The 144,179-nt window shown below is 37.0% G+C and overlaps 9 protein-coding genes and 1 long non-coding RNA gene across 10 annotated transcripts in view; 5 read left to right on the forward strand and 5 right to left on the reverse strand.

Moving 5' to 3' along the window:
* Window positions 1-370, reverse strand: part of LOC127168999 (uncharacterized) — an 11,457-nt gene extending 11,087 nt beyond the window's left edge. Inside the window, exons 1-2 of the long non-coding RNA XR_007828169.1 lie at window positions 279-370; window positions 4-60 (exon numbers count right to left, since the gene is read on the reverse strand). This is a non-coding gene — a long non-coding RNA (uncharacterized LOC127168999). The remainder of the gene's footprint in view (window positions 1-3; window positions 61-278) is intronic.
* Window positions 371-5,351: 4,981 nt separating this feature from the next.
* On the reverse strand, window positions 5,352-11,945 carry ccne1 (cyclin E1). The gene is made up of 12 exons (XM_051113829.1): window positions 11,602-11,945; window positions 11,074-11,127; window positions 10,843-10,930; window positions 10,692-10,754; window positions 9,783-9,946; window positions 9,360-9,495; window positions 7,986-8,132; window positions 7,768-7,863; window positions 7,534-7,668; window positions 6,611-6,722; window positions 6,331-6,488; window positions 5,352-6,108 (listed from the first exon to the last, which is right to left on the reverse strand). The coding sequence occupies exons 2-12, from the start codon at window positions 11,088-11,090 to the stop codon at window positions 5,992-5,994; spliced, it is 1,233 nt and encodes a 410-aa protein (XP_050969786.1). The 5' UTR covers window positions 11,091-11,127; window positions 11,602-11,945; the 3' UTR covers window positions 5,352-5,991.
* A 163-nt stretch (window positions 11,946-12,108) lies between these two features.
* On the forward strand, window positions 12,109-19,932 carry zgc:162297 (uncharacterized protein LOC555865 homolog). The gene is made up of 6 exons (XM_051115300.1): window positions 12,109-12,564; window positions 12,635-12,717; window positions 14,540-14,720; window positions 14,813-14,963; window positions 15,076-15,203; window positions 19,694-19,932. Exons 1-6 carry the CDS (start codon window positions 12,447-12,449, stop codon window positions 19,882-19,884), a joined length of 852 nt encoding a protein of 283 aa, XP_050971257.1. The 5' UTR covers window positions 12,109-12,446; the 3' UTR covers window positions 19,885-19,932.
* On the reverse strand, window positions 19,931-26,827 carry si:ch211-260e23.9 (uncharacterized protein LOC555795 homolog). The gene is made up of 4 exons (XM_051115301.1): window positions 26,677-26,827; window positions 25,172-25,328; window positions 24,394-24,529; window positions 19,931-20,674 (listed from the first exon to the last, which is right to left on the reverse strand). Exons 2-4 carry the CDS (start codon window positions 25,299-25,301, stop codon window positions 20,446-20,448), a joined length of 495 nt encoding a protein of 164 aa, XP_050971258.1. The 5' UTR covers window positions 25,302-25,328; window positions 26,677-26,827; the 3' UTR covers window positions 19,931-20,445.
* A 1,343-nt stretch (window positions 26,828-28,170) lies between these two features.
* si:ch211-260e23.8 (protein C19orf12 homolog) lies at window positions 28,171-30,361 on the forward strand. Its single transcript, XM_051113859.1, has 3 exons — window positions 28,171-28,298; window positions 28,718-28,895; window positions 29,896-30,361. The coding sequence occupies exons 2-3, from the start codon at window positions 28,736-28,738 to the stop codon at window positions 30,159-30,161; spliced, it is 426 nt and encodes a 141-aa protein (XP_050969816.1). The 5' UTR covers window positions 28,171-28,298; window positions 28,718-28,735; the 3' UTR covers window positions 30,162-30,361.
* Window positions 30,362-30,534: 173 nt separating this feature from the next.
* zgc:101715 (Protein C19orf12 homolog-like) lies at window positions 30,535-32,111 on the forward strand. Its single transcript, XM_051113860.1, has 3 exons — window positions 30,535-30,734; window positions 30,899-31,076; window positions 31,199-32,111. The coding sequence occupies exons 2-3, from the start codon at window positions 30,917-30,919 to the stop codon at window positions 31,462-31,464; spliced, it is 426 nt and encodes a 141-aa protein (XP_050969817.1). The 5' UTR covers window positions 30,535-30,734; window positions 30,899-30,916; the 3' UTR covers window positions 31,465-32,111.
* A 1,689-nt stretch (window positions 32,112-33,800) lies between these two features.
* Window positions 33,801-39,244, forward strand: si:ch211-260e23.7 (protein C19orf12 homolog). Its single transcript, XM_051115912.1, has 3 exons — window positions 33,801-34,062; window positions 34,329-34,515; window positions 36,092-39,244. The coding sequence occupies exons 2-3, from the start codon at window positions 34,356-34,358 to the stop codon at window positions 36,352-36,354; spliced, it is 423 nt and encodes a 140-aa protein (XP_050971869.1). The 5' UTR covers window positions 33,801-34,062; window positions 34,329-34,355; the 3' UTR covers window positions 36,355-39,244.
* Window positions 39,245-44,474: 5,230 nt separating this feature from the next.
* On the reverse strand, window positions 44,475-45,963 carry plekhf1 (pleckstrin homology domain containing, family F (with FYVE domain) member 1). Its single transcript, XM_051114044.1, has 2 exons — window positions 45,841-45,963; window positions 44,475-45,640 (listed from the first exon to the last, which is right to left on the reverse strand). The coding sequence occupies exon 2, from the start codon at window positions 45,625-45,627 to the stop codon at window positions 44,728-44,730; it is 900 nt and encodes a 299-aa protein (XP_050970001.1). The 5' UTR covers window positions 45,628-45,640; window positions 45,841-45,963; the 3' UTR covers window positions 44,475-44,727.
* Window positions 45,964-50,634: 4,671 nt separating this feature from the next.
* On the reverse strand, window positions 50,635-54,354 carry pop4 (POP4 homolog, ribonuclease P/MRP subunit). The gene is made up of 7 exons (XM_051113965.1): window positions 54,243-54,354; window positions 53,991-54,043; window positions 53,565-53,788; window positions 53,379-53,456; window positions 53,221-53,282; window positions 52,970-53,071; window positions 50,635-51,484 (listed from the first exon to the last, which is right to left on the reverse strand). The coding sequence occupies exons 1-7, from the start codon at window positions 54,247-54,249 to the stop codon at window positions 51,348-51,350; spliced, it is 663 nt and encodes a 220-aa protein (XP_050969922.1). The 5' UTR covers window positions 54,250-54,354; the 3' UTR covers window positions 50,635-51,347.
* A 354-nt stretch (window positions 54,355-54,708) lies between these two features.
* Window positions 54,709-79,658, forward strand: shcbp1 (SHC SH2-domain binding protein 1). Its single transcript, XM_051113940.1, has 13 exons — window positions 54,709-55,040; window positions 55,258-55,452; window positions 56,066-56,181; window positions 56,299-56,507; window positions 58,125-58,220; window positions 58,658-58,888; window positions 60,443-60,620; window positions 63,935-64,055; window positions 69,704-69,835; window positions 72,244-72,362; window positions 72,596-72,682; window positions 73,392-73,533; window positions 78,818-79,658. The coding sequence occupies exons 1-13, from the start codon at window positions 54,845-54,847 to the stop codon at window positions 79,171-79,173; spliced, it is 2,178 nt and encodes a 725-aa protein (XP_050969897.1). The 5' UTR covers window positions 54,709-54,844; the 3' UTR covers window positions 79,174-79,658.
* The last annotated feature ends 64,521 nt before the right edge of the window (window positions 79,659-144,179 follow it).

A 144,179-nucleotide genomic window follows, 5' to 3' on the forward strand; every position in this document is an offset into this window, starting at 1 on the left:
TACCAGGGTGAAATACTTCTCTTCATTCCAATTCAAATTCTGAAATTCACTTAATCCTTCCTATAATCACAAACATGAATGAACAGGTCAGTGCAGTTTTTCTTCCACGTAAAGTTTGCCTTAATGTTTGTAATATGTTTGTCTATACAGTTAACGTTACATAAAATCTGAGGGGAAAAGTATTTAAATACTTTTGAAGCGGACTGAGCCATGGGTGTGTCATTGTAATAAAACACAATAAATATTATTTGATGACAACAATGGATGGGGAAACTGACCTAATAAATTTAAATAAACCGCTAAAATCTCGTCCAACTGCACATTTGCTTGAGTTTCTGCGCATGACACGCTGATTTGAGCTCAAACCGCGCCCATCTTGACTTTTGATGACGTCGAGGCCACTCAACGAGTCACGTGTGTAAACAGTTGCTGCCACGTGGTTACGCGGGAAAGCTTCCGTGACAGTTGAGTTTGACAGCTCATGGAACGCATTTGTCGTTATAACAATAGCGAAACTTAAATGAATATTTTTCTTTCAAACAATATTGTATTTTTTTTTTTAAAGTTTTTAAAAAGTTATTTTGGAGCGAAGAATGCAAAAATAAATAACAGGATTTTAAAAAGCACTGTATACTGCATGTAGGCCTTTTTGTTGTTTTAGCTTGTTACACAATATACATATATATATATATATATATATATATTATATACCACTACTAGAAGTTTGAGGGGAAAAAATGGAAAATAAAAATTAGTAAAAACTTACTACTTACTATTTTGGGTTGATAAGGATTATTAGATTGTATGGCAAACTATAAAATAAAGAGACTCACTAAATCATGATTTTTCCCCCTTTTATTATAAAAATATTGTATTATAAAAAAACACAATCACTTCTACCCCATTAGTTGAACTGTTCTCAGTGAAAATGAGATGATGAAGATTGAATTTTCTCATTTGAACTGGAGAAAAGTTGTGTGTGTGAATATAGCTTTTTAGCCCCCGCTACCTCTATGAACCGTAGGGGGCTTTTGATGAAGATGGCTCGCTAACAACCCGAGAAAAGCACGTTTATTTTGCCTAAAACTGAGTCATCTAAATGAATTATCTAAAACAATTTACTCCCCACCCCGTGTCGTACAGGAGACAGAACAACACAACACAAACTCATTAATGCATGTAGGCTGATTATACATTTCAACCCTGACAGCACCTGAACTACTCAATTAACAATTACAAACAAGCAATTCACTCAAGGACTGGAAAGCTGACCCTATTGTTAATCTGAAAAGAAACTCGTTCTTGTGTCTGCTGCACTACTGCATGAAGTGGCTTAGACTAGACTAAGATCTTAAACACAGAGGTTTTGGTCAGGTTAGATGGACTAAGAGTGACATACAAACCAAAGATGTAACTACCATAATTCTACCTCATTCAAAAATATAATTTTCTATTATATATATATATTGTCTGTATACTAGCTACATGTGTCACTGTTTACATTACAGAAGTGTTTGTTTGTTTGTTTGTTTGTTTGTTTGTTAGGTTGTTTTACTTTAATCCATTATATCCATTGCCATGTGATGTGCTAAAATGGCAGTAAAGTTGACTTTGACTCTGATAAGACTTTTTTTTAGTATTGCATTTTATTTATGGTATGAATTACTGTGAATATTTGCGTTTAGTGTCTTTGTGGGTTTACATTTCCATATGGGGACAATAAGATACATTAAGATAAGATGCAACTGGGATTACAAAAATCACTGAATACTTTGAAAATGCCAGGTTTTATTATTTTTTTTTTTTCTCCTAAAAGTAGTATTGTTCAGTATTTTAATTAATCTGTGATATGAATGACTGTAAATGTCAGTGTTCAGCAGGGTAAAAATGAAATTTTTCATTAAGGGGCAATACTTCCAATTGATATCGGGTTTTTTTTTTTTTTTTTTTTTTTTTATTTTAATTTTTAGAATCACCGTATTATTCTAAAAAACATATGCTGTCTTTAATGACTACTTCAGTTTTCTCAATTAAACTGCTGTCAATAGCAGACTGTTTAAAATTATATCTAAACTATACATGTAAAAAAAAAAAAAAAAAAAAAAAAAAAAAACAGGTGATCATAGGGCTGCATATATTATGCCAAAAATCATTATTGTAGATTTTTGCTCTTTATATTGTAATAATGATTAACTTGTTGACATCGCTATAGAAACATTGACATTTTGGCTTCATAGACAAACATTGCCATTAGCCAAGTTTAGCACAAGTTATGCTAAAACTCCCATTATAATCACTTAAGCTACGAAATTATTATCGTATCTGCACCGTGTTGTTTATGATGAAGGAATTCGCGAGCGTACGCACTTAACGCAGCTCCAGCGTTTTCAGCGCTGACTAATCTAAGCGCCTCTAATTGGTCAATGCATTCCGAAGTTCAACAGAAACGCGTTTGATTGGTTATAAGGCTCAACTAACGCTGCACAAAACAGCGCGTAAAACCAACTTTAATTTGGGAGGCTGTGAGCAAATCTAAATGTAATTACGCGAATTGGAAATTTCTATTCATTTCACATTTCATTTTAATCGAGACAGCCGTTATTAATTGTGCAGGGGCATTATTTGCCCCTTTGTCTTGAATTTATGTGGCATTTTTGCCACAAGCCCTCGTTAATATCCGACCCTAGTGTTCAGTGTCTTTGTGGTGGTCCAAATTTCTTTATGGGGACAATAAAATATATATACTTTTTAAATTCTGCGATCTATTTTTAAAAAATTAGCCATAATTGCCAACTGTGATAACAAAATAGCTATGAAAAAGACAGATATCAAGATATCCTCTCTCCTAAAAACCAAACTGAAACCCACACTAGATTTGTCTTGAGGACAAAATTGCTTCAAAACATTCTTCATCCTAAATAAATAAAAATGTAACACAATACAATCAGCATCGAAACCAGTTCTCATGTGTTTTAACCCGAACTTCGAGAACTCTTTATTGGATCACGTCGCAGCGGTTCATGGCATTATGAATATTAGTGGCAGACAGGGGACACAGAGCTCCGACTAGGTGTGACTTTTGGCGGTGGTGGCTGGGAGATCATCCAATGGGCACCTGCTGCTGCTGCCACCAGCGTCTGTGCGGAGAGAACAAAAGGGGCCATTGAGCACATAACAGCTGTTGCGCTGTTGCCTGCCTGAGGGCCCCCCGGCCCCCAGGGTCTGTCTGCTGGGGGGAAAGCCCCCTCCTCCTCTTCAACGTTGACCTCCATACAGCTCTTTTAAGAGACTGCATGGTAGCCATCCTGCTGCTGCATTGTTAAATACAGAACAGTGACGTGGGACTCCATTCACTGTCAACCTCAGTAAGGTTAAGAGCTTAGCATGAGGGACACAAAGCTGCTAGGAGATGATCATTCAGGTTGAGAAGCTTTCATGTACCACATTTCTGAAACCCGTTGTTTTAGGTTTCTGTAATTACCTTTGGTCTACATTGTAGAATACACAATGGTTATTGTTTTTGAATAGTATGTACTGAAACAATGTATGCATGCAGTGTTTCATTGAAATAATGCAAAGCATATTCAGCAGTTTGCCATTTTCAATAAGTGAAATATTAAAGCCAAAAGCAAAATTGCCTTAAGCAGATTCCAGTCACCAGCACAGCACCCAAACACTGCCAGACCAAGGCAGCAGAGCGATTGTCAGTGTGCAATGTAATGAATTACCCTTGTCTCAGCAGCAGCTGTTGAGGAGCTCACAGACCTCAAGTCCAGCCTTCTGATTGTGACAGACAAAGCATCACACTGACATCTAGTGGATCATGTCCTAGGTCTCTCTGTAACACTCGCTCTCAGACTGCAAGCAGAGGGCACTGTGTATGTAGATGCACGAGCGAGACAGCCATTACAGGCCCTGTTCACCATTTTGTGACGTTTCATAGATCTCATACATGATGCTCCACTTCAGTGCATCTGCTATTTTTGACTCATGTTGTAAAACAGCCTGCAAGTGTACGTGTTTTTATTTTCCAATGTGCGTGGATTGCTTTTTGATAATCGGATCGACTTAGATATAAGGCTGCTCATAATTCAATTATTCCAGTTCCATTAACAGCCAAATTAGGCTGCTTCTTTACATGTACGGCACATTACACATGCTTGAGTTTTCCCCATGAAGTTTACTGCGGATGTAACCTTGTTAGGAAATTAAATAGTTAAATATCTAAACCACTTATTCTACTTTTTGCAGCCCCTTAATTTTTTTGGTTACTCATTTGTCTCTCATTCCACTCTGCTAAACTGAGAATTGTTAAATTGCAAACATCTTAAAAATAAGTAATTATCACTCGTTTTTTTAACCGTTATTTTAAATAAACAAGTTAATATTAACTACAATACAAAAGATGGTCTAAATGATATTCCATTAGTTTATTTACACTACCAGTCAAAAGTTTGTGAACAGAAAGATTTTTCTCTTCTGATCACAAAGCCTGCATTTATTTGATCCAAAGTACAGCAAAATTTAGGGGAAAAAATAAATTAAATCTTGAAATATTTTTACTTTTTAAAATAACTTTTCTATTTTAATACATTTTAAAATGTAATTTATTCCCGTAATCAAAGCTACATTTTCAGCATCATTACTCCAGTCTCCACTGCCACAAGATCTTTCAGAAATATTCAAGTATGCTGATGTGTGGTACATTTTTATTATTACTATTATTATTATTACTACTACTACTACTACTTTTATTATTACTACTACTAATACTATTATTATTATTATTATTATTATTATCATCATCATCACCACTATTATTATTATTATCAATATTTAAAACAGCTGAGTATTTTTTTCAGGATTCTTTGATGAACAGAAAGACCAAAAGATCAGCAATTTCATTCATCTGAACTAAAAAGTTGTTCTTCTGAACTTTCTATTCAAAGAAACCTGAGGAAAAACAAAAAAGGTTTTGAGCAGGAAATCAGAGTAGTAGAATGATTTCTGAAGGATCATGTGACAGGAGGAATGATGCTAAAAATTCAGCACTGAAATCACAGGGGGAAAAAAGAAAAAAAAAAAAAAAAAAAAAAAAACAAAAACACATTTTTAAATATATTCAAATAGAAAACAGTTATTTTAAACTGTAATAGTTATTTCAAAATATTAGTTTTGCTGTACTTTGGATCAAATACATTCAGACTTGGTGAGCAGAAGAGACTTTTTTTTTTTTTTTTTTTTTTAAACATTAAAAATCTTACAGTTCAAAAACTTTTGACTGGTAGCATATATTATAGGAAAAAAAGTAAACAAGTAGTAATTTCACATCAGCAAACAAATCAGCATAGTAAACTTAAAAACTGTCTTCGGACAGTGGCTTTATTTAGACATTTGATATAGAGAAATGTAGCAGCATCTTGTTTAAAAACAAACCTATAAAAAGTGAATGGTCAAATTTGGTTACAAACACTCAGGATGCGACCAGAGGAAAATCTTAAATATAAAATCCGAGTCCTAGCTTCTGAAGCTGGTGATTTCTCTGGTCCTTTCTGGCAGTGAAGACTCGAGTCCCCATGACAACCTGTCAGGATTTTGCTGGTCCAAATGGCAACCTGAGCCACAGAAACCCATGCCCATATTTGTGTGGGGATCTCTGTGGTCATCTTTCCATCTGCTCCAGTCCCACCCTCTTTTAGCAGCAATCAGAGCCAGTAACAGCTCTGAGATTTTGGCAGGTAGTCTACATTTGTTAAAAAATAAAACACTAAACCTTTGGACCATTAAAACAAAAAATATTTCATGTCTTTCAAGTCTCACATGAGAGAAAAACAAAAAAATAAAAATTAAGAAGCATAAGACATTTTTGGTCTTGAGTCTTATGCAGACGCTTGTGAATTGATGCTTGGTTTTGTCCTGTAATGCCATTGATTTGTTGTTTTTCATTTCAAATTCATCAGTCGGGGCTGTGTCCTTTTCCATACATTAAAGTCAGGAGACAGTGCTCTCGGGCTTCTCACTGCTGGGTGGTGGTGTGAGCACTCCAGAGGGAACAGGAGACCTCTGACTGCTCTCAATGTCCACTAGCTGATAGGAGTGCACCCTTCCCTGAAAAATGAGAAAAAAAAACAAGAAAACTTTAGGCCAGAGGAAGTGAAAGAAACATATGTTGTGGCTGGGGCAAATTATGCAAAATTCTGTAGCGAGAACAAAAACAGTAACATTTTAAGTTCAGCTTTCTTTTATACATACAGCAAGTGTACATATGTACAGTTTAAAGTGTCTTGAATTGGGTTTTAGTCTCCAGTTTCAAACACCAAGTAAACATACCAGCCAGTCCAAGTAAGGCACATGGGTTTGGATATTGTGCATATCATCTGCCGCTATTCCTTTGAATGTCTTGAGGGCCGAGCTGCCCGCTTCACGGATAGACATGGCGAAAGGGACCATCCATCTTACACACTCTTCCAAGTCACACCACTTCAGCCCTGGAACCAAATAAATCCGAAAGGTCACTTCCAACCACTCAAGCCAATTTTGTGATTCACATGCTTAAATAGAGCTGTTGAGAAGATATTCACACACATATTCACGGTTGATGAAATCATACCTGAAACTTTCATCACTAGCTCTAGAGAAGAGAAGTGGAAGAGTGCAGATGCTGCGAGAAGGCCGTTGGAGAACTCTAGACTTCTTACGTCCAGTATACACAGATCCAGGAGCTAAACAAAAAGACAAAGCCACAATAAGTATATCAAAAAAAAAAAAAAAAAAAAAACCACATCCACAACACAAGGTGATAAAACACCTAAAGCACTGCCATTTTCTTTTACAGGTTTATACAATAAGTCTAAATACTTTGGTTTGCAGTTTAATATGATACAAACATTTAACATCTCAAACTTTTTTTTTTTTTTTTGCACAAACGTGGCAACATTTCTGCTGTACATTCACAACGTCCAACCCTCAAGCCCACTGAAGAAAAACTAACAAAAGATCTTGGAATTTCAATGTGTATTCCAGGAGTTTTAAATGTTAATTCCTCCAAATCTGGTGAATTATATTATCAAATGTTTAGTTTCCGCACTCTCATGTTGTTCCAACCCTGTATGACTGACTTTATCCAAAATATGTTCCACAGAAGAACACAAGTAACCCAAGTTTATGAAATCCATTGTATAGGCTCACTAAGATATTTCCCAAAACATCTTTCATGATCCACAGAAGTCAGTCACACATACAAGTTTGCAGTGGGGGGGGGTGGACTATGTTTTTAAAGCACATTTTCCGTCCGTTCCAGAGATGGACTTTGTAGGTTGGATTCATGTATACTGGGAGCAGCTTTGAAAAAGCTAAAACTGGTAGCCTCATATAAACCAGGAGTATGTGTAGTGAAAAACTAATCAGTTTCAGACCTTTACACTGCAGTACGCAACATGTGCAGAATATAAATTTAACTGACCCACAGCCTTTTGAGGTAAATATAGTCACGCCATATTGCAATTTTTAATGTGATTAATTGTGCCATCTTACTTCTGCAATCTGCACAAATGTAGACTGTGGGTACTGGGCCATGAGAACTTCAGCGGTCTCCTTTAGATAGGCCATCTGCATGTAGATGTTGAGCCAAGCCACTGGGGTTAAAGGACTCAAACTCCAATTCAACTCCTGGAGAACAACAAATGGTGTAAAGAAGAGTCCAATACAGGGGATGCAGGTTTAGGCACAGTACTGAGATTAAATGACAATGATATGAAGATAATATACCTTCATGATGATAATCTCCATGCTAAGAATGTCATCCTCTGTGCAGGCCCCATCAGTAACGTAAGCAAACTGATGCACCTTAGGAGGATAAATTTCCTTCGGAAAAAAAGATTACATTTTAAACATTGACAAATACTTAAAAATGAAAATTACACTGAAATATTACAATCCTCATAAGTTCGAGCTGAAATACAAGGGCATCTACAAGTAAAACTCACCTCCATTTTGGCAGCGATAAAGAGACAGGAGATGCCTATAAGCTGTAGTGTTGTTTTGAAAACATTTTCTTGTGTGGCCATAAAGCGATCGAAGTAATCCTGACCCAAGTAAAATGTTTCTCTGTGTAACTTGTACACCTCACAAACCTGGGGGGAAAAAAAAAGCAGATGTCAGTGAGAGTCAAAACCATACAACATTTCTGTTCTCATGAAAATGAAACCATTCATTTTCAGAAATATTCAACCTTTACAGTGGTGGCTAAAATTATTAGAACACTAGTATTTTCACCAGCTAAGAAAATGGTTTTAAGTCAGCTATGTTGTAGTGTATCAGTTGGAAATATTAGTTTGCGTTTCCAAACATTCATTGTGCCATTCATTTTAATAATCCAATGAGATTTTTTTGTTTGCACAAAAAGTCTGACAACAGCCAGTGCTCCACACAGAGATCTGATCTCATCCAGATGATCTGTCTGGAATGACAGGAAGAAACAGAACAAACAGAAAGAGACTAATCCAGAAGAACTGTGGGAACGTCTCCAAGACGCTACAAGAGACCTACCTGCAAAGCTACCTGAAAATGCTGCTGTAAATGCAAAGAATGGTCACACCAAATGTTGATTTAATTTAGAAGATAATTGATCAAGAAAATCTATTTATGACATTTTTGACAGCATCCACATTTTATAGCATTTTTACACAAGTGCCCAAAACTTTTAACAGTACTGTAGCTTTGTGGGTATGTCTCTTGAAGCATCTTAAAGAGGTTGACAGTTCTTCTGGATTTAGTCTGTCTCAGTTTGTTCTGTTTCTTCATGTCATTCCAGACTGGATGATGAGATCAAATCTCTGTGTGGAGCACTGGTTGTTGTCAGACTCCCTGTGCAAACAAATCTCACTGGATTACAATTAATGGCAAAATTAAATGTTTGGAAAGGTAAACTGATATTTCCTACTGACACATTACAGCAAAAGATAACGACTGACTTAAAACCATTTTTAAACAATGACGACTACGCCGACAAGCACTTGTGTGAGGGTTGAGATACACACACAACTGTAGCTTAAACATTCAAAGATATTTTAGTCAGGTTCTGGAGAGAACTAGCACAAACACTGGACAAGGATGAAGTGTTCTTCACATGCGTAGATCAAGCATGCCATCAAATGGATGGAGCGCCATACAAATCAAAAATGAAGTGTGCTTTGGTCTTTACTAGTAGTTAGTTTTTAATTATAAAATAGGGCTGTTCCCCAAGTTCTCAGGTTTTGTAAACAACTTTAGGTTTAGACAAGAATGAAGGAACTTGTGTCCCCACCTCTCTTAATGAGATTAGATTAAGACGTGTGAATGGTCAAACAACAATTACAAACCTCCATTAGCCAATCCAGCAGAATCGCTCTCATTTTGGGTTGGAGACTTGGATGCTTCTCCATAACGCGTGTATCTCGCAGGTAGAGTTTGTCTTTTCTAAGCAGGTTGTTCCACACGTCATCTTTGCTTGCCCAGCTGTGTGAAACCACAATATTAAAAAGTTAATGCATGTAATGTTTGAAAACCCAACTGATTCACCCACTGATATGATTAAAATTCCAGGTGGGTTGGGCTGAAGATCAACGCTTTGATATGTTGACAAATCTCTAGAATGTTAACTTTTGGATGTAACACCATGCGCATCACAGGGCAGTCATTAAAACCATATCACAGATTCTTGTCAGACAAGATGTTCTATTGACAAACATTCAGACGCGTCAATCAAAGGTAGCTAAAAGTTTGAAAAGTCATAAATATCGCACCAGAGGGCCGGCAGAGGGGTAGAGCGCGTGGGGGTGACGAAAATGTTTTCCGAGGCATACTGTGTGAATCCCACGCTGCCAACAGCAACCGGTTCCTCGACTTCATCAGGTGTAGGGATCCGCCTGCATGGGCTTGTGTAACCTGTGTCGGGATTCCAGCAGGCCTGTGCAGGAGGACAAGATGAGAGAAGAACAAACAAAAAAAGGTAAGCGCTCTAACGGATATAAACAAATACAACAGCCCGCCCTCTGCAACTAGGACAGGCTTCAAAGGTGTTTTGTAAAGGACCTTCCAGGACACAAAAACAGCTTGCTATGTAAATTCAAGCTATGACGTTAACCCCATCCACTCACAATACAAGGGTGGCACAGGTAGCAATGATAACAATTACACAGGGCTATAACCAGCATAGACATTTGATAAACGTAAATTATATTTTAAGACTGGTCTCCTTCAGGGGTCTTTAAAAAGGTATATCAATACGTAGATATTGTTTACAGATACAGAACATGAATTCCAGTGCAACACTTAAGTTTTTAACAATGTGAGGTAGGATGCAAATAGCTAAAGATTTATTATTTGACATTAGTTTTACAATGTTATTTTCTTCCTTTATTTCCATAACCGCATTTAAATACTTTATATAAAAAGACCACTACAACTCTGCCTCGCTCCCCAAAAAGACACTGGTCAAAATATTGTTACGGCCTTGATATTACGTTCAACATCTATGTATACGTTTACCACAGATATAACGGAAAAGTTTCAATACGTCATAGACCATAAATCTCATTATATATCACTGCAATCTAGAAGAGAGTAAGAAGTAAGATTAGTTTAAGGTCACTAATATCCCATGCCTGGTGAGGCCTTTGGATACACACACCCCAGCCATGACTCATCCATACCTGGGATGCACATGGTTTCTTTCTTGTCATCTCTGTGATCTCTTCATCTGGGTCTTGCAAGTGCTGGGAATTCAAAAACAAAGCAGTCAGAGACTTAATCTGGCATCTGTGTTTTACTATGGAAGTATAAGTTTAAAAACGGTGTGCTTACAATAGCCACGTCTGCTTTTCTCTTCCTGGGACGTACTGAAGTAGTTTTAGGAGCTTCATCTGTAGTGTTAACCTGCTCTGTTTGTAGCCTGCATCGAAAAATGACATGGTTACATTTCCACATTGGCCTGAAACTCTGTGCAAGTCACTAACTGGGCTAACTAGCTGCTGCAACTTTTCCATGCACACTGATGGTCAAAACCGCCTTAAAAAACACGAAACCGAAACTTACACTTTCTTGCTTGGCATGATATCCCCGCGTGTGACCTTCTTGAATGTCGGGAGCCTAAAAAATAAAAGTGTTACTTTATAAAAATTTCCGATTTGTGGCGTTTAATCCCAACCCCCCTCATGTGTAAGTCTTCACAAAGCGCTTTGGGCGCGGGGAAGTTGAGCTGGGCACAATGTTCAAGAGGTGAAAACTACACGAAAAACAAAACGAATCACTTCAAAACCACAGATGTATGCACTTCACAGTCTATATTTTCAAAGCAGACCCAATGCATGTCCATATTTCAATCGTTTTTATTAAAACTACACGTTTGCTTGGCTCTACCCAAGGGAGTCAGAAAATGGCCGAGCCAATCATTATTCCTCATTTCATTGACCCGCTCTCTCAGCAGCTTAAAGTAACAAACTAAAGTATCCGCAATCCGAGATTCCCAAAATTGCTTCCCCAAACCCCTTTAAAGCATCTTACATGTTTAATGTTACTTTTACAGATCTTACCAATAACCCCGCGATTGTGCAATGCACGTACCTTATTGTGATGCTCTCCGAAAATGCCTTCTGTCCACGGATGTCCTCGAATACAAAAGTTAGGATGGTGTTACACAAGGCATTATTTAGTAAAACTGCTCCAATGATCTGTGAGCAAGCAGCATATGGCTAAGCTGTGATGTGTTCCGCAGTCCGCTCGCTCTGAGCTGGCGCCAGTAATTTTGCGCCTTGTCTTATAACCCGCCAGCAGTCGTTAAAAGGGGCCGTCAACGCGGGTCATTTAAAATCCCCGCTCTGCTTTAACGACAACTAAGCGCTGCAGTCAGTACCGATGGGGGATTGACGCCAGCACGGAGGGAGCACGCGAAATCCCGACTTTATACTTCAAATATTTAATGTCAATAAAACAAAGTTTAGAAACATGAACATTTTGCCGGCAAAATGAGGCGTGTTTGGTGACGTCACGTGGGAGGCGGAGTTGAGGTAGCGGAAGTACGTTGAGCACATGGCTAGCAGGCTCAAGAAGTAAACAATCCGAGTGTTTGGGTTAAAAAGTTGGATTTTATCACCCTGTTATGTTGGTGATATATAAAATGCAGTGTTTTGGCTGTCCTGGGTTGGCCGTTTGAGATGTCAAGTGTTGTCAAAGTGATTTTGCGCATTTTTTCCTGGCCAGTCGGTGCTATTGGGTTACGCAGGCAAATCACTTTCACTATATTTACTGGCGCCCCCTTAGAAATACACTATATACTACAATATACAACAGCGTTTTAAAATATAATATCAAATGTGTATCTTTCACGTGTTCGTGTAGAGGATTTAATGCATGTATTTAGGTGTTGTCATCCACAACTTTCTATCAGTATATAACCTTTGACCAGTCACATGACCATCAAAACACACAAATCTGGGTTTTGTTCTACTGAAGAAATGAAGTTTTTCAATCTTTTCGGACGTCTAAAATCAAATGTCATAGGCATGATTCACGCCCGAGCTTTGCCAGGTAACCCATTTATGTCACTAACTTAACATAGAAGAAGACATAGTGAACTCTTAATTTATTTCTTTTGCAGGAACCCCCTTGAACCGCGCAACAATCTCTGAGATCACAGAGGAGGCATGTCGAGAGGCGGAAATTTACCACCACGCAGGACTTGTATGTGTTCAATATAAGTGAAATGTCCACATTATCATAGATGCCTTGGTGTCGAATTATAATCACATCGCGCTTTCTTACATTCTGAAGTCTATTTTAAGTACTAGCAGTGCTTGGTTTGTGAACGAATCATTCGAATCTTTTCAGTGACTAACCGGTTTCGGACCTTGGCATCGGTTTAAACGATTCGGTCCGAGCTAGTGATGGGAAGTTCGGATCATTTTACCGACTCGTTCAGCAAAATGAACGAATCTTTTTTTCGAGTCATTTCGTTCATTTTAGCAAAATATAATAAAAATGTTACGTTACTTCCCTAACACATCTACTGCTTACACAAACGTTGATCACACTACAAACAAGACAAAACTTTAATGCTATAAGAAACAGAAAAGATTAATTAATTGTTTACCTGGGTCTTTAGTCTATGATTAGCTCACCTCATCTCTTATCTGACAAGTTTTCGGGTTTGAGTCGATTCGTTCATCACGTGACAGCCCCATAAGATGAACCAATGCAGTCTGAGCCGGAAAGAGAATTGATTAGTTCATCTCTCGAGTCTTCGGGTTCGAGTCATTCGTTCATCACGTGACAGCCCCATAAGATGAACGAACAACTCCAAAAACCCGAAGATTCGAAACAGCTGAACTGATTCCAGCACAGAACCTAATAGGATGTTGCACATGCGCGACTGAACGAATCACTCCCCCGAGACGACTCGTTCGTCCCGAGTCACATTAAAGATTAGTTCAAAATGAATGAATCCTTCAAGAACGACCCATCACTAGTTCGAGCGGTTCTCGATTCAACTGAACTCCACGAAACCGTTGGAATGGAATCACTTTCCGAACGATAAAATTATTGACAGCCAATCAGAATCGAACCATTTTTAAGTAAACATCAGTATATTTATTGTTCTTGGTGTGAACATGAACTAGGACTTAACATTATATTACAATAAAAAACTTTATTAATGTAATATCGAAAATTGCTTATGGGTTTGTTGGCATATTTTAGTAACAAACTGTTCAAAAGAACCGACTGGTGGAAACGAGTCAGATAAGTCTTCGGGCTCGTCGCTTCCCAGTACGGGTGCCTGCAAGGGTCATACCTAGCGTCCAGTAGAGGGTTTGCACTTACGTCACGGTTTGGTCAGTTACCCGGATGGCCGGCCATATTGGCAATAATCGGATGTAAACAACAGCATTGATTGCACAATTAATGTACTACTGAATACATAGTTCTGCTAATTTATGCTGTCTAAACTATGAAAAATGAGTAGAAGCTGCTAAATCACATAGAGAAGAACGTAGTAAGCAGGAAAGGTCTCAATATTTTGACAAACTAAAGTTAATAGGTGGGAAAGATACATACGAGCAGTATTAATTCAGATATTAGCCTAACATTTCACCTACCTGACCGGAAATGATCATCAGAAACACGAATGTTGTCAAGTATCTTACCCTTCGAAATCCTGGTTCAGTTTTGCCAACCACAAACGCCTTTTGTTCAGTTTTTTGCACACTTCTCCTTAATTTGTTATAACTGTTGGCAGTCTGTAGTACTCCAAATGTTTTTTCTGGTCTGACCGATTAGTACAGCCCAAAACATGACAGTAATTGAGCATTTTCAGCAGCAATAATCAGCAAAATTTGCGAGTTCCTTTCGGTTCAGTGGCATTGTTTAAGTTCAGTGAAACCAATATGGCTGGCTGATCACCACTCTATATGTTATTTTAAACAGTCTTGTATTAGATTTCTCTTTTGTCTGTTGTGTTTTTGGTCAGTGTGTGATTGCTAATTTCAGACAATTCTGTCTATGACAGGATGGGCTGATCATTGAAAACATGCATGATGTTCCATACACCCTTGAGGTGGGTCCAGAAGTGTGTGCATCCATGACAGCTGTGTGTGCAGCAGTCAGGGGCCTTTATCCATCTTGGCCGCTTGGTGTTCAGATCCTCTCAGCTGCAAACCAATCAGCTTTGGCTGTTGCCCTGGCCTCAGGTGTTCGCATGACTGTACAAGCCATCATGAATGCCATTTCAAACTGAAGTATTCTCTGACAAGATATTTAATGAATATTCACTTCTCCACAGGGCTGGATTTTATCCGTGCAGAGGGGTTTGTGTTCTCACACGTTGCAGATGAAGGCCTGTTAAATGCTTGTGCTGGTGAGCTGCTGCGGTATCGCAGACGCATTGGAGCAGAGCATATTCAGATATTTACAGACATCAAGAAGAAGCACAGGTATGATCAGTTCCAACCACAGATGGCCACAGAGCTCTAAAAGAGGCACAGTACAGTGTGGTGGTTTCTGTTATTGTGTCACATGAGTTATATTTGAAAACGGTCATTACAGTGCTCATGCCATAACTTCGGATGTCAGCATAGCTGAGACGGCCCAAGCAGCTGAGTTCTTTCTCTCTGATGGAGTCATCGTCACAGGAAATGCCACTGGAGCACAGGCTGATCCAGAGGAACTGAGGGGTGAGTCTAATGTCACTCAGACGCAGACTAATGTCGTGACACTCTTTAAAGGCACAATATGTACAATTTTTTGATTAAAATGTCCAAAAAACTTTAGAACAGTGTTATATATTTTGCTGACTTGTGTACTTACACAATCCCAAATGTTTCCAAGAATGTTTAAATCCAGAGAAATAAGCCATTTTAACTTGTTTAATGGGCCATGTCCTTGTGTCGCCTGCCAATGACGTCATACGCCCTCGATTTTACTTTTTTTTTTTTTTTTTTGTAGAAAACATGGAAACCCCAAAGACACTTTAATATGTTATGCATTTTATTAGACAGAACACACAGAGTAGTATTATAACAGAACTTTCAACAAACTCAAATCCATCAAGTATGATAAAACATCTCTGTTTTACCTCACATACGCATGACCGGAAGAAGTGGAAGTGGCCGAATGTGGCATAATAAAAACCCTGCTGCTTTCGAGCTGTGTATCACACTTTATTAGCAATCGCTCCAGCATCCTCGTTTCGCTTCCACAACTTTCAGCCACACCCTGCTATATACTGCAGTGACCTTAAAGGAGAAGTCCACTTCCAGAACAACAATTTACAGATAATTTACTCAGCCCCTTGTCATCCAAGATGTTCATGTCTTTCTTTCTTCAGTTGTAAAGAAATTATGTTTTTTAAGGAAAACATTTCAGCATTTTCCCGCATATAATGGACTGACCATTATATGGGGAAAAATGCTAAAATGTTTTCCTCAAAAAACATAGTTTCTGGTGCCCCGATTTTGAATTTCCAAAAGGAAGAAGGGTTTTATCTAGCGAAATGATCGGTTATTTTAATTAAAAAATACAGTTTATATATTTTTTAATGCCAAACGTTCGTCTTGTCTTACTCTACTTGGACTGTTTTTGTTCAGGTTCGTGACAGTTAGGGTATGTTGAAAAACTCCCATCTCATGTTCTTCCTCAACTTCAAATCGTCTTATATCGCTGTTTTGCCTTTTTGTTAAGGGTGTTTGATCTTTTTGCATGTTCCCTTTGCAAAGACTGGGTCGGAACTTCTGCAGCGATGTAGGATGATTTTGAAATGATTTTTGAAGTTGAGGGAGAAAATATGAATTGGAGTTTTTTGACATACCCTAACTGTCTTGAGCCAGAATACACAGAGTTCATGGAGAGAAAGGCAAGACGAGTGTTCGAGATTAAAAAGTATTTAAATTGTATTTTTCAAATGAAAATAACCGATCGTTTCGCTAGATAAGACCCTTCTTTCTCGGCTGGAATCGTTTACAACCGCATTTGGGATCGTTTGAAGCTGCATTTAAACTGCATTTTGGAAGTTCAAACTCGGGGCACCATATCAGTCCATTATATGGAGAAAAATGCAGAAATGTTTTCCTTAAAAAACATAATTTCTTTACGACTAAAGAAAAAAAAAAAGACATGAACATCTTTAATGACATTATACATTATATGTGAATATTTGTTTTGGAAGTGGACTTCTCCTTTAATACATTAGCTTGTCCATGGACATGATTTCTGTCCCGATGGATTGCATCGGTTGTGGGGATGAAGACTACAACTCCCATGATTCCATACTCAATCACAACATCATCAAACTGTGCCTTTGGTTCTTTGTTTGTTTTGCATATGCGCCCTCTAGTGGCGAAAACGTACATACTGTGCCTTTAATGTAACTTTAAAAGTGGTATGTGTATTTTTGCTACATACTACATCTTAAGTGTATCATTGAATAAATTAAAATGTGATGCTATCCAGTATTTCCTCTTGCACTATTCTGTATAGCGTTGGTAAGATTTTTTTATGTTTTTGAAAGAAGTTTATTATGCTCACCTAAGCTGCAGTTGTTTGATTAATAATGCAGTAAAACAGTAATGTTTTGCAATATTATTACAATTTATAATACATGTGTTATTTCTTGATACATTTTAAAATGCATATTTTTCTCCTTTGGCAAAGCTGAACTTTCAGCAGCCATTACTACAGTCTTCAGTGTCACATGATCTTTCTAAAATCATTCTAATATACTGATTTGCTTAAGAAACATTTCTTATTATTATTGATGTTGAAAACAGTTGAGCTGCTTAATATTTTTGTGGAAAGCATGATACATTTTTTCAGGATTCTGCAGACTGCAGATCAGTTTGTCTGCAGATTCCTAACATCTCACAAAATGAAATCAAATTAGCCCTATTGTTAACTAAAAATTTACTGATGCAAACATCATTTGTCAGAGTATCTATTAGTGGTCAGTTTATCAACAGTAGCCTACAAAAGACAGGATGCTGTTAGGCCTATTTGATATATGATCAACAATGTGTACAGCGCCACACATGCACAAACAATTTTCGAGGGCTTTCATGTGACCAGCATGATGCCTGAGTTAACAGGACTTCAGCCTTTTGCTTTTCCATGTTTATTTACACTCCAACACTGGCTTTTAACTTTTTTAAATAGGAAATTAATATTTTTATTACATTTAGACAAAAATGTAAGTAAAGACTTTAACATTGATACAGTTCTTTTGAACTTTCTATTCATCCAAAAATCCTGAAAAAAAATATCATCGTTTCCACAAAAATATTAAGCAGCACAACGGTTTTCACCATTAATAATAAGATTTGCATCTTAATAATATGCACCTAACTCTTACAGAAAACTTTCTGTAAGAAAATTTTTACTTTCTCAAAAAAACTCATTCTGTATGATTTATAAGCTTTTGTACCCATGGGGACCTCAATTTAGGTCCCCACCGTGACACTAGTCCCCATGAGTCTGTGTGTATTCAGGTTTAGGTCCCCACAAGGATATAAAAACAAGTCCACACGCACACACACACACACACACACATATATATATATATATATATATATACACACTACCAGTCAAAAGTTTTTGAACAGTAAGATTTTTATTGTTTTGTAAAGGATTATCTTCTGCAATAGCAGTACTTTTGTGAAATACTTTTACTATTCAAAATAACTGCTTTCTATTTGAAAATATTTTAAAATGTAGTTTATTCTTGTGATCAAAGCTAAATTTTCAGCATCATTACTCCAGTCTTCAGCGTCACATGATCCTTCAAAATCATTCTAATATGCTGATTTGCTGTTCAAGAAATGTATTATTAGTAGTAGTAGTATTTAAAACATAGTTGAGTAAAACAGGATTCTTAGATGAATAGAAATATCAGCATTTATCTAAAATAAAAAGCTTTTGTAACGTTATACAGTGTACCATTCAAAAGCTTGGAGTCAGTATATTTTTTTTGTTTTGTTTGTTTTGGGAAAGAAATGATAGAAATTAATACTTTCATTTAGCAAGGATGCTTTAAATTGACCAAAAGGATGATAAATTTGTTTATAATGTTACAAAAGATTTCTGTTTCAGATAAATGCTGTTCTTCTGAACTTTCTATTCAGAGAAACTTGTAAAAATTCTACTCAGCTGTTTTCAACATAATGATAATAATAAATGTTTTTTGAACAGAAAATCTGAATATTAGAATGATTTCTGTTTTTGCTGTACTGATCAAATAAATGCAGACTTGGTGAGCAGAACAGATGTCTTTAAAAACATTAAAAATCTTACTGTTTAAAAACTTTTGACTGGTAGTGTATGAATATAACATTTTTTAATACATGCATGTGCGCACATTTATATATACATAATAAATATACATAGTACACACACATTATGCAAACACAAACTTTTATTTTGGATGCAATTAATTATTTTGGATCCTCTATTTCTAGAGGATCATATAACACTGAAGATGGGAGCAATGGCTGCTGAAACTCAGTTTTGCCAACACAGGAATTAATACATTAAAAAAGAAAAGTTAAATTGTTCATAATTTCACAACATTTTTAACTTTTTACTGTATTATTTAATAAATATAAATTTTTCCCTGGTGAGTAAAGCTGAACAGCTAGTACGCTTTTGTGACACACTTTCAGTGTCCCATTTAAAGATTAATCTGCAAATTACAGGTTAATCTGCTCCTATTATCTAATAGAGCCCGTCAGCCACGTGTTTAAGTCCTTAAAAGCAGTGGTATCCTTTGGGCAGAAATGATTCCGAAATGTCTCCTGCCCCGGCCTGTTTCCTGCCCTCCTTCAGAACCAGTGGCCTTGTATGGGCTAACATAGACACCAGCACTGCCAGCTATTTTAAATCCCACTTCCAGATGGCTGGTGATCATGGAAGGCTGTAAACATAGGCATGAAAACCAGGCCCAGCCTAGTCTGCCACTGCCCTGCTGCCTACTTTGGACTTGTGCCTATTGCCTCACTTAGTTCTGATCCATTGGACTGGGGAAACTGTCAGATGGAGGATGAGCCACAGTCTGCCAGAATCCTCATTACAATGAAGGAACAACATGTTTTTGTATTTTTATGCATGCATGTAGCAGAAAGATGTTCTCACTCTCATGTTTTCCTGACCCTTTTTCTGAGCCCTATTTGTGTAACAGAGGTTACCAAGTCTGTACGGATCCCTGTTCTCATCGGCTCCGGTGTAACCCATGATAATGTGGAGCACTACCTTCAAGCAAGTGCCATGATCATTGGCTCGCATTTCAAGAAAGGAGGTTACTGGGCAAATGGTGTGGATGCTGAGAGAGTCAAGAGGTTCATGGGGAAGATGCATGAACTTCGAGAGTAACTGTTGTAATTCAAATCTAACAATGAATAAATAAACAGAAGCAATGTGAAGATAAAATATTTATTTTTCACTTTTTAAAAGGTTTTATCAAATACGTTCTTGAAGATAAAAAATAAAGCAACACCAAAAAGGCATTTAAATATACAAAGTCAAATAACAGTTGTAACAATATGAATCACTGGCGGTAAATCACAGCATATCACTTTAAGCACGAATAACACCTTAATATTTGATGTAAAAAATGCATTGCCTTGTACAGTACAGTCTTTAATTTATTTTAGGCTTCAGCACTGAATGTTTTTTTTCTTTCAGTTAATATTCATGCACCAGTCACAGCTAAACTAAAATAGAAGCACACAAACTCTATTAATACTCGCTTGCAATTTTGTAACATGCTTATTTCAGTGTCAGACTTTCACCTTAAGATAACACCACACTGCATTTAACAAAATGTTTTTCTTAATCCATCCATATTTGGGAATGGTTTCATGGCATGAAAAACAACTATTTATTTATCAAACGGCTGGTTGTTCAGTGGTTTAAGATGCAATTGATTTTTCCTCAGTAGTTGTAGAGGCGTTGAGCGGGCTGTTTGAAGTAGCCATAGCGGCGCTCTGAAGGTGAAAAGCGTGTTCTTGCGAGGTTCTGCCTGTTGAGGGCACCACGGGTCAGCTTTTTGTGCTCATTATAGACTCTGGCACGCTGCACTGAGAGCAGAATGGTGCTGCAGGGCAAAGGGCTGCCCCATGCAGCTAACCGCCAAGAAACGTGACGTCTGATTGGCAGAGGCCTAAAGGGGTAGATTGACAAATCACAAGCCAACATAGTCACAATTACAACATGGAAATATAGGTTACATATCAGTGTGATATCAATGGACTTGTTTTTCATATCATTTGGGTATGGCTGCCATGCTTTTGCCTGGAGCCATAAATGTGGCCCATATGAAATGTTACTCTCAATCCACAGACCTATCTTTTTTTGAGTGTTTATAAAATATTGTTTATTAGATTATTTGTATGCATCTTATTTACACTACTATTCAAATGTTGGTGCCCAGTAAGACTTAAAGGGATACTTTTCCCAGTTTAATGAAAATTCTGTCATTAATTACCACCCGTATGTCGTTCCAAAACCGTAACCTTCGCTCATCGTTGAAGAAATAAAGATATTTCTGATTAAATCCAAGAGCTTTCTGACCCTGCGTAGATAGCAATGCGACTACATTCAGGGCCCAGAAAGGTAGTCAGGACTTGGGGTCAACCGATTATCGGTGCCGATATTAGGCATTTTTATGATTATCGGTATCGGTCATTTCCGATTCGCCGATAAAATAATTTAATTTTGAAACGCGCTATTTGGCTCTGACGCAGCCTGTCGGAACTCACCACTCTGTGGCTGAGAGCAATCTCCACCCACCGCCAATATGATTTGTTGAGAGTCACGAGTCCAATCAACACAGAACACTCTCTCACACCGAAAGCGCAACTTCCAAAATGCATTTTGAACTTCCAAAATGCATTTTAAATGCGGCTTCAAATGATCCCAAATGCGGTCGTAAATGATCCAATCTGAGGAAGAAGGGTCTTATCTAGCGAAACGATCAGTTATTTTAATAAAAATAATACAATATACTTTTTAATGGCAAACGCTCGTCTTGTCTTACTCTGCCTGAACTGTTTGTTCCTGTTCATGACAGTTAGGGTATGTCGAAAAACTCCCATCTCATGTTCTCCCTCAACTTCAAAATCACCCTATATCGCTGTTTTACCTTTTTTTGGTAAGGGTGTTTGATCTTTTTTGCATGTTCACTTTGCAAAGACTGGTTCAGAACTTCTGCAGTGATGTAGGATGATTTTGAAATGATTTTTGAAGTTGAGTGAGAAAATACATACCCTAATACATTTCAACAAACCCTAACTGTCTTGAGCCAGAATACACAGAGTTCAAGGACTGCAAGGCAAGACAAGCATTTGAGAATAAAAAGTTTTTAAATTGTATTTTTTTTTAAATGTAAATAACCGATCGTTTCGGTAGATAAGACCCTTCTTCCTCAGCTGGGATAGTTTACAGCCACATTTTGGATTGTTTGAGGTCCTCATTGCAACCCATCAAAATATAAGTTCTGCTTAGCTTAAATTGTCAGAGATATATTACTGTGGTGCAGTAGCATATACGTAATACTACTACTACAACAATTATTACAATTTTGTTTAAAAGAATAATCATGAATTTTAATAGTAAACCTCTTTGTTTGTCAAAAATAATGAGATTAATTTTCATTTGATTAAAAGATAAATGAAATTGTTTTATGCCTTCATTTGCACTGTACTCTAAATTAAAACTAACTGAAATTTCTAGTGTCACATAGGCACAAAATGATGACAAAATGTATACATTTCAATAGGTTATTGAACTAAGTGTGCCTATAATAGGCTGTTATTGGCACAGTTTCATGAAAATAGTGGTCTTCTTAACTTCAACAATGGAGCTATGAAGACAATTAAATTATTTACACTTATTATATACATTGTTGTTTTTAATCCATTTTTAATCAAGTTAATCCATTGATGTGCATTAGATGAACTGAATAGTTAACTACTATTTTCTATGTTTTAGTCATCAGAAAAGAATTAATGAGGAATTACGAGAGGTAACGGTATAACACATACATTTCTAACATGTAAATTGTTGAAGCCAAATACTTACATTTCCCCAAGCTGTTTAGCTGTAGTACAGTATTCACAGGCTTAATCATGAAGCATACAGTCAGCAGGGATGCAGTGGCCCCATATTTAACTCTCTCTATATATTACCCTTATTGTAGATGGATGCACAGAGGTAGACAAGAGAAAGAAGTGCAGTGTGGGAGTTCTACACTCAGTTAACACCAGGGAAGGCAGTTTTCATCAGAGCCCTTGTTATTCTTAATTTTGACATTAATTAAAATTTTTACACTAGACGTATATATCGGTTCAAAATATCGGTTATCGGTCTACTTGACCTGTAATAATTGGTATCGGCATCGGCTTTGAAAAACAACTATTGGTCGACCCCTAGTCGTGACATTGTTAAAATAAGCCATGTGACATCAGTGGTTCAACTGCTATGAGAATACTTTTTGTGCACCAAAAAAAGAAGTAGTGAGAAGAAGTTGTTGAATAAAAATTTTATTTTTGTTTTATTTGTGCACATAGTGTTCTCTTAGCTTCATAAAATTACGTTTGAACCACTGATGTCACATGGACTATTTTAATGATGTCCTTACTAGCTTTCTGAACCTTGAATGTGGTAGTTGCGTTGCCGTCTATGCAGGGTCAGAAAGCTCTTGGATTTCATCAAAAATATCTTAATTTGTGTTCTGAAGATAAACAAAAGTCTTATGGGTTTGGAACGTCATGAGAGTAATTAATGACAGAATTGTAGGTGTTGGGTGAGCTAAGGTTGGGTGAACCTTTAAGGTTTAAGTTTTCAAAAGAAATCACTACTTTTATTCAGTAAGGATGCATTAAATCTAAAGTGACAGCAAAGAATAATATTTCAAGTAAATGCTGTTAAACTTTCAGTAAATAAATGATCACCAATTCCACAAAAATATTAAGTGCAGCTGCCTATATTTAGCATCACTGTTGTTAACACTGATGGGAAGAAATATTTTTTTAAACACCCGACCAGCATATGTGACCCTGGACCACAAAACCAGTATTAAGTCGCACTGGTATATTTGTAGCAATAGCCAAAAATACATTGTATGGGTCAAAATTATTAATTGTATTTTTCTTATATGCCAAAAATCATTAGGATATTAAATACAGATCATGTTCCATGAAAATATTTTGTAAGTTTACTACTGTAAATATATCGAAACTTAATTTTTGATTAGTAAAATGCATTGCTAAAAACTTCATTTGAACAAATTTAAAGGTAATTTTCTCAATATTTTGATTTTTTGCAACCTTTAGATTCTAGATCTTCAAATAGTTTTATCTAGGCCATATCCTATCATAACAAACCATGCATCAGTGGAAAGCTTTTTTTTTTATCAGCTTTCAGATTATGTATAAATCTCAATTTAATAAAAAAAAAAAATTCCTGTTCATGTTCTTTAAAAAAATTGACCCTTATGACTGGTTTTGTGGTCTGGGGTCAAATATTAGAATGTGTGACACTGAAGACTGTGAATGGGTGCTGAAAATTCAGCTTTGCCATCACAGGAATAAATAAAATTTTAGTGAAAACTGTGATTTTAAATGTCAATAATACTTCACAAAATTACTGTTTTTACTGTAACAGTCTTGCTAGCCTTGGCGAGCACTGAAAACATTAAAAAAAAAAAAAAAGAACAACCCCAAACATTTGAACAGTGTATATTAAACAACTAATATGTGATTTAACATTGTTTTTTTTTTTTTTTGTTTTGTTTTGTCATTTTAAATAAGGAATATTAGCTCTTGAAATGGGTACTAGAAATTATACTAGCTTTAAAGGTCTAATTGTCATTACATGTACCTGGGCACGTCCTCTGTTTCTTCATCTGAGCCAAGGTCTTCCTGATCAGGCCTCATCTGGTATACAGACATGCTGGGGTGCTCGATCAACAGGTTCTCAAGAATGTTTGTGTCGGCTGAAACAAGTGACTGATTCTCTGCACAGGAAAAATAAATTACTTTAAATCAACAACATGCTTCAATGGTAATGAGAGAAATTCTCTGGAAACATAAATGCAGGTCCAATTCCAGTTAAGGATGCATGAGCAGGGATGGCACTTGAAGTAATGGAATTACTTTTTTCCCTTTCTTTCTCAAGCCTAATGAGTAAGCTTACAATATAAGGGATACAGGAGCTAGTTGTCAAACAGGGGTGTTTGCCACAAATACAATAACTAGTTTTAAAATGCAGACTTAAAGATAAACAAGTGTTAGATAAACAAGTAAATGCATGAAGATACATTCAGACAATATAATGAAGGTTTAACTACTGTTCAGCACAAGGGTTTTTTTTGTCACACATTTACATAATTCATATACGATATGATATCATATATTACATTACGTCACCACTGTACTTCGCAATTACTCTTTTCATTTTATGGCGGAACCTGGCTTCCATATGTTTAATGAACTGCCCCAGTTTTCCTTATGTTTCCACTATAAAGAAACAGAAGTACTGACACACACTTTAACCCTGTTAAGCTGTGGTTATCATTTACATTAATAAACCTAAAAAATATTATACAAAATCAGTCAAGTTTTATCAATAATTGAAAAGTATAACCAAAACAACTCACCATGTATCTTTATAATAACCCATTCTCCGTCATCAAACTCGAGGAGGTTTGCACAGTTATCAGTTTCTTCTGCAACATCACTGTCTTTTTCTTCTCTTCCCACCAGCTGTGCAAGGATTCTACTAATCATTTTCTGTTAGGGCTTTGTCACTCTTATCTGTTAAAAATATATATATATATCAATAAAGAGTTATGTTGCCCTCTAGTGGAATTAGCCCCCAATGCAATATTTTCCATTGGTAAGATATTTAAATGAGCATATTTTGCAGGCAAATATCTTTCTTTCTCACTGTTGCTAAAGCTGCTGATGGAAAGTAACATGCAAAATGTTTTAAGTGTCACATTAGACACTGTACGACACTGACAGCCTTACGTAATATTAAATGTAAGGTCAAGTTCAGCTGGCCTGGTACAATTTACGCACTTGTCACGTCTCAGCTGGTTGAACTGAGACATGGTGTTCCCTTCCACAGATGGCTTATTTTTAACATAGTCTGGAATTTCTTTCCAAATTTAGCTTGATTTTAGAATAAATTCATGTGTGAATCAGAATCAGATCACTGATAGAGTCCTGTACAGGACTAGATATGTCCAGGCATGTCATCCTACTCTGCTAAAGGCAAAAACTAGAAGTTATTTTGCAAAAATAATACTATGAGCTCAATGTACAGATGTAAATCTGCCATAACTTTTACAGGTTTGAATAGCATCCTCCTTACAAAGATAACTTATTTGTACACAACAGATGACTTAAAACCAGCATGGAATTTCACAAATGCCTATTTGTATATGTAGCACTTTGTGAGAGCCTTTTAAATACAATTAAAGGTTTTGAAATATTGGTAATGAAAACATCTGTTTGACTTTTCATCACCTTTTATTTTTAAACTCCTTCCAAACAAAGGGAATGCTGCTTTACTGTGATTTTTGTTGTATTTTCTATTTTTTTCATCAAGTTTACGATGTTTCTTGGTCGTTTTTATCATCAGACAAAAACTAAACACTGTTAAGCCTATGCTGGCTATTAATATCCTAAAATTATCCTCAGTACACGTCAGAGAAGTGGGACAGGAAGGAGTGATCAGCTGTAGCCCTGACCATGTAAAGCATCTAGACTTGTTTACACTCAAGAACTGACTGTACATTTCTTCATAGCTACTGAAATAACTCTAACGTTACCATAAAGACGACAATTATAAAATATGCGGATTATCGAAGAAACTAGAGACATTATTGAAAAACAGTAATAATAGACAAACTGCTTTTGTCTACCTATTGTCCTTTAGAAAGTTTCAATGGAGCATTTTGTTAACCTGATAGACAGCGGATAAACACATTTCAGTGTTTAATTATAAAAAAGGTCAGTTTAATGTAACGGTATGGATAAGTGTAGATTTCTCGACAAAACAAAACATTCACTGGTTACTTTAAACTGCAAAGAAATTTGACATTTCAGAAAAATGCTGTAAAAAGCTGTATAAGAACGTTATACAAGATTCACCCACCTTATTAGCTGTCTGTAAAGTAGTTTTTGCCGCTTTAATGCTTCTGCTTTATCTTAATCGTGTGGCAGTCGCTCCAGTTGGTGTACAGTCTGGACTTGTTTATGTACCCGAGGCTCCTCCCCCTTGTTCTTGACTGTACTCAAATTGACATCGACAAGCTCCGCCCATGAGGCGGTGCGTCAGTGCTATTCGCACATGCGGACGTTCTTGTTTACATACTGTAGGTATTCACAGATACAACACTGAAGAAAAACAATCATTTATTAACAGCCGCAGACGCTGACTGGACGACTTACCTTCCACTTGGTCACTGACTGGTCATGGTGCTGCACAATGTACATTTGTAACAGCAGGCTAAAACCAGCCTTTAAAACAAACCGAGTCAATATTTTAAATTCAGAACTTAGAGACTATGACATTTTGTTTCAAAGTCTTTCTTTCTTTCTTTCTTTCTTTCTTTCTTTCTTTCTTTCTTTCTTTCTATATTTCACACAACTTCTCTCACGTTGAAGGGTGGTGTTGTGACGCGCCCTCTAAAGGCCAAAATAGCGTGGGACAGTCTTCTTCTTCTTCTTCTTTTTTTTTTTTTTTTAATTATTATTTTACTTACAACTTAACCAGAATCACACATCAATTCAACTTCCCCCCACCCTCCCAACCACCCTTCCCTTGCGGTCTCTTTAAAATGGGGTACCTAATGAAATAAAAAAAGATAACAGAAAATCAAAGCCACAGGAATCACAAAACATAAAATCCAGCAATCAAGAATGCAAACTAAAAATTCATAAATAAAATAAAAACTACAGCGTTAAGACATTCTTTCTGAGCCCTGGTCATTGTTTTGTGCAATGAACTTGGAGATCTTCTCAGTAGCTATAGTCCAGATCTTTAATGTAGACATTTGTGCCAGGATCACCCGAGCTGTGGATATTTCAAGCATTATAATGTCCTGAAGTTGTATCAAACATTTGTACATATCCAGGTTATGTGGTGGAATCCAGTGTTGCACTAACAGTTTTTTTTGCTGATGTTAACCCCGCCAGCCAAACAGTTTTTTGTAGCTTAGAGAGATTCAACAGAGAATTGTCACTCAGTAATAATATAGACGGGTTCATCGGTATAGGATACTCATGATAAGATGGTACACACCTCATTCCAAAATTTTTTTAACTTTGTCACATTCCCACATCATATGAAAGCGTGGGACAGTCTTCTGAATAACCTGAGACAATGCCAGTTCTTTACTTGTTTATCTATGATCTCAAAATATCAAAAAGACCCATTTTATGAGAAACATCTCCTTGTAATTACATTTTCAAATGATTTATACATTAATCTCATTCGGGTGACTAGCTTGGAACTGACAGGATCTTGAAGAGTAGACTCATAAACTAATCAGACTACCTAATGTGAATTATCTGAGCGTGAGATGTGTCGTGATCGTATTAATATTGTCATGGTGGTAACAAATTAAAGCAAAGGGACCCACAAGGCAATCGGCTCCACATCAGATGAACAGACTGCGGAAGTGTGCAAATGTAGAGTACTTGAGCAATCCCACACTGATTTCAGCCAGAGTGACTGGAACAGACATCTGCTAGCTCCTCTTTAAAGAAGAAAGGGTAAGCTTTTTATTATATCAACATGTTACAGAAATATCTGAAAGTATACTGCAATAGATTTCGTTTTAAAATTGTAGGCTGACCTAGATTTGAATTTTGTTTTGTTTTTAAAGATGATATTGTATAATCAATCAATAATGTTGAATTTCCAACGAATGTTTGAAAAATGTTTTTAATTTAGTTTTTATTTTTACATTGCTTGCAGAATGTAATAACATATAATGGCTATATTACTAATAAAATTTGCATATCATGAAACAATTTGAAAAAGGCTAGTTGTTTTAATGTTCTCAGATGGTGCATATGAATGGGCAACTCATTGATTAAAGTACTTCATTTCTGATTGCATATCAACATGCGTTTCTGTTCTTCTCATTTGTGTGTAAAAGGGCAAATGATCCATTAGTGTTTATTTCCAGGTTTCACTTGACATCACAATGAGCAGTCGAGTGGATGATGTTATGCAGCTTTGCTGTGAGGTCTCAGCCAGCAGGAAGATGAAAGCAGCCGTGAAGAGCTCTGGAAAGGGAGCTGCAGCGGCTGGTGGAGGCGCTTTTGTAGGGGGAATGGTTGGAGGCCCAGCCGGCATAGCTGTTGGTAAGATCATGCCTTTGTTTTCCATGCAATCCACAAACTTTCATCTACTTTCATCATAGAGTGGTGTTATAATGACATCTTTAGTGGCCTAGTGCAGTGTTTCTCAACCTTTTTTGCCTTCAGTAAGGCTACTCCTTTATCAACACCAATCTGGATAAATTATATGTTATTATAAATTACAAATATATACAGTTGAGGTTAAAAAAAATGTACATCATGCAGAATCTGCAAAAAAGTTAATTATTTTACCAAAATAAGAGGGATCATACAAAACGCATGTTATTTTTTTTATTTAGTACTGACCTGAATAAGATATTTCACATAAAAGACGTTTACGTGTAGTCCACAAGAGAAAATAATAGTTGAATTTATAAAAATGACCCTGTTCAAAAGTTTACATACACTTGATTCTTAATAATGTTTGGTTACCTGAGCCGGGGGTGAAAACTTTTGAATTTGATTTTTCTGAAGAACAGCGGGCAGTTTAACTGTTCAGGACAAGCAAGGGATTCATGAACATCTATCACTTAAAAAAAAAAGAAAAAAGTTGTGGATCATTCAGGTAACAACACAGTATTAAGAATCAAGCATATGTAAACTTTTGAACGGGGTCATTTTTATAAATTCAACTATTATTATATATTATATTATAGATATATATTATTATATATCTCTTGTGGACTATATGTAAATGTCTTTTATGTGAAATGTCTTATTCAGGTCAGTACTAAATAAAAAATAACTAACATGCATTTTGTATGATCCATCTTACTTTGGTAAAATAATTAACATTTGCAGATTCTACAAGGTGTATGCAAACTTTTGACCTCAACTGTATTATTATATATGACCAGTTAAAATATTGTATATTGCAAATATTGCAAATATATATTATAAACAGATAAAAACACTAGATTCATAGTTTTTACTACTATTTACTCAACAAACAAAGCTAATTAATCATTTTCTGTTCATCTCTTAATATATTTTACTACTCTAGGTGGTACTTTGGGAGGTCTTCTGGGAACTTGGATGACCAGTGGCCAATTCAAACCTCTTCCTGAGATCATCAAGGAGCTGCCTCCAAAATACAAGGAGAAACTGTACTCTGATGTCATGGGTGCATTGGGCACACTGGACTGGACAGACGTGGCTGGCCTCATTGTTCTGGTTATGGGCAGCGCCACTCTGCAAGAGCAAGTGTTTGCTGCTATACTCACTTATGCCACAAAAGAGCTCAAGGCTGAAGTGCAGTATGGAAACTGACCACTTGAGGGTTGATGTCATCAGCCGGTGGTTCTCAATCCTGCATCCTGTTGCTTTTGCACTGGTGTTTCTCTTTCTTTGCAGCTCCTGTGCAGACTCTTTTTTTAGTCACTTAGTTATTTCTATGCATAATGCAGGCTATTCTAATAAAGCAGGTTAGTTTGTGGCTTGTTTTGTGGTGGTTTTCAGTTAAACCCTCATGTGGTGCAGTTTAAACTAGTAAAGTTTTAATTCTCATTTTAAAAAAGTTACAATTTCTTGTTTATTTAATATTTTTTTTAAAAAAATGAACAATGAGTAAAAATGTCAAATGACATATTTCATGATTTTAATTGTTTATTTCTTTCAATTCCAAGCTACATTTTTGTAGCTACTTTTCATGTCAGCTGAATTTTATTCTGGATAATAAAATTCACTCAACGAAGGTCAACTGGTTAAAGAGTCGCCTATAAAAACACAGAGAAAATCGCTGAGCATAGCACGGAAGTGCACGACAATACATCACGCTTATGAATATGAGAACGAAAGTAACTTCACCTTTCCAAAACGCTACTCTAGGGCAAAGACAATCAGGTAAGAAATGTGAAAATATGTTTACATTATAATTAGGATTTATAATTTACAGCGCGTCAGAGTTTTCTCAAACAATGAATGCCTAAAATAATTGAGGAAATGAAACCAGAAATTACGTTTTTTAAATCTCTGTGTGACAGTCGCTTATCGTTGTTTATCGCCAGGGTTTGGAAAACTTTAAAATGGCAAATCGAACAGATGATATAATTAAACTTTGCTGCGAAATCTCTTCAAATAAGAAGATAAAAGCAGCATTTAAAAACTCAGCGAAAGGTGCTGCGGTTGCTGGAGGAACCGCTTTTGTTGGAGGGCTGCTCGGTGGTCCAGCCGGTATAGCTGTTGGTAGGTTTATGCGTGTTTTCCTAAAGTCCGCATCTTTGTCCCTTTTTCAGTTTGTCTACCTGACTACCTTCTCACCACAAGATGTTGCTTAAGTATTATTTTATTCATTTATATTACTCAAGGTGGTGCTGTGGGAGGTTTGCTGGGAGCATGGATGACCAGCGGCCAATTCAGACCTCTTCCTGAGATCCTCGTGGAAATGGGTCCTACACAGAAGGACCAACTGTACTCTGATGTCATGGCCGTAATGGGTACACTGCAGTGGGTTGACGTTGCTCAGCTAATCGCTCAAGTTAATGGGAACGCCTCTTTACATGAGCAGGTTCTGGGTGCCATACTCAATTTTACTAAAAACCAACTCAAAGCTGAAGTGCAGTATGAAGTCTAACCGCTGGAGGGTGGATGTTACTGGCTTAGTTTCGGTTTTATCTCGTTATTTCATTAATTTCTCTTATGCTGGGTGTTTGTCCATTGATTTTTAAACTTTTTATAACTTTTATGTTTTTTTTTTAAGGGAAATAAATATTGGTACAGATAGGGCATTTACAGCTGACTGCTAGTTCTAAATATGTTAATGTCAGAAGACAGAAGAAACCCTGGCTTATTTGTTAGATAACTACTTTCAGTGGTTAAGGACAAGCTGGAAGAGCAAGTTGCTACTAGTTTGCATTCTTTATGTAATGTGTGAATTGTTAAAGAACACTATAGGATGTATAAGATGTCACGATGCTAAAGCAGAGCTTGTAAAAAATTATTATACGCCTACGTGTTTAGGCCAGACTGTTTACACATCAGAAAAATAGGCATAATCATACATGATCAAAAAAAGATTTTCTTTCTTTTAAGTTGTCAATGCTAAATGCATAATGTGTCATTGCATGTTGACATGAATGCATAAAAAGTTACATAATGGTGACGCTGTAAATGTGTTTTTAATCCCAAGACAAAATGCAAAATACATAGGCCTTATCATAAGCACATATAAAAAAGTTTTTGTTCCATTAAAAAGATAATGAAGTAGAAAAAAACAAAGTTACTATTTCATTAAAAAGAAAAAAACATAACTGTGGCCTTGTGTGTTTGTGTCTGTATACACATAAAGTTTGGGATTAGTATGATTTTTAATGTTTTTTTTTTTTTTTTTTTTTAAAGAAGTCTCTTATGCTTAAAAGTTCCATTTATTTGATTAAAATACATAAAGCTATTATTGCAATATAAACTATATATTTTTAATATACTTAAAAATATAATTTATTTCTGTGATGCAAAGCCGAATTTTCATCAGCCATTCCAATCATAAGTGTCATTAATCAATATACTGATTTATGATCAGTTTTGGAAACAGTTGTGCTGCCTATTATTTTTTGGAACCTGTGATTTTTTTTTTTAGGATTCTTTGATGAATAAAAATTTAAAAAGAACAGCATTTATTCAAAATAGAAATTTTGTCAATATACTTCTTAATTTACTATCACGTCTTTAAATCAATCTAACACATATTTGCTGCATAAAAGTATTAATTTCTCAAAAAAAAAAAAAAGTACTGACCCCAAACTTTGAACGGTAGTGCATATTGTTACAAAAAATTACTATTTAAAATAAATGCTGTTCTTTTTATTTTTATTTTTATTTTTTTTTGATCAAAGTATCCTGAAAAAAGTATCTATAAAAAGTATAAATAAAATTTAAGCCACACAACTGTTTCCAACATTGATAGTAAATCAGCATATTAGAATGATTTCTGAAGGATCATGTGACTCTGAAGACGGGAGTAATGATGCTGAAAATTCAGCTTTGCATCACAGCAATAAATTCTACTTAAAGTATATTAAAATAGAAAACCACTATTTTAAATTGCAATAATATTTCACAATTTTACTGTTTTTTTTTTCTGTATTTTTTTAAGTAAGTGCAGCCTTGTTGAGCAGAAAAAATTTCTTCAGAAACTTTAAAAAATCTTACTGATCCCAACCTTTTGAACAGCAGTGTTTTTGGTCTGAAGAAGATAAAATGTAAGCAGCAGTTCTGTGGGTGAAAATGCCTTGTTGTCAGAGGAGAATGGCCAGACTGGTTCAAGCTGATAGAAAGGCAACAATAACTCCAAAGGTGATGATACGGGGCAACATTTTAGGCTATATTGCTGGGCAATGTTGCCATCAACAGCAACCAGGTGAGACCATTGCCCACGACCAATCTAAAGTATCCAGTCAGAAATCTGTTCCCCATTCTCAGTCGCTCAGGGAAGTTGCCTAGCAGCATTGCTCAAAAAGTCACCCCGTGTTTCATCACCTTAATAACCACTTGTTACAACAAAAGTATGCAGAAGTATCTCTGAACGCTCAACACGTTGAAACTTGAAGTAGATGGTGTATAGCAACAGGAGACCACCCCAGATGCCAGTCCTGTCAGCTGAGAACAGGAAACTCAGGCTACAATTTGTAGGATAACGCACCATGTCGCAAAGCTTAATTCACCTCAAACTGGTTTCTCAAACATGACACTGAGTAGACGATAATCAAATGGCCTCCATGGTCACCAGATCCCAAGCCTGTGTGGTGGTGGAATTGGACATTTGCATCATAGACGTGCAGGAACTATGTGATATCATCTCATTATAGACCAAAATCTCTGATCAATGCCTTTAGCACTTTGTTGAGCTGATGCCACGCAGAATTAAAACAGTTTTGAAGTCAAAAGGTGGTCCGACCCAGTACTAGCAATGTGTGAAAACTGGCCACTGAGCGTATGGGATTTGCTGTTGTTTTCTGTCAGGGCGCTGTTTCTAAATTTTTTTTGCAGGTGGTTGACTGACAGTTTCTCAACACAGTTACATTACGTTTAGGTGATGCTCCGAAATAAATTAAAGCCATTATGAAAAGTCTCTTAAGCACAACACCATTTAAAGGGCCAGCACACCGCAGCGGAAGTGTGATGTCACACAATGACTTATTGCTCAAACTGAAAGTAACGTCAACAAAAGAAAGAGGTAAAGCCTAAAAGTTATCTAAAAGCTGTAATGTAGTTTACAAATCTTGCCTAGTGTTTTATATGGTCAAAATCAGACGTAGGTTGTGAAAATGTACATGTTTTATGTAGCCTAACTTGTTTAGCTTTTACTTTCTTTAGTTTGTTGTAGTTACAGACTGTTTGACAGAAACCAAAGTTTATATAGGAGTTTGCTATTCTTTGCAGTGTTAACACGTATTACATTTGAGAATAGTCCGCTCTTTGATTCGTGTTTCTCCTCCTCAGACAGGCAGTGTTTGAACATACAACACAATGAACCGTCAAGTGGATGATGTAATGGCGCTCTGCTGTAAGATATCAGAGAGCAGGCAGATTAAAGCGGCTGTACAGAACTCAGCTAAAGGAGCTGCGGCTGCTGGTGGAGGGGCTTTTGTAGGGGGGCTACTCGGAGGTCCACCTGGTATTTTTATTGGTACGTACCCTTGTGTGTTTGATTTCTTGTTATTCACAAACTTTGACCCACTTCACTTCTTCACCACTGGGTGGCGCTATAATATCATCTATAAACAATAGATAGGTTTGTTCGCTATGGTTTGTTTACTTCTTGGTAACAACATTCAAACACTCTTAAAAATAAAGATTCTTTATTGGCTTGAATGGTTTAATGAAGAACCATAAACCTTATTAAATCCTTATTATTAAATTTTGATACATTTCTATTCAACTGTGTAGAAAATGTTGGAACAAATCAATAAAATCAACGGTTAGACAAATTAATATATCAACTTTAAATTTAAAGTGAAGAAAACAGATTATGTTATTGACAGTGTTGGGGAAAGTTACTTAATTATTAAAAATAATGCATTACAGTATTGCGTTACTCCCTAAAAAAACTAATTATATTACTTATGTTATTATGTTATTATGTTACTTTTTATGGAAAGTAATGCACTTTGGTGTTACTTTTCAAATCTGGGCTGGGCTTGTTTGTTTTTAATGTAAAAGCCCTTTGAATAAGCATCAGACTGAAGGAAAAGATAAATTAATGTCTGTAGAATGCAGAACGAAAAAAGTTCAAAACTCTTCAGCCGTAAAAAGAAGCACAAATGTTAGCTTACCTAAAGTGATTTGTAACCCTGGACCACAAAAGTCATATTTGCTGAATTAATAAGCTTTCCATTGATGTATTATTTGTTAGGTTAGGACAATATTTGGCTGAGATACAACTATTTGAAAAAGTGGAATCTGAGGGTGCAAAAACAAAATCAAAATATTGAGAAAATCGTCTTTAAAGTTGTCCAAGTTCTTAGCAATGCATATTACTAATCAGAAATTAAGTTTTGATGTATTTATGGTAGGAAATTTACAAAATATATACATGGAAAAATCAATAAATTTGACCCATACAATGTTTTTTTGGCTATTGCTACAAATATACCCATGTGACTTATGACTGGTTTTGTGGTCCATGGTCACATTTTTCCTTATTAGTATGATTGAATTTGATAATCAGAGATTAGCAGCAAAGACACTGGTTAATAAAATGGGACTATATACATAAAGGATATTTGCATTTACTAATTATTGCAGATTTGCGTCATATTCTGAGTTTGCATTTCACTGTTTTTTTTATTCATTTGGAATAAAGAATCTGAATCAGATTTTGTGCAAGTAAGATGAGTAAATGCATGTCCACATTTAGTCTAGAACTACAGAAACCATACACAAGGCACACAAACCATCTGCACTTACTCACGATTTCTCTCAACATGGCAACAGGAGAGCTGTCAGTTAATAAATGGTAAAACAATGTAACTGGTGTTACTTATTTGAAAAAGTAACTCAGATATTTTCTTGTCAATTAAAAAGTAATGCGCTACTTTACTAATTACTTTAAAAAAGTAATCTGATTATGTAACTCGCGTTACTTGTAATGCATTACCCCCAACACTGGTTATTGATTAACAATTATAAATGGTCAATTTAGTGAACCTAGTCTTTAGCAGTTGGTTTCTTTGTCCAACTTGATCTCCTATTGTCATTTTCAGGTGGTGCATTGGGAGGTGCCATGGGATGGTGGATGACTAGTGACAAATTCCATCCTCTTCATCAGATCATAATGGAGATGCCTCCTCAACAGAAGAGGAAACTGTACTCTGATGTCATGGCAGTACTGGGCAGTCTGAATTGGGTTGATGTGGCTCAACTCATTCTTTTAGTGATGGGTAATTCCTCACTACAAATGCGAGTGCTTACTACATTACTCTCTTTTGCCACAAATGAGCTTGGAGCCAAAGTGCAGTATGTTTAAAAAATAATGTCACCTAGTTAGTCTATGCCCAGGTTGACTGGCTGAACAGCTTTTTTAGTTTAGGTTTTGTTGTTGTTTCTGAAAGATGTTTTTAATTTTTTTTTTTTTTTGTTATAAACATGCTTGTAGGTGTTATGGTCGACTCCTCTTCAATATTATTTTCCAATCCAGTTTACTAAAGCCACAATGTTTTACTGTATATTTCAATGTTTAAAATATTTAAATGTTTAAAATACTCAAAAGAAATTCAGTAATTACTGAGGAAATCTGAGTAATTAAGCAATACTCTTTTCTAAAACACATAAAAATCAGGACCTCATGAGCCACTTCAGTACAGTTAAAGGGATAGTACACTGAAAAATAAAAATTCTGTCATCTTTTACTCACACTACATGTGGTGTGTGACTTTCCATTATACGGACCAACAAACACTGAGACAGTCTGCAAAAAACAAACAAACAATTCTTTTATGTTCTACAAAAGAAATAATTTCATACTGGTTTGGAACGAATGAGAGTGAGTAAATGATGACGGATTTTTCATTTTTTGGTTGAATAATCAATTTAATTGGTTAAGCAGATTTAAAGGATTAGTTCACTTCCATAACAAAAATTTACAGGTAATTTACTCACCCCCTTGTCATCCTAGATGTTTATGTCTTTCTTTCTTCAGTCGTAAAGAAATTGTTTGTTGAGGAAAACATTTCAGGATTGCTCTCAGTATAGTGGACTTCTATGGTGCTCATGTGTTTAAACTTCCTAAATGCAGTTTTACTTTTTTTCTAAAAAAAAATCACAATTTATATATTTTTTAACCTCAAATGCTCGTCTTGTCTAGCTCTGTGATGCGCATGCATACTCTGTGCACTTCAGGTCAAGACAGTTAGGGAATGTTGAAAACTCCCATCTCATTTTCTCCTCCAACTTCAAAATCGTCCTACATCGCTGCACAAATACCGACCCAGTGTTTACAAAGTGAACATGCAAAGAAGGTCAGACGCCCTTTACAAAAAAGGTAAAATAGCGATGTAGGGTGATTTAACTAACTGTCTATACCCGGAGTGCACGGAGTATGCATGCGCATCGTAGAGACGAGAGAGATGAACATTTGTGGTTAAAAAGCGTATAAATTGTAATTTTTAAAAAAAAGATAACACCCTTCTTCCTTGGCTGGGATTGTTTAGAGCCCTTTGAAGCTGCATTTAAAAATGCATTTTGGAGGTTCAAACTCAGGGGCACCATTGAAGTCCACTATATGGAAAAAAAATCTGAAATGTTTTCATCAAAAAAACAATTTTTTTACAACTGAAGAAGGAAAGACATGAACATCTTGGATAACAACGGGGTGAGTAAATTACCTTTACATTTTTGTCTGGAAGTGAAATAATCCTTTAAAATAGTGTTGCTGTTGTTGTTGAAAATTTTATTTTCTAAAAGGATAGGATAAGATAGGATATAGTTGGATAGGAGGATATGACCTGTTTTAGAATCATCTTCACTGTCAAGTTTCTTTGTTTTTTAAGGCTGGAATACACTACATGACTTTAAAATCTGAACTTCTTTTTTAAACATAAGGCATCATACACTTACTGGCTTTGTAAATAGTAGGGTCATTCCATGGAAATGTCCATTTTTCTGTCCCTAGCCTTTATGGAAATTTTAAACTTGGAAAAACACTTTAGGGTAGCAATTTCTTTATATTTTAAAACAAAACAATATGTTATTTGGACAATTACACCTTTTTGAGCCATCAATGTGGCAATACTTGTTTTTTTTTAATCAATTATATCAAATTCCAAGCACCACAAAATTGCTCGTCCCCAGCCATGTGTGGTCACAGCGGTCACTAGTGTTACCGTTTAACAAAAAGTGTTTATTTTGAAGTTAAAGTCACACTGATGACATCACTTGATTTCCTTCTTCATATTTCCTGAAGATCCATGAAAAAAAGGCCCATAGTAAGTCCACTGTCTCTTTTCAGTTATCAGAAATTTCAAATCTCATGATTTTATATGAAGCTTTTAGTTTAACTCACTGGTATGACCTGCTTTATTGCTAGGAAATTGTAAAAAACAAGAATACAAATTGTCACTGGCATCACCTTCCTTATGGGGAAATAAATGCACAAAAAAGATAAATAAATCATTAAGCTGTCATTTATGTGTAATCATAAAGTCAAAAAGTAATATAATAATGTGGTCTAACTTTAAATGTTGGGAAAAAAAAAAAAAAAAAAAAAAAAAATTTTAAGACATCTTGGCATACCAATGTGGACATTTCTGTAGAATGATCCAGTTAGAGAGGAAAAACTGACCATCATACACTACCAGACTTTCAAGTTGTGACTGGCTGGCTGTGACTTTTGGCGACAAGCATCGACTTATCCAAACTGTAAATCGGGGAAAGAATTGGAGCAAAGGTTGTGTGTTGCATTCCAGCCTTTATGCAATAATCCATTCAATATTTTAACCCATTAACACATGTATCATGTTATTTTATTTGTGTTTACCTGCCACCTTATATGCACTACCATTCAAAACATTGGGGTTGGTAAGATTTTGAATTTTTTTTTCTTCAAAAAACTATTTTATGCTCATCACTGCTGCATTTATTTGATTAAAAAATACAGTAATATTTATTTAAATGTAATTTATTCAAGCAGCCATTACTCCAGTCTTCAATGTCTTATGATCCTTCAGAAATCATTCTAATATGCTGATATGATGCTCAAGAAACATTTCTTTTTATCAGTGTTGAAAGCAGTGCTGCTTAATGTGTTTGTGAAAAATGTTACACTTTTTTTCAGGATTCTTTGCTCTTTGTAACATTATGAATGTCTTTACTGTCACTTTTGATCAATTTAAAATAAAAATAAAAGTTCTGATGTATGACATGTTTTGTTTTGTCATGCAGATTGAGATTACAAGTGGTTGATGTACACTGGCTATTTAAAATCCGAATGATTTTCATATAAAGAGGTGTGTCGAGTGGATAGGGCATATGAAATTGAATCACATCATTGTTTGAGCTTACTGGCAATATTGCTTCTTGAGAGTGGAAGGAAAAGAGGATGTTTTCATGTTTAGAAAATGTTAATAAGAATGCTAAGTTGATCATATAAAGTCTAATGATGATTTCATTCTGTTTTGTTTTGTTTTTCTCATCACATTTCTTTGAAAATGAGAAATGGTTGGCCATTAAACCACAGTGTCTTACTCTTTCTGTACTGTACTCTGTGGTTCGTGGTACAGTGGAGTGTATGTGGTTTGCTGGAAAACTGGTTTATAACATATGAGGTCATAAGCTATGCCCACACACCATGAAAACTAAACCAGAAGTAACCGACTTAGAAGGCAAAAACAACACTAAAAATATACATGCAGACACCAGTTCATCAAACGAAATACTTTAAACAGTGAAAAGAAGAATGCAGTGTATTTTAATTTATTTTTACAACAAGAGGGCTGTCAAGGTTGTATAACATCAGTTGTTTGCCAAGAAAAACGTAGCTGCTTCCTCATGTCAAGATGTGTATGTATTTACTGATTGTTCTCTGAAAAGAACGTTGCTTGTTTTCTGGTGGTAAACATGAAAAGACAGCAGCATGAAAAAACCTTTCAGAAACTTGTGCATTCAATAATGACCTTAAAAAATAGTTCTGTCATTGTTATATACACTTTCATGTCATTTCAAACCCAAATGCCTTTTTTTTATGTGGAACATTAAAGATATTTAGAGAAATGTGTTTTTTATTGTGTGTGTGTGTGTGTGTGTTTGTTTGTTTCCGTTCAATGTAAGTCAATGGTCACCAAAACAGTTTGGTTACCAACATTTCCAAAATATCTTCTGTTATGTTCTGTAGAAGAAAAAAAGTCATACAGGTTTGTATCAACATTAGGGTGAGTAAATAATGACAGAATTTACATATATATCTTTAAGGCCAACAAAACCCTGAAACATTTCAATTAAAAAAAAAAAAAAAAAAAAAAAAAGATAGTTCATAGTTTGAACTTAAGAATGAACTTTGCTTCACTCCGATTCCCAGAATCAAGCTCTCAGACTGTGATGTGTTGGAATTTCTGTGCAATAAAACACTGCAGTGGACTGAAGTTCACAATGTGTGACCTTTTTTTGCTCAGTTTGCTCACAGTTTTCTTTGGTAATCGGTCTCTGATCAAGTGGGTTGCGTTTTTTTTCCGTAACAAAATTAGTGGGTTTCCTACTCTATTTTTATCTGTCTAATAATAGTAACAAGTGAATTGTGTGAAAAGCATGTGATGATTGATCTTAGCTGCTGAACTGGTTTTGTTAGTTACTGTAGATACATTTTTCTAGACTTTGTGCCAAAATTCTGTCATGGAAATGATGTTGGGCGTTTTGCAAAGCAGAAAAGGTTTTAGAGCTGTTTACGCTCATCCTGCTTCCGCATAGTGTACAGTTCTCACGAGAGGGAAAAACTGCTTCAGTCTTTCACTTTTCAGCTCTCTTGCCTTGTTAGAATTATGTTGAATTGATGTTTTCTCTGGTTGCTTTCAGAGAAATTGCCTGAGACTAAGTGATTGTTTAGCAGAGATAGATGTATATTTCTGTAGCTTTTCTTTACTCGTTCAGTTTAGAATCGTATCCTTCTGAAGAATAGTTTCATACGGAAATGTTTTTTTTTTCTGTGTGTTGTCCCAGGTGCTTTGTGAGCACCTGGGAAACAACACTTAAAGGAGAAGTCCACTTCCAAAACAGTTTCACATATAATGCACTCACCCCCTTGTCATCCAAGATGTTCATGTCTTTCTTTCTTCAGTCGTAAAGAAATTATGTTTTTTAAGGAAAACATTTCTGCGTTTTTCTCCATATAACGGACTGATATGGTGCTCTGATTTTGAACTTCCAAAATACAGTTTATATGCGGCTTCAAACGATCCCAGCTGAGGAAGAAGGGTCTTATAGCGAAACAATCGGTTATTTTCATTAAAAAATACAATTTAAATACTTATTGATCTCAAACGTCTTGCCTCGTCTTGCCTCTTCCTGAACTCTGTGTATTCTGGCTCAAGACACACATGGTATGTTGAAAAACTCAGATCGTATTTTCTCCCTCAACTTCAAAAATCATTCACATCGCTGCAGAAGTTTTGACCAAGTCTTTGCAAAGTCAACATGCAAAAAAGATCAAACACCCTTAACAAAAAAGGTAAAACAGTGATATAGGATTATTTTAAAGTTGAGGGAGAACATGAGATGGGAGTTTTTCGTTGCATTTAAACTGCGTTTTGGAAGTTCAAAATCGGGGCACCATATCAGTCCATTATATGGAGAAAAATCCTGAAATGTTTTCCTCAAAAAACATAATTTCTTTATGACTGAAGAAAGAAAGACATGAACATCTTGGATGACAAGAGGGTGAGTAAATTATTTGTAAATTGTTGTTCTGGAAGTGGACTTCTCCTTTAAGCCACAGAATGAAGTTGGAAACATAACATGGAAGTTACCTAAAACAAAAGAATTATATTGTGAACAATAAACCCAAATAACTACATCTAAATTCAAAATAATTAAAAATATTTATTTCTATTACTCAGCTATGTGTGAAACAATCAGTGAAATCTGAGTGATTAACACCCTTCTGTATTTCCTCTCTCTGATCTCTAGATATATCATAAGCTATTAATAGCTTCCACCATGTTTCATATAAACTCAGCAACTCATGTATTATCTAGAATTCAGAGTTTTCCCACTTGATGTATGATTTCTTCTATAACTCACAATTATGACATTTTGGTTTGTTTCGAAGGACACACCATTCCTGCCCTTTAGTTTTTAAATCTGTAATAAAAAAGATGTTCAAGCATTTTGTTATACATCTTTAAATTTGAACTTTTAAATTATAACTTGTTTAAAAGTAGACATATAATGGAAATTGGACTTCTTTTTTTCCTGTTTATACTTGGGTTAACTGGTATATTGACAAACCCACAAAACTTTTCAAAAGGAAAACCCAGTAACTTTGCTTTGGTAAGCCTTTCTCTGCAAGCATGGGAATAAACAAGCCACTTAAGCCGGGCTCACTCCACAGGATTTTTTTTGCCCAATTTCTCTCCCGAGAATCGGAACAAAAATCTTGTCGAGCAACTCGATCGATCACGATGTTCGGCACGGATTATCTGGTAATGTGAGATGTTCACAGATCGAATCTTGCACCTCCCGATCTGCTCTCACACAAATCGGGGCCACCCCGATCATATCAAACGTGTGATATTCAGGATTTTAAATCGGGATGATCACGGCTGTGATTGCGTTAGTACTTTCACAACAGCCAATGCGTGACTGCAAAACAGCTGCTGTGCGTTAAATAGTAGAGATGGAGAAACTGCTTTTTATGTTTTTGTAGTAACACTGTCTGTATAATATGTTGAAAACATACCACAACCACATGAAGCAAGAAAAGCTCCGGAGTGAAATCATCTCAGTTTTCAACATACCGGGTGAGTGTATAAAGCTGCTAGCACGCTAACTAACATTTGTAAACATTAGCTGCTGAAATGACAATCTTTAAATCTTTGTAAGTAATTTCCCCTTTTTCAAATGAGACTTTTCGATAGTTGATTGACACGACCGTCCTACCTTAGACCCGCCCGGAGCCACTGGAGATGCAAAGGATTAACCTTACTTTCATTTTTGAAGGAAATACGCCAATCCTCGATCTGCCTAAATGCATCTATGTTTGCACAAATCATTCTTGATTCAGTTTCACCTACATTAAAAGTGACTATAAGGGTTTTTTGTGCATCTTTGCAAATCGCTTTTCTTAATAATGTGCTAGTTAGCAAGCTTCGCAGCTAAATGCGACTAAAATAAACATTACAGCCCATCACACCACGGAAGAGAAAGCGGGGTGAGCAGAGCTTATTAGCATTTAAAGGCAAATGCACCAAAACAGCTCGCTGTGAAAAGGGCTGATTTTGATAAGGTAAAAAGGGTGTTGTTTTACACTACCACTGAGAAATTTTAACCAAAGTATGTTGTAGACTTCTCATTAAGGCCTTAACGAATCATATCAACTTATGGAAAATGGGCATCCGATGACCACTTTAATCTGCACGTTTCCACCTACGGCGCCGTCATTTAGTTTTCGCAGGTGACAATGGTGTACCAATACTAACGCCATGGCAAAAGTTTAAACAAAGCATGCTGACTGTTCTGCCGTTGGCTGAACAGACAAGCACAGAACACTATTTAGAGTCCCAGCCTCAGAGGAGACAAGACTACTATAAAAATGTGATTCCTTTCCCAGTTGTTTGCCTTCCCAGACATGACGGACTGTTTTTGTAACTCGTTTGTGTTTTAAACATAAACTGACAGTTGAAGCACAGTTTAAGAACTTAGTGCTCACATATCATGTGACAGCAGCTTTCTGTGCACGTGCTACGGATGTGTTCACATATCAGAAGTTTAAACTATATGACTTTAAAATGCATGATTTCAGCACGATAGACATGATAATCAAAACCAGACAGATGTTTTTTGGCAGAGTATCTGAGATAGGAGCTGTAAAGACACAGCTCTACTCTGGGAAATGGCGGGGAACAGCAGCTCATTTGCATTTAAAGAGACATGCACGAAAACAGCGTGTTTCTACTTCCACTCAAAACAGGCATTTCCAAAATGATATAATAAATGAACTGTAGGTTATTCGAGCTGAAACTTCACAGACACATTCTGGAGACACCTGAGACTTGATTTATATATTGTAAAAAAGGTCAAAACTGAGGTTTTCCTCGTCTCATCCAAAGTCTCTGTCAATCCCATGTAAATGATGGGATTTATTAGAGATGGACTAAAATTCTGCAGTTATGTCCTGAAAAACAAGATTTTCAATGTTTAATTAATTTATTTCTATTAAAAACAATATAGATGATCTCTGTTGTGTGTGTGTGTTTATTTTGTAATTAAATGCCAGGGTAACATAATATAATAATGTATAATGTATAATAATGAGTATAATGACATTCCATGTTTTTAATGAGAAAAATACATATAAATTTCTTAGGTTTATAAATAAAAAAGTGAGTGTGTGTAATAGAATCACCAAAGTATTTTATAATTTATAATTTATTTATTGTACAGATTGCAAAAGTCACATTGTTCCTGTAATATATAAGCTATAATATAAACATTTGTCTTACAATAAAGTTTTGTACATACGTACATATAAATATACATACAAATACAAATACAAAACAAAATACAAGTGCAAAACAAGTCCTAAAAGTGACTTAAAATACTTTAGTGCAAAATACTTCATAATTATACCACTCATCTCTGTCTCTATGCTTCTGTTCTTTGGAGAGGTGCAACACATGATGAGTTTCAGCATAGTTCACAACAGTACATTTTCACATCTTTCAAGTCGGAGTCCACAGACGGGAGGATTCTTATGCTCAGGCTTTATGTAGCAGTATGGGGAGTAATCCTCATCCTCGGGGCTCTTGAACCACTTTGTGGCCACCTGGTACTCCTGCTCACTGCACTCCTCATCACTTGACGTCTCATACTCAGGTAGTGTTGGTGTGTCCTCTACGGAGTTTTTCTTCCAGTGCTTTCCATTAGCTCGATTCTTTCCTTGATCTTTTCCATCATGGACGTTGCTCACACAGGCCCGGCAAATTCTCACCGGCCTGGAGGAGATGTTCGGCATCAAGGCTCGGCTCTTCGAGCAAGCTCTACATACTATATAACCGCACCTCCGGCAGTGGTGCCTCCGATTGGCAATGTTGAACCTCCTCGAGCAGCGCATACAGATGGCTGATGCCGTGTCAGGGATCCAGGTGGCAGCAAAGTTCCCAGCGGCATTTTCAGCAGGGAGGCCCTTAGCTTGCACTAGGAGGGACTTGTACTGGTCAATGTGCCCCATCCACGCATTCTTTTCCTCAGGCGAGGCCGCCGATACGTAGAAAGACTTGCGCGGGGTGCGGATGAGCCATTGGTTTGGCATGGCCATTCCGTCTTCCAGATTTTCCTGCTGCACGTCCTCCAAAGGAATGATCTTCTGCTTGTTGTTCCAGCGACCGGGCACCACGATGCTACTGTAGACCAAAATGTCATTGAAGAGGAAGAACGCTTTGGGTTTGGGTCCACGTCTGCAGAGCTTTGACAACCAGCCCTCTCCCACCAGAATACGCCCTGGTTTTAGAAGTATTTTTCCGGTGCGGCCGAAGGTGCTCTCCACTGCCTGTATTCGCTCACGGTTCTTAATAGTAAAGGTCAACTGGTCTACCATTTTGGTACTGCCTCTAAAATGTAAAAAAAAAAAAAAATTAAAAAGATATGGTCAAATTGATTTTGATGGACTTGTACTTACTGGATGAATTTATATTTTTTTAGCAGTACTTTCAAAGGACTTTCACCCCTGATTACTCAAATTAACTAAATTATATAAATATACATACAGAAAATAAATGTTTAAACACCCTAAATATTAATTCAACAATACCTGATTGCTGAGGAAAGCAGTGAATTATCGTTGGGTCAACAGACTCGGTATCTCTTCGCAGTTTCCTTGTCCTTCAAGCTCCGTTATGAAAGTACTCCCCTGTTGTTCAGCGCTACGAAGTTGTTCTTTCTCTGGGCAGGTTGTTCGAGACGGCCCTTTTATAGTGTCATGAGCTTGTCTTTCCTGTTTAAAAAGGGGAAATTCCAGATCTGCTTTGCAGTCCCTGCTGTTTTAGAGGTGTAAACTGTCTTGTGGTTGACTGGAACAAACTAGGAGACTTACTCAAGACATATAGACACAAAATGAAATGTTTTTTGAAATGTGTTGTCTGTGTGAAGAGGTCATTTTGGAAACACTTTACAATAAGGTTCAGTGGTTAACATGAACTAATAACGAACAATACTTCTACAGTATTTATTCATCTTACTTAATGTTAATTTCAGCATTTACAAATGTTGTTAAGTTTAGGTATTGAGTAGGATTAGGAATGTAGAATAAAGTCATGTAGAATAAGGCATTAATATGTGCTTAATTAATACTAATAAATAGCTAATATTCTAGTAATATGCATGCTAATAAGCAACTATTTAAGAGATTGTAAAATAAAGTGTTACTGTTAACATTAGTTGAACTAACAATGAACAACTGTATTTTCATTAACTAACATTAACAAATATAGTGTAATAATTGTATTGTTCATGTTAGTTATTACAAATGACATCTTATAAAATGTTACCGACATTTTTTAGACCTCCTGTTTGTCAAATAGAATGCAACACTTATGATACTGGTATTATTAGTGTTGTATTTTTTGCACACTTGCCTAATTTATTTCACAAAACAGGTTAATTAATTGATTTAAAGCTGAAATAAAAATATATAAATATTAGATGAAAAATGTAAACAAAAAATCTAAATATGTAGTCTTGCGTAAGTTTGGGAACTCCTTGCAGAATCTGTGAAAATGTGAATAATTTTAACAAAATAAGACAGATCATACAAAATGTATGTTATTTTTTATTTAGTACTGTCCTGAGTAAGATATTTTACATAAAAGATGTTTACATACAGACCAAAAAATAGCTGAAATTATTAAAATAATAAAGTTTGGAAGTTTGGTTACCTATATGATCTACAACTGTTTTTTTGTTTTGTGAATCTTGTTAATGAGTCCCTTGTTTGTTCTGAACAGTTAAACTGAGCACTGTTCTTCAGAAAAATCCTCCAGGTCCCGCAGATTCTTCCAGCATCTTTTTTTTTTAGATCCATCTTTTCACACTGCGGACAAATGAAGATCTCAAACACAAATATTAAAAAAAGGTTCAAACATTCACTGATGCTCCAGAAGGAAACGCCATGCATTAAGAGCTGGGGGTGAAAACTTTTTGAATTTGAAAATCAAGGTAAATTGTACTTAATTTGTTGTCCGGGAAACATGCGAGTATCTTCTGATGCTTCCGAAGGGTAGTACTAAATGGAAATAAAATTATATTTTAACAATGTAAGAAAAATTTGGACATCTTCGTCCTGTTCAAAAGTTTTCACCCTCCAGCTCTTAATGCATCGTGTTTTCCTTCTGAAGCATCAGTGAATGTTTGAACCTTTTTTAATAGTTGTGTTTGAGTCCCTCACTTGTCCTGAGTATGAAAAGACGGATCTCAAAATCATACAGTCACTGCTGGAAAGGGTTAAAATATGCAAAGGATGCTGGAAAACTAAAGAATCAGCAGGACCTAAAAGATTTGTCTGAAGAACAGGGCTCAGTTTAACTGTCCAGAACAAACAAGGGACTCATGAACAACAATCACAAAACAAACAAACAAAAACAGTTGTAGATCATTCAGGTAACAACACTGTATTAAGAACCAAGGGTTCACAAACTTTTGAAGGAGGTTGTTTTAGTAATTTCAGCTATTTTTTTGTCTTGTGGACTTTTATGTAAAATATCTTACTCAGGACAGTACTAAATAAAAATAACATGCATTTTGTATGATCTTTCTTATTTTGTTAAAATTATTCACATTTTGACAGATTCTGCAAGGGGTTCCCAAACTTCCGCATGCCACTGTGTATATATATAAACAGTAATGAAATGACAAAATCACATAACAAAAATCACTAACAAACACCTTAACTAAAGTTAAGATGAGAACTGAAAATGTAAAAGCTATTTCAGAAATTGTAATAATTACTTTAATAGTATATAAACACTAAAATATCCCTGATGCATATGAACACCCGTCCTAGAAGCGTCACAGACAGACTTCAAAACGACAACATAAAAAAAGACATCTTCCTCATAGCTGTGGAATTGTAACACAGAAAGAAATATGATGCTTTTACACAAAACATAAAAAAAAAAAAAAGAGTTCTTCGCTTGAGTAAGTGGAAGTGGAAATTAAAAGCAACTGAGAAGATAATTTCAAAAGACAATGCGGAAATGTAAATAAACATAGATAATGAGATACCTAACAATAGGCTTAAAATAAACAAACTATATTGAAAAGTGGGTGGATTTAGATTCAGCAGATAAACAACTAAAAAGTCCAAAATAGTTTTCGTTTTTTTTGTTACAAACAACCCATTCGCAACCAAGGTATTCATACAAATAAAATGTAATGTACTGATCAACTACAAGTTTGTAAAATAAAAGAAGTAAATAAATGCAGTCTATTTGAATTATATGATGAAGAAAAATGTGTTTATTCATACACACTACCAATGAAATGTGTGGGCTGAAGTGAACAATTAAGTCTATATTTGTTGTTTATCTGATAAACAACACTGGCTTAGCTAGCAGAGAACTCCATTATCTGATTTACTAAGTAAGAGTTTCAAAACAACAACAGAAGTTTGACCCTTAAACCAGTTGGGTGGCATAACCAGCCTAACAAGTTTTTAGACAGAAATTTCTGCAAAGTGACTGTAAACAACAGGCTTGTTATACGAGCAAGGTCTATACATTTAATGCACAGCACAGCCTGAAACTTCATGTGTGACAATTAATAGACTACATAGTGTTTCTTGTAGAAATAAAAAAAGAGGAAGCGCACATCCTTATGATGCAACACCACTGACACAGTGATTTCAAAGGAGGAGACATTTAATGTAAGGCCCCTCTCTTCTGATAAAAGACATTGCACACCAGAATGATGAATGCACTTCATGTTTATTTGGAAGAATGTTGACATCCATGATTGTCTTATTTCCGTACATAACAAGCAGTCAATGTTTTTCCAGCTTCCTTTAACCAAAACGGTTCAAAATGTGTACTCAAACTCTGTGCTATGCTTTTAGAAAAAAAAAAAATCTAGATTATTTGATACTAGCACTAAGCAATAAATATATAATTATTAAACAAACTCTAATATTTCATTAGAAAACCTGTTCTGTGTCTTGCATAGGGAGGAGGTAATTCCCTGGCATTACTAAAAGAGGCGTTTACTCAACTAACAAGGAAAAAACCTTGACTATGTGTCATTATTAAACAAACTCTATTTAATTTGAAAACCTGTGTTCTAGTTGGCGCTGACCAACTTATAGCGCTGTTGCGCTTCAGGCAACCCAAGTTTGAGTCCCAGCTGGCTGTCCTTTCCCAATCCTGTCCCCCTCTCTCTGCCACTTTCCAATTTCCTGTCAATAGATGCTATCCTATCCTAATAAAATGCACACACACGCAAAAAGAAAAAAACAAAAGAAATGAAAACCTGTTCTGTGTCTGTGTATAGGAAGGAGGGAATTCTCTGGCATTACTAGAAGAGACGTCATCGAACAAGGAAAAAACCTTGACTGAGTATCAGGCCCAGTTTCACTGTGGGAACAAAAAAAAAAAGAGAAGTTCCTTGTTTTGTAAGCTGGCAAATATTACAACATATACTTTGGTGAAACAAAACCACATAACTTTTTCCAATTTTACTTAGTGCACTTTGAAATGAAGATCTTAAGTGAAGTAGTAGCTACTCAAGTAGCCTGTACTTACACTACCAGTCAAAAGTTTATGAACAGTAAGATTTTTAATGTTTTTTTTTTTTTTTTTTTTAATTCTCTTCTGCTTACCAAGCCTGCATTTATTTGATCCAAAAAACAGCAAAAGCAGCAATATTGTGAAATAATTTTACTATTTAAAGTAACTGCTTTCTATTTGAATAAATTTTAAAATGTAATTTATTTCTGTGATCAAAGCTATAATTTCAGCGTCATTACTCCAGTCTTCAGCGTCACAAGATTCTTCAGAAATCATTCTAATATGCTGATTTGCTCAAGAAGTATTTTATCATTATTATTATTACTATCAATATTTTAAAACAGTTGAGTATATTTTTTATAAATTTAGTTGATATATATCCATGCATAAATCCATATATATTTATATATATATATATATATTTTTTTTTTTATTTTTATTTTTATTTTTTTGGAGAAAAGAAATTATAGAAATTAATACTTTTATTTAGCAATGATGATTTACATTGATCAAAAGTGATGAAAAAGATATTCATAATGTTACAAAATATTTCTGTAGCAGATAAATGCTGCTCTTCTGAACTTTCTATTCAAAGAAGCCTAAAAAAATTCTACTCACCTGTTTTCAACGTAATGATAATAATAATAATAATAATAATAATAATAACAACAAATGTTTTTTGAGCAGCTAAACCGAATATTAGAATGATATCTGAAGGATCATGTGACTGGAGTAATGATGCTAAAATCTCAGCTTTGAAATCGCAGGAATAAATTACATTTTTAAATATATTCAAACAGAAAACAGTTATTTTAAATAGTAAAAATATTTCCAAATTGTACTGTTTTTGCTGTACTTTGGATCAAATAAATGCAGGCTTGGTGAGCAGAAGAGACTTCTATAAAATCTTACTGTTCAAAAACTTTTGACTGGTAGCATAATCTGAAAATACTGCTTCTAACAGTGCTTTGCTCAAAGTTGTATAAAAATCAACATTATATAACCTACTTAAATACCTCCCAGTATGGGAAATAGTGCTACATAAACATTCTTAGAGTGAAAATATGATCAAACCATCTAACATTAACAAAAAAGTTTTGAATATGTTCTTAAGGAATTAAAGGGATATGGTATTTATTTGTAGTTTTTTATTTGTAGCTTTTTTATTTGTAGCATTTGCAGTGCTGATTATCTTTAGAGATAAAATGAGTTCATAAATAAAGTGTTATACAAGATTCCCATGAACTATGAAGTGACAGGTACCAGGGATTAAAAAAAAAAGAAAAAAAGAAGAGGAGGTCAAAATTCATGAGTCCTCCCTTCTCTTACAAAAAAGGCTCCCCCTGGTGGAAAATCAAAACAACTATTTTTTCTAAATGCCAAATATAATTTCATGCCCGGTCAGATACAAAACATAAAACAGAGTAATAATAATAAGCGGATGATGCTAAAAAAAAAAAATATCCATAATGATTGAAAGTCTTTTCTTGATTCTCCAATATGAGTCCACAGTTAAAGTTGTCATGATGTTTGAAACTTCCCATTACAAGTCAATAGTTCCTTTCACTTTGAATTTCTTCGCTGACCGCTCACTGGAGCGCAGTTCAAACTTGCTGCCATAGATGTGCGTAACGAAATCACCGATCTCCACACTGAACACACTATTCCTCTTGGGTATAACTGAAGAAAGACAGAGAGAATAAGAAAGCAGGGGAAATGTCAATATTCAAAAAGAATTAATGAAGACCATATGCTCTACAATAAATGAGCAACACTGTCTGAAAGGTTAAAGTGAACCAACGGTAAAACAAAACGGAGGAACAGAACTTTCTACACAATATATTTAGACAAGACTTTGTTCTCAGGTTTATTTGACACAAGAGGTTCTGAAAGGCGGCTAATGACTATGATGAGGAAGAAGATAAAAGTGTTTTTGTGACAAAGAGGACTCATTTTCGGTTTGAACTAGGGTTGTCACGATATACTACCAGTCAAAAGTTTGTGAACAGTAAGATTATTAATGTTTTTTAAAGAAGTCTCTTCTGCTCAGCAAGTCTGCACTTATTTGATCCAAAGTGCAGCAAAGACAGTAACTTGAAATATTACTATTAATATATTTGTAATATTAATTCACTGTTTAAAATGCTATTTAAAACATTAAAATAAATTCATTCCTGTGATCCAGATATCATTCTAATATGATGATTTGCTGTTCAAGAAATATTTATTATTATTATCAATACTTCAAACACTTGAGTACACTTTTTCAGGATTCCTTGATGAACAGAAAGATCCAAAGATCAGCATTTATCTGAAATAAAAAAGCTTTTGTAACATTATACACTTAACCATTCAAAAGCTTGGAGTCAGTATTTATTTATTTATTTATTGGTGAATAATTATAGAAATACTTTTATTTAGCAAGGATGCTTTAAATTGATCAAAAGTGATGATTTATAATGTTACAAAAGATTTCTATTTTAGATAAATGCAACCTGAAAAAAATTCTACTCAGATGTTTTGAATGTAATAATAATAATAATAATAATAATAATAATAATAATAAAAAAAAAATTGAGCAGCAAATAAGAATATTAGAATGATTTCTGAAGGATCATGTGACTGGAGTAACGATGGTAAAAATTCAGCTTTGAAATCACAGGAATAAATTACATTTTAAAATATATTCAAATAGAAAATAGTTATTTTAAATAGTAAAAATATTTCAAACTTTTACTGTTTTTGTTGTACTTTGGATAAAAAAAAAATGCAGGTTTGGTGAGCAGAAGAGACTTCCTTAATTAAAAAAAAAAAAAGTATCATTTTCACTACAATTGACCGCATTCAACAACATACATGATAATGATATCATTGTGATATCTACAGAATAAATAATGCTATAGCATCACTCAAACATGTCAAACAGAAAGTTTCTGAATGTGCAAACTGTCATTTTTGGGTGAACCATCCTTTTAACATGGTATCAGTAATCATTTTTTTAAATATCAGGGTTGTCCTCAATACCAGTGTATTGCAAAACTATAGTTAACTACAAATTTCTCTGACTGGCTCCATCTTGGTTTGGCATCTTTGAGTACTGACATATTCACTCACAGTACTGAAATGACTTGAAACCTGTAAAAAAATTTATATTTACACATATACCTTTTAGCTTGTCCTCTTTTGTAATGATTTTGAAGATGTGCTTCAGTTCTTGTACCAAGATGCCAGTTAGACCCACATATGAGGGGCATTTTGATCTCACAACTACAAGGAAAAGAGATGTGAGAGAGAACATGAGGTTCCACTACATGCTAAAAATATCACCGTTAAATTGAAAATCTGGATATGCTGCTGCTAAAGCAAAAATGTGTTCCTTTGTGCACAGACATTTTCAAATGTGCATGACGTTGTACCTGTTAAGACAGCACCATGGAAATCAGCTTTTAAGAGCTTCTGCTGGATCATCTGTGGGTTGCTGTTTTCAAAAGAAACAGGCACGGAGCGTTAGCAAGACTGGAAATGAAATTACACCCAAGAAGCCAGAAATTCATGAAATTATGACACATCTTACCTTTCTGGTTTTAATCCATTACATAGATCCACAATGTACTTTTTCCACAGCTCATGCAGAGGCAAGAAGAGTTCATATCTATAATCAAACAAGATGTGATTTTGTGAGTGATTTTAGAGATAAGCACTACTTTCACTGACATGTTATAGTGCATGAAACAATACTATGGGGTGAAAAAGAGCATACTTTTGATGTTCAGGTTTGAGCTGGAATATTTTAAGCTGTCTTCTTTCTTTGGCATTGAGCCCTTTGGCTTTTCTTATCTTTCTTTTCTTCTTCCTCTGTGTTTTATATTCCAGTAACACTGCCTTGTGTGCCATCATTTCCTTAATGTCATTTTCCTTCATTCGGGGAAGACTGTTCTTCAGGAATGCTTTGGTGAAAGCATCTGCTGCCGTTTCATGTTGAGACTGTGAAAAGTGACATTCAGCAACATATAGACTACTTAAATAAAGTAATACTAAAGTAACACACCCGGGGCCCCCAAGCAGACCCTCAGCCAATTCAGAGAGCCCCAATAAAAAAGCTTATACATAAGCAGATTTAACAAAACTACTAAGATTTATTTGTATTGAAACAGCATGATTGGTAAAGATAAACAACGTGAGTCACCTCAACTCCCAAAATTTTGCTTTGTTCAGAAGGGATTCGGGATTGCACCACACCTGGGAAAGTAAAAATAGTAAAAATAGTGTAAGAAACCATTTACGTGTTGTTCATTTTGTTTTCTTTTGGCAAAGAGTGAGTAAACGACCTTAATAATGAGTTTAGCACGGAAACAGGATCCGATTATCACAACAACACTTACAAAACAACATAAGGTTAATAGGATTATGAACAATACAAAATCATCATCAAACTTACTTTCCATAGTTAAAAAAAAAGACACAGAATCCAAAAAACACTGCTGCTCTAAAATCACATGTGCTGACAGGACAGACGAGATGATCACCGAGAGGATCAATTCAGACGGGAATAATCGAGCACGGCATCATTTACAATCTGAAATAAGAATAAATAATACTTTAATGATTTATTTTTCGTTATATGGTGCGGTGTGTTGTACTTCTTCGTCTTTTTCCACTATAAAAACAGAAGCAGAGACATATTTTCTGTCACAAGAGATAAGATCATGTTATGACATAATTTTAATTAAAAATGATGTGCTATTAAAGTCCAAATGAACGATAAATCGTTCACAATGAGATCTATACCATAAATTTTAGATAGGGTTGATTTTCATTTCATGCGACTTTAAAAATGTTTAAATGTGCAGTGTCCCTTTAAGAGTGTGTCGGTTTGCTCCACCTCGTCAGTTCATTGGGCTCCTCTGCTCCGCCCGGCAGCATTTGAAAATACAAGTGAAGGGAGGAGAACGACAGTTAGTTGATAAATTAGTTTACTAAACACTTTTATTGATATATCCCTCGTTTGCTTTAGCTCGGTTTAAGTTTTAAGCTTGAGTGATGTCTGGGGAGCTTGTGTGTTCAAAGCCGGAGGAGGCGAGGAACGCCGAAACAGAAAACAGCGTAGAAATCATCATCAAACTGACCAGCGAAGATCCACCAAATGGTCATGATCATAATGTCAACCAACAGACAGAAAGAGAGACGGACACTGTCTGTAATGAGATCAGACCAAACAACAATCGGGTTTCTAAAGGTTTGTAATGTTTACATGGTATTTCAATTTGACTGTGATTTCTGTGTGTCCTCTTTTAAAAATCTAAGGAAATAAAAATATGGATCAAGTGTCACACTTTTGACTTTGACAGTGTTTATTTTATCTGTCAAATGGTTCAAAACATTTGGTTGGGTATTGGATTTAAGTCTGTAGGCCACTTTATTAAACTGTCAGTGCTGATGTATATTGTTTTTAGAGTTATTTCAAACTGAAGAAGATGATGATGATGATGATGATGACAGCGGCACACATTATCTAAATGGTGATGAGAGACCATGTACTCATCTACAGCGAGCAGAGAGGCCAGGAAATGGAAAAATGCCGGACACCTTCCAGACAGACCATCTTCTCTACTATGAAAGATTCAAAGCATATCAAGATTACATGCTTGGTAACCATTCAAACACTTCTGAAAGACATACACAACAATAATAGAGAGTTTGCACGATTACCCGGATGTGTGGCCATACTGGCGATACTCAGATGTAAACAGCAGCCATGGATTGCATGGTTAATGTAGTACTGAATACGTTGTTCTGCTAATTTATGCTGTGTAAACTTGCTAATGCTGTGAAATCATATAGAGAAGGACTTAGTAAGTAGGAAAGGATGTATTTTGACAAACTAAAGCGTAATATTAGCCTAATATTCCACCAACCTGACTGAAAATGATAAGAACAAACATGTTGTCAAGATTCTTGCCCTGGAAATCCTGGTTCAGTTTGGCCGACCACAAATGCCTTTTGTTCCTCAGTTTTATGCACTTTTCTCCTTGATTTGTTAGAACTTTTGGCAGCCTAGAGTACTCCAAATGTTTTTCCCAGTCTGACCAATTAGTACAGCCCAAAACATGACAATAATTTATCATTTTCAGCGGCAATAATCAGCAAAATATACGAGTTTTGTTTGCTTCACTGGCATTGTTTACGTTCCAATTGGTGATGCATCCTGAAAACACTCTATTGAGTTAATAAGTGTGTTTATAAACCTGATTTTTTTGACAGGTGACTGTAAAACATCTGAAGTTATAACCTTCACAGCTGAGTACCTGGAGAAGATTGTGGAGCCATGTGATTGGCAAGCCATATGGCACACTGATGTGTTTGATGTGCTGGTTGAAGTAAGTTTGCTGAAGCATGCTTTTTGGGGATTTACAGTTAAATAATAAAAAGCTAATGCTTATGATTGAAACCTCTGCGCAAGGGAGTGTTTAGAAAGCTGAGGGTTGTTGTTGTAGGTTGTTGATGTCGAATGTAAGGAGCTGAAGGCCAAGGTGGAGCTGGTGTTGCCGATGGAGTGTGAGACCAGAGGCTGTGATCTTACTGAAGAGTCCATGAAGGCTCTGCTGGAGGCTACACTTCATAAAGTACCTCTTCTGGAGCTCTCTGTTGTCTATGACGAGTCCGGGGACTTTGATCAGACTGCTTTGGCGCTAGAACACCTCAGGTTAGTTAACCCTTTAAAGGTATATATTTTTTTCCTATTCTTGAGCAGCCATGCTATTCGGTTTATGTTGGTAGTCCAATGAATGTGAAATAACAATGGACAATAGTAGTATTTATAAATAAGTAAATCCGCAAATTATTTTAAAATACATGACAAGTCTGTTTGATTGAAAATATAACGTAATTTATTGTAAATGCTAATGTAATATAATGTAATTTATTCCTTTGATAACAAAGCTAAATTTTTGGAAGCCATTACTCCAGTCTACAATGCCACATGATCTTTTAAAAATCATTCTAGTATGCTGGTATGGTGCTCAGGAAACATTTCTTATTGTCAATGTTGAAAGCGGTTAATAATTTTGTGAAAACTGTTATATATATATATTTTTTTTAACTTGGTATTCGAAATAAAAATACTTGATAACATTCTAATGTTTTTACTGTCATTTTTGATCAAAAATGCAGAAAATTGTGCAATATTATTGTTTTATTATTATTAATTTAATTGTGAAATATTATTACAATTTAAAATGTTTTTCTCTTACAAGATACTTATTTATTGTTTATTATTAATTCTAGAATATTATTTATTGCTGTGATCATTACTGTTATTTATTTATGTGTCACATGGTCCATCAGAAATCATTGTAATATGCTGATTTATTATCAATGTTGGAAACAGTTGTGCTGCTTAATTTTTTTTTTTTACCCTGTGATACTTTTTTAAAGATTCTTTCATAAATAAATATATTATTATTAATATTTTGTAACAATATACACTACTGTTCAAAAGTCTGGGGTCAGTTATTTATTTATTTTTTTTACTTTTATCCAGCAAGGATGTTAAATTAATAAAAAGTGACAGTAAAAACGTATATTTAAGATTAAGATTTCTATTTTGAATAAATGCTGTTCTTTTAAACCTTTCATTCATCAAAGAATCCTGAAAAAGTATCACAGGTTCCCTAAAATATCAAGCAGCTCACCTGTTTCCAACACTGAAAATAAATCGTCATAATAAATGTGAATGATCTCTGAAGGATCATGTAACACTGGAGTAATGGCTGATGAAAATTCAGCTTTGCATCACAGAAATAAATTATTTTTTAAAGTATATTAAAATAGAAACTGTTATTTTAAATGTTATTAATAATTCGCAATATTACAGTTTTTTTTCCGTATTTTTGATTAAATAAATGCAGCCTGATAAGCATATGAGACTTCTTTAAAGAACATTTAAAATCTTACTGATCCCAAGCTTTTGATTGGCAGTGTGTATATGTGTGTGTTTGTGGGTGTATAAATGCACACAAACATTTCAGCTACATAAGCTGTCAACAAATTAGTACATTTACTTAAATGTATTCATTTTGAAATGTTTAAAAATGAGGAATATCTTGAATACCTTGGTTTGAATATCTAATGAACTTAAACTGTGTCATATTCTGAGTGTCAAAAGAGTGATGCGAATGACAATTGTATACCGGTTTGTGATTCTGGAGGTTCCTCTATCATACTGAACTGACTGGTTAAGCGAGTGAGTCTCCCCCTACCCTGTCTTTCTCCCCCTCCCCTCCATCATTCACTCTCACACGTTTCTGCCTAATCCCCACAGGTTTTTCTATAAGCATATCTGGAGGAAGTGGGATGAGGAAGATGAGGACGATGACTTTGATTACTTTGTTCGGTGTGTGGAGCCTCGTCTTAGGCTGTAAGTGTCCTCTGTGTGTCCTGTCTGTTCCCCTGAAGCATGACCGCATAACACTGAATAAATCTAAGTGCCATCCCAGTAGCTCTCTAGCAGCTGTAAAGAAGCTCTATCCACCAGGTGGCAGTGTGTACTCAGTAATGAGCGGTTCATTATGTGACAACACTATAAATTGCTTCGAGTAATGCAAATAAGTTTACTTCAAATTAATTTATGGAGTCATTATGAAATGAGCCATTTAATCTAAACATAGGATATCTAGTTTTAAACTCACATTGCCATAAACAGCAGTGAAGATGTCAGACAAATAAATGAGCCTAATGGCATCATTGTGACATTGTGACATTTTACACAAGTTTGTTTGCAGTTCTTTTTGGTTCCACTAGTGATGCAGAAGTTACACACTGTCATAATTCTCCACCTCCATGTGTTTTCAACAGGTACTATGATATCTTGGAGGATCGCGTTCCAGCTGGTCTTGTAGCCGAGTATCACTCGACACTGGCACTCTGCTCTGAGAAGTTTCAGGAGTTTTCCAGCCTGAGAAGTGGCCTGGACAGCGACTCTGAGTCCGAGCAAGACAACGTATCCATGGTGGAAGGACTGCGAATGTATGAGCAGCTGGAAGCACTTAAGCGCAAGCTGCGTATTATTGAAAACCCGCTGCTCAGGTAATTATTACTGCTGCGTGAGTTTGAGATTGAGATTGAGGTGTTTGTGTTTGTACATATGTACCCACAACATGGCTTTGGTCCTCAACTACAAGTTAAAGGGGTAGTTCAATCAAAAATGAAAATTCTATCATTAAAGGAGAAGTCCACTTCCAGAACAACAATTTACAAATAATTTACTCACCCCCTTGTCATCCAAGATGTTCATGTCTTTCTTTCTTCAGTCATAAAGGAATTATGTTTTTTGAAGAAAACATTTCAGCATTTTTCTTCATATAACGGACTGATATGGTGTCCCGATTTTGAACTTTCAAAATGCAGTTTAAATGCAGCTTTGAACAATCCCAAATGCAGGTGTAAACGATCCCAGCTGAGAAAAAAAGGGTCTTATGTAGTGTTTTTTTCTGGTTCATCACAGTTGGAGTATGTCGAAAAACTCCCATCTTATGTTCTCCCTCAACTTCAGAATCGTCCTATATTGCTGTTTTACCTTTTTTTTTAAGGATGTTTGATCTTCTTTGCATGTTCAGTTTGCATAGACTTGGTCGGTACTTCTGCAGTGATGCAGGATGATTTTGAAATCATTTTTGAAGTTGAGGGAGAAAATACGATTGGTGTTTTTCGACAGAGTTCAGGCAGAGCAAGACAAGACAAGCATTTGAGATTAAAAAGTATATAAATTGTATTATTTTTATGAAAATAACTGACTGTTTCGCTAGATAGGACCCTTCTTCCTCGACTGGGATCATTTACAACCGCATTTGGGATCGTTTGAGGTCACTGCATTTTGGAAGTTCAAACTCAGGACACCATAGCTGACCCTGCATAGACCCCATGCAACTACCACGTTCAAGGCCCAGAAAGGTAGTAAGAGAACATTGTTAAAATAGTCCATGTAACATCAGTGGTTCACACTTAATTTTATGAAACCATGAAAATACAAAATGACAAAAAAACCCAAAAATAACATCAATAGCTGACAGGAACGAGTAGAAATTGTTAAATGAAGACATTATTTTTGTTTTCTTTCACACAAAAAGTATTTTCGTAGCTTCCAAAAATTAACGCAGAACTACTGATGTCACATGGGCTATTTTAATGATTTCCTTTACTACCTTTCTGTGCCTTGAATGTGGTAGTTGTGTTGCTGTTTATGCAGGGTCAAAAGCTCTCGGATTTCATCAAAAATATTTGAATTTGTGTTCTGAAGATGAACAAATGTCTTGTGGGTTTGGAACGACATGAGGGTGAGTAACTAACGACAGAATTTTCATTTTTGGGGGAACTATCCCTTTAATCAGGAGAGTAGTGGAGTGAGTATAAACGTGATTAATATTGTAACCAGGCATTTACGCTTTTTGAAGTATTGACTTATTTTCGTTTTCCAAAGCTCAGGATCAATACGCACTACTCCATAATTAATCATCAGTCTTTCCGAGTTACCAGATTCCAGATGGGATCGAAGACATGTCAGTCCGAACAGCTGTGTTTAAGCGAGTGTGTCTGTTAGTTCTTTGGGTTGCTCACCCATTCCACCTGTGTGTCCTTTTGCAGGTATGTTCTGGGCTACAAGGCGAACTCGGGTCAGCAGTCATGCAGGGCAAAGGGGCCACGTCCCGCTGGTGGGCGAGTGGTTCACTTGGTATCTGCCTCGGCCACAGTTCACCAGCTTCAAAGCTTGATAACTGACAAACTGATGCCCCACTATTCGAGTGAAGAGTTTGAAATTCAGGTGTGTGTATAACCCTTTCTCTTTTTGATGTCACAGTTGCATGCTGGTCAGAAGACCTTGTACTCACCTTTTCTGGATAATGGTCTTGTTTTCTCCTGTACTGGCTTTGTAAATAAGGATTTGGAAGGGGTTTATGACATCTGGATTGTGAAATGGAGAACTATGTTCACACTTTAGCTTTAGTGCTTAGATAGTTTATAACATAATTTGAGAAACATCTCAGTATCTTTTGTTCATGTAAAGAAAGTCTGTGGTAACAAAAACAGCTGTTAATAACAGACATGAGGGTGAGTTAATGATGACAGAATTCATTTATTTATTTTTTTGGTGTGTGTGTGTATATGTGTATATGTGTATATATATATATATATATATATATATATATTGCCAAAAGTATTATATATATATATATATATACTATATTGCCAAAAGTATTCGCTCACCCATCCAAATAATCGGAATCAGGTTTTCCAATCACTTCCATGGCCACAGGTATATAATCAAGCACCTAGGCATGCAGACTGTTTTTACAAACATTTGTGAAAGAATGGGTCGCTCTCAGGAGCTCAGTGAATTCCAGCGTGGAACTGTGATAAGATGCCACCTGTGCAACAAGTCCAGTCGTGAAATTTCCTCGCTCCTAAATATTCCACAGTCAACTGTCAGCTGTATTATAAGAACTTGGAAGCGTTTGGGAACAACAGCAACTCAGCCACGAAGTGGTAGGCCACGTAAACTGACGGAGCGGGGTCAGTGGATGCTGAGGTGCATAGTGCGAAGAGGTCGCCAACTTTCTGCAGAGTCAGTTACTATAGACCTCCAAACTTCATCTGGCCTTCAGATTAGCTCAAGAACAGTGCGCAGAGAGCTTCATGGAATGGGTTTCCTTGTCAAGCAGCTGCATCCAAGCCATGCATCACCAAGTGCAATGCAAAGCATTGGATGCAGTGGTGTAAAGCACGCCGCCACTGGACTCTAGAGCAGTGGAGACGTGTTCTCTGGAGTGACGAATTGCGCTTTCCATCTGGCAATCTGATGAACGAGTCTGGGTTTGGCTAGTGCCAGGAGAACAGTACTTGTCTGACTGCATTGTGCCAAGTGTAAAGTTTGGTGGAGGGGGGATTATGGTGTAGGGTTGTTTTTCAGGAGCTGGGCTTGGCCCCTTAGTCCCAGTGAAAGGAACTCTGAATGCTTCAGCATACCAAGATATTTTGGACAATTCCACGCTCCCTACTTTGTGGGAACAGTTTGGAGCTGGCCCCTTCCTCTTCCAACATGACTGTGCACCAGTGCACAAAGCAAGGTCCATAAAGACATGGATGACAGAGTCTGGTGTGGATGAATTTGACTGGCCTGCACAGAGTCCTGACCTCAACCCGATAGAACACCTTTGGGATGAATTAGAGCGGAGACTGAGAGCCAGGCCTTCTCGTCCAACATCGGTGTGTGTCCTCACAAATGCGCTTCTGGAAGAATGGTCAAAAATTCCCGTAAACACACTCCTAAACCTTGTGGACAGCCTTCCCAGAAGAGTTGAAGCTGTTATAGCTGCAAAGGGTGGACCGACGTCATATTGAACCCTATGGATTAGGAATGGCATGTCACTTAAGTTCATATGCGAGTCAAGGCAGGTGAGCGAATACTTTTGGCAATATAGTGTATATTAATGAAATGATACTCTAAATAAGAAACTAAATCTGCCAGCAGGTGGCAGTAAGCAGGTGCCCATGTGATGTATATAAATATGAGAAAACATACAGGGGCATTTTTTGCACCAATATCTTGAATTTTAGGGCAGTCAGCTATATGAAACATAAGATGATGTACAGGTCTGGGGGTGGGACCAGTGCATTAAAATATTTTAATTGCATTATTTCTTCATAACTTAATTAGTTAATATATATATATATATATATATATATATATATATATATAATATAATATATATATATATATATATATATATATATATATGAATATATGAATATGTAACATTTTTAGGTATTTTTTTAAATATTCTATTTTTTTTTTAGATATTTGACCCCTAATGCTTTGCTTGTATTTAACTGTCACCATGATACTTACAGGTTCTAATGCGTCTCTGTCCCTCCACTGACTATTTTCACATCTTTCATGTCTTTCATGTTAACTGAGTGTTAAAACAAGTACCAGTATATAAAATCATTTTACAAGAAGGTTTTATTTATTAGCTTTACTTATTAACACTTTAACTTCACACATCATTATTAGGCATCATTATTGTAAAGTGTTGCCATGTAAAGTTTTATGGGACATTTTATGCAGTTCCTATCAGATTTGAATGAGGACTTGAATTAGAATTGAATGAACTCCCATAGAATTGTGATGAGGCAAATATCGATCTACAGTGATGTAAAAGTTGCATGAATTCTGTTGCACTGGAAAACATCAGACCTTTTTTAGGATATAGAAGTGACCCAAAATTAGAATTGAAAAATAAGATTTCATGTAGTTTGTGCTGTTCACACAGATCTGAGTCACATATGTGCAAAAAATGGAATTTGGGCCACTTTTGACTGTAGTCTGAGCAAAGTCTAGTTTCAAGCCATGACAAGAGATTTGGGTGGGAAATATGGTATTTGAATTGGAAAAGGTCACTTCTGCTATTCCGGGAGCTGGATCTGGGTGGAGGATGGTCTGATCGTTTAAATAAAGTAGTTTCAGACAAGGAAGGCAGAGTGCAAATCCTCCCCAAATGCTGATATTAATGCTCCGCTCTCTTTCTCCCACAGCCTCTGATCACTGTCTTTTAATTTCCTGGGTTTACCTCCTAAAGGTTAATATCTGCCTGAGAGCGCTGGCCGCCTCAGAGCTCACAGAAAAAATCAAATCATCGATTTCGCTCGTGCTAGTATAATTTTATGACCGCTGGACTCGATGAATAATTTTGCTAGTAAAATCTCACGCGTACTCGCTCGCTTCTCCATCTTCTGTTGGGATGGTAAGATTAAAGTTGTTAGGACGGTCTGATCACTAATGTGTCAAGGTGCTGTAATGCAGGATTTGTAAAGGTTTGTTAAAGCACTGTGTTCATGCAATAGATCATGTTTGATCTCTCTTGTTCTCTGAGCCAGTTTATCCCTCAAGTACTTGTTAGAATGGTGCAGGTGTGTGATCAGATGCCTGTACTCAACCGCACTGAGGTGCATTCACTTTTTTGTGTGTGTGTGTCAGACCGTTTTTCTTTTTTTTTTTTTCTTACTCAGTATGATTTGAAATTCAGTTTTCGTTGGTTTTACTTCAGGACAAAGATGATTGTTGTGTTTTGTTCCCAGTTTCACAGTGACCCAGTTCTTGCGGTCAATGCGTGCTATGAGGGGGATGTGGTCATCGTATGCCCTGGCCTTTACAGCATCACCAGCTCCATCAGTATTGTTGACTCCATCGAGGTTGAAGGTAATCACATGACTCACTGTGTGCACTTGTGTCTGAACTGACCTTCTTTGACCTGACAATTGTTGATATGCAGAGCTGGTGTCATAGGATTCACAACACTTTGTGCCTACAATGATGTTAGGCCTCAAATTGACCCTCATTGGTTTCCATACAAAAATCGTTTTGAAAAACAGAAAAGAGTATAGTAAAGAAACCAAAAATTATATAAAATATGAAATATATATGGGGAATTTAAGGCAGAATTGTCTTTTGAATTAGCCTGTGATCTGTTTGACTTTAACCAATAAAAAAAAAAAAGTGTGAAAAGCACATTTTACCCTCCAAGGTGTTAGAGAACCAGACAACAAAAAGGCAGAGGCTATTTACATTATGTACAAATAGCAATAAATACTATTTACACCAAGTGCAAACAATGCTAGGTACTATTTATACTTAATTGTAGTCATTTGCAGTCACCTGCAGTCTTTTGTTGTAGTGCAGATAGTCACTACAAGTGGTCATTAAAAAAAAAAGAAATGTTTTACTTGTTTTACTTTTTAATTTTGTGGGGTCAGTTTGACCCCTAACACAAACAGAACATCCGTTTTATTGACACAGCAGGAGCGTTAAAATTAAAATTATGTTTACTCAACTTTATGCTGTACTAAACCTGTATGACTTTCTTTTGTCTCTCAAAAATGAAAGAGATAAAAAAAGGGACTAAATAAATATAGAATAAAAGTAATTCTTATTACTCATCCCAAATGTTACAAATGCATATGATTTACCCTGTGTGAGGACAGTGACATTAAAATTCTATTTCTAACTGCTAAAGTAATGCATTAATTTTAAATTTGCAATGAAGTGTCTTGTTACTTTTCAAACAAGTAATGTAACCTTCTTTATTTTCCCATTTTTTTTCACTGACACCTCTCCTGTCCCATGTTGACAGAAATTGGGAATGAGGTATGGAGGCAGAGATACTTCCTTTAGCCTGAAGGCTTATTAATTTCACACTTGGTGTGAAAGGGCCTTTACAGTTGCCAAAAATATAACTATTTTGTTATTAAAAAACAAAAAAGCCCAGGCCAGGTGACAAAAAGTAACGCAAATATAACACAATGTGTTATTTTCCATTAAGAGTAACTAAGAAATGCAATTAGTTACATTTTTATGTATTACTTTTAAAAAGCCACTAAAGTGCCTTGAAGCACACAGTGTTATTTTGTGTTTACGTAATTTCAACTGAAACAGAAAGACAAAGCGGGACATATCAAGCAGAGCCACCCCCTTTTTGTAAATATTGGCAATAGTGTTTTGTCATAGCTTGGGCCAGACCCATTGAGATCAGTAAAGCCACATTTGACAGCTTATGACTGCCAAAGTGTAATTGATTACCCCTTTAGATTCAATATAAAACAGCAAAACAGTGATTATAATGATCCTAGGATGTGTAGTTGTGTCATAGTGTTGTATTTGTGTCAGATTGTGTGATTTATGTTTATGCATGGAATATATAGCATTCTGTGTAGAATTCATATGGGTCTGATACATTTTATGGTATTTTTGGTGGTTCATGTGAAATAACTCGAAACCAGACGTATTTGCCCCCGCCCCCCCCACTGTAATGTAAACAAGACCCCACTCATCCGAAAGCATATTTGCGCTAGGTGCATTTCCATTAGATTTGCACAAGGTTTACGTATGTCGAAACCACCGCACTAGCCATTAATTTTAATCGTAGGAGCGTAGGCATCTGTCTTTACAAAATCACCGGAGAGAGCCACTTCTGGGACGCTTCTGAAACTGAAACGAGCTGCAGCTGTTATGTGAATTTTATGTACACAAGGTGACCTGTAAATGCGAAAAAGCCATTTCCATTGCAGTTTTGCGAAATATTCCTTTTTTGAATTGCCTGAAAAACCACCTCATGCGAGCGTAAAAACTTTTATGCGATATAAGGGAGTTTTGCGAAATTTACATTCCAGTAGGCCTAATTTCGATTCGCAATTTCAGTTTGTGCAATTTGCAGGGTAATGGAAACGCAGCTACTTTCTGAATCGTTCCCTGTCCCCGATATAGTGCACTATGTGCCATTCAGTGTACAAAAAAAAAAAAATCTGTGATTAAATGACCGATTTCAGCTGTAGCTTTAGTGTCTGATTATAGTGTAGGGGGCAGGACACTTCGTATTCTAGAGAGCTTTTGATTGGACAGAAAGTTTGAGAAGCTTAAAGGCACAATATGCAAGATTTATTATTTCTTTTATTTAAAATTAAAATTAAAATATTTTTTATTTTATTTAAAGGGGTCATCGGATGCTAAGTTCACTTTTTTTAATGTTGTTTGAACATTAATTTGTGTTGGCAGTGTATGTACAAATCTACCCTATAATGATAAAAATCCATGCAGTGGTTTTTAATAAATCTGTAAAAAAAAAATATCCCCTTTTTCAAATCGAGCCGTTCTCAGATGCCTGTCGGTGTGGCGTCACACCCACAGAGGCTGCTCCCAAGATAGTTGATTGACATGAGCAGGTACCTTAGACCAGCTGTCACAGTTCAGTAACTTTCCATGTTTTGATGCCAGAGCAGGGGTTTGAGTTAGACAAGAATATCTCCGATTGAGGTGTTGTGTTGCTGGATGTAATAATGAACATAGTGGTCGTCATTTACTCCCGACATCTGAGCCGCTGAACATGCAGTAGATTACGTTTGTTTGTGAAGGGAATGCGCCTCCCGATCTACATATATCTGTCTATGTTCGCGTGAATCATTCATGATCCAGCTTCACTTACAGCAGAAGTGTGTATAAGCGTTTTTTTATGAATCTTTGCGATCGCCTTTCCTTATAACGTGGTAGTTTGGAAGTTTAGTGGCTAAAGGCGGCTAAATGCGGCTAATGTAAACAAGACCGTCTTTTCCACAGAGAGAAGAGAGGGTCGGGGTGAGGAACAACCCCTTAGAATGAGCTGATTTTGGCAGAGCTGATTTTGGCAAGGTAAAAAGGGTGTTGTTTTACACAACCATTGAGAATTTTTAATCAAAGTATATTAGAGACTTTTCATTAAGACCCTAAAGAATCATATCAACTTGTGGAAAATGGGCATCCGATAACCCCTTTAAAAAAACCACTAGAGCAGTGTTATATATTTAGCCGACTTGTGTACATGCATTATCCCAAATGTTTCAAGGAGTGTTTAAATCCAATAGCAATTTTAACTAGTGTAACAGACCGTGTTCTTGCGTCGCCTGCCATTGACGTCATACACCCTTGATTTTTTTTTTTTAGGTTTTATTTTGTAGAAAACATGAAAACCCCAAAGACACTTTAATATGTCATGCATTTTATTAGACAGGTGACGAACACACAGAGTAGCATTCTAAAAGAACTTTCAACAAAGTGAAAGTAAATGTATCTAGCACTCGACTGTGGCATAATAAAAGCTCTGCTGCTTTCGAGCCATGTATCGTGCTCGTCCTTCATTAGCCTCGTTTCGCTTCCACGACTTTCAGCCCCACCCTGCTTCATACTACAGCGACTAGTATGACTAGTATGCTTCATAATATGTCTTTAATACATTTGCTCACCCATGGACATGATTTCTGCCCAAGTCCCGACGGATTGCATCGGCTGTGGGGATAAAGACTACAACTCCCACGATTCCACACACAATCACGACCTCATCAAATTATGCCTTTGGTTCTTTGTTTGTTTTGAATAGGCGCCCTCTAGCAGTGAAAACTTAAGGTGATCTCATCAAAGTCATTGATCCATTTTGGTGGAAGTAAAAGACTGTAACTTTTGACTCCCTATATCTTCTAAATGCAAATTTTGTCATTGTTTTGGAGCAAACTAACTTATAGATAACCTCAAGGCTAACATATTCATACTAAAAAACAAAAAACTTCAATTTTGATTTCATTGGGGCTTTAAAAGTAATTTTCCCCAACATTAGTGGTGTCTAAATGGTTTGGCTGGTTTTAGCTGCAGTGATGTAGAGGCATTGACCTTTATCATCCGATTGATTTGGAAGGTACTTCTTTATTTCTTTATTTTTTGTTCATCCACCTCCATCTAAAACTCAGAGGAAATCACTTATATTTTATACTATTCTTTTCCCTTTAATAAAGCTTGTGACACAGCATGCTTCATAACACTAAGTCAATAGTCTGGCACCGGGCCTTGTTTGTCAAAATGGTTCCCTGGACGTGTATAAAACGAACGCCGCGATCGGCGTGTGATATTAGAAAGCCTGCCGAGGTAATTGAGCTCGATGGCGCAATAACCACCTTTCAGTGATGGGGGGCGGAAATTAATGCATGAGGAATGTGGAGGCAGATGAGCAGAGAGAGCACGGGGTCAGGGTCGAGTCTCTTTATGCAAATGGGCGACCTGCAAAGTCAGATAGTGATGAAGTCAAATGAGGAAGAGGAAAGAAGGCCTGGAGGACGCTGTTTAAATATGGAGGTTTTGTGTGCTTGGCAGTCCCTCCTGCAGCGTCAGGGAAGCCCTGAAAGAGGAGATAACGCACAGGCGGCTGCTGGCTCTACTACAGGAGAAGAGCGACTCAATTAGACCACTGCCAGATTACCATAAAAGAACTCGGCTCCCCGCGCTAAAGGTCTTTGATATTTAGCGAAAACGTCAGACGTGCCTCTGTCTCAGACTACAGCTTTATCGCCGAGATTATTTGAAGGAACTCTAAATAGTTTTGCATGCTTTTAGAAGTAAGTGAGTCATTGAGACATGCAACGGTGTTGCGTTTTGTAGTGCATGAAGTATACGGTCTGTGTGATTCTGTGTTTTTCCAATTCAGAGCGTCCCGCTGCTGTCAATTACGTTGAGATCTTCCAGCAAATCCACTGTTGTTACCTGCAGCCGTAGAAGTGTGGATAGTGCTCTGACCTTATTGGTCTATATTCAGCCTTTGGCATTTTAAGGAAGTGTGTGAGAGCTGACCAGGGTGCTGAAGTTCATCTGGGCATTGTTAGAAAACTCTGGAAGAAACCTGCTTCAGGACCATCTGTCAAAGAGCAGTGTGTAATGAAGCCGGGCTGTCAAACTCTGCGGCTTTGAACCACCGCTCTCGCTGACCTGCCACCGCTATCTCAAACCGAGATGGTGCTAAGCTGACCTCTTAGTCATCAGTCTGCCGGCTGCTATAAACTCAACACGCTTGTTGATGGTCATTTAGCCACATTGTTACTTGGAAGCCATGCGTCTAGACTGAGAGACGGTCTAATTTCCATAGAGAATTAGGTCCTTTATGGAGAGGCTTTTTCTATAATGAGATGTTCTTTGCTAGATGGTAGCCCTCGTGGTAAATGACAGTGATCCATCTGGGTTAAGGGCCTGTCAATTTCCCTTCAGCGTTTTTGTCATGAGGTTCAGAAAATGTTTTATTCAAAGAGTGCAGTTTTAACAAGTTCTTGTTACTGGCGAAACTATGCTATCACAGGTCTGTTTTATAACAAGGTTGTTTTAGAATTTTTGTGTTAGTTAAAAGAGGTATAAACAACCTTAAGCATCCATCTATTATTTGATTTAGTTTTATTTTGTAAAATACATTTTGAGTTGTTTTGGGTAAAAAGTGTCAGCCAAAGAAAATGTAAGGGTTGGACATAAAAGCTCTTCTCTAAAGCCATTTCTCTTCCGTCTTCCCTCAGGATACGGTCTGCCGGATGAGGTGGTGATCGAGAAGCGTAACAAGGGTGACGCCTTTGTGGAATCAACAGGAGCAAACGTCAAACTCTTGAATCTAAAGTTCATCCAGCGCGACGCCATTGAAGGCATCTTGTGTGAGTTTCAAAGGGAATTGTCCTGCCTCTTTCTCCCCTTTCCAGCTGTTTGTCAAAGAGTCTTGAGGGGATGCTGCTGTTGAATGGACAGCAGTATATTCAGTAGAGACCTGACATGCACTTTTTGCTCAGGCATTCATTTGGCCTCTACAGCAACACGGTAACAAGAGAGTCATCTTATGTTTTCCTTGTCGTTTCATTGGCGAGCCGTTCTGGCATGCCTAGTCTAGGGAGCCTTTAAATCTGTATCCCTGTGTGCGGCTACACTAAAGGTTTGCTTCCTGTGGGATTTCAGATCTGGTCAAAGTAGCAGGCTTGTTTATTATCCACTGGATATCCTGCTTGCTTCCAAAACAATATGTTCCCTACTGTATTGTGGCTTAAAAAAAGTCTGACAGTATTTTCAGACTTTTTAAAAATATGAATTTCAATATGTGCATTTGCTTTGCAGTTAGGGAAAGGGTTTTTTTTTATATTTAACCATTTTTTTTTTTTTACCATGAACAATTATTAAAATCAGCTAACATGAACAAACAATGAACAACTATATTTTTATTAACTAACATTAACGAAGATTAATAAATAGTGTAATACATGTATTATTCATTTTTCGTGTATGTTAGTAATACATTAACTAGTGTTAACAAATGACACCTTATTGTAAAGTGTTACTTTTTTTTTTTTTTTTTTTTTTTTAATTAGAAATTTATATTTTTATTCAGCAAAGATGCATCAAATTGTTTAAAGGGACATAAATTGCTACTAAAGTTTTCAGTTTGCTGTTATTTTAATCTTTCTATTCATAAAAACTAATTCTAGGACAAAATACATCCTGATTTTCACAAAAATATTAAGCTTTTTACAACATTGATGATAATTTGATTACCCTGATAGATTTATATTAAAACATTTTGGAACATGATAAAAAAATATGGCCAGAAAGGGATTTCTGTAAAGTGTTTTTTTTTTTTTTTAATTATTCTTATTTGTAACTATATATATATATATATATATATATATATATATATATATATATATATATATATATATATGTATATGTACATATGTATATATGTATATATGTGTGTATATATATATATGTGTGTATATATATATATGTACATATGTATATATGTATATATATATATGTATATATATGTGTGTATATATATATATATATATATATATATATATATATATATATATATATGTGTATATATATGTGTGTATATACATATTTTATATATATATATATTTATATATTTATATTTATATAATTATATACACTACCAGTCAAAAGTTTTTGAACAGTAAGATTTTAAATGTTTTTTTAAGCTTACCAAGCCTGCATTTGAATATATTTTAAAATTTAATATATTTGTGTGATCAAAGCTAAATTTTCAGCATCATTACTCCAGTCTTCAGTGTCATGTGATCCTTCAGAAATCATTCTAATACTTTTAGAAATACTTTTATTGTTATTTTTTATCAGTATTTAAAACAGCTGAGTACAATTATTATTTTTTTTTTCAGGATTCTTTGAATAGAAAGATTCAAAGATCAGCATTTATTTGAAATAAAAAGCTTTTGTAACATTATACATTTATGCCATTCAAAAGCTTGGAGTCAGTGTTTTTTTTTTTTTTTATTTTATTTTTTGAGAAATTAATTATAGAAATTAATACTTTGATTTAGCAAGGATGCTTTAAATGGATCAAAAGTGATGACAAAGACATTTATAATGTTACGAACGATTTCAGATAAATGCTGTTCTTCTGAACTTTCTATTCAAAGAAGCCTGAAAAAACTCGACTCAGCTGTTTTTAACATGATAATAATATTAATAAATGTTTTTGAGCAGCAAATCAGCATATTAATTTTTTTAAAAATCACTTGACTGGAGTAATTATGCTAAAAATTCAGCTGTGAAATCAAATAAATTACATTTTAAAATATGTTCAAACATTCTATTTCAAAATGGTACTGTTTTTGCTGTACTTTGAATCAGATGAATGCAGGCTTGGTGAGCACAAAAGACTTCTTTAAAAACATTAAAAATCAAAAACTTTTGATTGGTGGTGTAGATATGTAATATAATTGCATACTCAATTTTCAGTCATTCAACTGTTTGAAGTGGTTCTTAAATATGAATAAAACATTAAATAAATGATGCTTTAATGCTAACTTTCATGCTTGCTTTTTATACTTTTCTTTGGTCTTTTAGAAACGCAGTAGTCAAATAAAAATCACTATGATATTGCCAGTGTTATTTAATTTAATACTGTGTATATTCAGTATAGCATAGTACTATTCTGTATCTTTATATGTGACCGGAAACCTTTCCTCCTTGCATGTCCTGTCACCGTCCTCCAATGTCTTTTCGATTTGTCACCTTTATCTTTCATCAGGTGTTCGCCAGGGGAAGCTGGAAATGGAAAATTGTGTGATGCAGTGTGAGACCACAGGTGTGATTGTGCGATCGGCGGCCCAGCTCAGCATGAACATGTGTGACCTGTACGGCTCCAAGGTAAGCTGCACTAGCACACGGTACCTCGCTTACATTACAAGACGACTTCTTTACTTATCATTTGAATGTATTGCTCTATCATCTGTTCTGTGTAGTAGTTATTACAGTATGAAATGCAGATAAGAAAGGTCTTGCCAGAAGCATTCTTACGCTGATTTACCACCAGCCGTTTTAGTAAAGAGCCTCTGACCAATACCGTTATTGCTCTGATGGTTGCTGTGTGTTCGCTTCAGGGTGCTGGTGTGGAGATCTACCCTGGGAGTGTATGCAGTCTGGTGGGTAACGGCATCCATCACTGCAAGGAGGGGATCCTGATTAAGGTGAGGAAGACGGATGAGCTTCGGCTCTTCTAAACGCCTGTAGATTAGTCCGTCTGGCTCCTGGTTACTGCTAATCGTTGCCCAGGCAACAGCAAGTATCTTACCTGACCCAACAGAGCCACACTTTAGAGCTGTCTTAGTATCGTATTAATGATCTAGTAGATTAATGCATTTAGAAGACCTCCAGGGAAGTTGACCCCTTTAGTGTGTTAGTGGAGTGGGACTTCACTGGCCACTGTGGGGCATCTTTGATGGTAATAGCTTTAAGCCATGTCACCAGAGGTCAGTACGCTCACACAGTTCAGAGGAAATCTTAGAAAAGCCAGTGAGTGCCCTGGAGTTGTAGATCCGAATCTTTGTGGAAAATTTTGCCAATTGGCTTCATTTGAGAAATCACGTCTGGAGAAAGCCATCGCGTAATACTTCAGCTCAAGTCAGTGTTAGTGTTTCACCTGAGAGCAAATTAGATTCACACACAGGTAGCAGCATCCCAAAAGGATTTTTCCGTAATTAACTCTAGTGGAATAATTGGATTTTATCTACCTTACTAAAGCTTTGTGCATTTACGTACATGCTGCGCCTTCCCAACCTCAGTCTTTTATTCCTCCTCACTTCGCTTAGGCCAAAAAGAGATGTGAGAGTGCGCGTGCACATGTTCATTTGTGTAGGCATGCTGCATATTTACCACCCCCTGCTTCCCCTTTGGCAGGATTTTGCAGACGAGTTGGACGCTGTGCCTAAAATCACCATGGTGAATAACGTGATCCACAACAATCAGGGCTACGCTGTTATCTTGGTAAAGCCAGGTGACGCTACCGTGGAGGATCTGCCCGCCGAGCCCAATGCCGCAGGTGCCCTTTTCTTCTTCTGTCTGCTTCTGCCGCCTCGGTTCACCAGCAGCAGGGCATATTCCCAAATTAACACCAGTTAGTTCATTAAGGGCGCTTACAGCATCACCTGAAGAAACAGAAATGCTAACACCTCTAGGTTTTGTGCAGACAAATTGCTGCAAGCATTATTGGTATTGTTCACCCAAAATGAAAATGTCCCCCTTTTTTTTTTAGTTCTAAAATAACATGTTACTTATTTTTTTTCTCAGTGGATATGACAACTGTTAATTATAACAAGCTCCAGCAGAATGATACAACACTGAGAGATTCATGACAAACTGGTAATATTTCAGTTATTAGCTGATATTTGAGATAATAAATAATTTATATATAATTTATATAAATAATATTATATATATAATCTGGCGCTATATTGAAAATAAAATTGACTTGACTTTCAAGGCGGGCGGGGGATGGGTGGGGTCCCGTTGGGGGGGCAGGGCGGCCCCCTAATATAATGGTAGGGGAAACACTGTATTGCAATTTCACATTCAGTCTTCAAATTAATGTATATATATATTTTTTATATTTGTTTAATGCCATCTTTTTTTAATGACTGAAGGCAAGTATCACTGATATCAGCTGATGTCTCTGAATTTTTTTTTTTTTTTTTTTTTTTTTCCTAATATTTAACCATTGATTATAGCCATTCAACAGTATAATTGAGAGCTTTCAATTTAACATTTATTAGACTTGTAATTTAAGTAAACTTAAAAAAATTGTCACATAAACCCATTATAATTATTACCTTATTAATAACTGTCCTGTCCCCTTCAGCAAGAAAATATAGCCAAATTTATTAACATAAGTTTTTCTATTTATTTTCTCTTTTTTTTAAATTTTGTTCTTTGATTACAGCACAGCAGCTGGTTATTAGGATATTTTGGCTGCTGTTACTTTAAAAGCTGCCGCTGCTGAACTTGTGGCGGATCTGACACTGCTTTAAATGTGACTATATAATAAACACTTACGTGCACAGTTTTAAGGCAGTTTTAGTCGCCTTTTTTGTAACTTCATGACTTAACTGATGACATAATTACCTCCTCTTATTTTCAGTTAATTTTGCAATACTTTTACACATTTGTATGTTCGTGGTTCACAGGTGCCAGTTAATAGTCATATTACATGCATGTAAACAAATAAAGTTTACATACATATTTTTTTGTTTATTTTTTTATTATTTGCATTTTGTTATGATATATTTATTAGCTTTTCATCAAATCACAAAGCCCCTGCACTTCCAAATTTATCTGTTCTCAGCCGTAACATAATTATCAGTGTGAATCAGAATTTGTGAAATAATACATTAAAATAGATATTTACCGATAATCCTGCTCTCAGTCAACTGTTTACCTGATAATCACAATGACTGAATCATTGGTCAGTGAGTTGAACCTGAAAACGAGTTCAAATTGAAAACTAAATCAACTGAATAGCTTCGGAGATGACTCATGAGTCATTATATGGACTACTTTTATTATGCTGTCTTTTTTATTTATTTATTTTTCCAGGACAAAAGTGGTCACCATGAACTTTCGTTGTACGGATGAGATTTTATTTTATTTTTTTGATTCTACAGACAAAATATAACTATTTTAGGTTTAAAACAGCACGAGGAGATACCAGTGACCTGTTCCTTTAATTCATGTTATTCATACTGATTTTTCTTGCAGTTTACTGGGAAATTTGAAAATGTGCTTGAGCTTAATATAATACAATACATAAATAATACATGAATGCGTCCAGGGCATCCATGTTAGAGCTGAATAATTTTTTTTGTCTGCTGCATGTCCTTGGTTTCTTGTATGGGGAATAGTGTAACCTTGATGTTTTCTGCTTTCACACATCTCACCTTCTTTGCCACAAATTAAATAGGCCACGATTAGTCTCCCCATTACTGTAAATGTTCTGTGCTCGCTTGGATACGCCACACGTCTATATAGCTTGTGAAGGAACCCGCAGGACTCAGTCCGACTATGCGAAAAGTGCTCTACTTTCTCCTGCAGTAATATCTGTGAAAATATATTCGCTTGCATAAAATTTTTGTTAAAAATGCCCCCCTGGGGCTGTTGGAAGGCCTGTCTGTAATGACTGCCATCCCCACGGTACTTTTCTTCAGCAGGATCGGCTTTTTTCCCCCTCTCTCAGTCAGCTTCATTTTGAGAAAAGGAAAGAACGGAAATATGTTTGACATTCAATGAAGGGCAGCTGTGAATGCAGTGCGCTTAATTTCTGAATTATGCCCAGCAGAAGGCATCTCGGCTTTAAAATAAAAGTAGACCCTACTTCTCCCTCTGGTTCCTTTATGTTTCCACCTCTCACCGTCTGCCTTTGTCTGTTAGACGCATTGGCATAGTGGCTACATTCTTTTCTTCATTGAAATACCTTTCTTACATGAAAAGGAAGTGCAATTTAAATAATTTCAGTCAGCATATGTGCATGTTTTTGTTTGGGTGTTGGTTAAGGGAATTAAAAATCTGTTTGTTTTCTTTAAAGCTCACCCAGGTATTAAGACTCATATGGCTTAAAGGAGAACTCCACTTCCAGAACAACAATTCACAAATAATTTACTCACTCCCTTGTCATCCAAGATGTTCATGTCTGTCTTCAGTCGTAAAGAAATTATGGTTTTTGAGGAAAACATTTTAGCATTTTAGGAGTTCAGTTGTGCCCCCGATTTTGAACTTCCAAAATACAGTTTAAATGCAGCTTCAAAGGGCTCTAAATGATCCCAGCTGAGGAAGAAGGGTCTTCTCTAGTGAAACGATCGGTAATTATTTTCGGAAAATAAAAATGTGTATACTTTTTAAGCAAAAAAGCTTGTGTAGTACAGGTTCTGGCATGCACGTTCACGACGCTATGTACTGTTGAATCATGTGGAAAGGTCACACCGAATGTAGGCAGAACTACAGACCCAGTGTTTACAAAGTGAACCTGCAAAGACTAAGAAAGTGCAAGTAAGACAAACACTGTTTACAAACAAAAACTTACAACGTGTCAGACAATTCTTAAGTTGTAGGAGATGATAAGATGGAGTTTTTCGCCATACTCTACCTTTTTTAGCCGGAGTACACAGACGATGAACTTAGACATGATTCGTAGTAGTGATGGGAAGTTTGGATCATTTTACTGACTTTGGAGAAAGCTACCACACCGCCTGCCGTGAAGACCCTTTCACATGGGACGCGGCAAGCAGCAGAACTAGGGTGACCACCTGGTGACCCGCCATCTCTCCACACAGCAGAAGCACCCCGTGGCCTGTTCAGCCAAGGTCCTCGGGCGGACGTTACCAAAAAAGCCGAAATGATGCCACTTTGTCCAGGCAGGAGCAGGAACTATTCTTTCATCCTCCATTACTAGCAGCAAACTATATTAACAATAACATTAGTGGCATGCCTTTATGCTAATATTTCATGTCACTGTTTAAGTTCAGAGATGATAAGACTGCCATGTAGCGGCAGTCGGTATATAAACTCAAAACAAAGCATCTGCCATGAATCTTGAATGATTTTTTTAAATATCGATATTCGTTTTTGAGAATCAATAAAGTATCACCAAACAAAATATTGAGATACTCATGTGTATCGATATTTTCTTACACCTCTACTCGATACCCAGCCTTGCTTGTCACAAGTACATTTTTTTTTAATATTTGTGGCACTATATTTTCACACTTAAAACAATAATTTGGTATTCCTCCTGTACCAATGTCCTATTTTATGCTAAAAAATAAGTGACTTTGCAGTTCTCTCCCAAGTGGCTTCATTATTGACAGTATAAAGTCTGAATATGATTCAGTAGGCTATAAAACACTTTTAACTGTCAGGAAATTAAACCTTAACCTTAAACTAGCCTTAAATTAGGTTTAAATTAGCCTTAAAACAACACTTTTTTTGTTGTTGTTGTTTTGTTTTTAAATTTATTTAGTAACTTTCAGGAGGGTGTACTCATTTTTGCAACACAACATTTTATCACTTTGATAAGAAAATTGTATTTTGCTGAATAATTTTGATAATCTTTGATAACTGATTAAGCAGGCTTGTTGGAACATTATATCTCCAAAGAACCCTAACATGTCTTCTAAGTAAGGAGTGATTGCTGAATTTAAGTTGAAGGATAAAAGCGTACACTTAAACTAAATGCTGTAGCATCATGTATTTTATTTTTTTTCCTCATAAGGAGTCTAAATTCCCCCGGGTATCGTGTGAAATCGTTGCTCAGAAACCCCTTCAGTGGTTGCATCGTCATGACTAGCGTTGGCATGATTACATCCTGTCAGTATGGCATCTAGCATTTCTTGTCTCTGCCATTCGTAAGCTCTTTCAGTAGTTGTGGACGCGTGTCTTTAGAAATACTCCTCTTCTTATCGCAAGGAAAATCAGTGAAGACTTGCGTTGCTTCTCTTGTTCCCATTCGACTGAAAATTATAATAAAAAGCCGCACAATGTGGCATCATATTAATATTTTATTTTCTGAGTTGTGTTGAGGTAAAAGTAGCAACAGGTTTCAGATCATCAAAATAATGGCTTCCCCCATAGTCAAAGTATGTATAAAACGATGTGCATTTTTTAAATAATGTAAATCTTTCATGGGTTTTCTGCTGAATATTTCAGTAAGAGACATCAGTTACATTATATTAAGCCATACAAGTCTTAAGACCTTGATTTCCCTTTAAAATGATGCAATGAAGAAAAAAAACTTCTAGTGTCACAGTTGAATTGCCTAAAGATGCTTTCTGCTAGAATATAGGAAATGAATGTCTCTCAGTGTAGTGTTACAGTGTAATTGTTCTTTGTGTCATTAATGACTTTGTTTGCCAGGAACAGCAGGGTTTAGTTTTAGTGCAGAGTCCCTCCATTTAGGGGAGAGTCGTAGATGTTTCAAACACATCCTTTTATTGTACCCTATCATTTTCAGGCTGACTATAACCATTCATATTGCTCCCTGCTGGAAGGGTGAATGAGAGTGTTTTGTGTTGACGCATCAGTCAGTGCTGCCTGCTTTCTGTTCAGGAATTAAAGGAATAATTCATTCAAAAATTAAAATTGTCTCATTTACTCCCCCCAATGTGGTTCCAATTTCGTATGACTGTTTCTGAACCGTTCACGCTTCACAACTGAGATTAATCTCTGTTTGTTTCAATTAGTTTTGCACTGAGACTTCTCTAGTTACGATTTGCTATCATTAAAAAAATCAAAATCACATCTATTCTGAAGCCTGCTGTGTGCCTCTTCTGTTTTTTCAGATCAGAAAGAGGAAGAATCTGAGGATACAGGAGTAAAATCAGAGGCAGATATGGATGATGGTGATGATGGTGTTGGTTGTGATGATGATGTGCCTGTCATTGTCGTGGAAGAAGAGTGTCCAGCCATCAAACATGGTCACTTCGGCCCTCCAGACTTCACTGAGGGAAATGATGCCATCAAACAAGAGTTGGTTGCCACATCGGCCAAGAAACATGGGCTTCAGAAGAGCCGGATGAAAGCACTAGGGGCCATGCAGGCTGATGAGAATCTACTCTCTCAGGAAATGTTCATTTCCATTCATGGAAATCAGTTCAAGCACAATGGAAAGGGAAGCTTTGGTACCTTCCTGTACTGAAGACTTCTGAACGGCAAGCATGCACAGACACACTTTACCGTTTAACTATTTATTCAGTATTTCTTTAATTTTGCTGCAAGTTTACATTGTGAGCTTTCATTAATTACTGTGTGAGTGAAATGCAAAATGAATTAAGTGTGCTAACACGTGTAGCCTTTTAAATTTTTGGTGTCTTTTTGAATTAAATGTTTGTTTAGCAGGATGTTTTTAAACACTGAAACATTTATATGTATAATAGCACAGAGCAGCACCTTGGAAATTTTCTGTTTATGCTTTCTCATGTTTGAGAACAAACATGTTCAAAGACACAGTTTTTTTTTTTTATTTAATCATTTGTGTTTTTTTTCTTGAGAGTTCACACAGTTCATGTTTTGTCCACACTCTAGTTTACTGTAGTCACTAATAAGCACTAAAAAAGCATTTAGTCACTAAAAAGTCCAAAAGCAGTCATTTTTTTCTTAATTGTCTCATGATATTTTGGAGAAATAAAGTCGTTTTATTATTCCAAATGGAAAAATCTGCTTTATGTAGTTTATTTTATAAAAAAAAAAAAAACGTGGAAGTGTAAGAGAGCTGCGGGTTTTGCTGGTGTGTAAGAGTTCATTTTGTGACAACTTAAAGGGTTATTTTACCCAAAAATGAAAATTAGACCATTATTTATTCAGTCTTAGGGCATTCTGTGTGTGTATGACTTCCTTTTAGATAAATGCAATCGGAGTTATATAAAAAATTGTTCTGGCTCCTCCAAGCTTTATAATGGCAATGGGTGGGTGTTTCTCTTCAGTGGTCCAAAACAAGTCCAAGTGCAAATCCATCCATAATAAAAAGTGTCTCACACGTAGGGCTGGGCGATTAAATCGATACCGACAATTATCGTGCAATATGTATATATATATTTCCTCTAACAAGATTTTGATAAATGTTTGATATAATGTTTATGCAGCAAAGGTGTAACAAAAGAGAGCATGTGTCAGAAATGTGGGTATATTTGTGTCGAATTTTATTATATTATTAAGGTAGACATGTATTGAAAGAGGAGTAATGGAATATAATTACAGCATTTTTGATTAAACTATAGCATTTATGTGTTAATACTAAATGTATTTAGACTACTGTTTTTCATACAAATACCTAGGAACCATATTACATTTTTACCATGGTATTAAGGTGCTATATTTGTGGTTTTAACTGTTATTATCATGATCTATGGATGATACTATGGAAGAGCAATACTTCAAACTATGGAAAAAACAAAAACTCAAACAGTCAGAATAATTAAATTTCACCATATAAAAATGAGGTTGATGCAATTTTTACAGATATTACTGATCTTGATAATGAACGTAATAAATAAATGTACATCTGCATCCAACTCAAACTACTATTAAATGTGCATTTCTAAGAGATCAAAAAACAAAAACAAAAAAAAGCAGTTTTATTAATATTATCAGGCAACTAGGGCTGGCAAACGCATAAACGAATAATCGCATAAAAGTTTGAGTTTGCCTAATAAATGTGTGTGTACTGTGTGATTATTATGTATATATAAATACACACAGATTAATGTATTTAAGAGAAATATGTTATGTACAAAATATTTTAATTTATATATAATATAAAAAAAAAAAAATTATAATAAATTATGAATGTGCTTGTGTGTGTGTGTGTGTGTGTGTGTGTGTGTGTGTATGTGTGTATATATAAATATATATATTTAATATATAAAATTACACACAGTACATACACATATATTAGGCAAATTCAAACTTGTATTTATTTATTTTATATATAAACGCGATTAATCATTTGACAGCCCTACAAGCAACACAAACCTGTTTTTTTTTTTTTTAAAAATTGTTTCTTGATTTGAAACAATTATTCATTGAAACATGCGGAACTAAGCAATTTTTTTTAAAATGAAGATATTTGTTTTGTTAAGGAAAAATGACTGGAAAAAGTGTAAAGAATTAAAAAAATGTGAAGTGTTTGTCATTTTCTGACCATAAAGAATAGTTTAAAGCCACAATTAACCATCTTGTTTTTACAACTTTAACATTGTAGCAAAAATCTGCCTTTAAACTTGAAGGAAATAAATTTGACATTTATTGTGATAATTATCAGTATCGACTGATATGGCAAAACAGTTATCGTGATTTATTATTTTTTATTTTTTTTTGGCCATATCACAAATATCCATATTAAAAATGCAATAATCACTTTAATCTAGCTTGCGCTTACTGTTGTGCACGGAAGCTGCTTCGGGCGGCCTGTGAATGCGCCTGTGAATCTTGCGAAAACCAGCGTTTGTTTACAGGAGCAAGGGAAGCAAAGTTTTCTTACTTTAGCAAAGGAAGACCAAGTCTCCTCTTGGCATTTTTGATTACAAATCCTTGTTTTGTACTTTGTGACAGTTGTTTTGTTTTGCTCTCTCCACTGCGAGTCCTACTTCCTACGTCATCCACCCGGAGCGGAATGTACAACAGTTAGCGCAAGCTAGAAAAAAGGGATTATGATGTTTTAAATATGGATATTTATTCACTACAGAAGGCCTTTATTCATCCCTGGAGCTGTGTGAGACACTTTTTGTTATGGATGGATATACTTTATTGGACTTGTTTTGGACTGATGAGGAGAAACACCACCCTATTGCCATTATAAAGTTTGGAGGAGCCAGAACATTTTTTAATATAACTCCAGTTGAATTTGTCTGAAAAAAGGAAGTCATATACACCTAGGATGCCTTGAGTGTGAGTCAATAGTGGGCTAATTTTCATTTTTGGGTGAACTAAATCTTTTATTCTATGTGATTAATTGCCTTAATTCCCAGAAAATTAAAGATAAACCTCTTTGTAATGAAGACCTTTTGATTAATTACATAATACCAAAATGTCAAAAACACATATTTTTGGTCTGTTTTTAAGATGCTGTTTGACTTGCATTAGCCAAACTTGTTCTCCAAATCTAGCTGTGAAGCTTTATTTTAAGTGGGGGGAAAAATGAACCACAAAAAGGCATTATGAGATCTTTGAAGTACATTAATGTGAAATAACAAAACAAATTTTTTGGAGGAAATGAGATGAAGAACAATTAAAGAATGGTAATGGTTTGTCTGTTCAGAGTTATCCATCCTTATACCCTCCTCTAGCACCATGTCAAATTCAGTTTTACACCAAATTAATTTATGAGTCTTAATTTAATATCCCTTTTTAGATGTGGTACTTAGTTGCCTTAAACTGCTGTCTAGAAGTGTGTGTAGGGAAGGCCAATTGTCTTTTAAAGGAGACTTATGGGAAAGAATTATTTTCGTGTTTATTACCCACTCATAAGTTTTTCTCAGTTTCACAAGATGTCTGTTTGTTGTATAGGTCAAAGTCTTTGAGTGGAATCGATGATAAAAAAAAAAAAAAAAGTATAAACCTTTCTTTTTGAAGGAGGGATAAAGGACCTAGGGATTATTGATTTCTTTTTTCCTTCTACTGATTCTTCTGGCATATTTTAGATGCAACAGAAATGGAGGGGAAAAGAAGTGACAGGCTTCTTTTGTGCCAATTGTTTTATCTTCAAAAGAGGTGTCACAGTCTGGACAGACTAAAGCAAGAGCTTGCAGCCTTGGAGGACTCTTAAAAAGTGTCCCATTTTGAAGCGGTGTCCTTCAGACCAGCGAGCGGTCTGGGGAACAATGGCGGCATCCATTGTTAAAGGTAAGGGCAGCTGTCAAAGCCTCTGAAGGTGTGGTTAGTTTCAGTGTGTCCCCTATGAATGTAAACATCACCACAGTCTCCTTGTTTTCTGCTTCAGTACTAAGGTGACCTACAATATCTACCAGTTGCTCATTAATTTGTGACAATGAATGTTTTCACCTTTCAAAGTTTGTGATGCTGCATATGAATGGTAGAGAAGCAAGCTGCTCGTGTACACTTTAAATACAAGATAGCGGTGAATGCCGTCTTGTTAATTAGCAGCGCTGTCTGTTAATTAAATGTCAGGGAGCATCGTCCTTCTCTTGAGGTTGGACTTTTCTAGGATGCGCTGTTATTTAAAAACTCCTCAGTGGAGTGAGAGAGGCTGTGTTTTCTAAAGTTTTGACAGAAATAAAGGTTTGTTGCTCTCGTCCTGACTACCGCTGTGCTGAACTCTTTTAAAACTGGACAAATGTATTGACCAGGGGCTAGAGAGATCTAAGGAGTTGTGGATACAAGAATGACAGCTCTGATAATGTCAGGAATAAAATAGTTTTGTCAGATGGTTTTTCTCCCTTTGTGTACTTGTCTGACCTTTAACAATGAGCGTAAATTTTAATTTGTCAGACAAGTTAATATTCTCACTCTTTCAAGTAGTTTTATATGAAGCAGGCAAAGTGTAAGTAATTAAATTAATTTAGTGCGTTTAGTTCTGATCCTCAAATTTGTAATGCAGAGCAGGTGTATCTTTTCATTGTTTGTATCACTCAGCTTGTCTATATTTGGGATAGTTAAACCAAAAATGAGAATTACCCCATGATTTACTCAAGCCATTCTAGGTGTATTTTGCTTTCTTCTTTCAGATTAATATAATTGGAGTATGTATATAAAAAATGTCCTGGCTCTTCCAAGCTTTAAAATGGCAGTGAATGGATGTTGAGAATTTGAAGTCCAAGAAAGTTCATCCATCCATCATAAAAAGTACTCCACAAGGACTTTTGAAGTGAATCGATGTGTTTGTATATTCATATTTTCAACTTTATAATCTCTAGCTTCCACTAACTGTCATACGCACGTTTACGAGAGAGTGGCGCTCCAGCAGATGACGTAGGACAGAGAAAATGTCTTAAATTCAGATTCGATGGGTCTTAAATAGTTTTGGTCACATTACCACTGACTGTTTACAATCATTGGACAGATCGATGATACTCCTTCCGCAGTAGTTACTGCATCATCATCAGACAGAATCGCAGTAGCAGAATACAGGTCGAGCTACCTTTTTTCTTTATAATGTTCTCAATAATTATAACAATATAGGTTGAGCTACAGCTAGCTGACAACCAGCCTTCGAGCTAGTTTAAAATATTTTTTTTATCTTTTGTTTGCCCAACTAGACAAACAGCCTGTTTAAAACTAAGTGACAAAAAATAACCAACGAATTATCAAAAAACGCAAGAATGATTCTTCTGATTTTAATACATGCAGCATAAACAGCAATTGATAATAGATAGTGTATTTCTGCTATCAAGGTCCCGCTGCCTGTCTCTTTGTCAGAAACTTTTAAAACAAATGAGCATAACAGCACATAAAGAAACTCAGAACAAACACACTCAGGTAAAATTTCTAAATGTGCAGTTTATTTATAACATGATATAGTTCTTTAATAACATACCATGGGAGCTATTTTGCTGAATATTCTCACTATTGCAAATGTTACATTGATTAATAGTTCAATAAACAAGTAGTTAGTCAAGTAGGGGAGAGCAGGGACAAAAGTACCATTTTTCAGAAAAACATAGTTTAAAAAGATAAAGTTTTAAAGAGAGATATATTTTTGCTGTGGCCTATAACTCAGAAGTGTGGTCTATTAATACCAGGTGGTATTTTGTAAAAATGTAGAAAGACTTTAGTATAATTTCAGTTTGAACATAAGTTGTACATTGTTACTTTCAACCCCATTGGTTGGGACGAAAGTATCAAACAGGTGGGTCAAATGTAACACAACAATACAAGCTAGAATTTTTGTGTTGCTCTTGTTTTTATTAAATATACATGATTATGACCTTGTTAATATGTAACTGCAAACATTTTTTTTTATTACATTTTCCTTTTAAATTTAAGTTTCATCAAATGCTTCAAAACCTGAGTGTACAAACTTGAGTTGTTTAAATATTTATTTTTTCAACTTATTTTTATAAAAAAAAATTTTTAACAGAATGAACAATATGAAAATTAATTTAAGTTAGCATAATATAAATTCTCAACATAATGTAACAGCAGGCCTATTCATGTTTCCATCCAGTTGTTTGTATGCATAATTGCAAAATGTGCATAAAAACATCTGGAAACACAGCAAATTCATAGGTGGAGGTGGAAAAGCTAAGGCATGGCTAAAACCTAAATATGACTAAGGTAAATGCGATGTAGCAACAGCCCTGAGACTGATATTCCTGACAGATAGGCCTTTGTCCAGAAACGTCTCTTAAGCAAAAATCTGTTTCATACTTACACAACAGAAAAACTACTAGCTATGTACAAAATTGTGCACTATCACAGGTATTGCATTTGATAAAGAGCATGGCGGATTCGCTGTTTACATTGCAGAGTTTGCAAAAGCAAGAATGAACGCTTCTCCAGAGAGGAAACGGATCTGCTTGTGCACGGAGTTAAAGTCCCCCTAAAAATCAAGCTTTTTATGAAGTTCCAAACGTAGGTTCAGGAGGAGCCTAATCATTCAGTCCTGTCAATCATCATTACAAGCCTATATAAGCAGCTCTCATTGCACCGTCCCAGCCTCCGTTCTTCTGGCATCCCTCCACCTCCCCTTCTCCTCCTCTGTTTCTGTTATTCTCCCTCTAGATAATTTCGCAATGGCGGGTCGAACTCTGCACTCATGCTGAGCCTCGGGTTCGAGCCTCCATTAAGGACAGCAAGCCAAGTTTGTTTACCATTGCCCATAAAGACTGGATGGGCAGGCAAACTTGTGAAATGTTGTTTATTTGTCTATGTGGTGTTTTTAATATGCTTTTAGACAAACCACGTGCCGATCTATTAATCAACACCATTGCTGTGTATTTTCTCCTTAAAACTGTAGTTTCCCAAAGGCTGTCCCAGAATTGTGGTTTGAAACAGCCCTTTTTTTGCTACGTCAAAAACTTCAATAACCAGTGACGTCAATGGATAGATTCCTTTCATTAGCATGCAAAATATACCAACATGATTACAAGCACAAGCAGTTTAAATGCAGCTTCAAAGGGCTCTAATGATCCCAGCTAGGGAAGAAGGGTCTTTTCTAGCGAAACAATTGGTTATTTTCTAAAAAAATAAAAAATGTATGTTTACCGCTGTTTTACCTTTTCTTGTAAAGGGCGTTTGAACGTTGTCTTTGTAAACACTGGGTCAGTACTTCTGCAGTGATGTAGGATGATTTTGAAGTTGTTTTCAGTTGCTTTGAATTAGCAACGTGCCAACAATGTGCCTGAACACACTTCATTTTTAGACCAGCATGCCCATGAGTGAACAGATGGGCACAAGTGCATTTACTGTTTAAATAACATGGCAAGATTATGACTGCATCGGGCTGAAACTAGCAAAAAACACTTGCTTCGTGCCGGGCGTTGCATTGCGCCGGGTGGATGATAGGGCCCATGGTACCGTCTTGTAGTGTGGTTGACTGGAGTGCACTGAGGTTGGAAGTGGGACATTTCACCTTCGACTTTGTCTCGATTGCAGCATTGGGAATGTTGTTTGAAGTAGTAGTGGTACAATTTCAATGGAAATAGTAGATTTTATGAATACTATGAATTCAGACATTAAACCCTTTTCACATACTAATTGCATCTACTTTATAGTAGAGAAGTGGGCATATTCAGACGAAGAGTGTGTCTACAATGGACACAACTGTTGTCACATTACATTATCTACTCTGGTCAAAGCAAAAGTTCCAAATTTGTCCTGTTGTCGCAAATAGTTTAAGCACATGGAGTATGTCAGAAATCGAACGGAGCTCGCGATCAGCTTTTAGCTCTGAGAAAACCTGTCACAGATGGCAGCCCATTATCTCCAGGCCAAAGTGGATGAGTGGTTTGAGTCCTCAATGGACTCCTTCATTTAAATCTCCACATTGGCGTTCGTCAAGCGTCCAGTCAGCAGACTGTTATTGCCAAATCTGTAAAGGAGCCACTCAAGATAAGTGACTTCACTCCATTATTATGAGTCAGAGTACTTTCAGAGTACAAGACAAAGCAATAACACCATTGAAGGTTTTAAAAAAGAAAACCACCCACTGCCACCCTAATCCACCAGCCATCACCAGCGCAGATCTGAATATAATACATTTCCAGCGAGAAATGCGAACAGCCAGAGATAATACCAAATCGATTCTTTCATGAGAGGCTCAAGTTGCTCTTCTCTCATGCCCTCCATCACCACTCGCTCTCTATTATTAGATCGGGGGGTCAGGTGTAAGGTGTCGAGGCTGGACGTGTTGTGCGCGCTCGGATCAATGAAGTCTGCGCACACTTGGAGGATCACTTTGCCAGAGTTTCCGAGCTTTAATGACTGCAATATCTCACACCATCTGTCACTCTGCACGGGACGAGGCGGGAGGTCCGATTCTGTTGTTCAGGATTAAAGGCTGTAATTGTCAGCTCATATTCTGTGTTTCTAGCCAGTCTGTTTTGGATGCTATCGACATGCACACCCCCTCAACACCACCTCCCTGACCATTTTCTCCATCAGCCCCCTCTTCATCATCTCTGAGGAGAGACAGCAGCCGGGGATGGCGGAAAAATGTGTATACTTCCATCACTGCTCACGCTGTGACTTCAATGAGTTTGGCTCTAGAATCTACAGTACCCATCCTGTCACAAATTACATTTTTTTCCCTTCAAAGGCTGTCTTGAGTGCTATAACGTTCTTCGTTTCTGCAGGCTGACCCATTTTAAAGGTTTTTTTTTTAAGTAGATGACTTTGTCAACCTGTCAAATTCCAGGTCCTAATATTTTGTAATGAAGAGTTCTTGTATAACTTATCTTTCACCGATTTTCTGTCAAGTCGGTGTCAGCTTATAGTCAGTGTCAGGTGAAAATTTGACAAGAATATTGAAGGGCTCCCGAGAGATTCTATGTCTCTCGCATTTATAATTGAAGCTGTGACTTTTTGTGAAAGGCACTGAAAATGTGATCTAATATTTTAACGTTTTAAAGAAAATGTACGTTAGAACACCAGGACTGGTTAAAGATCCTCCAGAATTGTGAGTTAGCAAGTAAAAACATGCCAGCGTACAAAGGTCCAAAGCATTTTTAGTTGCTAAACACATTTTTTCTGTCTGTCAAAAATATCTTTGACTGAAATGTCAAATAATTAATATCAGAAGAATCTTGCGTAACAGGCAAGGAAGATGTGAAGACGAAATCTTTTTATTGGATTTTAGATGTTGTACACCCAACCAGACTGAAACATTTGCCCTTTATCTTCATTCATCTCATAGCTTTATGAAATTCTTTCATTCTCATCCCTCCCTTGCTGTCTTTCTGAAGAACCCAAATATGATTTTTGACACATATCAAATAGCAGAAATCGATGTTGTGTTTAATGCTCTTTGAAGATCTGGCCTCTTACTGTTGCAACATTTTTGCTAGGTTTATTCTTTAGTCTGTTTATTTTCCTGGAGCTTTGCACATTGCACATATTAATGTCATGTAGTAATGCTCTTAGATTTTGTCTAGCTTCATTTTATGTAAAGACGCCACATAAACAATGCGGTGCATAACATCAACTGCTGTACAACAATCTTATGTTTGTCATGCTATACAAGAGATATGGCATGTAAGACCAAGATTAATTCATACCGTTTCATGATTGCAGAATTTAAGCTTATTTATAATTAACAGCCTTTGCATGAGAAATAATGATTCTGCTTTCACTGAATGTTTGCTTCCATAGAAACAGGCCAGCATAGACCTGCCGTAGACATGACTTGACTACTAAGAGGTATTCCATGTACATGTTCTTCTTCTCTTTGCCCCATTGTAGTGTGGCAGTCAGGATTGGCCCGTCCTATAAGTTACACTGGTGGTTACCTAGGGCTCCCAACAGTTAGGAGGTCTGTGGTCTGTTCATCTTTATTCAATCATTTGATCTTTTCATCACAGCTACTGACTATCAATGGAAGAACGCATGGCAGGCGATTCAACATCAGAGGAGCAAAATCAAGTAACATTTATGTACGTTGTGTTCAGAGTAGGAAGTGGAGAACTTGCATAAATATTATGCTCACTATTACATTTGGAAAATATAAAAGCCAATTATGAATACATTTACTGTAGCTGATATTTAAGTGTATATTCACCTTATTTCTGATGAGCCTACTGTGTTTTGAATTATAGGTGGCCTTATTTGAGGAACTTTCATTCAAAAAGACTGAAACAAGTTTTTTCAAATCATAAGGTTGCCCTACAAATAAAGCTTATTTGTCTGTTTGACTGAATACAGTGCCTTGCGAAAGTATTCATACCCCCTTTTTTCCCCACTATATTGTTATATTGCAGCCTTATGTTAAACTGCTTTAAATTAGTTTTTTAACGTCAGTCTTCACTCCATACACTATAATGACAAAGCCAAAAACAGGTTTTTAACATCTTTGCAAATTTATTAAAAATACAAAAACTTTATTGATTCCATTGCATAAGTATTCATACCCTTATCTGGGACAGTTGAAATTTAGCTTAGGAGCACAACTCAGAAGCAAATTCAATTGAATGGGAATGATCTGAAAAGTATAACAGGTAAAAATGCATATCAGAGCAAAACCAAGACCTGAGCCTTATCTGTAGAGCTTAGAAACAGGATTGCATCAAGCCACACATCTGGAAAAGAGAAAAACCCCTAATGGAAGAAGTTTTAAGCAATCAGTACTCTTCCTAGAGCTGGCCTCCTGGCCAAAATGAGCAATTGATGGAGAAGGACTTTGGTTAGAGTGGTGACCAAGAACCTGATGGTCACTCTGGTTGAGATCCGTGATCATATATGCAGATGAGAGAAACCTACAGAAATACAAACATCACTGCAACACTCCACCAATCCAGTCTTAATGGCGGTGTGACTCAATCCTCTCCTCAGTGAAGGCACATGAAAACACACTTGGGATTTGCAGAAAAGCACCTAAAGGACCGTCAGACTCTGAGAAACAAGATTCTCTGGTCTGATGAACCTCAATTCCAAGCATCATGTTTAAAGGAAACCAGGCACTGCTCATTACCTACCTATCTAGAGTGGCATCTCAAAAGTAAAGTGTGCTGGTTGCAGCCTCATGCTGTGGGGCTGTTTTTCAGCGGCAGGGACTGAGGACTCGTCAGAGTGAAAGAAAGCTCAGTGCACCAAAATATAGAAATAGCCTTAATGAGAACCCAGTCCAGAGCATTCAGAACCTCAGACTAGGCAGAAGGTTCACCTTCCAAGAGAACAATGACGCTAAGCACACAGCAAGAGTGGCTGATAGACAACTCAGTGAATGTCCTTGAGTGGTCCAGCCTCAGCCTTGGCTTGAACCCAATCAAACATTTCTGGAAAAACCTGAAAATGTGCGTCTGCCCGCATCCAAGCTGACAGAGCTTGAGAGGTGAAGAAGTGAGGAGAAGAATGGCAGATAATTGCCAAATGCTGATGTGGAAAGCTTGTTGTATCATAACCAAAAAGACTTAAGGCTGTTAAGGTGCTTCAACTTAGTACTGAGTTAAGAGTATGAATACTTATGCAATGTACTTATTTAATTTTTTTTTAATAAATTTATGAAGTTGTGACAATTCTGTTTTTGCTTTGTCATTATGGTTAACCGAAGTTATCAGCATAGTAATAAGGTGGATAAAGAGTGACACTCTTTAGGGCTAACAATTCATTTAAAAACATATTTACCTTAACTTATTTACAAAATATATATTACCTTACATATTTACCTTTAGAGGCCTCAGGCCTTTAGTTTCACATTGTTTTGTTTTTTTATTGCTTCAACAATAGCATGTGTGCATGAAATACATTATTAACATTTATAGCGTTTTTCATTTACTGTTACAATTACCCATCCTATGTTACAAATTCAACATTGACTCCCACGAAGTGAATAAATTCTTGCTCGTTGATTGGAATGGGATTGCTCTGGTTTTGCAGTGCCACACGGTTCACATGAATATTTAATCAGATAGCAAACTCAACAGAATGGCTTAGACACGCATTTCACACATAACCAACAATAGCGGTGACATCCAGAGAGCACATTAGTTAAAACACAAGCTCTGAAAATCACCACATGACAAATAACTAAAAGTGACAGCAAATATAACAACAGCATAAATAAAAGCAGCAAACTGTGAAACAATAATAGTAACACAGTAATCTGCATAATTTATTCCTTCTACACCATGCTCAGTGCTCACATTCAACAGAAATGAAGGAGAAATGGAAACGCTTACTTTCTGGATATTTTAGGTTTTTCTGTTCTTGTTTTAATGGTATTTTAATGGCACTTTCGCATGGAAGAAGCACAGCCTGTCAAAGGTAAAGATTTTTCTCTGGATATGGATAATATGGAGGGAAAAAATAAGACACTTCTGACACAGAGGCACTAAGAAGTCACACAGATCTTAAAACACAAGCAATTAATTTGCAAGCTAACCTTTCTACAATGTTCTGCTCTTTAGTAGGTCTTTGTAAATAATTTATACTATTTTTTCCTTTTCTATACCATATTTAATGCGTTTTCTTGGACTTTTCATTGTGGCCTTTATTCTCTTTTGTTTACATTGAATCTGTTGCGCTAAAAAAACTTCTATACACATCATGAAACACCCTACAAATAGTCCAGCCAAACAATTACAGAAAACATTCGCTTTACCACCAAAAGGGACATTGAAGATCTCTAGGCCTGTAGAGCTGCTGATAAAAGTCCAGGCTTGCTGTGTTGTGTGTTTATATGTTTGGAGTTTGGCCACAACACATGCAGTGTGGGGAAGCAGTGAGCCATGGGATTCTTATTATGTGTGACTTATTGTTGGCCTCTTTGTCTCTGGTGGTATTCAGCGTTACTATACAACAGCTTCAGGATTGTGTTCCTAGCTGTGTTGTTGCATTACTGTTATTTAATCTTCTGTAATGAATTTAAAATAATATGTGAACAGATACACTCCTGAATCTAGTCTTTAATGGTAATTGCTTAGTTATTTCTTGAATACGCAATGTGCTACTCTTGCAAACCTTCCGGCTACTGTTCTTTATCCAAATTGCCCCCAAGCAGGGACCACTGTAGCACAAACACTCTATTCCAGGTTTTTTCGGCTCTGATTGTTGCAGATTGTCTCCTGGCAGGGTTTTGTGTTCCCACTGATATTTCCTTCCATTTGCCCTCATTAAGGTGTCAGCACCCCGAGTCCTTCACCATCTGCTAGAGCTAGACTCAAAGGCCCAAGGTGGACGACAGCCACAGTCCCTTCTGAGGTCAGAAAACCATCACCTTCTGTTTGGACATGCCCTCAGACACAGCACTGAAATATGAGCCTTGAGAGAAATTAACATGAGTGCAACTTCTTGGTTTTTAACTTCAGTGTGCTTACCCTTTTGTTACATCCTGCTACATTTTGTGCTCTTTAAAGGTAAGGGCTCATTTGAAAGCAGAGACTATTTATTTTGGTACTCATTAACAAGAAGTGTGGTGCTGCATAGGTCCAAAAGGCTGAACCTGTTTTTGCTGTGCATAGTATACTGAACTCAGGAGAAGAAAATGCACTATAAATATTTATTTAACACACTGTAAATTAAGCTTACAATGAAGCAACAGAAAATACTGCAGTGAAAAACTCATTCTGAAAGCAAACACCAGCCTAATACAAGTTTAACATGCTTACAAGCAAAAATATTGATATTTGATAATATTGATAACAATAAAAAATGATTCTTGAGCACCAAATATTACAGGTTCAAACACTCACTGATGCTCCAAAAAAAACCCCACAATGCATTAAGAGCCAAGGGGTGAATACTTTTTGAATTTGAAGATCAGGTTAAATTTGACTTATTTTGTCTTCTGGGAAATATGTAAGTATCTTCAGTAGTCTCTGAAGGGCAGTACTAAATGAAAAAATATGATATTTAGGCAAAACAGAAAAAATGTGCACATCTTCATTCTGCTCAAAAGTTTTCAACCCCCATAAACAATAACATGCATTTATTTTGGTAAAATAATTAACACTTTTAATGATTCTGAAAGGGGGACGCAAACTTGTAACCTTAACTGTATGGTGTTTATGAATGTTATTATATGAAGTATTCAATACAGTAACCTGGATATTGATTTTCTATACAGGGCTGTTTAGTTACGCACTAGACACGCTGTCAGTGAAAGCACAATGTGAGCCTGCTGTTATAGTTATGCTGTTGCTTCGATTATGCACTGCTTGAGCATGTGTCGTGAAACAAGCCTGAAGACTGCTTGTACCAGAAGCATTTCTGTTGCTGTTCTAGCTGTATTTGTATGTGTCCACTCCAGTTTTTAGTGCATAGTTAGTGTCAGCTCATAGTATGACAGACTAACCATGAAAAATCCCTCAGTGTCCTAGTAATGTTGACTATGAGCTGGATGTTTGTTTGCTGGGCATAGAACAATGTGGCATCTCAGCCAAATCATGTGCAGGAGTGCTACACACACAATGTCCAGAATGGAAAGAGAACCATGTGGGAGTAATGCAAGCAGTAACACATTTCAGATTTCTCTGAAAGATTGTTATGCATATTTTAGAAGTATTTTTTAGACTCCCAGGGGTCTGTCTAAAAGAGCCAGAAACAAATGTGAGTTGTGAAGAAACTTCCCACCAAATATAATGGGCAACTGATATAGAGCCAAAGCAACAACAACAATGCTCATTAAAATGACTGTATTATGCATAAATGCATAAAGTCTTTTCCGTTTCCAGTTTGACTCTTTTAATGTTGCTTTTGAGCTTGTGGGTAAGTTGACCCACCTCCTGTATCTTGGCAACTGTACCAGGTACCATGTATTTGGGAACTACCCGTCACTTCTGCCAGACTGTGTAATGGAGAAACACTTGGGAGGAGTGGAGGGCACCCTAAAACTGTTTTTGTCTTGCGAAAATAAAATTACATCAAAGCAAATTTATGCAAAAATATTTATGATGCATATACATTGAGGTCAAAAGTTTACATACACCTTGCAGAATCTGCAATAATTATCTGATAATTATTTTACCAAAATAAGAGGAATCATACAAAATGCAAAATGCAAAATGCAAAAAAAAAAAAAAAAAAAAAAAAAAAAAATTTAGTACTGACCTGAATAAGATTTCACATAAAAGATGTTAACATATAGTCCACAAGTGAAAATAATATATATATATTATTTGTAGTTTATTTGAAAGGGACAGTGTAAAAGTGCACCAAATCCTTCTTTGCTATAACCAGAAGTTGCTTTCATCACATTATTATCAAATTTATCTTACCACTTGTAGTCCATAATGGCCTGTTCGACATTGCAGAAAAGCTACCGTGCCAAGAATCTTTTAATAATAATAATTTTAATTTTAAAAGAGGTAAATTATCTTTTTATTCACATTCACATATAATTTCACATGGGTTTAATTCAGATTCAGTCAGATGGTCAGTTTACAGTCAGATGGCACCTGCTGTCTCAGATCATCTTACCCCTAACCTGGGGCAAATTGAGCCACAGGAACACTGTTTTAATAAGAAGCCATATTTTTAGAACCCTTTGTCACAGATACATTCTGATCATTTAAAATGATAGGAAACATCTTGAAATGACTGTTATCTTGTTATCTTGAGGACAGTGTGAGTGAAAAATTGCTCATCTCACCCCACTCTCCCCTATATTTCTTAACAAATGTTATTGATCTTGTTGTGAATTATTCATCCATGCAAGCTTATTTATTTATTTTTTTTCTTTTTCTTTTTTGACCTTGTGATATTTTTTCTGTCTGGTGATACGCCAGACTTCTCCAATTATTTAATCTGAGTAACACGTCTCTTTCTTACAATTAACTGCAAGCTCACAATCAGATCTGCCTCCATCCAATCAACAACTAATGAACTGAACCAAGCCTCCACCTTACATTTTTGTCTACTCAAATGGATATAGATCACAATAGAGAATTAAAGATCTATCACCAATTCCATTACCTAGTGACTTTAAATTCTTGGCGATGAAACAGTGAGTTATTCATGAGTTTTACATGCACACCCAAGTTATTACAACAACAGTAAATGCATTACAAATGATTCTGTTTCAGCTATACTGGCCTTATTAAGCAAAGTTTATGAAGTTCAGATTACTTTATTTATTTTACTTTTATATTTTCATGTACAGTAAGTGATTTTTTTCTGTGCTGGGGGGAGTCTGTGAACAGTTATGAAAAGAATCTTCAGATAAAGTTTCACATGTTCTCTAGACTGAGCACGCTGTGGCTTGGTGTCTGTTTAACTATTCAACTTGTCTCTCCCAGCCCCAGTGAATCCAGAGCAGATGTCTTCCTTCTTTCAGAGCTTATTAACACTGGGTGGGCAAACACCATGTTGAGCAGCCAGCGAGTGCGAATACCTGCATTAATTAGCTTTACTGTTCGGCTCCGGCCCTCCACTAACCTTCATGCTGGCCTTACCCCACTCTACTCTGCTCCTACCTCAAAGCAGTGGTAAGAATACAGCTTTGACACTTTGAATAAGAGACGTGTGGTACAGTGAAAGGTGTAATTATCATTATGAACATGTGGTTACTTCTTCTGACACGTGTATCTGCCAATAAAGAGAACTCTTTTGACACGTGCAGTGCTGTTGGACACATCAGGCATCAGGTGGCAGGCTTTACTATTCTGTCCTATCTCCTCAAGATGGGTTTTTTGATGCCGCTGGCTAATTACACCAGCGTCCTTTTTAGGACAGAACTGTAAAAACACAGAGTGGGTTTCTCTGCAAGCTATATTTTCTGTTTATGACAAACTTCTTTTGACAGGTCTAATAATAACCAAAGACAACAGGCAGATTTTTGTAGAAGTTGTTTCTACAACTAGCAAGAGACTGATACAGAAGAGAAGAAATTGTCGAATAAAGTCGTCATTTTGTTTTCTTTGTGCACAAAAAGTATTCTCGTAGCTTCATAAAATTAAGGTTGAACCACTGATGTCACATGGACACATGGATTTTAATGATGTCCTTACTATTTTTGTGTTGCTGTCTATGCAGTGTCTGAAAGCTCTTGGATTTCATCAAAAATATCTTAATTTGTGTCTTACGTGTTTGGAACGACGTGAAGGTGAGTAATTAATAGCACAATTTTCTTTTATGGTGAACTATCCCTTTAAATGTGTTTCTGTGTCTGAAACATGATAGAGCAGGACACATATATCCACCGACTAAACTATGTGCATCTGTTTTCACATCTCTCAGTAGTGTACAGACACAAGTTAGCAGAAACAAGCTTGCGCTGGGGCACAGTTTATCACAACAACATGCTTCCCGCTCTCTTTCTCCCTCTTCTCGCTCTCTCTCTTTTCTCCACTCTCTATCTCTCTCTCTGAAGCTTAGGCAGCCTGTGGTGGTGTTTGCCATTTGATGTGGCTCCTCTGTTGTGGTGGCGGAGAGGAGAATTCTCCTTCCCTGCAGGAGCATCAGACTCTGTATGCGTGGAGGAAAGCTCCAGCTGAGATGCCGCCTCTTTGTAAAGAAAGCTGGGAAAGGAACACATGCAGGAGGAAAGAGGGGAGCGAGAGAGGTTTCCGTTTCAGAGATGCAAATGTAGACAATGTGTTAAGGTTGCAGAGAGGGAAAAAAGACTTTGAAACAACTTTTAAAGTAAGTAAAAGTGCCTTTATTTTAGTCGAAATGGAAGCCATTTTGTTAAGTAGCCTCAATGAGTGATGTGCAGGACAAGAGAAGATGTGGAGCGCAAAACGGTTATTTTGATATTGCAAATGATGTGTGATATATGAGCAATATCACATGACTAGACGTGAGATATGGCTGTATATTGGCACTACTGTGATTTGGCTGTAGGTAATCACAGCGTGCTGATATACAGCCATATCTCACATCTAGTCGTGTGATATTGGTAATTGGTAATGTCTATGAGTGTGGTATTGTGTTTATACAACAGTTCGACGGCACGAGTGTAAATACATATGAAAGAACGACAGAGTGTGTCAGCACCGATAGCCTTGTGGTTAGTGCGCTGACACGTAGCACAGCTGTGCTCGTGACGACCTGAGTTCGATTCCTGTCTTGAGGTCTTTTGCCGATCCCACCCCACTCTCTCCACCCAATAATTTCCTGTCTGCTCTCTACTGTCCTATCTAATAATAAAAGCCCCTAAAATATAATAATAATTAAAAAAATCCTTAAAAACCCTCTTTTGTGCAGAACTACTTCCTTCGGCCATGGATTCAGTTTAACAGCTGAGCCCAAGCCTCTGTTACTAATCCGAAACGTCTCTTTAGAACTAGTAACAAAGGAATGTTGAGCTGCTTCATTGAAAGCTTATTGTATTACTGCATTAAAAGCTCACTGTATTGTGTGGAGTAGAGTCTTATGAGAGAGAGATGGACTGAGTGATCGTGATTACCTGATTATATCTAATACAGCAATCATTCGTCATTCTTCCTCCGCTGAGGAAAACGTTACCTTTTGTTGAAATGTTAATATCCTTTCATATGTTAACAGTGATTTCTGAAGACAGTGCTTCTCAGTGCATTTGTTAGCTGTGTCAAGCTGTTGTTGAAACTAAAAATAACTTCTGATTCCAACTGCTTTTATTTTTCAGTTTAAAAGTCTCTACTGCTGACTCAAACACAGTCTCTTTCGCCATCTAACTTTTAAATACTTTTTTATTTATTGAAAATAATATTTAATAAACAACAACATCAGCCATCATAAAAGTTGCTAGGCAATTTAGCCAAGGTGAGACTGCTCTTAGGCGGATTCATGAGCGCTGAATGGCTGCTGACGCCCTGGAGCTCACATGTCCGAAAACATCTACATAAATTTCAAACAGACGTTATCTTTATTAACAAACTGCATATTCGGACTACACTGTAAAAAACAATTTGGTGAGTCAACTTAAAATAATTTGTAACCTGGCTGCCTTAAAATTTTAAGTTCAGTCAACTCAAAAAAAGTTTACTCAACTTGAAATGTTAAATTATACTAAGTGACAAGTGATACTTGTCACTTGACACTAAGTGACACTTAGATATTTGAGTTGAATCAACTTAAAATTTTAAGGCAGCTGGGTTACTTACCCATCTGTTAAGTTTAGCAAACACAAATATCTAAGTTGTTACTTAGTATAACTTAACATTTCAAGCTGACTAAACTTATTTTAGTTGACTGAACTTAAAATTTTAAGGCAGCAGGGTAAGAAATTATTTTAAGCCGACTCAACAAGTTTTTTATTTTTTACAGTGTATAAACAAGCACATTCTCGCCTGAAAACCTCTTAAAACTACATTCCATGACACAAAAACAGTATGATTTATAAAATTGACACTTGCTGTAAGTAGTACCGCAAGCGGAGTGATACAATTACAAACTGTAAAACGGCTATTGGAGTTCTGTTGGTCTCTAATATCACGCTCTTATCCACCAATCGGATTCGAGGACCAGGAAGAACTGTTGTATATATTTTTCAATTTTGGCAAATCGGTGGCTAATTTGTATGATTTTGTACATCTAATTCATACATCTTTGTAAGATTTGCTTATGCCCCGCAGACTAAATGTACCTGTGGGAACTTTTTCGCGAGACGCGAAATACATACCGATACGTATCATCTACGTATCAACAATCACTGCACTTTTAAACAGAAATATCCACTCAGTGGTGCTAAAAGAGTGTTCGGGATTTTTGTTGGTTTTGCAGTTCTGACTGTGGCGCTATAACTCTAATGCTTCATGATGTTTTAAAATAACATACCATCTGCACTACACCTAAACCTACCCAAAAGTATGAACAAAAACAAATGTGACATAAAAATGCAACTGCAAGCATTCCGTTTTAGCTTGTCTTTCAGCTCTTTCATCGTGAGTCATGTTTTTCACGGGATTCGGACTGGCTGAGCTACTGACCAAGCTTATTACGTCCAGTGTTGTATCCATTTTCGACCCCCTGCCAAATTATTACCCCATCTCATTGAAATCACTACATGATTGCCTAAACCTAACTCCTCCCCCACACCTAACCCAAAACCTACCAATACTAGATGGGTAGTAATCTGGCAAGGGTCAACACCGGAAAGTGAAATATATGGAGTTGTAATCATAACTGTGTACAAAAATGATTACAAGTGCTCACTGTTTTATCACCTCTAGTGTTAATTTCTATTGGAAACTGCAGTAATATGTACTTACTGGTACGTATTTCACATCTTATGAAATAGTTCCCACAGGTGCACTTTCGTCATGAGATCAGGTAGCAAACAACAGTTACATTTAGGGGTGGATCTTCATGTTTTTTCCTAAAAATCTGGAAAACGTTTCACAAAATATTCACAGTTTATTAATATAAAAACACAGAACAAATAAAATAGTGAACATTTAATTTAAAAAAGTAAAATAAATATTGTGCAATATTTGTGAAAAACATTATGTCAATGAAAATTAATCAAAAGATGTTGAAATTATCTTATGTTCTGTGATTATTTGAATTTAGGTTTAGGAATCCCAGACTCAGTTAAAATACATAGACAAGAAAACACCACAGAAAAATCAGATAACATGTTTTTGAATATGCATTGTGATTCTTTGTGAAAATCATACAGAATTGCATTGGCAATGCCAAGATCATGAGTTCAATCCCTCAGGTACACACATACTTAGAAATGTATATCTTGTATGCGCTGCATTGGATTAAAGCATGTCTTGTCATGACCATGTAAAAGTTTTTGTGACAAACTTTGCTAAAGAAAAGTGCAAAAAAATGTGCAAAATATTTTTAGAAATGACCATGGTGCTCCAAAACAGTTGGATAGTGGAAGCACAAAAGTGAAATCCATTATCCAACCGTCCAACTTTAATATGCCTCAAAAACCCTTTTTGCCTGTTGAAAAATAGCACAAGGCTAAGAGCAAGCTGATTTATAATGAAAGCTGCCCTTTCTCTTTCCCTCCATTTTCTTGTTTACCCAGACACAACTAAAATAGATTTTATAGCTTCTTTCAGAAGCAGCAGGAGACAAAAAGGCTTGAATTCAGATCAGCTCCTCAAATCATGGCCAAATGACAGCATAATATTATTGACAAAGCAGAAATGGTGAGAGATTTGTCTGTGAGAACTATTGGATTCTTGTATCTGCAAAGTACTAATAACAGTTATTCCTCTCCATCCATTTTCTTTTAAAAATAAATTATTATTCAAAGATAATTTCACACAGATATCCATATGCATAGCGTTTTGCAAGCGCAGTCCTATCTCCTTAATGAATTCATTAGATACCGTTGGCCGAGGCGATCCTTCAGAAGAGGACTGGTGAGACGTTCTGCGGTCACCAGGTCCCTGATGATTCCAGAGGAAGCCCATTCAGAAACCATTCGCCAATATCTCTTGTCTGCGTGTGCGACCGCACAACTGTGCGTGGGCTTATTTGTTTTCTTGTCACTGCTGAAGATAACGTATCACTGTACTGCTCAGATAATTACTCTTCTGTGAGTGTGAGGGGGGATAAAGATGTTTAATCTTCTAAGACTCATTACTCACTGCAATGTTAATGGGAATTACAGAGAAGAAGCGAATGGAGGCAGGGGACTTCAAAGATCAGCCGCTGTATGTCGAGTGCTGGATTGGGATGTGTGTGTGTATGTGAGGCTGCATGATTTTGCATCTTATTCAACATAGCTTAAATTTCTGAGATGCATAACATCCACAATCATTCTGAACTCCATTTTATAGTCTCTTTATTATCCATATAATGTCCCACCGAAATACGCAAGCATACTGTTAGCAAACATCTCAATGCCACCCACCCTGTTGAAAAAAAAAAAAAAAAAAAACAGCATATGCTGGTTAGGTATGTTTTTAAACATGGCTGCTGGTTTGAGCTGGTTTAAGCTGGTCCTTTGCTGTTCATGAGTTGGTTTAAGCTGGTCATGAACTGGTTTAAACTGGTCCTTAAGCTGGTCTTTAGCTGGTCCTGAACAGGAGCTAGTTGCTTAGGACCAGCACACGACCAGCTAAGGGCCAGCTCATGACCAGTTAAGAACCATCTTAAACCAGCATGACTTCAAAACATACCTAACCAGCATATGTTGATTTTTCAACAGGGAGTACTACTGAAAATGGCATTTGATGAATATAAATATGCGGGGGTGATTGCATAAACTGCTTAGACTAGTCTTAAACAGTTGGTCATATAATTTTTTTTTTCTTCTAGACTGGTTGTAACTTTTTAAAATCATTTACAAAAAGGTAGGCTGGTCTAATCTGAAAAGAAAGACTTATCCCTTGGCTAACTGCTAGTTAGTCAAACTAGTTCTTAAGACACCATAGTGTACCATAGTGGCTTTGTTTATGCAACTAGCCCTGGTCGCTTTTCTCTCAATAACAAAATTAGGGCTGTCATTAACAATTATTTTGGTAAGTGGAAGCTTATTCTGACAATGAGAGTATTTAGAACTAATGTACCTTATGCATTATAACAAATGCATGCAGAGGGCCCCAAAGGTCTGATGATCGCTTTTACAGTTTACTGCACGATCTAATCCTTGTTTAACACTGACTAAACAACATTTAATTAAAATGTCCGCTTAATCATCGGTGCCGATGGCCGTTGCAGTCCGGCCGTCCCATGTTCGAATCCCGACTGGAGGACCATTCCCAATCCCGCCCCCATCTCTCTCCCACTTCGCTTCCTGTCAGTTCTGATCTGTCATAATAAAGGCAAAAATGCCATAAAATAAATCTTAAAAAAAAAGTCCAATTAATCTTTAATATTTGGCCATTTCTTAATGACAGAAATGCTACAGCCACTGTAATTTCTTGAAAATGTGGACATCAAAAATCCACAAAAATGTGTAAAAATTTGAAATCACGGTGAACAGCAGTGTTGCCAACTTTGCAACTTTGTCCTAGATTTAGCAAAAGGAAAAAAAGTAAAAGGCAATAGCACACAATGACGTAATGAATATGCTAATTAGCGTATGATGTCATCTAGTGACATTTAGCGACTTTTCAAGCTAGCTTTAGCTACTTTTCATTGAAAGAAGTTGGCAACACTGATGAACAGTTAGCATATTGAGAAAGATAATGATGTATTCTCCTGTGTTTGCGAAAGTTTATAAATGATTTACATTTCAAATCTGATGAAATGGCGCATGCTGCATTTCCAGATGAATGTTATAATAAACCAAAACTAACAGCCATATGCAACGATTAAGTTTGAGACGCTCCACACATGAAAATGTTTGTGTGGAGCAGCGTTTGCTGTGAACGGAACTGCTCTGAGATGCATGTACGTAACCTCTACTCATGTAAATAAAAAAAGTACATATATTAAACCCGCATTGCATATATTTATTTACCTGAATCACATCGTTTGTGAATTCACAATAGCATTATGCTTTGTCATGATTTTTAAATGGGTTTAATATATCATGCAGCTTTGGAAAACAGTCTCTTCTCTTCCAAGGAATGTGCCATGTCCAGTATTTTGCCGGTTTCTTGATACAGGCAAATTGCACACACAACAAATATGATGGTGAGAAAATAAATAAGAAATAAGAAAGCATATAATCTTAGCAATCTGGAAATGTTTGCACAAGCTCTGCAATTTGGCACTCCAGTCAAGTCAAGTCCCATTTATTTATATAGCACTTTTTAGATTAGATTGCTTTAAAGTAAGCAGCTTTCAAGTACTAACCATGAGTATTCAGTGTTGTTTTAAATTAGAATTACTTCAATTTCTACTGTAAAGCAGCTCACCAATGTGGTTATGATTACTAAAGGATGACTGACCCCAGTGGATTGAACAGAACACATTAACCAGAAAAAAATCAATTACAAAGAAGCCAGAGTCCCAAACTAGCCATGAACTAATGGTAGTTTTAGAGCAGGGGTCTCCAAACTCAGCCCTGAAGGGCTGGTGTCCCGCAGAGTTTAGCTCCAACCCTTATTAAACACACTTGAATCAGCTAATCAAGGTCTTACTAGGCATGCTAGAAACTTCCAGGCAGTTGTTTTGAATCCGTGTTCGGAAAGGCACGGAAAACTAATTGTGTTCTATGGAGCCACTAAAGGGACGTGGTTAGCATCTTGCTAGCAGTTGCATGTAACAAACAGTACATACAATTTAATTTACCACATAAACACAGTAAGGAGAGATGACTGATAGGGTGATTGTGAATGATTTGCAGATCCTGACCACCACTAACAAACATCTAATACAGAAAAATTACCCAACGATATAATTGCGAGAGAAAGCATTGAAATTTATTTTTTCCTTCCATCTCATATTTATTTCCTTTAGGGGTTCCACAGTACATGTCATTCCCTATCCGAACACGGCACTATTGGAGATCCCTGTTTTAGTGTTTGCCAGCCAGAGCAAAGTTTTCCAACACGTTCCCTTTGGCAAGCTGTTTTAAACTCCCAAAACAAACTCGAAACAAACTTCATTTTGGCCTGGTTTAGTTTGAAATGGCATCACACCACCAGTTAGTTCTTTGATTTTGTTTTAAGTATACCAGGACCTTAATATTTTAGCATACTGTCTGCTTTTAACCCAGAAAAACCTCAGCTAAATAAGATATTTTTTTCCCTTTTAAAAAGCAAGTGTAATGTATTAAGTTTAGGAATGCTTGTGTCAGCTTGTGGACATCAGCAACCAGCAGCATCACAGGGAATATTCAAACTGAAGTCTCTAGTCTCCTCGTAACCTTAAGCAAGTAAATAATGAGACATATTTCTGAGTCAGCAGGAAACGGGACTTTGGCCACTTCTCATACATTCAAGGCCGAGCAGCTGGAAGTGAGACAAATCGTCCCGATGAATAGACAGTGACTGAAGTGGCTGTTGTTTCATTGTAGTTTCAGATTGTTATTTCTCGAGCGGTCTATTTTTAGCAAAGTCACTTATTCACGCTCAACGGGGGGATATGGGCAGAGATGGATGGGACTCTGGCATGATGAATATGCCATACACATTATGTGTCACTCCCTATCTCTTCACCTATCAGTCTGCGTGTCTCTGTAGGCCCACAGCGGTGTTTGAACATGGTTGAGCGACACTGGAGCCTGTGAGATGACCGAAAGCCACATTCCAAGCCGTTGTTTGTTTTTGTCGCCCACTGGCTCCCAAACATCAGTCTGACATTCTTTAGATTGTCAAGGACATTTGAATAAATCTTAGAAATCGCTTTTCACTCGAGGTGCTGTCAAGTGCAGCTGAAGGTCTTACTTTTGCGTGTCTGCTTATGTCATCTGCTTATATCGATGAAATAAACCAATTTGGAGTAGACATCACGTCACTTGCAGCTGCATGCGCATTGTGGTGGCAAAAAAACACTGTTAACAAGTGGAAGGAAACAGGTAAAATACATCGAATAAGAGAAAAAATGTCTTTTTGTGCCTTTGGATATCAGAATCGGAATGCAAATCATTATCACACAATACAGTTGTCAATAACGGCATTTGAAGCTAAACGCAGATTATGATGAAACCTGCTATGGTGTATATAATATTCACATAGGGGACATATTGTATTAGCCTTACAGTTACAGCATGAAATATTATTTAAACCTATAACATTTTACATAACATATCTATTTTATCTCACAATACTTACTTTTTTTTCTCGCGAATGCAAGTTTACATCATACTTAGGACTTTATAACTCGATTTAACTCAACAATAGCAGTTTTGACGATTCTGTGTGGGATATAAACTCATGATTCTGAGGGGAAAAGAGAGAATGACAAGTTGTTTTTCCTTAGCCAGAATTTTGAAGTATAAACTTAAATTGACCTTTCTTTATTCTTTTATTCCACAGCTTTCATAGACTACTTGAAAACTGTCATTTTCTGCCACCGGATAGGCTCCGTCTAATGTAGTCACTAGTCAAAATTTCACTAGTTAGTACCAAAACCAGTTTAAAAGTCTAAACCAAATCAGATTTTTAAAGTTTTAAAGTGGAAGTAGTAACAGATGTTTTCTTCCATATTGTGATGTATATGATCTATAATATGCATTAAAAATTGAGTGAATCTTCATCTCATGCCAACATTAAATTACTGAATAATTAAATAAATAAAATGATTATTTTTAAATTATATTAATTTTTTTAAAAATATTTAATGATTTTAAAAGTTATGCTAGTAAAAAGTAATAATTATAAATAATCAATACATTAAAACAAGGTCTTTTAACTTCTTCATTTGAAATAAACACTGCCTTAAAAATACATTATTGTTTACACATCACGTCTTTTGCACGCTCAAGTTCATTGTTTCAAATGTAGACGCGTGGCATCCGCGCTCATAAAGGAAGCGATGGGCACACGGTGCGACGCGCTCGTTTTTCCAGGCGTGTCCGCGCCACATCGAGATAAAAACGTCAACTTTTCAGAATGGCGCAAGCGCACCGCGGGTCATGTGACAAGAACCAACCAATTAGCTTAATCCTTTCCCGTAACAGCATTGAAAGCTCAGCCAAGATGGAGAAAGACTGATCATAGCTGTACAGGGATAGCCATTTTTAAATAAATTTAGTACCAGAGCTACAGCAAGCGATTTTTAGTGCTGAAAGTTCGTTTGTCCTTCCGCGTCTTCATTGAGAGCGCAGGTCATAGTTGCTTAGCAACAGCAGACTGGAGCGCAAGCTACAAAGTGATTTGGAAAGAAGGAGAAAGTGGCACGCCTAGCATTGTCCATACGTTTTAGGCGCGATGTGAACGGCACCTCAAACAGTGATAAAGTTCAATATAGCTGCATGCAGCGATTACCGGGGTTCAAGTGCTTTAAGGCATTTAAGCACATATGAAAAGCCTGTAACCACCTAAATCAATAATTTTTTTTTTTTTTTAAATCCAGATACTTTACCATAGAAACGTTATGTGTTCTTTATAGGACTTTGGGTATATTCGGACAGGCCGCTTTTCCAAACGACCCCGTTATAGCTTACCAAAGGGTAAATTTCAACATTTTTTGAGAATTATTGGCCTAGAGAATCCAGAGAATTGCACTGCAGTGTTTTTTCCCAAACTGAGTGAAAAACCTAGGACTAGTTCACAAAAGCAGGTTTTATACATCTTCTCAATCGTTTAACAAACAATTTGATTGACAGCAGTGGTTCTACAGGCAAAGTTGTCCGGAATGAGGAGTTCTATCGTATGATATGAATATTGTGCGTATGTGCGAAAAACCGTGCAACGTGCAATCGTTTGCACATTGAAAAATGCAATATGGACCCCTAGTTGCCGATTTCTTTCACATTTCTCTCAGACCTTTGGGGCTGTGAGTTGAATAGGCCCACTGAGTTTTGTTCCGATGGCCTTTGTTAACCTTGTCTAACAGGTGCTCAAAATTTGTCCGCCAAAGGCAGCCATGTTTTTGAAGATACGCGAATGTCCTTGTAGACACTTGTGGCACTTCGAACCCATGCAGTTTTTTTTCCTGTAACCTCAGATTGAGCTCTTACACACATAAGTGTTGTGAGTTTGGCGGAGATATCTCATTTCATTCAGGAGTTATAGGCAGTTTACTAAAAGTGGCCCTGCCCCTTTCAAACGTTTTGGCGCCCCTTTACGACGGTGAGTCGAAAGTTTAACTTTTTTTTTGTTGTTGCTAATTAATGATATTCACTCTCCAGAGAATCTTTCTTCACTGGTTTGGTTCCGATCAGGCGAAAAACCTAAGACTACTTCACAAAAGTAGGTTTTTCAAAAAATGTGAAATACCCGAAAATTTCGCAGACTGATGGGTAACGAGTTATGAGAAATTTCGAAGTTTGTGTGCTGTAGTGCCCCTGTCAGGCCGATTGGCCCGAGACTTCGTCACATTGTAGGCAGTGTGAGTACTACCATCCCTCCAAGTTTCAAGTCTCTACGACTTACAGTTTGGTCTGCACGATCAGTTTTACGTGATAATACATATGTTTAAGACTGTTCACATTAATATGACAGCATTTTATTGTTCACTCGCCGTGTACTCAGAAGTGCTACTGTTACTATAAAAATACTGATAAATTATTTAGTTATTTAATTTAATTTTCCACTTACTAGCAAAGTACTGTTTTCTGGCTGTAAATAATATTGCCTGACCTGGAGGTAGCTTTGTTTATCTGTTCATCAATAGACACCATGTGGTATGTTTTGATAGACTGGATGTGAGAAACTCACACATGTGAAGAAATTCTGAATGACATTCAAGGAAACTGGCTCTTTTCATTGTCTCACTCTCCAGCTGGGGATGAGTGAATTTATTTTGGCAGAGAATAGATGGGTCTCTGCACATATTCCGCTGACCAGCTTTCAGTAGACCCACAGAGTAAGCAGTGACATCTGTTTACAGGCCCCATCTGTTCGCTCCCTCACTGTGTGTCTCACTACACAGAAAAAACCCATATTTAGCATACTATAAACTCATTGTACTATGACATACTCAACCGCCTGTGTGACAGTAACAAAACACCACTTGTGTCTTCCAGTTGAAAGCAGTGTCTCTTCTTAACCTGTTGGGTGACCGGGTTGTATTTGCCTGCAAGGATCCCTGAGGTGCTGTGTGTTAATGAATGTGAGTTGCAGCTGGTTAACCAGTCAATCAAGCCTCTTAGTGTCAGCAGCCTCAGCCGTGCTCCAGCCTCTTTAAGGGCTCACATTAATTCTTGTTGTCATGTGGCATATTGGGTTTGTTTTATACAAATGCTCTTTTCTTCATTCTTCACCTCTGCCCATTCATAACAATTACAACCCTGTGTGTCACTGGTATACAAGCCTTAACAGATTGATGGTTTCTGCACTGAAGTGCAATAAAGCATCCGAACAACAATGTCAAAAACATTATACCACTAGAAATTCAACATGCGCCAGGGAATATAACGGAGAAGTTAATGTGTGGCTCTCAGCTGAGCAGTCTGCTTACTTAATTTGTTCAGACACCAGGGGTTGTGCAAAATCTGGAAAGCCTATAAACCTTAAAACCTTTTGTTTTTTTTCAATTCACTATTCATTTTTAAATTAAAATTTGAATTTTACATTATTTTATTTCTACTTGGACTACTGTTAAAATTATTTGGGGTTCTTTTGTTCTCTTTCTTTCTTTGTCTATTTATTTATGAATGAATGAATAAATGTGTGTATGTATGAATGAAAGAAGTCTCTTATGCTCACCAAAGCTGCATTTACAGTTGAGGTAAAAAAATTTACATACACCTTGCAGAATCTGCAAAATGTTATTATTTTAACAAAATAAGAGGGATCATACAAAATTCATGGTATTTTTTTACTTAGTACTGACCTGAATAAGATATTTAACATAAAAGCCGTTTACATATAGTCCATTGTTTGTCCTGAACAATTAAACTGCCCGCTGTTCTTCAGAAAAATCCTTCAGGTTCCACAAATTCTTTGGTTTTCCAGCATTTTTGTGTATTTTAACCCTTTATGGTTTTGTATGATTTTGAGGTCCACCTTTTCACACTAAGGACAGCTGAGTGACTCATATGCAACTATTACAGAAGGTTCAAACACTCACTGATGCTTCAGAAGGAAACATGATATATTAAAAGACAGGGGTGTAAACTTTTGAGCAGAATGAAGATGTGTACAATGTTCTTATTTTGCCCTAATAAATATATATTTTTTGTTTCATTTATTCCTGCCCTTCAAAGGTTACAGGAGATACTTACAAGTTTCCCAGAAGACAAAATAAGTAAAATTTACCCTGATCTTCAAATTCCCAGTTTTCACTCCCCGGCTCTTAATGCATTGTGTTTCCTTCTGGAGCATCAGTGAGCATTTGAATCTTCTGTAATAGTTGCATAGGAGTCCCTCAGTTGTCCTCAGTGTGAAAAGATGGATCTCAAAATCCAAAATTATTGTTGGAAAGGGTCCAAATACACAAAAATGCTGAAAGAACAGCGGGCAGTTTAACTGTTCAGGACGAACAAGGGACTCATGAACAACTATCACTAAAAAAAAAGCTGTGGATCATTCAGGTAACAACACAGTGTTAAGAATCAAGTGTATGTAAACTTGGTTTTGTATGATTTTGAGGTCCACCTTTTCACACTAAGGACAGCTGAGTGACTCATATGCACCTATTACAGAAGATTCAAATGCTCACTGATGCTCCAGAATGAAAAACAATGCATTAAGAGCCAGGATGAAAACTTTGGAACAGAATGAAGATGTGTACATTTTTCTTATTTTGCCTGAATATCATATATTTTTCATTTAGTACTGCCCTTCAGAAGCTACAGAAGATGACATGTTCGCCAGAAGACAAACTAAGTTAAATTTACCCTGATCTTCAAATTCAAAAGGTTTTCACCCCTTGGCTCTTAATGCATTGTGTTTCCTTCTGGAGGAACCTTCTGTAATAGTAGCATATGAGTCCCTCAGTTGTCCTCAGTGTGAAAAGATATCATACAATCTTTGTTGGAAAGGGTTCAAATACACAAAAATGCTGGAAAACCAGTGTTTTTTCCCCAAAGAGCGGCCGTCTAGAAGACATCTGTAATTTTGTTGGATGGGAAGAAATACTTCACCACAGATGACATTTCTTCATTATTACCTTTTCTTTCAGAGAAATTCTCTGTGTGGAACAGGGTGTTTGCTACATGGACTTTCTAATAGGACTAAAGTGGCTAGAGCAGCTTCCTATTTCTGTGGTTCTCTGTATGTCACTGTATGTATGATTCAGAATTGTTGAAATGTATTCTTGAGAAAAAATAGCTCCTGATAGAAAAAGACCAAGGCTCAAGCATTCACCACTGAATCCTCATGTTTGGACATATAACACAGAAAGGTCATCCTTGCTGTTTTTCATTCCTTTTGTTTTTAGTAACTTAATTGTAGATTGTTCTACTATTTATCTTTCTATATCTTTCATTGTTAAAGGGATAGTTCACCCAAAAATGAAAATTCTGTCATTAATTACTCACCCTCATGTTGTTTCCAAACCTGTAAGACCTTCGTTCATCTTCGCACAAATTAAACACAAAACACAAATTAAATGAAATGAAAACTACTGCATGCGACTATGAAAAAATATTTAAGAGCACAAGTGTGACTGACCCGATCAGCATATTTGTGTTTGCGCTGAGTGGAGATTCAAAGGTTTCTACGTGTTTTTGCAACGTTGAGTAATGTATCACAGACATATCTCACAAATCCTTTCATAAACAAAGTGTAGAGAGAGTGTAAATAAGAGATTCATTGTGCAGTGTAGAGAGCTTTGTTGATTATAATGGAACTTTGTGAGATTGCGATGCACTAAGATGAGTGACAGCTTTTAATGATTATTCAGGGAGTTTGTAAATGAGATACTGATTTAATACAAGAGTTAAATAAAAAAGAAGTTAATTTTCTGACTATGACACTATTGCCTGATTTTGCTCTAATAGTTTGAAAGAAGTCACAAGTGAGCCGATGTACATCTCCATTCAAACACAGTGGTGTTTCGTTTATGAATGAACTTGTGTTTTTAAATGAATCTAGTGAGTCAAGTATTCATTTTCGTATTTATAAAGACAGTCACTTGATTTAGGTGCTCCAATAAGTATACATTTATATAAAATAATTTCTATTTTTACAAATGCATGCAAACCATTAAATTAAGACAAACAACTGAAAACAATGGAGGACCCTACGCATCAAAAAATGATGCTGAAGGGGTACCCTGAGCATCAAAAAGTGACGCCAAGAGGTCCTGACCAATCGTCAATATGTGACGAGTTGGGAGTGAGAACATGCTCTCATGTCACCTCTGAACCTCATTAAACATATAAAAATACACCTACAATCCACTTTTGTGTTCTTCTGTACCACCTCTGTAGTACAAATTAATTTTGTTAATACTGATTTTATTTTGATTGGTAACTTATTCTACTTGTTCTTAATCTGTTATTTTAATCAGAAATTTTAAAAAAGCTTAGAAAATATCATTTCTATTTTTTTCCACATCAAATCATTACATCTGCCTTTAAGATTCAAGCTGAAGTATATATCGTGTTTGGTTACTTCACATTCAACCAGGTGTCTTTTTCGCTTTGAACACGCATCACATGTCTCCCTTGGAAAGTTTGAAATGGGTGTTGCAACATATTTGTCTTTGGGTGGTTATTTTATCTATTTATGGCCCTAGACAAGCACTTCAGGGCATGGCTTTCTAGTGCTGTGCAACTACAGCTGGTTTTTGTTCTGTCCAGTTTGTCTGCATATTGTATTATTTATGTCCAGTTTATCTGCTTATTGTATCTTTACAGTAAAAGGATCTATAATAAACAAATAACGCCTTTTCTTCTAATATTTGTCTATAAAAAACAATTCATTCACAAGTGGAAAAGCAAAACAAAACAAAACAGAAACAAACAAACAAAAAACACCCAAACTGCGAAAGTATTTTATAAAAGCTTAGAAAATAGATACCTTTAATAAAGTTAGAAAATGCCATTATTCCCCTGTAAATCACTTTAAAGAGTCAAATATCACCTCGTAATAGGAATGCTAATTCTTTATCAGATTTTTTTGATTATTGATTAGAAGGTGCTCCTAAAATTTTGACTGTGCTCTTAAATTTTTAAATTATTTGAAATTAATTAAAAAGAAAGCGTAGATCCCTATAACTGCTTTTCAGGGCCTTGAACGTGGTAGTACCATTACTGTCTATGCAGGGTCAGAGAGCTCCCTGATTTCAACAAAAATATGTTAATTTGTATTCCAAAGATAAATGAAGGTCTGATAGGTTTGGAATGACATAAGGGTGAGTAATTAATGACATTATGAACTCTCCCTTTAAGGTGACGGCAGATTTCGTTATAAACTTGCAAACTTACGGAACTTTAACTTTACTTGGTTCATTTCTAAAGGGGGCATGCTGAGCTATTTCTGTCCAAAGAAATGTTTGCCGACATATTTCTCTAAACTATTAATGAAGCATAGACCGCAGTGACCTGTCTTTTATAATGCTCCTGACTTCCTGGCATCTGCCTTGATGCTGTAGCTGAACCTCATCATCACAGTAAGAAATGAGTGCCAGAAGACATGCCCACATCACTGATGCTATCATAAAAATCCATCCCTGCAATACAGACACGGGAAGAAGCTCTCTCCCCTCCATTAAAATGGATAAGTCAGCGGTCCACCTGGCCTCATTGCTGGAGAGATAACATTTTAGAGAGCCTGAAAGAGAAGAGGGAATATGCTACAGCTGCAGAGCATAGCGCGCTTTCTAATGCGACGCTTTCATTGTGCCGCTGTCAGCTGTCAGTGGGAGTCGAGCTGAAGGGATGGATGTAAACACACAATGTGCTAAACGAGGGCATCTCACACCGTGTTATGGAGAGTTGTCATATCAGCGCCGTGGTGAGCCAGCACAGATGCAACTCCCAGTTTGCTTTTGCGTGTCAAATTGACAAAGAATTTAAGATGCTTTTTCTTTTCTCTTGAACAACCTCTGTCATTCAGCCTTCAATGGGAACGTGGGACGTGAAAAAGCCGCCACCTATCCAGCATTATTTTATGCTTATTTGGTAAACATCATGGGTAGAATGTTCTGTACATAATGTGAAGCAATTCTATCAAAGGCGGCGTGACATATAGGACAAACAGCAGCTGGAGAACAACTTCAGTTAAAATAGATATTGACAGTGTGTCCCTCATGTCATTGTAACAGACATTGCGAACACACAAAACAGTATTCAGTTTGAGAGGACTGAATTGGCCTTATCTGTTTTTAGACAACCTAGTGAGTCTTTGAGAAGAGGATCAGATTCGAAGATTTTTTTAAAAAAAAAAACAGATGCGTTTTCTTTTCGTCATCTGCAGCTGCTCTGTCCCTTGCTGTCAACACGCTTGTCAAATCAGTATTGCTACAACTATTACAGCAGATGAAAAGCCCATTGCACTGACTCGTATTTGACCTTTTTGTATTTTTTTACTTTACAGTTTTGAACTAGTTCCTTTTGAAGACAAGAAAAATCAACTCAGATATTTCTCTCACATAATACCCCAGCAAGCCTCTTGCTGATACCCCTTTTAATAGTGCAGCACTGACTTTCATCACTGTCTTATATCTTTTTGCCACAATCCTTGAAAACACAAGTAACACATGGCACGGCACGGTACGGTTTGATTCTGCAGAAAGAAATACGAACTAGAGCAAACACAACAGAAAAGTAAATAAAAGAGTCCCTCAGCGCAGTGGATTGGAGAATGCCTTACTACTCTTGCATACTAAATATTCAGAAGTACTTTTTCTTTTATGAACTTCCACATCAAATCATTACATCTGCCTTTAAGATTCAAGCTGAAGTATATATCGTGTTTGGTTACTTCACATTCAACCAGGTGTCCTTTTCACTTTGAACACGCATCACATGTCTCCCTTGGAAAGTTTGAAATGGGTGTTGCAACATATTTGTCTTTGGGTGGTTATTTTATCTATTTATGGCCCTAGACAAGCACTTCAGGGCATGACTTTCTAGTGCTGTGCAACTACAGCTGGTTTTTGTTCTGTCCAGTTTGTCTGCATATTGTATCTTTAAAGTAAATGGATCTATAATAAACAAATAAAACATTTCTGCATTTTTCTTTATGGACTTTATATAATGCAAAATGCAGTTTAAATGTGGCTTCAAACGATCCCAAATGCAGTTGTAAATGGTCCTAGTTGAGGAAGAAGGGTCTTATCTAGCCAAACGATCAGTTATTTTCATTTTAAAAAAATACAATTTAAATACTTTTTAATCTCAAATGCTCATCTTGCCTTGTCTCTCCCTGAACTCTGTATTCTGACTCAAGACGGTTAGGGTATGTCGAAGAACTCCAATCGTATTTTCTCCCTCAACTTAAAAAATCATTTCTAAATCATCCTACATCGCTGCAGAAGTTCCAACCCAGTCTTTGCAAAGTGAACATGCAAAGAAGATCAAACACCCTTAATAAAAAAGGTAAAACAGCAATATAGGACAAGTTGAAGTTGAGGGAGAACATGAGATGAGAGTTTTTCCGACATGCCCTAACTGTCATGAGCCAGAACAAAAACAGTGCAGGCAGAGTAAGACAAGACGAGCGTTTGGCATTAAAAAGTATATAAATTGTATTATTTTTATTAAAACAACTGATCGTTACGCTAGATAAGACCCTTCTTTCTCGGCTGGGATCATTTATAACCACATTTGGGATCGTTTGAAGCCGCATTTAATTTTGGAAATTCAAAATCAGGGCACCATAGACATAGAAAAATGCTGAAATGTTTTCCTCAAAAAACATAATTTCTTTATGACTGAAGAAAGAAAGACATGAACATCTTGGATGACAAGGGGGTGAGTAAATTATTTGTAAATTGTTGTTCTGGAAGTGGACTTCTTCTGTAACTCAGTACTTAGTTGAAACCCCTTTGCAGCCTCAAGTCTTTTTGGGTTCAATGAGACAAGCTTTGCACATCTGTATTTGGCAATTAACTGCCATTCTTTGCCTCACCTCTTTACCTCTCAAGCTCTGTCACCTTGGATGGGCGCTGGCAGACATTTTCAGGTTTTTCCAGAAATATTTGATTGTGTTCCAAGGCTCTGGCTGGGCCACTCATGGACATTCACAGAGTTGTCCATAAGCCCCTCTTGCTGTGTGCTTAGGGTCATTATCCTGTTGGAAGGTGAACATTCTGCCCAGTCTGGGGTTTTGAATGCTCTGGACTAGGTTTTCTTTAAGGCTTTCTCTATATTTTGGTGCATTTAGCTTTTCTTTTACTCTTCAGTCCTTCAGTCCCTGCCGCTGAAAAAAGCCCCACAGCATGAGGCTGCTACCAGCACACTTTACTTTTGGGTCTTGCCACACTGCCATAAAGACCAGACTGGTGGAGTGTTGCAGGGATGTTTGTCCTTCTGTTAAGTTTCTTCCATCTGCATATATGATCATGGAGCTCAACTAGAGTGACCATCAGCTTCTTGGTCACCAGCATAGCCAAGCCCCTTATCCATCAATTGTTTAGTTTGGCCAGAAGGCCAGCTCTAGGAAGAGTCCTAGTTGTTCCAAGCATCTTCCATTATGAATAATGGAGGCTACATGTTTCTGTGAACCTTCAATGCAGCAGAATTTTTTTCTGAACACTTCCCCAGATCTGTGCCGTGACACAAGCCTGTTTCTGAGCTCTACAGGCAGTTATTTTGACCTTAGGGCTTGGTTTATGCTCTGATATGCATTTTCAGCTGTTAGACCTTTTCTGAGAGGTGTGCGCCTTTCCAAATCATACTAATTCAAATAAATTTGCCACAGTTTAACTCCACTCAAAGTGTAGTAACATCTACCAGCGATATGAGTGCTCCTGAGCTAAATTTCAAGTGTTCCAGATAAGGGTATGAATACTTATGCAATAAAATCATTTAAGGTTTTTATTTCTAATAAATTTGCAAAGTTGTTACAAACCTCTCTTGTGCTTTGTCATTATGGTGTATGGTGTAGACTGATGTGGAAAAAAGTCATTTAAAACAGTTTAACATAAGGCTGTACCATAAAACGTGAAAAAAAAATGAAGGGGTATAAATACTTTCTCAACTGTAGTTAGATTGCTGCATCCATAATAATAATAATAATAATAATAAATAATTTTAGATTAACTCAGGGTTATGTATTGAGCCTACAGATGGCAGGCCTCCCATCTTCCTCAGCAGGTTTCTCTATTTTAACTGGAAAACATTTTCAGATGTATGAGACATTATTAATCAAAGCAGGTAGCATAAAAAAAAAAAGGTACATAAATTAAAGTCAATGAGCAGAAGCATCATGTAAAGTAAGCAGTTAAGGAGGTGAGATTAGACACATTTGAGCAGCAGTGGAACCTTGGGGCTCCATTCTTGCAGCAGGGGGTACAGGCAGCCTTGTTCATTTAACAAGTGTTAATCTGTCTCTGTAGAGGTGTTAAAAAAAACCCTCAGCATTTAAATTAGCGCTCCTTCCTCATCCCACAACATACGCTATGTGATCTGTTGGAACAGTAATAACAAAGTCTTTTAAATACACATAGGTGAGAACAGGGCTTGTAATTACATCTCTGTCATGCGATAGGCAAAGTGAATTAGCAGTATTAGACGTTGTCATTTTTTCTACCATTTTTCATGGGTGCATTTGTGTGTTGAAATTGCTTTAACTGCACTGTTAGGTGGGTCAGACACAATGATGTGCAGGTCATGTTTGGCAATATTGCTCTTGTAAAAGCCATTATGCCAGGATGGCGGGACATGTGGGATGTGAAGTGAATATCTGCCGCTGCTCGCATGCCTGTTGAACCTTTAATAGCAGCAAATGTTGTTTTTTTTGAAAACTTACTCCATCTGAATGGTCACTGCTGTCTTTGTCCTTTTATTATGAAGATATACATATTATTAGCCCTTATATATTAAACATGAATTTTGTATTTATGCTTGATAGCCTTTCACTGGCAAATTATCCTAAACATATCTGTGTGTAAAGCCAAGATGTATATTTCCATGAGCTAAATAATTATATAAAAGAAAAGCATGCATAAATTAAAATCATGCAAATTAATACTAATTATTCTTTTTGTTTGATTGGTATTGATTGAGTTGTGTGTCTGACACATGCTGTTAATTACACTGGCTCTTCAAAAGCCATTTTTTAACCATTCAGGGTGTGCTGTTATAAGTCAAACCACCATGGATCATTTTCTCTATATATGACTGTCTATGAATATGGCTGAATGCACCAGTTTTTGTTTTTGTTTTTATCAACATTAATTTAGGTTCACAAACATCTACCACAATAAATAATTCAACATAATATTAATCAAAATGATGATTAAAAATATTTCTCGATAATTACTAGTTGCAGTGATTTTGACTTTTCAGTGACTTAAATCTTTTGGTTTCATTAAAAGGATAGTTCACCTAAAAATGAAAATTGTCTCATTAATTACTCACCCTCATGTCGTCCCAAAACCGCAAGACCTTCGTTCATCTTCAGAGCACAAATTAAGATATATTTGATGAAATCCGACATGGATTATGTGGACTATTTTAACAATGTCCTTACTAGATTCTGGGCCTTGAATGTGTCAATTGCGTTGCTGTCTATGCAGGATCAGGAAGCTCTCGGATTTCATCAAAAATATCTTAAGTTGTGTTCTGTAGATGAACAAAGGTCTTACGGGTATGGAACGACATGAGGGTGAGTAATTAATGACAGACTTTTAATTTTTGGGTGAACTGCCTTATTTATTCACTGATCCTTTCTCTTGGTTACTGTCTTTATAAACGAGTCCCTGAAATATTCTTTTTACCCTTCAAATACCCATTTTACCCTTCATTTTGTCACATATTCAACTTGGATGACAAAAGAACCTCTTGTTGCAGTAAACATATGTGTAACACCTTTAAAATGCATCATTTTAAAAATCAAATACTGTGAATGAATATATTTTTCTTGTTCAAGGAGTCTCACAGACATGATACATATATTATAGTTGAAAAGAAAGCAGGCTGTGAGAAAGGAGGACTGGTTGTACTGATTGCATTTACCTTGAGACTTCGTGCCTTTGCCTCTAGTATCATTTCTATGCACACATTATCTTAGATAAGTGCACTTGTTCTCTGCGCTTGTATATTTGTGACTTCGATTGCCTACTTGTCATTGTGGATGAATTGCAGGCACAGTGAGGCGACATTGTCATTGGGACTACCGGTTTCAAGCCATCCATTTTGCATTTGAAATGAATGTAGGGAGAAGACAAATCGTTTAAAGATTAAACCTTCGAGAATAGAAAAGGTTAGTGTAATAAAGGAAACCTGCTGCCTTCAGATGGGAGAGAGAAAATGGAAGGGAAGGAAAATGAAAGACAAGCAAAAAAATGTTTCTATCAGACAGACGGCGATAAGCATTAAGTGTGGCTGATCTGATTGCAGTGAAGAGGTAAGGTGATAAAGTGCCTCCCATTTCTATATTTGGGTTAAAGATTAAATGGAAGGAAATTGAACCTTTTTGTCAAGCACTGTAGAATAGCTTCCTCCACTTATGCTCGGCAAACCGTCTCCTTCACCCCTCCTTCTGTGGATTAATGTGTGTATGCATATCTGTCAGAGAGATCGAGAGGAGAGCAATTTGGTGTGTATTTACGTCTCTGGGCGTGTGTAACTGTCGGCTTCAGCGTGTGTCTGTAGAGGCGTAAAGCTGTTGAGCGTGAGCGTTTGTATGAAACTGCAGTCAGCTTTCATTAGCAAAGACCCGTTGCGCTGGGGAAAGCGTGCGCTATAGAACCAGCGGTAACAGCCACAGCGGCTACTCGCAGACACTCTGTCCCTCGGTTTGTGTCTGGGGGCAGGACCTGCATACTAATGGCCCTGTTTCAGGCTTGATCAATGAGCACAGATCAGACACTGGCTACCAATCTCTCTTAGTGCAGAAAGAGGGAGAGGCTCTAAATACCTTTAAATGTAAGTGCAGTGATGCTACTGATCTAGCATTTCAAAATATTTGATCACACACTTAAAGGATAATTTCCTGATAATACTCACCCCTATATGTCATCGAAGATGTTCATGTCTTTCTTTCTTCAGGCGAAAAGAAATAAAGGTTTTTGAGGAAAACATTCCAGGATTTTTCTCCAGATAGTGGACTTCAATGGGGACCAACAGGTTGAAGGTCCAAAATGCAGTTTCAATGCAGCTTCAAAGGGGTCTACATGATCCCAGCCGAGAAATAAGGTCTTATCTAGAAACGATCAGTCATCAAATGCTAATCTTGCACTAGCCTTTGCTCCATCTCATTTTCTCCTCCAACTTCAAAATCATCTGACATTATTGTTTTACCTTTTTTTTTGTAAAGGGCGTCTGACTTTCTTTGCATGTTTGCTTTGTAAACACTGGGTCGGTATTTCCGCCTACATGTGTGACCTTTCCAACATGACTATGTAATGTGGGAAGTTGTGGATGCAGAGCTAGTGCAAGATGAGCATTTGTGGTTAAAAAGTATATAAACTTAAATTTTTTTTAGAAAATGACTGATCGTTTTATAATGCTTTTCACAATAGACATTTAACTGAGCAGTTCATTTAAAATTGTATAATACTTAAACAAATTTTTTTTGTAAATAGTACAGAGTTGTTCACGACTGAGGCAAGTCTTATTTTACTTTATTAAAAGTTGCAGAACGACAGATGTCACTAAGACACTCAGGAAAAGTTTTTACGTACCATAACAAAGCAGACCTATCACTTTTTCTCCATTTTGTATTGTTTATATTGCCTTAATTAGACTAATCATTTGGTGGAAGGTGCATTTCATTTAGTAACTCCAACCAATGAAATGTACCTCACAACCTCACACACATCCATTTCCACAATAATTAAAGGGTTAGATCACCCACAAATGAAAATTAGCCCAATATTTACTCACCCTCCAGGCATCCTAGGTGTATATGACTTCCTTCTTTCAGACAAATCCAATTGGAGTTATATTAAAACTTATCTGGGCACTTCCAAACTTTAGAACAAGGTGGGTATTTTTCTTTATCAGTCCACAGCACGTCCACGTTTGTCATCCGCCTGGAAGCGCTTCTGTGTATGAGCAGTTGGCGCAAGCTAGATTAAAGTGATTCTTATGTTTTAAATACGGATATTTTTCTTACAAAAACGCATTGATTCGCTACAGGAGGCCTTTATTCACCCCCCAGACCCATGTGAGGCACTTGTTATTATGGATGGATGCATTTATTGGACTGATAAAGAGAAACACCCACCTTGTTCTAAAGCTTGGAAGTGCCCAGAAAATTTTTAATGTAACTCCTGTAAATGACCATTAATTCCCCCAGTCACTGTCATTTTTACCTCGCTGTTGTCATGGAATAGCGCTGTGTCTGTACGCTGGTAAACTTTCTAAGTGAAGCGTCTTTCTGATTAACATTACTGGAGAAGAAGCCTGAACTTTTGGGTACACGCTTTGCAAATGTATGTTTAAAAGGTTTCTCCCTACCTCTTAGCTCCTGGCTGATGAAAGGCACAAGGTACCGTTTAAATTCAATCTGTGTCTTAAACTTTGAAGTGTTTATCTAACGATCTGGGTAGAGCGTTTTAGCAGGTCGCCAGCATAATTTCAAATATCAGGGATAACCATTTCATTTTTCTAATGTTTTTATCCAGAGAGTGTGTGATTCATTGTTTTCATTCACTGGTCTTTATTTGGTCGTTTTATATGTTTTATGTTTTTCTCTCTAAATTGAGATCGTCAGTACTGGAATTAATTCATTGTTAACTAATTTCATATTGCACTCTAAAAGGAGATTGTTGTAGTTTATAAAATCATAGTTATTCAGGTAGTACTTTAAAAGAAGTTTGTCAGTTGTTAAAACTTTTTGGTAGTTGTTTTATCTGCATTAAATATTGTTACTGTCAGTGTTGAAATAATTGATATTATTCAAGCTAACTACAGTACAGTACGGCAAGGTTATCATTTATGCCTGTACACTGAGAATGTGATTGTTTTCACACTATTAATTGTGTATGCTAAATAGATTGCAAACGTGCATTCATTAGTCTATAGGTTTGTAATTGGCATTATTTGCATAATTTGCATGCAAATGTCTAATGACTGTTTGTTTGTTTGTTTGTTTTATTCAGCTCTTACGGTGTTTTTTGGAAATTAAATCTTTTATAAACATTAGTTCCCGAGAGTAAAGTGCATCTGTTCAGCTGGGAATGCTACAACTCCAGTTGGATTCGTCTGAAAGAAGGAAGTCATATACACCTAGGATGCCTGGAGGGTGAGTAAATATTGGGCTAATTTTCATTTTTGGGTGAACTAACCCTTTAATTATTGTGGAAATGGATGCGTGTAAGGTTGTGAGGTACATTTCATTGGTTGGAGTTACTGAATGAAATGCATCTTCCACTAACATTTGAAGTCTAATTAAGGCAATATAAACAATACAAAATGGAGAAAAAGGTAAACAAAGCACTGGTAATAAATTAGAAGTTCAAAACGAGGATTTGTAAAGAAAAATGTTTGGATTATGATATAAACCAAGAGGAGACTGTTTTTCCTTTTGGTAAATTAGGAAACTTTGCTTCCTTTGCTTTTGTAAACAAAAGCCCAGAGTTCCTTGTATGACTGTTAGTGCAAGCTAATTTAGATATGGATATTTTTTCTTACAAAAACACATCGATTCACTACAGGAGGCCTGTATTCACCCCCTGGAGCTGTGTGGAGCACTTTTTATTATGGATGGATGCACTTTATTGGACTTGATTTGGACTGATGAAGAGAAACACCTGCCCATTGCCATGACAGAGCTTGGAAATCCCTGGATAATTTTTTATATAACTCCAATTGGATTCGTCTGAAAAAAGGAAGTCATATACACCTAGGATGCCTGGAAGGTGAGTAAATAATGAGCTAATTTTCTTTTCTTTCTTTTCTTTTTTGGGTAAACTAATTTCTGTTAAAATAAATAAATAGTTCAATGATGTTGCAGTGGAGTTTCATATACTGCGAGATTGACTGTATGTTTGACATTTGTCTCTTCTGACTGCTGTAATCCATGTTTCTCTATTGTCTATTGTTATATTTTCTATTTTTGAAAGTTGTAGAAATTCAATACTGCATGTTTTCTTTTGCTGTTGAAGTGAATGGGAATTCAAAAGTTCCTAAGAAATTTTTGTTATCTTTCACTTTTCAGTCCTTAACATTTGAAAAGGATCCATATTCAACATTTGAAGGCAGGATGTTTTTCTTAAAAAGATACACGCTTTTGTATGAAAAAAAAAAAAAAAAAAAAAAAACAGTCCGTGTCTGGAAATGGAACAGAGCAAGAACAATTTGTTCACTTAAAATATTTGTTCAAAAACACAGATTCGTTTCACCACTAATGATCACTAACATAATGTAAAATAACTGCTGTTGTGGGTTGGGAGTCTATTGAACTGGAGGAGATGTTTCTGACAGGCACAGCACGCTCCCAGAATTAAAGACAGAATAAAGGAGCAGCGCTGGCTGTCTGAGTCACCGCAGTGCCAGCTTTTGCCTATAACAAATTGAAACTAATGCAATGAGGATGCAATCTTGTTCGCTCTTGCTGTCTCTCACCTCTCACTCTCCTGCTTTCTCTTAGCTCCCATTTACCACTCACTTTCTTTTCTTATTTGTGTTACCACTCCACCCCCCACACAAGTTTTTTGCCCAGTCATGATGTCATAAACAGAGAGGAACCTCGTCCACATCTTGGCGAAAGCCTCCCGCTGTTCGAATGCTACAATTTTGGCCTGTCTCCATTCCACCTCACTGAGCTTATATGCTGAAGTGTGCTGAAGGCTTCTACCAACAACTCAGAACTTTACTTTTCTTAAAGTGGTACTTCATCCAAGAGTGAAAATTCTGTTAGTATTTATTCACCTTCATTTAGTTCCAAATGTTTTTATTTCTTCTGTGGATCAAACATCATTCAGTATTTGGATATTTTTTTATTTATTTATTTATTTTTAAATGTTGTGCTCCACAGAAGAAAGAAAATCATTCATTTCTGAAATATCATGAGTGTGAATAAAGCGAACTATCACTTTAAGAAGTACCTATGCTTAACACATGCACTAAAATATTCTTCCTTCTTTGTCCCCTGGTGCTTTACAGGGCAGCTTTTAAGTCAGTGTTGAGCGTCAAGCTTCAAATTAAATTAGATTCTCAATAAATTGCCATTGGCATTATTATCCGTGCAGCGTGCAGGTGAGAAGCTTGTGCAGGAGCTCAAGGACAGCCATTGATGTGTGAGAACAACAGGAAAGGAGGTGCATTCCCCTTCACCACCACCAGGGGCAGTAAAGCATCTCTTTTTCCACAAACTATCAGGTGATGCAGTTGAGACTAGGTGTTGTCACTGTATCACAGAAAGAATTTTAGAAGTAACTGAGATAAAGTATTGCCCAAATACAAACTATTGTGCATAATACACACACACATTATAGGCGCATTGCACGCACCATTAGCACTGAGGATTGCTGGTCTGCCGTCACACTATGACTACGCGCTGAATATTCTGGCACACAAAATCCTCCTCTCTGCTCTCCGAGTGTTTCTTTTTCTGAGAGAGGGACATGTTTGCCTTAGCCTGCTGTATCCCTCATGGCTTATTCATGAGCCGGTGTTGCGCTGGTGGTTAGCTGTGTGGGTTCAGAGCCATCCACGCTCCTGCCACACTAAACAATGGCAGAGATCTCGCCATGTTTATTTATCAGAGTCAGGGTGCCCGGTGCTATGGGTCTCACATCATTTATCTCTGCTATCAGTTCGGTCGCTGTCTGCTGTAATGGGGCGTGCTTGGCCTGTCCTCAGAGAGACAGCTCCACGGCGGACCTTTCAAAGGCACCTTGTGGCTACTTAATGAGCCCCTGGATGTTTCTGCTTTGGTTCTTAATTGGCATGTCCAAGTAGCTTGAGGTCGATGTTGGACCGTCAAGCTGGGACAAAGTTCTGGAGGTTGTGATAAAGCAGTAAGACAACATGACTAGTCCCTGCTGGTGATGTACGTACATTTGGAAACATATATATACACACACAGCAGAAAAGGAGACTGTCATTGCTGGTGTATGGGACAGAACCTGTAACTGACACAGTTTTGAAAGTATTATATTATGTTTACATTTGTGTTTCTACAGCAATTTTACTCCAAATAGAAGCAGCATCAAATCAAAACGTATACCACACGCATACATTGTGGCATTCTTGTGAACATGTGGCGGAGAAACGGAAGAGAACAAAGAGTTGAATAAAGTTGTTATTTTTGTTGTCTTTGTGCACAAATAGTATTCTCGTAGAATCATAAAAGGTTGAACCACTGATTTCACATGGACTATTTTAACAATGTTACATTGCTGTCTTAGCAGGGTCAGAAAGTGCTTGGATTTCAACAAAAGTATCTTAATTTGTTCTGAATTGAACGGTTTTCGGGATTAGAAAAAAACATGAGGGTGAGTAATTATAAACAGAATGTTAAAGGATTAATTAACTTCCAGAACAAAAATGTACTAATAATTTACTCACCCCTTGCCATCCAAGACGTTCGTGTTTTTCTTTCTTCAGTCGATAAGAAATTATGTTTTTTGATGAAAACATTTCAGGAATTGAACTTCTAAAATGCAGTTTTAATGCAGCTTCAAATGGCTCTAAACGATTCCAGCTGAAGAAGAAGGGTCTTATCTAGAGAAACGATTGGTCATTTTTGAAACAATTTGACAGTTTATATAGTTTTTAACCTCAAATGCTCGTCTTGTCTCTTCTCTGTAATGCACATGCATAGTCTGTGTAATCTGGGTCAGTACAGTTAGGGTATGTCGAAAAACTCTTTTTTGTAAAGGATGTTTGATCTTCTTTGCATGATCACTTTGTACACACTGGGTCGCTACTTCTGCAGCGACGTAGGACAATTTTGAAGTGTGGGAAGAAAATGAGATGGGAGTTTTTCGACGTACCCTAACTGTATTGACCGTATTGAACTGGAAACACACAAAGTTCACACAGACAGACAAAACAAGCATTTGAGGTTAAAAAGTATATAAATTGTCAATTTGTTTCGAAAATGACCAATCGTTTTGCTACATAAGACACTTTTTCCTCGGCTGGGATCATTTAGAGCCAATTGAAGCTGCATTTAAACTGCATTTTGGAAGGTCAAACTTGCGGGCACCATAGAAGTCCACTATATGGTGAATATTCCTGAAACTTTTCCCTTAAGAAGGATAATTTCTTATCGACTGAAGAAAGAAAGACACGAACATCTTGTATGACAAGGGGGTGTGTAAATAATCTGTAAATTTTGGAGTTTTGGGAGTGAACTTCTCCTTTAACTATCCCTTTAATGATGCATATAACTGTCGGTGTCTGATTTCAGATCAAATTTAAATTTAAAAAAGTAGAATGAACTGCATTTTTTAACTAGAATGCTGGCTTGGCAAAGCCTTGTTTGAAAGTTCTGAAAAAGTTCTTTATACACTACCAGTCAAAAGTTTTTAAACAGTGATATTTTCAATATATTTTTTTTAATGAGAACTCTCATCTGCTCACAGAGCCTGCATTTATTTGATCCAAAGTACAGCAAAAACAGTAAAATTCTGAAATATTTAATTTTAAATTAACTGCTTTCTATGAATATATTTTAAAATGTAATTTATTCCTGTGATCAAAGCTAAATTTTTAGCACATCATTACACCAGTTTTCAGTATCACATGATCCTACAGAAAAAACATTCTAATATGCTGATTTGCTGTTCAAGAAACATTTATAATTATTATAATTATATCCAAAGATCAGCATTTATCTGAAATAAAAAGCTTTTGTAACATTATACACTTTAACATTCAAATGTAATATTGCTATCATTTTAATATTACTGTTTTGACTGTATTCTTAAACAAATAAAAGCAGTCTTGATGAGTTTGAAAACATTAAAAATATTACCAACCCAAACATTTTAACAGTGGAATAGTAGTATATATAGTTTATACATTTCATCAGGTCCCACTGATGAAATATAGGTGGCTTTAATTACTATGTGTTTACATAAAAAATAAGTGCAATGTACTTAAACAGTGTTCATATTGTATTGCAAAACACTTCTTCTGCTACTGAGGTGGGATATGGATAAGGTTAGGGGCAGGTTTGGTGGTATAGGTAGGTTTAAGGCTGGGTTAAGGTGCAAGGGATGGGACAACAGTGTAATTATAAATGTAAATACAGAAATTAATTACAGATGTAACTATATGCAGGTGTTTCTTTTAAAAATAAGTACAATGAAAAAACGTAAATCTCAAAAAATTGTAAAATTGCAAAGCTAACCGTTCATAGATTTGTTGCAGACCACCAGATTAAACACTGAGTTTTACACTGACTGCTATTCAGTTCATAAAAAGGCTGCATCTCTACAAGCTTACATCATGGCTGTGAAAGTAAACATACATTTCTGAAATGTATATTTAACTCCTGTTTACAAACAAGCCAGGAATAAAATTCCTAAAATTTCTACTATTACACTTCTGTTTGTAAATCATAACATCACTTTAGTAGAGAGCGAACTGATGGTGCTTTGAATGTTTCCTAAGATGATTTCAGGGAGTTCCAGCCCTGTTGGTACAGGAAATTGTAGCCTGTGTCACTTTAGATGAGGGCTGAGATATGTGGTGAAAAAGACAGGGCCGATCAAGGGGACTCTGCTTTAAGCTGTCCCCGTGGAGGGGCGGCTCTTCTCACTGCCACAAGAGAGCCGACCACTCAGTCTGTCTGAGTTTTGTCATTTCTTTCAGTCTCCAGTGCGCTGCCCATGGGAGAGTGGCTAGGAGCGTCACAACGTCTGAAAGGAGAGAGACATGTTTCTAAGCCCCGTTGAGGCCCTGTCTTCCTCTTCAAACCATCTCATAGTTATCTTGTGGCCCAGAGCTTTATGGAAAAACATGAATGGTGCATGTTAAACGTAATTAGTGCTGTGCTGTGTGGCTTTCACAGCTCTAGTTACACGGACAAACACTGTGAATGTACAAGCTCTACCCGGTGAGATGAAATTAAAATGGGTCTATAATGTCATTAACCCTTAAATGCATGAATGTTTCACCAATCACTATTACATATTCAGGTCTTTAGAAACCCAGACCTATATATCCAGAACAGTTGGATAACTGCTGCAATAGCAAAAAACTCTTGATATTTTAAGAACAATTACAAAAGAATAAAATAAAAAGGGTTCTTCTTAACTTAGATGGGTTCATTTAAGCAGATAATTGTACCATCGCCATCATCGTCAGAGTGCACTTCCACAGTACATTCAGCATCTTCGCGATCTCAAACATATTCCCAAAACTACCATTTTCAATTAAATTTTCAATAGTTTGATCGCTGGCAGCTTATTCACCGCTTCCACCATCAAATGACAGTGACATTTATATTTTATGGGATACAGTAATTGTACATTACGTTATTGTCATACATTATTGTTTATTAAATACAGCCACCTCAAGGAATAAATGTGAATTGCATGTATTGAGTCATCAGATATTTAAACATTTTCGCACAGAAAAAAAAATTCTTACACTAATACACACCTCGGGTCTCTAGCGACCCTATACACTTTTTATTTTTAAAAAAAAAAAGAATCAGAAAACAGACATTCTTTTAAATGTTATTATTTTTTACTTGTTACATTGTTTATAATGAATAGAGTGAGGAATACTAAGAAGGTTGATGTGTAACTTCAAAAAAATGAAGGCGGGAGAGGGTAGTAAATGACGTCCCGGGTCACTAAAGACCCAGGCACTTATTTAAATACCTTCATCTTGTTCTAGCTTTTTTTTTTTTTTTTTTTTTTTTTTAATTCTGTGAAATACAAAAGATGTTTCAAAGAAAAATGTTTTATCCATTCAGTCAAAGTCGGTGGGTTCAAAGCAACACTGCAGCTTTATGGAGGACAAAAAACACTGAGAAAATTTCTCATTTTCTGGAGAAGAAGGAAAAAGTCATAAAGGTTTGGAACAATCACAAGGGTGAGTAAATGATGACAGAATTTATACTTTAGAATGCAATGAACATTTTTAATATAGCTCTCTGAGCAGCTCACCATCTCATCCTGCGTTTTTTCTCTCTCTCCCTTTTCATTTCTATGACTCAGCTTTTTTTGTGAGGCCATTAGGTACATAGTTTCTCATTGCCTCTGCTCTGTGCCCTGGTTACTCATAGTTCCTTTGATAAATTGAGATGTGAGACCGAGAGGTGAAAGAGCCGGAGCGAGTGACACACTCCTGCCACAATGGATTCTGCTGTCTCTTCTCCAGCATGAATGAACTGCATCACTTCCTCTCTCGCAATGTGGCTAAATGCTCTAAAAGAGATTGGCTTTTCGTTCCTGAAGAGTCATTTACAGTGGCTTACACTGGGCCTTGCTGCATCAGAACACTCTATTACTTAAGAAAGTGTGACCACAATCCTCCACTACCACTACCTCATCCTATTATTTGTCTGCCCCCGCTCCAGAAGGTGACAGTGGCTAATCTGAGGTGAAGTTTTACACAGCAAGACCTGTAATGCCTGTACCGTTTGCTAAAGAACTCCTCTTCTGTGGAGTTCTGAAAAAGCTTATGACATGTGACATTTGACTTTTGGACAGACTCTAAGTAAAACTAACAAGCCAACTCAAATAAGGAGTTCTAACTCTCTCACACTGCGGTCTTATCTTAAACATGCTCCAGTGGTGGTGACAATGTGACCACTAGGCGGCAATGTTGAAACTCAAAATGGATTTACACTTTGTTTAGATGTTTAGAAAATTTGGAGACAACGTAAAATAAATAAGGGAAAATGAGAGAAAGTGAGTAGAGGAGGGTGGGATGTGGAAGAGAGTATTATCCCTCAGGTTGTTGGCTTGTAGATAAGGGCTCTTGGCTGATTGGAATTTACTGTTACATACAATGCAGGCAGTACTTTCAGCCTCTTAATATGCAGGATGATGTTCTGAGTCACAATCTGAAATAGAGCAAATAATGAAAATTGAGAGTGAGCGAGAAATGTGTGGCATGCTTTGAATAAATGTCCCACTCATGGACGAAAAGAAATTGTGACAGCGGTAGGAAAGCTCTCTTCTCATTTGACTCTATAAGGGGAAACTGGATAAAAGGAATTTGCATGACATTTTGGAATAATGTGCCTCATCTAGCCAAGGTGACAGAAGCAATATATAACTTTCTTAAATATGCATGGATGTGAGTGCTTCCTTGCTCGCATGGACCATTTACTAGTGTACCTCTGAGAACTGGCTTCAAATCTGCTTTGTGGGAATAGCATGTAAGTAAGAATTATATATGGGATGCAGGCATATAATCGAGGTGTGGAGGGTAAGTTAGCTGCCCAAATCAGAATTGTAGATAACACATGCTGTGTGCCATTTATGCACGTCAGTTAACCAGCTGGAAATGCGGCAGAATTCAGAATTCAAGAATTACTCAGTCAAACATCCCTCATCTTTTTGCAGTTTTTAAGGATTTGTTTGTGTGAGGATCAGTCTTTATACCTGACAAGGATAATTATATGTATGTTCACACACTACATCTGCATAACTTTATTGGCTTTAGACAGAGACATGGTCATAAAACAGGCAGGGTCAGACATCGGCAAGCAGGTATACATGGACAAAACTAGAGAGTAATCCGGAACAGGCGAGGGTCGAGCAACGGCGAACGTAATCCAAGAGGCTAGGGAAAAGGGTTATCTGATAAGACAGGCTAGAGTACCAAAGGGCAGGCGGCGATACACACAAAACGAGAAAACCAGGCGAAAATACAAAAGTCAGTGAAGTAGACAAGAACACAAGTAACTTGGACAAGGCTTCGTACGAATGCTAACACAGTACAATACTCGGCCAATAGTGAGAGGAAGTCCAAGGCTTATATAGAGTCTCTGATTGGATGCGGGTGATCAGCGCAATGGCTGATGGGGAACGTAGCCTGGGGTGTTGTGTGATGTGAATGTAATGAGAGGGCGACGTCTGGTGGTGAGCGGACCAAAGGTCACCGGCCGGATTCGTGACAGCAGCAAAGAATTCTGAAAAAAAAAAAGTACTCAACTGTTTAAATATAGATAATAATGATAAAAAATGTTTCTTGAACAGCAAATCAGCTTGGTTTCTTGGTGACTGGAGTAATTATGCTGAAAATTTAGCTTTGATCACAGAAATAAATGACATTTTCAACTATATTCAAATAGAAAGCAGTTATTTTAAATAGTAAAAATATTTCACAATATTACTGCTTTTGCTTTATTTTGGATCAAATAAATGCAGGCTTTTGACTATATAGTGTACAGTTTTATTGTTAATCAGCAATCTTATCTTTGTTGCTCAGAAATGAATGCAATACAAAAAGCTTTGTCGGCAACATAAAGATGTTGCTGCTTTGATAAAATGAACTAGCTAATCTTTATTTTCTTTAGTAAACAAGCTTTCATGACTTGTTTGAGTGAAAATGCAGTATCTAGATTTACATTATTTGCAGTGTTATATCACCCTTGGCAGATGTTTTCTTAACAAATCGAATTGCAGTCAAGCGCATATAGTATGTTACTGCGACAATTACTTTAGCTGGAAGTTTTAAGAGGCAAATCGATTCTAAGTGTCCCTGACATAACGAGCACACCAACATTTGTATTCAGAAGCCAATTCTAATGCTTCCTAATACTAATAGGTAATATTTCTGGGGGTGAAATTGCCAATATGGTGCAGATGGCTGCCAGGTAACATTTTAATTCACCCTTTTACTCCCGCTATAACTTGTCTGTCTTCCTCAAATTATACTGCCTAACCGCTCACTTAAAAATCCAGAGTAGCACCGAATAATGACCGCCCTCTATCACAGCCTTTCCAAGATAGGAAAGGCCCATGTGATTTTGAAGTTTGACTGCTCCTTAGAGACTACTCCTTACTCACCCGCATGTCGTTCCAAACCCCTAAGACCTTTATTCATCTTCAATTACGATATTTTTGATGAAACACAAGAGCTTTCTGACCCTGCATAGATGGCAACACAACTGACATGTTCAAGAACCAGAAAGGTAGTAAGGGCATCATTAAAATAGTCCATGTGACATCAGTGGTTCAACCATAATGTTATGAAGCTATGAGAATACGTTTGTGCATGCAAAGGAAACTAAAGTAAGCCTTCATTCAACAATTTATCCATGACTGACTGCGGAGACTGACACGGAAAAGAAGAAATTGTTGAATTGTTAAACAATGTACTTACTACCGTTCTGGGCCCTGAACATGTCAATTGCACTGCTGTCTATGCAGGTTCAGAAAGCTCTCGGATTTTATTAAAAATATCTTTATTTGTGTTCTGAAGATGAACAAAGGTGAGTGAAAAATGAATGACATAATTTTCATTTTTCAGGTAAACTATCCCTTTAAATGCACTGTATTTCTCATTGTGTCTGTGCTGTGCACTACAGAGTCAATAAGAAGGAAGACATTGGTTTTGGTGCTAACACAAATCAAATAAATAATGATTTATATGTGCATCCCTATTAAGATCTAATTTTACACACTTGGTTCTTCTCTGAAAGAGATTATATGTCTATTGCATTTCTTTGGAATGCAGTTTAAATGTATTCATTCATTATACCATATCATTATTTTCTGGTTTTCAGTTTACAAGGACACAGAGCAATTATCGGGGGCATATTTTTATATTATTAGACTATTATCAGAAAGCAAAAACACAGAGACTTATAACAGATATAATGGGCATAGTCATTAAGAAGTCTGGCATCATCACCAGGCTTGATACCATAATCTTTGTGATACTGGAAACGAGGAATGATCTCTGTGAAACTGAGTTAAAACACTCCCTAATTTGTGCTTTTGGCATGCGCCAAATGATCTAATGGCACCAGAATGTTTGAAGACTTGACAGAGCTGTTTTTTTCCCTTAGAGCAAGATATTTCGAGTCCGTCCTCCGAGCGACGGCAGTGTGGCAGGCTATATAAATTGCAGCGCACACGGAACACAGCAGAGACCGTGACTACATGGGTCATTTAGAAATGGAAGAAAGCTGTCACTATTTTCAGTCACATCTAGAACAGTGGAAGAAATAATAAAATCAGATCTTTTTTTTTTTGCTGTGTTCAGTTGAGCAGGCTTGAGACATATCTTTAGGCGAAGCAAGGTTTATACGTGTCTGCTTGTCTGTATCAAAGTGCCATTATAGCACCCGTATATTGTTCCTAAGCCCATATTTAACAGATAAAAGCTTGTGTGTGTGCTGAGAAAGTAAGAAGTGTTTCCACTAACTCATCCGCTGACCTGTGATCCATCTGACCGACCTCTCCACCGGTGTTCTGCTTCTGAACATCATAAATCAGCATGAGGGGGCCGTCTCCTGTCTTCCCGCTCAGCTCGGAGCCGCTGCCCGCGCTGCTTGCCGGTCCGTCAATGCGGTCCGTGCCGCTGCCACCGATGAATCACATTAGGAGGATAATGAACCATTTAATGACCTGTGTGTTGATTTATCAGACGCTCTGGAGAGGGCAATTTAAAAATATAACGCCATAAGTCACCGAGTCGCTGGCCGACATGTCTCGCTAAGCCTTTCACGGCCTCCACGGCCTCCCATTGTCCGAGCGTTAATCAGCGTGTGTTTAGGGGACGCAGAGCCACGGCCCACTTCTCATGCAGGGAAGCGGTCAGTTTTACACCCCCTGCTCAGACTCTCCTCTCTTTTCCGCGGTGACATATTGAGCCCTGGCAGAGTGAGACAGGGATATTTCTAGCTTCTGCTCAGAGCACTCCTCAATGGACTGCTCATCATTAGGATGAGAGATCTGACACAGCATGCAGCTGCACTGGGAGATTTCATATGCTCCTCAGGGCTAAGCTTACTAAATTGCCTCTGCCTGTTGTGCTTGTGGAATAAATACAGCTCTGCGAGACGTATTTTTCAAATCCTAAAAGACACGTACAATTTTGTCTGGACCAAAATAGGAACATGTTGCATTTACATACACATTTATGTTTATCACTGATGCTTTATTACCACAACAGCGTGTGCGTTGAGATTATTTTGGAGTACTGATGCTGAACTTCCAATGCAACTAGGCACACTGCTGTGCAGTGCAAATTTTGACTAGAAAGGTAAAGTGATGGTTATTTTTGTCAGTTATGGCTCATTAGATCTAGCATTCTGCATGCTTTAAATCAGACACAGATAAGTAGTCTGAGATAATATTTACATATATTTGAAGTTTCAATTAATTATCAAATGAGAAAAAAAGAGGAGAGATTGTTTGAGTTTGTGTGTGTGTATGTGTGTGGTTCAGGTGTACTCTATGTTATGTGGACAAAATGTCCCCATAAGGAAAACTTATAATTCATACGAAATGATCTTTTTTGAAAATATGAAAATGCAGAAAGTATATAAGTTCAGGTGTTAAGGTAAGGGGATATAAAATACAGTTTGTACAGTATAAAAACCATAAAATCTATGGAATGTCCCTATAAAACATGGACACCCAAACATGTGTGTGTGCACTGCTATTTACTACGTTATGGGGACCAAATGTGACCAAATGACCTTGTGGGGAAATTGTTTAGGTCCCCATGAGGAAACAAGCTTATAAATAATACACAATTGAGTTTTTTGAAAATTTAAAAATGGCTGTAGTTTTGCGTGAGGGGTAGGTTTACATGTAGGTTTGAATCTGCATGATTGGAGTGTTGCAAAAAAGTAGATTACATACTTTTACATTTTTGATATTTGTAGAATTATGTTTTTTAAAAGGGACATTGGATGCAAAATTCACTTTTACATGGTGTTTGCATATAAATGTGTCTTAGCAGTGTGTAAACACAACCACCCACCAATGATAAAAAGAACATTGACTCTGATTTTCTGAGCAATATGCCATCATACTGCTCACGTGGGATTGTACTTGGGAGTCCAATCACCTCTGAGCTAAAGAGAAAAGGCCAATGAACATTGGCGAGTGGAATCTGCACGCCAAGCCACTCCACCATACGGGTAAATGAGATGGTGGCGTGCATCTGCATTCTGCTTCGGAGCCGTCGCCTGTTGCAGAGAGAAGAGAGAAGAAAGTACAGTTTTACCTGCTCGATTGCGTAACCGGCACTGCCGGCAACATTGCATTCTAGCTAGGCGCTGCCTTTGTTGCGGTCCTTCCCTGGGCGATCCAATCTAAAAGAGCTAATTTCTTTTACAGTTGTTAAGAGTATCCGAGTATTCTGACCAAGTGCTACTGGATGCGGTGCCTATCTGGTTTCCTTTGATGGGCACAATCTCTGCCTCGTGTCTGGGCTGCGCTCACGCTGAGGCGGCACTCCTGGATGCTTCATGCATTCATTGCGAGCGTATGACAATCGCTACACTTAGGTCTCGCCTCTTGTATGCGAGAGGCTGCTCTGTGTTTTCTACCCAGCCCAGTTTGTGCCATGAGACCACCTTGGCTGCGTTGGTTAAAGACAGGGGAGACCTGAGGATTACAGTGCATGACGCTCTGCCAGGCAAGCCCCCACGGAAGTCACACCCCTCTAAGCGTGGTCCCGTTGAGCTGCCAAAACATGACACTCGCTCATCTCGCGGCGAGCCTAGTGTCTCTTTTGGTGCTCTGGAAGGAGATAGAATTTCCATCGCTGCATCAGAGAAGGGGTTACCGTCTGCTTATGCTGATGACTCTGCTGAGTGGCCCCCCACCACGGCTCCTCTGGACGGCCAAAGGCATCGGGGTGGAGGTGTCCAAAGCCCCTTTTCCCGAGTGCTTGTGGCTCGATTATTGGTATCTGGGTGCGAAGGACGACGTTCCACCTCGCCCCACCCCAGTACCCAGTTCTTCCCGGAGGTTCATGATATGCTCACCAAGACGTGGGGGGCCCCCTTTACGGCTCGCTCACGTCTGAGTTTCTCCCTCCTTGCTACCCTTGATGATGGGGCAGCCAGGGGGTATGTTGAGGTTCCCCAGGTGGAGCGTGAGCACTTAAACAACTGCACAAGGGTAGTTCTGACCCTGGGTTAATGCAGAAGCTGCGCTCGGTGACCGATTTCGCTCTCCGGGCGACGAACGTCACAGCACAGTCCCTTGATCAGGTGATGTCCACCATGGTGGTCCAGGAGCACCATCTTTGGCTGAAGCTGGCGCAGATGGCTGATGTCGACAAAGTCCACTTTCACGACGCACCTGTCTTCCAGGCTGGCCTCTTCGGCAACACTGTCGAGGACTTTGCCCAGCAGTTCTCGGCAAGCCAGAAGCAGATGGAGGCGATCAAGCATATCTTGCCCCGCCGTGACAAAACGGCGGGTGCCCGGCCTTTGCCTGCTTGTCGCCGAGGGCTACTACATCTGCTCCGCCCCTTGTAACAATGCAAGAGGCAACCCCTTAGCCGGAGTGTCAAGTCGGCCGTAAGAAGGCAGAAAAGAAAGACCTGCAAGCCTGTGAAGCAGCCCTGACATAGGCAACCTGGAGATGGATCATTGGATTCAATGATGTCACCAAAACTCTATCGGTGACAGAATGGAGAAAAAAACCTTGGGAGAAACCAGGCTCAGTCAGGGGGCCAGTTCTTCTCTGGCCAGATGCAGAGGACTCATCTGGTTCCCGTGGTCTTGTGCCGATGGCCATCTAGGCGATGAGGTCTTCACTGGGGATCTGTCTCTGGGGCTCATTTAGTTGATGTGGTCTCCACTGACATTCAGGGCTGTAGAGGTAATTTCTAGGTGCTGATCCACTGTCTGGGCTGGGTACGGATTGGATCCGGGGGACTGAAGTAACCATCTGATCTGGATACAGACTGGATCTGGTGGTTAAGGTGACCTTGGAATAAGAAATAAACAGACTAATATTAGCATAGATGCCATTCTTCTTACGATGCACTGAGTACATCAGGTGTTATGGGAAGTGTTCCCGGTTCTGGTTGACCTAATTAATGCAGTCTAACAATCCTTTAACAGATTGAATTATAGAAATATGTTGATGTGTTATGTGTAAGCCAGGTTAAAGAGATGGGTCTTTAATCTAGATTTAAACTGCCAGAGTGTGTCTGATAGCAGTCAGATAAGTATGATTTGAACCATGCCAATGCCAACATAATTAAAGTCTGTTCAAGAGAATGTAGTGTCAACAGTATCGAACACAGCGCTAAGATCCAGTAGCACTAACAGAGAGATACAACCACGATCGGATGACAAGAACAGACCATTTGTTAAGAGGGTGGGGGAACTGCAAACATTCTCAGTCAACGAGATGTGCCTTGAATTCGGTCCGGCTGATTCTCATGTGACCTTAAGACCCCAACCTGGTTATGTGTCCAAGGTTCCCACCACCCCCTTCCGGGATCAGGTGGTGAACCTGCAAGCTCTGCCCTCAGAGGAGGCAGACCCAGCCTTGGTGCTGCTGTGTCCCGTTCGCGCTCTGCACGTTTACGTGGACCGCACCTGGAGCTTCAGACGCTCCGAGCAGCTCTTTGTCTGCTTTGGGGGAAAGCAGAAGGGGAATGCTGTCTCCAAGCAGAGGTTGCCCCATTGGGTGGTAGATGCCATCACCTTGGCATTGGGCATTGGGTAGGTTACGTGTTGAGCTCATTTATTCTGACACGCTTGCCTGTCAGCATTTGTGCCTCAACCAAGTAATGTGGTTCAGGATTGTTTTTTTTTTCTAATGGGTAGATCCCAAATACGTCACTCGACGCAACGTCGGAGTGAACGACTGAAGGGGGTACGTCTAGGTTATGTCTGTAACCCTCGTTCCCTGAAGGAGGGAACAGAGATGTTTCGTCCCCTTGCCACAATCCTGAACTACGCTGAATGCAGGGTTACGGCTCGGCTCCTCAGCAAAAACCTGAATGAGTGGATGCATACCACCATCTTATATACCTGTATGTACGGGGGAGTGGTTTGGCGTGCAGATTCCACTCGCAAATGTTCATTGGACTTTTCTCTTTAGCTCAGAGGTGACTGGGCTCCCAAGTATGATCCCAAATACCTCACTCGATGTAACGTCGCTGCTCCCTCCTTCAGGGAACGAGGGTTATGGAACCTAGACAATCTTTTAGTTAAAAAAAAAAGTTGTATTTGATGAAAAAAGAATATTCTTTGTGAAAGATCTCAATTATAACTTAAACATCTTAAACAACATTTTGAGTTCCACACCGCGCAGACCTAAATTAATGAACACTGCACTTCCTTAATACATATTTTCCATTGTCTTTTGATTTATCCTCAGGTGTATTTTAAAGAATATTTCTGTGTCCCAATTCACATATTATTCATTCGAAATAGTATCCAAAATTAGAATTAGCATGTCCCAAATCATTGTATGTTAAAAAATGAGTATCACAAAGGTACCGAAATGGTTTACCATTTGTGATGGAAGTTCAAAATGGAAATCCATGCACACTCTACAGGTGATGATACAAGGGGCAACTTTCTTAAGCATAATTGTTGGGCAGCTTTTTTGTACAAAGTTGTTTGGGCACTTACACATTGAGAATGGGCAGTAAATTTCTATCTGAATACTGTAGATCATTCGTGGGCCCTGTGTCTCACCTGGTTGCCCACTGACAGCAACATTGCTCAAAAAGTTGCCCTGTGTATCATCACCTTAATAGCTAATATTGCCCACAACCGAGGATTTGATTATAACTACAAACATGAAAACTGTTAAAAAAAAAAGTGTCATAAAACTATAAACATGGCGGATATGCAAGGTTGATGATTAAAGGGGTCCTATTATGCTCTTTTACAAAGTCTTGATTTTGTTTTGGGGGTGTACTAGAACATGCTTTCATGCTTGGTAATATAACTCCGATTGCATTCTTCTGAAAGAAGGAAGTCATATGCACCTAGGGTGCATGGAGGATGAGTAAATAATATGCTACAGCAGTGTCGGGTCCTATCGTCAGCCTGCGAGATCGTGCTAATTTATAAATTATTTACATACTTAGTTTCACTGCCCGAAACCAGCTCCAGCATAAGGCTTAAAGCAGCCTAACATTATCAAAGAACATCATGACTGATTAGCCTAGCCTATTCTAGTGCAAGTTTATGCATTTTAAAAAAACACTTGCATTATAAGTGAAGCTATCTACACTGTATGATGAATAAATGTCTTACCACACACTGCCCACGTCTGCGGCACGTTACGGCTCCGACGTGGCAACCGGAGTAGATTGAGGATTCGGTGACTCTAGTCAATGCTGTTTATACCTGCCACGCTGCAACTCGTTAAAGCGTCTCTCCGCGCTGCATCGCTAAAGTTAGGCTAATCCTCCACCTCGTCCCTACCCACCCCCCAACAATTCGAATTTCACACACTGACTAAAGTTCAAAAAGTGAAAAAGCATAATAGCAACCCTTTAAGTAGAGAGGTTTAGATGAAGGGGTTTGAGTGATTAGTAACCAATCGAACCTATATATTCAATGCTACCTGCATTGTTTCATCTTCAAAAACAAAAAGATACATTTGGTCATTATCTTTAAAATGCATAATCATGCAAACACTTAAGGAGAGTTCTCTGCATAAAAGACCCACAATTGACAAATCAACGTGCTACTTCATTTCCCTCTAAAATGGTAGGAAATGGAATGAAATGTGGAGGATGTTAACTATGACAAGATGATTGACAGGGCACTTTAAACATTGACAGGATGCGCATAACTATGCGACAGAGTGGTCTGTTAAAAATGCAATCATGATGAAGTAGTATGTCCCAAAGCTTGTCTACTTCTGCAAAACTCTCAAAAAATATGTACTTTTTCCTCACAGAAAGAGTACATGCTTTTAGGGCATAATACAGGTGAATTTGTTACACAAGCATATGCCTGAAAGTGCAAAAGTACATTATCTTCTGCTAATTCTCAAAATCAATTTATTTTGCATTTTGCCAAAAACATATCTATTTTGTCTTATTTTCTGCCTCACTAAGCAATGCTGTGTCATTGTTTTTTTAATAATCAGGGTGCTCAATGCTATTAAGTCTGATTTGATAAGAATGATTTATTTTCATTTATTTTTCATTTTTCATTTATTTATTTTCTGGTCATAAGGTCCCATCAGAATGAACAGGGCAGAAAAGGATTTGCTTATAATCCACAGGATGTCACACATACAGAAAAGTAGTCAAACATACTCTAGGCCAACAACAAATGTAATTTTCAAAGTTGCTTGTAAATCCATTAAGGAAATAGAAGAGCATTCAATCAGAAGATTACACTCTTACACCTTTGTCCTCATGTTCTAGGTCTCAGTTTTAATGTCCACAGTCCTAAATTTGATCTGAGTTCAAACGAGGAAACCTGGCTTGCTGCACTCTTCTCCATAATGCAAATATTCCCAGCTCAGCACTCAGAGAATCAAATATAATACGTTTTGTTCTCCATGAGAGATACTTTTATGGTATGGGGCGTGTCTATTACAGGGAAAATGAGGTGATTTTTCACATTTTTCTTTTTGCCAGTGTCCCGCTGAGAATTTCATCTTGTGGAAGAGGACAGACTATCATTCCGGCAAATAGCATCACGATGGCCAAACTGTAAAAGGACGTGGCTTACTGGTAGAGGACACAAAATATAATGTAATAAAAAAATGTGGCCAATGTTTGTGCCCCCTCTGTCCCTTGCAGCTATGGCAATTAAGTAAATGTAAAGCATCAAGCACAATATACTGTATGATGAATCAGTCATATGAATCAGCTGAAAGTGACCCAGCCAATTTGGCGCTTTAAGTAGGAGGAAAAAAAGGAGGTACTCCTTAAAAAGGAGTTTTTGTTAATACTTTGCTTTTGTTCACAACATAGGTATATTTAAAATAGAATAAACCTGGGGGTTTATACCTATATGAGTAAAGGTCCACAGGTTAATAAAGAAAGGTTTGGTCATTCACTACATATTCAGGGCTGCTGTCACCTTGATGTTGAAGAGGGTAAAGCATAAGTGCTTCTGTGGGAGACTGCTCTTTTTCTCAAGATTCACAAGAGTTGCATATGCATGTGAACACATGCACATACAACATTCAGTTTCAATCTCAGTCACTGTGACTATGAAAAGAGAGCGAATATAATACACTTTCTCATTTAGTGCACAGTGGGTAAAGACGTTCAAAGCATTCAAGAATGCACCTTATGTGGATTCAAATGCAAGTCATAATGAATGTCACAGTACAGCTCATCCAGGAGAAATTAAAGGACATCAGTAAATAATTTTAAATTTAACCATATCGCACAAGCAAATGTGCTGTTGTTGATATTCAGACCAGCAGCACAATTATATGACATTGCTTTTCCAATATTTCAGTAAACAAGAAATTAATACAGAGCGACACAGTATTGCCACTTACTTATATGCTAAATCAGTGGTTCTTAACTCCAATCCTCACGAGTCACCGCTCTGCACATTTTGTATGTTTCTCTTGTCACTTCAGATGTTTGTTCTATTCGACCGTAAGTGCCCTGCAAAGTGAACTTGACAGGGTATCTTGGCCTGATTCTAGTGCTTTGCGAAAGTATTCATTCTTTAAATTAGTCAATTATTTTTTTCTACATAAATCTACACTCCATACACCAAAATGGCAAACCAACAGGTTTTTAACATCTTTGTAAATTTATTAAAAATAAAAAACTTAAATGATTCCATTGCATGAGTATTCATACCCTTATCTGGGATACTTGACATTTAGTTCAGGAGCATTCATATTCCTTGTAGATGTTACTACACTTTGAGTGAAGATAACCTGTGGCAAATTCAACTGAATGGATATGATTTTGAAAGGCACACACGTCGTAATAAAAGGTCTAACAGCTGAAAATGCATATCAGAGCAAACCAAGCCCTCAGGTAAAAAAAAAAAAAAAAAAAAAAAAACCGGTAGAGCTTGGAAACAAGATTGCATCAAACCACACATCTGGGGAAGGGTTCAGAAAAATTTCTGCTGCATTGAATGTTCACAGAAGCATGTAGTCTCCATTACCCTTAATGGGAGAAGTTTGAAACAACTTGGGCTGTGTTTCCCAAAAGCATCATAAGCCTAAGTTGATCGTAGAACCATTGTCACCAAAAGAGCTATGATCAACTTAGGTTTATTATGGTTTTGGGAAACGCAGCCCAGGACTCTTCCTAGAGCTGGCCTCCTGGCCAAACTGAGCAATTGATGGAGAAGGGCTTTGGTTAGAGTGGTGACCAAGAACCTGATGGTCACTCTAGTTGAGTTCCGTGATCGTATGTGGAGACAGGAGAAACCTACAGAAATACAAACATCACTGCAACACTCCACCAATCTGGGGTTTATGGCAGTGTGACAAGACTCAGTCCTCTCATCAGTGAAGACACATGAAAACATGCTTGGAATTTGCAAAAAAGCACCTAAAGGACCCTCTAACTGTAAGAAACAAGATCCTGTGGTCAGATGAATCTCAATTCCAAGCATCATGCTTGAAGGAAACCAGGCACTGCTCATCATCTGCACAGTAGCATCCCAACACTAAAGTGTGCTGGTAGCAGCCTCATGCTGTGGGGCTGTTTTTCAGCGGCAGGGACTGAGGGAATCATCAGAGTAGATGGAAAGATCAATGCACCAAAATATTAAGATGGCCTTTATTGAAAACCCAGTCCAGAACATTCAGAACCTCAGACTGGGCAGAATGTTCACCTTCCAACAGGACAATGATCCTAAGCACACAGCAAGAGAGTCTTATAGACAACTCTATGAATGTCCTTGAGTGGCCCAGCCAGAGCCTGTGCTTGAACCCAATTAAATATTTCAGGAGAAACCTGAAAATGCGTGTCTGACCTCATGCAAACGGACAGAGCTTAAGAGGTGAAGAGGTGAGGAGAAGAATGGCAGATAATTGCCAAATGCTGATGTGCAAAGCTTGTTGCATCATACCCAAAAATACTTGAGGTTGTAAAGGTGCTTTAGCTAAGTACTGAGTTAAGGGTATGAATACTTATGCATTGTACTTATTTTTGTTTTTTTAATTTTAATACATTTGCGAAGTTGTGACAATTCTGTTTTTGCTTCGGCATTATGGTGTATGGTCTACCTGTGGGGAAAAAAACGATTTAAAACAGTTTAACATAAGGTAGCAACAATAAAATGTGAAAAATGAAAGGTATGAATATTTTCGCAAGGCACTGTATGTTTTATTCAAAGGGCATTAAAGTGTGTGAGACGTGAATTTTACACGAGTTTTATTATGTCACACTTCTAGTATGTTTCATCTGTGTGAAGACGCTACATGTAGACCATGGCGTAGCACAAATCTGTGAATGAATGTTCCAAGGTCAAATAAACTTCAGAGGATTTCCTATATTTAGGGAGTAGGGCGCAAAGAACACTGTGTAGGGATCATGTCAGTTGGAACACAGTTCATGCATAGAGCTCTCTTCTAACCAGCTGGTGTGTTAAATAAGAAAGACATGCAAAATATGCAGAGTGGTGAGTCGCCAGGACTGGAATAAAAAAAAAAAAAACTGTCCTAAATCACATAATCTCTGAGTAGGTACTTCTTCTGAATAAGTAAATGAATTATGTTCTATATAGTATGCATGTGCGTAGTACAAATTTAACTCAGACGTTCTGACATCTGGTTTCTCACATAACCAGTAGGGAAAGATTTGCTGAAAATTTCCTACCACTTTAAAGATCAAACACAGACAAGCATAATGTTACAAACAGTGAAATATAACAATCTGGAGGACCGGAACTAACTGTTATATACTGTTATTTTTAAAAGCTTCAACAGCTAGTATACTTGTCTTCACACTCATCACAATCTGCAGGGACACAGAATGCAGCCCACTATGCCCGGATCAATGTCCTGAAACATCACCTGAAAATCGATGAGCTTTCTCTGAGTGTTTCTGTCCGTGTTAATGTGCCCAAGGCCATTGACCCGAAAGGTGACAGAGACAGCATACTCCAGAGATGTCTGCTTCGCTGACACTGGAAAATTTCACTGCAAAGCCCTCCACATATTGCTTCTCTCATGGACTTTAGCTTCTCACACTTCTTATAACTGCCCAGTCTGGAAGAACACTTATTTTCAGCAGACCTCTTCCTCAAGACCACAGCCAAGAATGAGATGAGAAGTGTGTATTGTTTAATAGCACACCTTGTGTAGCACACTTCAAGTGAAAATGCAACATTGTGGATCTGAGTGGGTTGCATGTGACGCTATATGCTGTGCTCTACATTTACGAAGAGATACAAAGATGCATATAGTCATTAAAATGTCATTAGGTGATGTAGGCTGGAGTTTAGAGGATGCTCTACTGAATCACACAACTACTGTCTCCAGGGGGAGGCGGATGACTGAATGTTATAGACACGAGCATCACAAAAGGCTGTAATCACATCTGTGTTGAGGCGTGGAGGTGGGAAAAGTATAGGAGGAGGCGGGCTCCTTTGACATGAGGTATTAGCACTCTGGTCTCTGAGAGCCGCTCCAGCTAAACAATGCTGAACTATTTTGAAGCAGACTGTACTAGAAGACCTTTCACATCAAATATATATATCTGGCTTAAAATGGCAAAAATGCACTCAGTAGTCACGTTTAATGCAAAATAGTCTAAATCCTTCCTTCCACATGCTTAAAGGAGTTATGCCCCTTTTAGTCTCAGTCTCAGACGTCACACCCACGGAACGTTGGCTAAACGTCTGATGCATAAGGCACACTTAACTGAAAACGTGTGTGTCGTGTTCTTTAACGTTCTGCCTGGAGACAAAAATGCTGTGGTGCCAAACCCCCTCACAAAAGAAGAAAGCCATCGTGTTTACAGCTGTGACAACGAGCGCTTATCAGGATCAACTGAATGCTGGATTTTCAAAAGTATGTGAAAATTTCAAGGTTTGGAGCATAGAATCTTAAAAATATGTCCGAGAGTTTGTTATTGTGGCGACAATTTCATGCCTTTAAACATGACACGGCACAAAACGAAATGTGATTGGTTGCTGTACCTGTCAGTCATATGGCCTCTTGGGCGGGTCTTGGCCATTCAAAGCGGCCAAAGTTCCCGGACCTTCTGAAGTCTCAGGTGTCCCCAGAATGTGTCTGTGAAGTTTAATCTTAAAACACCCCACAGATCATATATTATATCAATTTGAAAATGTCTATTTTGAGTGGAAGCAGAAACACACTGTTCCTTTAAATGCAAATGAGCTGCTGCTCCCCGCCCCCTTTTCCAGAATAGGGCTGTGCCTTTAAAGCTCGTATTTCAGATACTCAGTCAAAAACATCTATTTGGTTATTATTATCATGTCTATCGTGCTGAAATTATGTGTTTTAAAGTCGTATTAGTTTAAACTTCTGATATAGGGTTTTCTGAGTGCACACATCTGAAACACACGCATAGAAAGAGGCTGTCACATGGCATGTGAGTACTAATTATTTTATGTCTTATTGCACTTAAACTGTCAAATATACGAAAATTTATGTTAAAAACACACGAGTTACAAAAACAGTCAGTTATGTCTGTGAAGGTTAAACAGCTGGGAAAGGAACTGCATGTTTATATTAGATCTGTGTGGCAACAGCGTAACATACAGTTACTAAATAAATCAATAAATCCACCGTTCTCTTGTCTCATCT

This window comes from Labeo rohita, chromosome 7, assembly GCF_022985175.1.
Source record: "Labeo rohita strain BAU-BD-2019 chromosome 7, IGBB_LRoh.1.0, whole genome shotgun sequence".
NCBI classification, from domain to species: domain Eukaryota; kingdom Metazoa; phylum Chordata; class Actinopteri; order Cypriniformes; family Cyprinidae; genus Labeo; species Labeo rohita.

Bases quoted from the DNA above. Each gene is read 5' to 3' on its own strand.
- zgc:162297 (XM_051115300.1), top strand. From the start codon at position 12,447: ATGACCATCAAAACACACAAATCTGGGTTTTGTTCTACTGAAGAAATG. The intron at 12,565-12,634 runs GTAACCCATTTA...TTTCTTTTGCAG, and splicing joins TCACGCCCGAGCTTTGCCAG to GAACCCCCTTGAACCGCGCA. The intron at 15,204-19,693 runs GTGAGTCTAATG...TTTGTGTAACAG, and splicing joins TGATCCAGAGGAACTGAGGG to AGGTTACCAAGTCTGTACGG.
- shcbp1 (XM_051113940.1), top strand. From the start codon at position 54,845: ATGTCTGGGGAGCTTGTGTGTTCAAAGCCGGAGGAGGCGAGGAACGCC. The intron at 58,889-60,442 runs GTAATTATTACT...GTCCTTTTGCAG, and splicing joins ATTGAAAACCCGCTGCTCAG to GTATGTTCTGGGCTACAAGG. The intron at 69,836-72,243 runs GTGAGTTTCAAA...ATCTTTCATCAG, and splicing joins CGCCATTGAAGGCATCTTGT to GTGTTCGCCAGGGGAAGCTG.
- pop4 (XM_051113965.1), bottom strand. The intron at 53,457-53,564 runs GTATGCTCTTTT...GTTTGATTATAG, and splicing joins CTCAAACCTGAACATCAAAA to ATATGAACTCTTCTTGCCTC. The intron at 53,283-53,378 runs GTAAGATGTGTC...TTTTGAAAACAG, and splicing joins AATGGATTAAAACCAGAAAG to CAACCCACAGATGATCCAGC.
- plekhf1 (XM_051114044.1), bottom strand. From the start codon at position 45,627: ATGGTAGACCAGTTGACCTTTACTATTAAGAACCGTGAGCGAATACAG.
- si:ch211-260e23.7 (XM_051115912.1), top strand. From the start codon at position 34,356: ATGAACCGTCAAGTGGATGATGTAATGGCGCTCTGCTGTAAGATATCA. The intron at 34,516-36,091 runs GTACGTACCCTT...TGTCATTTTCAG, and splicing joins TCCACCTGGTATTTTTATTG to GTGGTGCATTGGGAGGTGCC.
- zgc:101715 (XM_051113860.1), top strand. From the start codon at position 30,917: ATGGCAAATCGAACAGATGATATAATTAAACTTTGCTGCGAAATCTCT. The intron at 31,077-31,198 runs GTAGGTTTATGC...ATATTACTCAAG, and splicing joins TCCAGCCGGTATAGCTGTTG to GTGGTGCTGTGGGAGGTTTG.
- ccne1 (XM_051113829.1), bottom strand. The intron at 10,755-10,842 runs GTAAGCACACCG...TTGAATTCCCAG, and splicing joins GAAAAGCAGACGTGGCTATT to CACTTGCAAGACCCAGATGA. The intron at 9,947-10,691 runs GTATGGATGAGT...CCTCCTGCACAG, and splicing joins AGAAACCATGTGCATCCCAG to GCCTGCTGGAATCCCGACAC.
- si:ch211-260e23.8 (XM_051113859.1), top strand. From the start codon at position 28,736: ATGAGCAGTCGAGTGGATGATGTTATGCAGCTTTGCTGTGAGGTCTCA. The intron at 28,896-29,895 runs GTAAGATCATGC...TTACTACTCTAG, and splicing joins CCCAGCCGGCATAGCTGTTG to GTGGTACTTTGGGAGGTCTT.
- si:ch211-260e23.9 (XM_051115301.1), bottom strand. From the start codon at position 25,301: ATGATTAGTAGAATCCTTGCACAGCTGGTGGGAAGAGAAGAAAAAGAC. The intron at 24,530-25,171 runs GTGAGTTGTTTT...TTTCCTGTGCAG, and splicing joins GGTTATTATAAAGATACATG to AGAATCAGTCACTTGTTTCA. The intron at 20,675-24,393 runs GTACATGTAATG...CTACCCCTTTAG, and splicing joins GAAACAGAGGACGTGCCCAG to GCCTCTGCCAATCAGACGTC.